Genomic DNA, 144,179 nt, shown 5'->3' with positions numbered 1-144,179 from the left:
TTGATATACACCCAAAGGAATGAAAGCAGGGATTAGAACAAGTATTTGTACACCAATGTTCATAGCAATATTGTTCACAATAGCTAAATGGTGGAAGCAACTCCAAGAGTCCATCAACTGATGAAAGGATATAGAATTTGTGATAAACATATACAATGGAATATTATTCAGCTATGAAAAGGAATGATATTCTGATACATGAGACAATATGGTTGGACTCAGAAGATATTGGTTGGATCCAGAAGATATCATATTGACTGAAATAAACCAGAAACAAAAGGAAAAAATGTATACAATTTCACTTATATGAAAATACATAGAATAAGCATATTCATAAGTCAGAAGGTAGATTACAGGTTATCACGGGCTGAAGACTTGGGGGCAATAGAAAGTTAGTGCTTAATGTGTGTGGAGCTTCTGAAAAAGTTGGGGTAATGGATGTTGTTGCTAGTAGCACAGTACTGCAAATGTAATTAATACTGCTGAATTGCATACTTGAAAGTGATTTCAATGGAAAATTTTGAGTTGTATTACTACAATAAAAAGTTAACAAAAAACAACAAGCTAATCTGTTTGGCATACAGTAAAATCCTAAGTCACAAAGAAATACTTTGATCACATTTAAAACTAGAAGACACTGAATAGTGCCAATTTGGGATCATAATACAGAAATAAAATCTAATGATTGTTGACCTCAGCAAGTTTCTGTGAATTTTGGTTTATTGCAACCTGATTGGTAAATCAAGTTGCCAATTGAGTGATTAGGTAAAGAGGACTCCAAATATTTTTCACCTCTGTTCAGCTATATAAATAGCTAGTAAATAATATTTATAGAGTTCTTGCAATGTGTCAGGCATTAAATAACTTAAACTTCGTGAAATGTTTAAGATGATCTTCACCTCAACACTTTGAGGTAGATATGATTTTCTCTATTTTACAGATGATAAAACTGAGGCACAGAGAGAGAGGAAGTCAGAATCTACAGTCACTAATCTTAACTTTCAATTAAATAAATGCATTTATGTTTTATTGGTTGTACTGATATCATAGGTTTTTTAAAAGCAGATAATAATAATAAAAGTTAAAAAAGTAAATTTTCTGATTATTTTGGAAAATGTTGTTTGTCATATATTATTAGTTTTCAAACAATTCTTAGAAAAGCTAGAAGGAATTCCAAGAAGGATCCTTACTGGAATGAAAAAGGCTACAGCAGAACCATTTGTACATGTGAAATGTTATTGGAGACAAGAATGAATAAGAAAACAAACTTCATAAAGGTAAAATTTCACATATCAATAGGACAATTTACACCCATGCATGAATTTCTGTGTTCCAGATTAGGCAGAAGTCTGAGCACTTAGTTTCAAGCTAGAAAGAATCAAAAGCAAGAGCCTACATTTCATCAGATGGTACAATCATTGTAAAAAATTAATAGATACTCTAGAAGATCATATTTTGAACATTTGAATCTGTTTACATCTATTTATCTGCTACTTTCATAGATAAAAATACACTTTCCTTCCTTGGGTGTGGGTGATAAAGAAAAATAGTGCCCAATTATGAGATCTGAGTTGTCACTGTAGTTCTAGATTGTGGGGATCAGTTGGAGATGTCAAAAACTGCTGAACAGTTAAGCAATTTCTCTGCAATTGTGTTATTAACTTAAGGGTGCCACTACTGCAAAAATCTTCTTTTCATTTTGATTGCAATATCTGTTGCCTTATCACCTTTTTCTCTTTGTTGGATTCCTATCTCATTTTATCAGTATGCTTTTTCACATGGACTCATGTGCCTTTCTAGGCTTCTGGGGAAACAATGTACAATTTCACAGTGTATAAGAATGCTGTATATATATATATATATATATTGTTTTGAAACCCATGGCCTTCCATTTCTGGAAACTAATTCTGAGGGCTTCTCTCAAGTTCATAGCTTAATCTGGATATTAATTAAACTGAGATTTTATCTAAACAGATCATATGGTTTTACTTAGAAATGTTTTCACTTTAAGACCTGAGTAATATTGCATACCTCTGTTCATGCCATACCTGGGCTTTCTTTCCAGCCCAATTCAAATACTGGATTCAAATTGCTTCCTCAAAATGTCTTTCCTAATTTTGAACTCCAGGTCACCCTGGTTCTCCTTTTATTTCCTATCTATCATTTGTACTGGCCAGTACATTTATGGCAATAATGCTGATGCCTTTTCATGAGTTTGAAAGGCTCTTCCATACATTACTTCTAGAAATTTTTAGTTAAAATTATGCTAGAATTACTATACAACGTAATTCCCTTGTATATGTGTTATACGCTACTCTGGAGGACATAGAGTAAATGATTTGCTTTTCTTTCATTTATTGAGTAGTTACTATTTGCCAGACCTTTTGATAGGCACAGACATACAATGGCAGATTTATATTCAAGTTGAATATTCAAGTTGAACAGAAAGATAATAAATAAGACAATATATGAATAAGCAAGCAGATTAAAAATTCTGGAGAGTGATACGATTCAAACAGGACATTGTGACATAGTTGTGCTTTTTGGGGGTGGCGGTAGGGGTGGGATTGGGTGGATGGCAGGAGTGTTTACCTGTCATAGGGTTGGCACTAGGGAACGCATACCATCATATGAACGATGGGAGTGAAGACCTTGGAGACAAAGGGAACAGCAAATTCAATAAAAAACTTTAAGGGATTCCCGAAGGATGTTTCTAGGGGACAGAAACACTAGGTGAAGTCAAAGACTTTGGAAGAAGCAAAATCATGAGGGACTATGCTGAGACTGGTCGCGGGATTGCTGTTGTTTTGAGTAGTGGTGAAAAGCCATGCAAATGCAAATGGAAGCCTTGCAAATCTCTTGGATTCCCATGTAACAGACCTACAGAAGTAAAATGCTTTACTTGGGCCAGAGTTTATGATTATTGAGGTGATCAAATTCACAACTCTGCTTATTGCTGTCCTATCATTCCCAACTGAATCAAATGGACCACACTATCTAAACCATTAAGGCATACATAGAAGAGACATGGTCTTTGCAAATATAATAAATCTGTTTTATAAATATACTTTACAGTACATTTGATAATAATAATTGATTTAGGGTCATTGTATCTGTTTTCTATCCTTTTCTTTTATGAGAAAGATAATTGCATTTGTTGAAGTATATGTAGTACACTAGAAATAAATGTACCTTTTACAAAGAGCAAATATGCCTCTTGTTAGACTCTAATTTAGGTCTTTTATTTATTTAAAGGATATTGCAAATATCATCCCTGTCCACAAGATGAAGAAAACACAACAGGGCTTTTAAAGTCAAGTTAAATAATATTTTGCCAAGTACCAAGTAATCATGAGTATATATCAAGACTTATGTGTACAGGTAACTCTTGTACAGGAAACAGCATCATACAAAGTTTGACTAAGGGTTGTGAAGAAATAAATACAGCTCTTTTTGAACTTGACAATAATTTATTGGAACATAGCTTACTTTAAATAACAAAGTGTCAGCCTAAGCCTCAAAATTGTCCATTGTATACATACATTTCACTGACTTGACTCATTCTGGGGATCAGCTGGTCCTAAGTGAAAGAGAGGGAAGTTTGTGTTGAAAGATAAATTGTTAATCTTTTAGCAAAGACTAGAGTAAGATGTTCTGCAGGATTCTTGATAAGAATTTTTCTTATCTCTGGGAGGATTTCAAAAGTTAGGGATTCAAGACTCTATGTACTTGTGTTTGTATTGTATGCATGCATGAATCCATCTATCCTAAACTTAAATTTGATTAGAATTTGGGTAAAACCTCACTATAATTCCAAAAGATAAAGACAAATAAGCCTCAAAATTATACCTCAAAATTAAAGCTGATGGCTTTATTAAAATCTAATCTGTCTTGGTTTGTTATTAGATGTTCTCAAGTTTTCTCTGCTTCTTGAATTAACTTTTCCCAACTCTTTCCCTTCAGAGTAGAAAAACATGCAGAAATAAAAGGCTTTCTGTGGAATTTTTTTATGTGTTTGTATAGAAAATATGTTCACAAATATAATGTAGCTAATATTACCGATCTATAGTCTTTAAGATTTGATTAGCTAATTCAACAATTTATATTGAGCAAATACTTCACGCAGATTCTTGCACTAGATATTGCTCATACAATTCATTTTATGGGTGTCTGAAGATTTTTCTAATGTGTTTCCTATGGATGAGCCATAGGCTAGTTCAGTTTCTTCATTAATTGAAATGCTCCATTGGACAACATTGGATATTAGGAAGAGCCTATAGTCTTAATGATTGGTATATGCTCCCCAGCAAAAATTTTAATAATTTTTGCAGAGCTCTCTGAGGAATAGATTTTCCAACATACATATGTTATATACAGCAGAAAATAAACAATGACTTGGTGCCAGGACAGAGGATTGGCATGAGGAACAAGAGGTGATGCTTGGAAGATTATTCTTAAGAGATTAAGTGCATAGCTGAGTTGCAGAGGATTCTGGTCCCGCATCAGTAGCGATGGAGTTTTTCCAGGCCACATCAATATTGATCTGTGTGCAATTCATAATTAACGGGAAAATGAGAAACATAACTAATCTTGAGCTTTGTGCTGGTGCTTCTGTTGCATCTCCTCTCTATTTAACCATTATCTTCCACAAAGACTTGCTTTCTAGTTGTTATGCTTTCCATGCAACAGCACTGTTGGTCTAGATTTTTAAAATATCCTAACCAAATCTTTCATATTCTACCTTGTGTAAAGAAAAGTCTTTATAAATGGACACACATGATTTTAGAATTTGGATATTTTTTCTCTACTACTACTTACAGCCTTACTCATTCATAGTATCAAAGATGACTGAGATGTCAATTTTTAAATAAGGTAAAATATCTTTATTGCAGAGGGTGTCAGAGCAAAAATAAAAAGAGATAGAAAATTATATTTGATTTTAAAGGTGTTTTGCTAAAAAATAAATCAGTTCAAAATGCATTGTTTTCTTTCCTTATAGTGTTCAAAAGGCTGGTGAAAAGAAAGTGAAGTAATTTAATGACTGCAAGGGGAAGTACTCCTTAATTTTTGTAGCTGTTACATAAAAATGGAGTCTTTGCTAATTTTTAAAAATTTAATCCAATTTCAAACAGATACAATTGTTTTAGATGTTTATCTTTAAGTTACAAGTATAAAAGGCCTATGTATAACAATAAATTTAACCCTTTAAGCATACAAAAATAATACCCAAATAAGGTAAAACTGAGGACAAATGACTTTTAAGCATACAGGTGTTTATTTAAAAAAATTCTTTGATTTTAAAAATGTATCAAATTGGCAGCTAAAATAAAAGAATTGCTTGTATCATAAGTAATTTGTCTTCTGAATTTTACGTGCAAAAACAATTTTTTTTTGCATGCCAAAATAATTCATGATTGATATGCTTGTTCAAGAGAAACCCTAGTTTTATATGTATGTAGTTTATAAAGTATTCATTTTGTGTATATAAAATAGTTATTTGTATTTTAAGTAGAATAATGCACTTGTTTACTAAATAAACGAGTATTCCTTCACTCTAAGGAATATATCTTATAAGTATATTCTGTCAACTACTTTTATAACTAATATTATCCAAAAATCTTTGCAACCAAGTCAGTTAGAAAATGACTGGACAAAGTTAATTGAAAATAGATAGTTTTATGATTATGCGATCAGAACCACAAGAGGGAATTCTATTTTCTGCAATCTAGATCCACACGGAGGTCTCTGGGTTAGCAAGGATTTGATAGGTAGAAAGAGAATGTTTCCTCACAACCGGCTTATCAGAATTGAACAGTAGGGGACGATATTTCCCTAGTTTGTGAAAATCCATCAACAGTTAAAGAGAAAAATATCTTTAATGGGGAGACAGAGCTAGCCGAAAGCAAAAACAAATCTGATAGAAAATGATTGTATTAAACTTACATTCATTAGAAAAAATGTGTTTTCTTTACCTGTTTATCAAAACCAGTTTTGTTACTTGTGAAAGACTCAGCTGTAAGCGCCTCACCATTTTTCATATTTAGATTTTTTTTTAAATGGAAACAGTTATCATTAGTGCTATTTCTCCATAGGTGGAGAAATTATTTTAAAAGAAATTAAACCTCTGGCTTCTCAGTGGATTGGACTCAATGGTTAAAGTCATACCAGACAGGCATTACCACCTGTGATACTTTTATAGAACTTATATCTGTTTTCAATTTTATTCTAAGTAATATTCCGAGGGAAAACCAAATAAAAATAAAATTTAAAAAAAACATTGTCAAAAAGTAACTTATTTATTTGTGTTTCTGTTAGGAGATAGAATTCTGGCAATGAATGAGGCTAGAGTTTTCATTGTCTAGTCCAAACCTGAGAAAAATTAATGGCAGAATGTCAATACATATTCACAGATAGAAAGAAAAGAGGAATTTCTCTTACAGATCCGAGCTTATTTGGAAAATAGACAAGATCTGAATGTGGTCCTAAGCTTCATAATAACACTTATGAATAGCTTTGATGAAGAGACTATATGCACCAGATCAGCAAGAATAAATGGTTATTAAACAAGGACTGAGAGATATCTAGAACAAGCAGGTAGAAGAACAGTCTTCAAACAGCATACTAACCACCTAACTTCTCTCTCTCCTAAAGGTTATTTAAGTCATTAAGAAAGAATCTAAAGGAATAGTATTAAGGATAAGAGCAATTTTAATTAGGCCCTGGCAGGACAATGGTTTTTATACAAAACACAATAGATTCTATTTTATCTTTGAGGGTCTTTTCAACACAGCAAATGCATAAAACTACCTTGAATGATGAAATCCATGTTCTCCTTGAATAACCCATCAGATTCAAAGTTCTTATCTAGTTGTAAGGAAACCCTCTGATCAACAGAGAACTATAAACATAACTCCCCTCACTACCATCTTATAAGCATGTGCCCTTTGTTTTCAGGGCTGTTTGAGGATGTATATGAGGAAGATTAAATGCATCAAACTAGAGTTTTTTAAATTGCTCTAACTAAGAAATAAGTTCTAGATTTTGAGCAGTTTTGTCTCCCAGGGTACATTTGACAATGTCTAGAGATAGTTTTGGTTGTCATAACTTTGGGATGTGGAGGGGCAGATACGACTAGATATCAGTAAGTACAGGGCATGTATGCTCCCAGGAGCTTACAATTCACAAGACAACCCTCCCCTCCCAAGTCCCCAATTACAAAGATTTATCAGACCCGAAATATCATTAGTTCTGAGCTGAGAAACTCTGATTTACAGGAAAGAATAAGAATATTTAGTAATAAGGGAATCCTCTCTCCTACTGTGAGAACTTGCCAGTAGGGAAATAAAGAATCTTTCACTGGAGGCAAGTTGGAGAGTCCTGAGAACAGTATTATGAGGATGAAAGCATAATGCCATGTGCTGTGAGATGTAACCCCTCCCTGTGACTCATGAATCTTCAATAAAACTACAAAGTGCTTGATAAGCTTAAATTCACTCTGCAATCCCATGAAAGGCTTGAGTTATGCAATAAAGGCTAGTCCTGGGCCAATATAGAGTCAGTCCATGAAGATGCAAGGGAACAAATGCCATCTTCTTTGATATGTAGCTGGTACAAACTGACTCACTGATAATTAAGTACCTTAATCTTTTCATACAAGCTGGCAAATAGTTGTCCTCTTGAATCCCCTTGAACATGATGCCCTGACTGTCCTCAGACCTCTCACAATGCAAAAAATAAAGGGATGGTGTCTGATACAACCAAGGGCCAGGACCCTGCCACAACCCTATGGCCAGAGTCCTTCCAAATGTTTTTGTGGCCCTCCTGTACTGTGGTCCAATATTTTGAATCATCCTCTTAATAAAATGAAACTCCAGTCCTCCAAAGTTAGCACCTGAAAGTCAATCTACACATGGAGTCATGCGGAGGGCAACAGAAACCAGCCACACTTCACAAGCTGAGATTTTTCTATTGACAGACTTGGAAGTTCAGTTTTAAAGTTATTAATGAAGCTAGCAGGTTTACCAATGACAGACTCCGTGTATGAGCAATCACTTATTTGTCAGTAGCTTAGTTTTCTAAATAAAGTTAAGAATATTTTAAATGACATAATATTTATTTGCTTGCTTTAGGATCCTTGGAGTGAAAATGCTTTGAGGAAACTGGCACAGTTTGAAAATAATAAACATGTCAAGGAATGAAAATCTCCTTAAAAGCAAAATGAAGATGGGAATGGAAATGTCAGGTTTGGGTTATACATGTTCTCAAATCAATTATCTCAAATGTATTTTCATTATCTGAATTTACTTGCTACATTTACTTGTAAGAAAATTTTATTGTTGCTGTAAAACTTGTGCTATAGCACCTTGGATTGGTTTGCATTTTTCTCTAAAGCTTAATCTCTGAAATTGTCAAAATGGATCAACTGAGCTAAGACAGGATGAATCCTGCTAAAAGGCTGAGGGATTCATCAATTGCATTTAAAAAGATAATGTAGCCTGGGTCAGGAAATTATAAGGTAGCAGATACCTTACAGCTGTTCTAGCATTTTAAATTATATTTCTTAACTACTATAAATTATTAATTTTTATAATCACTAGCATATGACATTCTTCAAGTTGTATTGCATTCTACAGCTTAGTGGCATTTCAGTAGAATACCATTCCTAGTCTTCTTAAAGCAGATACCATGAACTTGGATTAAGCAATAAATATTTATTGGCTTACAGTTTGAGGCCAAGAAAATGTCTAAATAAAAGCAATGCTTTCTTCCTGAAGATAAGATGTCAGTTATCCTTGGCTCCTCTGCCACATGGCAAGTCACATCTGCTGGGCTGTTCCTTTTTCTCCAGGTTTCATTTCTTTCAGCTTCTTGCTTCCAGACTTTCTCTCTCTATATTTAAGTCATTTATAAAGGGCTCAAGTAAGAGGATTAAGACCCATCCTGAATGAAGTGATACCTTTACTGAAATAGCCTCATCAAAAGGTCCTACTTACAACGGAATTATACCCACAGGGATGGATTAGATTAAAGCATATGTTTTTCTGAGTATTTACAGCTTCAAATCATCACACTTCCCCTTCTGGCCCCCCAAAAAGACAATTTCTTTCCACATACAAAATGCATTCATTCCACTACAATATCCCCAATGTGTTATTTCAGTAATTATGCTAAGTACAAAGTATCATCAAAATCAATTATAAGTGTGATCCGTCTTATGATATAATTTCCCTCCCACCTGTGTACTGGTGAAATCTTAGAGAACAAGTACTTTGCTTCCAATATACAAAAGGATCAATAGGCGTAGTATGAACATTTCCATTCAAGAAGGGAGAAATTGGAAGGAAAACAGAGATTATGGTTCCCAAACAATTCTGAAACCATGCAGGGCATACTCCATTAGCCTTCAAGGTCTGAGAGTCATCTATGGAATGATGTTTTGTCCTGTGGTCCTGCTCCCTCAAATACAGGCATTGTGGTGGCAGCAAAATCTCTATAATACCCCAGGCATCTGAGAAAATGGGGTGATAGCACCTTTCCTGAGCAACAGGGTAGAAGGCCACCACTAAGCACCAGGTCGGACTCACCCTTTTCAAACACATGGGTGGACACACTCTCTTGGCCCAAGAACATGTCTTTAGTCCAGATCTAACCTTCCATGGTTCTGCCTTGAAGTGATTTTTCCCTTCAAACTGTGCCTTTTATAACCCGTTTTCCCCAATTGTTCTGTTCACACGAAAAAACCTTGTCTGCTTCACATGTAATACACAGACATCCAAATTATAAGACAGTACTGTCCACAGATCCTTCTTGGATAACTGCACCTCCAATCCTGATTCGCACTGAAATGACTGACTGGGTCCATGTTAAGCCCTCAGAAGAGCATCATTCTCTGGGGATTCACTTTCTGGAAGCTTAAAATTTCCCAAACTAAGAATTTATAGTTTCTTTGTGCTTAGGAGTTCAGTTCTCAGCTTTACCCATTCCCTCTCACATTTCATTATAAGCTGAAGGAGAAACAGGTGACACTTTCCACGATTTGCTTAGAAATCTCCTCATCTAAATATCCAAGCTCATTGCTTTCATACTCTGCCTCCCATCCAATATCAGAATTCAATTTAGTCAGGTTCTCTGTCACTTTGAAACAAGGATCACTTTCCTTCCAGTTTCCAGTAGCACATTCAACATTTCTTTGTGAGAGCTCATCAGAAGTAGCTTTAGCCTCCACATTTCCACCAATAGTCTCTTCAGAGCAATCTAGTTTGAGCAAACATCACACAATTCTTCCAATCTCTGCTCATTACCCAATTTCAGAGCTCTTTACACACCTTTTTTTTTTGTATTTGCAATAATAGCACCCCACTCTCCTGGTACCAAAATCTTAGTTTCCTTAGGCTGCTTAAAGCAGATACCATGAAATGGGTTGACTTACTGGAGACAAAAGGAGATATCAACTTAATAATTCAGCATCCATATTCATTTTTTAAATCCTATCTTCCTGTATAACTCTACCATCACCTTTGATCTTTCCATCCCTCTCTTTAGAGATTTTTGAGCTATGGCGATTCTAAATTATTCATAAAGGAAGGGTCTGTCACTAATATAGGTAGGAAGATGGAACTATCTGATGTTCTGGAGAGACTGGGCTAAATTTCAGGACTTATTTGGACCAGGAACCCATCTGGGGGTTGTAGGATTCTGGAAGGCTACTCTACCGCCTGGACCCCTTGTAGAATCCTATATTTTGCCCTAGGTGGTCTTTGTATTGGCTGAAATGGTCCTGGCTGGGGGTGGCAGGTTATGATGGCTGGCAAGGTCTAAAGATGTTTGCATAAAAGCAATCTCCAGAGTAGCCTGTTGACTCTATTTGGATTCTCTCTGCCACTGAAACTTTATCAATTACACTTATTTTCCCCATTTGGTCAGGATAGAATTGCTGATCCCACAGGCCAGGTCTGGATTCATCCCTGAGAGTCACCTCCCACATCACCAGGGAGATGTTCACCCTTGGACGTCATGTCCCACATAGGGGAGAGGGCAAATATTTCACTTGCAGAGCTGGGCTTAGACAGACTGAGGCCACATCTGAGCAACAAAAGAGGTCCTCCAGAAGTAACTCTTAGGCATGCCTATATGTAGACTAAGTTTGCCTGCTACTTGTATAAGCTTCACAGGAATAAGCCTCATGATTGAGGGCATGGTCTATTGATTTCGGTACTCCTAAAGTTTGACACAAGGGTCCCCTGATGATAAGTTTTTTTAACTTTTTTTATTATATAGTATAACATTTATACAATGCAAAGAAAGAAAAAAGCAATAGTTTTCAAAGCACTGTTAAACAAGTGGTTACAGGACAGATCCCAGAGTTTGTCAGGGGCTACCATTCAATCCTCTTGCATTTTTCCTTCTAGCTACTCCATAATATAGGAGGCTAGAGGGTTTAATTAATTTTTATCATCATAATCAACTATTTTTCCTTCTTGCTTTGTGCAAAATAACACACATACAAAAGAGCTATAAATTTCAAAGCAAAGAACCACAGTTAGTTGTAGAACATATTTCAGCCTTTGACATGGGTTATGGATTTCACATTTTTAGGTTTATTTCTAACTGCTCTAAAATTATTGGAGACTAAAAGAGATATCATTTTAACGATTCAGCATTCATATTCATTTGTTAAGTCCTGTCTTCTATGCATAATTCCACCATTACCTTTGATCTTTCCATACTTCTCATCAGGGTTGTTTGCGCTGTGGCAGTTCTAATTTTATATATTGGAAGGGTCTGTCACTAATATGGGACAGGGAGATGAAACTATCTGATGTTCTGGAAAGACTGTGCTAGGTTTCCAAACTTATCTGGACTGGGACCTGTCTGGAAATTGTAGGTTTGTGGAAAGTTACTCTAGTGCCTGGAACCTTGTGGAATCTTATATATTGCCCTAGATGTTCTTTAGGGTTGGCTGGGATAGTCCTGGTTGGGGTTTGTCAGGTTATGATAGGTAGCAAGGTCTAACTGAAGCTTGCATAAGAGCAACTTCCAGAGTAGCCTCTCAACTCTATTTGAACTCTCTCTGCCACTGATATTTTGTTAGCTACACTTCTTTTCCACATCTGAGCAACAACAGTGGTCCTCCAGAAGTAACTCTTAGGCATGCCTACAGGTAGTCTAAGCTTCTCTGCTACCTACATAAACTTCACAAGAGTAAGCCTCATGATCAAGGGCATACCCTATTGATTTGGGTATCCCTAAAGTTTGAGATGGTATCGGGGGTTCCCTGATGGTAAAGTCTAATAGTCCCATATTCTTTCTCCACTCCCTCAAGGGACTTTGCCAATACTTTTTGATTATCTGCTTAATACACTCTAGGATGTGTCCAGGCACTCCAATAATCTATACAGGATTAAAGGACCTCTTTTTATTCTGTGCTCCCTAAGTTTCAGTTGTTCAAATGAACTATACAGATAGGTGGAATTAGATTAGGCACTACAGAAAATTTCAGTTCCAGACCAGATAAGCTTTTCTTCCATTAGTCTCAAAGAGTATGTGTGGTTCTAAAATATAGACACTGTCTTCCTTACCCCTATGCTCTGAATTATTTTAAACCCAATGTGTTCAGCTTCATTCTTATCTCAAAATATCAGTTATATATATATATATATGTATATATATAACAGCTTCTCAAAATCCAGAAATAATAATCACCACTCTGGACGTAATGTCTCTGCTCTAGAAGCTTACAGTCTAGGCCCTTGTTTTCTTATAAGTATTTTCTAAAGGTGACCACACCATTCTTGTTCTTTTGTTTCTGGCTTATCTTGTTTCACCAAATGTCCCACGTGTTCATTCACATCATTGCATGCCTCACAACTTTGTTCCTTTTTTGTAGCAGCGCAACATTCGTTCATAAGTATACATCAACATTCGCCAATCTACTTCTCCATCAGTGCATCCTTCAGACACCTGCATTCATTGGACATCATGTAGAGGACCCAAAGTCCACAGCCCATCAACATTCTCAATTTTATATAATTTCACTGTTCCCAAGAGAAAAACCAATAAACATACTGTCATCAAATAGGAAATCTAAACCTCCTCTTACCTCTTGCCCTCCCCGATTATTTACCTCTCTGTTGCCATGGTAGTGCTGATGGTTTCCTTTTGAACATAACTCATAGCATGCTATACCAGATTTTCCCCTGTGCCTTGGACTTAAACACTCTTTATACAAGAATCACATCTTTGAAGTAATTGTTGCAAGAACTAATTCATATTTCTAGATTAATCAGTGGGATGCATAGGTCTTTAAAACCCCTTTCAATCTTGTCCATCTTCAATATGTTAATATTACTTCTATACCCACTAGAGAACCACTTTCACTCCTATCTATACCCTTACATTGAAGTTCCACCTCATTATCTAACAGTTCACCCATCTCTAGCTTCTATGTATCTCTAAGTCCCCTATATTCTGTATAGAATTATACAGAATTATGAACTTCTGATTATACACTTATGCTGGTCATAAAAGTAGAATCATACAACATCTATCCTTTTGTGTCTGGCTAACTTCATTCAGCAGTATGTCCTCAAGGCTCATGCATCTTGTCATGTGCTTCAGGATGTCATTTTGTCTTATTGCCGCATAATATTCCATCATATGCATATACCACATTTTGTTGATCCACTCGTCTGTTGATGGACATTTGGTTTGTTTCCATCTTTGGCGATTGTGAATAATGCTGCCATGAATATTGTGTGCTAATGTCTGTTTGTGTTGTCCCTTTCAGTTCTTTTGGGTATATACCAAGTAATGCTACTGCTGGGTCATAGGACAACTCGATATTTAGTTTCCTAAGGAACTGCCAAACAGTCTTCCACAGTGGCTGCACAATTATAAATGCCAACCAGCAGTTCCTAAGTGTCCCAGTTTCTCCACATCCTCTCTAACATTTATAGTTTCCTGTTTGTTTAATAGCAGCCATTCTTATAGTGTAAGGTGGTTTCTCATTATTGTCTTGATCTGCATTTCCCTTATAGCCAATGGAAATGAGCATCTCTTCATGTGCTTTTGAGCCATCTGTATTTGTTCTTCAGAGAAATGCATATTCATATAATCAGCCCATTTTATAACTGGGTTGTTTGTTCTTTTGTTGTTAAATTGTGTGATTTCTTTGTATGTACAGGAAATCAAACCTTTGTATGATATGTGATTTCCAAATATTTTCTCCCATTGAGCTGGTTGCCTTTTCAACCTTTTGGCAAAAGTTTTTTGAAGTTCAGAAGCATTTGATGGTAAGGAGTTTCAATTTGTTTATTTTTTCTTTTGTGGCTTGTGTTTTGGGTGTAAGTTTAGGAATATACCTCCTATTACTAGGTCTTGAAGATGTTTCCATACATTTTGTTCTAGAAGATTCATGGCGCTAGTTGTTATATTTAGGTGTTTGATCCACTTTGAGTTAATTTTTTTGTTGGATGTACGATAGGGGCCCTCTTTCATTCTTTTGGCTGTTGATATCCAATTCTTCCATGCCCTGTTGTTGAAAAGACTATTTTGTCCCAGTTCAGAGGATTTGGGGGCCTTGTCAAAAATCAGTTGACCATAGATTTGATGGTCTATTTCTGCACTTTTGATTCAATTACATTGGTCAATGCTTCTATCTTTGTGCCAGTACCATGATGTTTTGACCACTGTGCCTTCATAATATGTTTTAAAGTCAGGGAGTGTTAACCCTCTCACTATGCTTTTCTTTTTTAGGATGCTTTTTAGCTATTTGGGTTCTCTTTCCCTTCCAGATGAATTTGATAGTTAGCTTTTCCAAATCTTCAATGTAGGTTGTTGGAATTTTGATTGCTACTCTGTTGAATCTGTAGCTCAATTTGGGGAGAATTGACATCTTAACTATATTTAGCCTTCCTATCTATGAGCAGGGAATATCTTTCCACATATTTAGATCTCCTTTGATTTCTTTTAGCAATGTTATGTAGTTTTCTGTGTACAAGTCCTTTATGTTCCTAGTTAAGTTCATCCAAAGTACTTGATTCTTTTAGTCACTATTTTGAATGGAATTTTTTCCTTAACTGATTGCTCAGCTAGGTCATTGCTTGTGTATAGAAATGTTACTGATTTTGCACATTAATTTTATATGCTGCCACCTTGCTGAATTTGTTTATTAGCTCAAGCAACTTTGCTGTAGATTTCTCAGGATTTTCCAAGTATAGTATCATATCATCTGCAAATAATGAGAGTTTTACTTCTTCCTTCCCAGTTTGGATGCCTTTTATTTCTTTGACCTGTCTTATTGCTCCAGATATTGTGCTCTAGCACAATACTGAATAACGGCGGTGACACTGAGCATCCTTGTCTAGTACCTGATCTTAAGGGGAAAGATTTCAGTCTCTCTCCATTGAGTACAATGCTGGCTTTCCATTTTCATTACATTCCTTTTATCATATTGAAGTAGTTGCCTTTGATTCCTATCTTTTGGAGTGTTTTCATCAGAAAAAGATGCTGAATTTTGTCGAATGTTTGTTTCAGAATCAGTCGAGATGATCTGTGATTTTTCCCTTTTGATTTGTTAATATACGGTATTACATTAATTGATTTTCTTGTGTTGAACCATCCTTGCATTCCTGGTATAAACCCCACTTGGTCATGGTGTATAATTATTTGATGTGTTGTTGGATTTGATTTGCTAATATTTTATTGATAATTTTTGCATCTATGTTCATTAAGGATATTGGCCTGTAGTTTTCCTTTCTTATAGCATCTTCACCTGGTTTTGGTATTAAAATGATAGCTTCATAAAATGAGTTAGGTAGAGTTCCTTTTTCCTCATTTTTTTGGAAATGTTTGAGCAGAATTGATGCTAGTTCTTTATGGAATATTTGATAAAATACCCCTGTGAAGCCATCTGACACTGGGATTTTCTTTATAAGAAGATTTTTGATGACTAATTGAATCTCTTTATTTGTGATTGGTTTGTTGAGATCTATTTCTTCCTGAGTCAGTGTAGCTTGTTTTTATGTCTCCAAGAAGTTATCCATTTCATCTAGGTTGTCTAGTTTGTTGGCATATAGTTGTTCATACTATCCTCTTATGATTTTTTAAAATTTCTTCAGGGTTTGTAGTAATGCACCCCTTCTCATTTCTGATTTTATTTATTTGCATCTTTTCTCTTTCTTTTTCTCTGTCAGTCTTGCTACTGGTCCATCAATTTATTGATTTTCTCAAAGAACCAACTTTTGGTTTTATTAATTCTTTCTATTGTTTTTTATTCTCCCATTCACTTATTTCTGTTGTAATCTTTGTTATTTCTTTTGTTTTCTTTGATTTGGGGTTAGTTTGCCATTCTTTCTCAAGTTCCTCCAGGTATGTTGTTAAGTTATCGACTTCTGCTCTTTCTTGTTTTTTTAATATAGGCTTTTAGGGCAATGCATTTCCCTCTTAAGCCAACCTTTGCCATATCCCATAAGTTCTGATAAATTGTATTATCATTTTCATTCATCTTCAGATAGCTACTGATTTCTCTAACAATTTCTTCTTTGACCCAATGTTTTTGTAAGAGTGTGCTATTTAATCTCCATGTATTTGTGAATGTTCTCATTCTTTGATGGTTACTGAGATCCAGCTTCATCCCATTGTGATCAGAAAAATTGCTTTAAATAATTTCAATGTTTTTAAATGTATAAAGACCTGTTTTGTGCCCCAGCATATGATCTATCCTAGAGAACATTCCATGAGCACTAGAGAAGAATCTATATCCTTGTACTTTGGGGTGCAATGACCTATATATGTCTGTTAGGTCTAATTCATTTATCAAGTTATTTAATTTCTCTACTTCCTTGTTGATCTCTGTCTGATTGCTCTATTTATAGAGGAGAGTGGTCTATTTAACTCTCCTACTATTATTGTTGAAACATCTATCACTCCCTTCAGTTTTGCCATTGTCTGTCTCATGTACTTTAGAGCTCCTTGATTGAGAGCATAAACATTTATGATTGCTATATATTCTTGGTGAATTGATCCTTTAATTAGTATATAGTGTCCTTCTTTTCTCTTATGATGTCTTTACATTTGAAGTCTATTTTGTCCAATATTAGTATAGCTACTCCTGATTTCTTTTGATTACAACTTGCATGGAAACTGTTTTTCCATCCTTTCACTTTCAATCTATTTGTATCCTTGTGTCTAAGATGAGTCTCTTGGAAGAATCATAGCTGGATTATGTTTCTTCATCCATTCTGCCAATCTGTATATTTCAATTGGTAAATTTAGTTTGTTAACATTCAAAGTTATTACTGAAAATGCATTTCTTGATTCCACCATCTTATCTTTTTTATTTTATTTCTCAGATCTATATATTCTTTTCCCTCTTTCTCTTTGTATTCATAAAATTACTCAGTGGTACTCTTCAATTCTGCGCCTTCCTCCAGACCTCCTTCTCCTGTCTTTATTTTTTTCAGCCAGAAGAACTCCTTTTAGTATTTCTTGTAGGGGTCTGTCTCTTGTTGACAAATTCTTTTAGGACTTCTTTGCCTGTGAAAACTTTAATTTCACCCTCAGTTTTGAATGGCAACTTGACAAGGTACAGAATTCTTGGCTGGAAATCTTTCTCTTTCAGCATCTTGAATTTATCATACCACAGCTCTCTCACCTCCATGGTGCTAGTTGAGTAGTCTGAACTCAGCCTTATTTGGTTTCCCTTGTATATAGTAGATTGTTTTTCTGTTGCTGCTTTCAGAATTTTCTGCTTCTCTTTAACATTTGACAGACTGATTAGTATGTGCCTTCAGAAAGACCTGCTTGGATTTATTCTGTTTGTAGTTCATTGGGCTTCTTTGACTTGTATATTTATGTCCTTTATGAGGTTTGGGAAGTTTTCCCCCATTATATCCTCAACTACTCTTCTTAGCCCTTTACGCTTTTCTTCTCCTTCTGGGGCACCAATGATTCTTATATTTGTGCATTTTGTTTTGTCTATCATTTCCCTGAGTTCTAATCCAATTTTTTCTTCAATTCAATTTTGTCTATCTTTTTTGCCATTTGCTGTTTTGAGTCTTCAAAGTCAGTTATTCTGCCCTTTATATCACTTATTCTTTCTTCTATTTCTTCAAATCTGGTGTTGTGTGCTTCTAGTATGTTTTTTATTTGGTCAACAGGTATTCCCTGTGATATCTGCTATTTTTCCATTTGTTCTTCCAAATTCCTTTTTATGCACTTCTACTGTCTTCTTGATCTCCTTCATATCATTTTCTATCCCACTTATTTTATTAAGTGTAGTTGTATGAACATCTTTGATTAGTTGTTCCAATATCAGTGTCTCCTCTGGTGTTTCAATTTTGTCATTAGGCAGGGCTATATCTGTCTGCATTGTGATATGCTTATTGATCTTCTGCTGTCTTCATGGCATGTAAATATCTTGATTGATTTACTTTGGGAGTTGATTTCTTTCAGTAGTCTAAGGCCTTGTGTTTGTGGGGTGGTTGTACAACAGGGAGCAGGGCACGGGGTGGGGCACTCAGTGCAGTGATTTGTTTCAGAGTAGGTATAGACACAGATTGGGGATGTTACACTGATGCTTGTGAATGTGGGTGCCCAATGGCCAGGGAGGATGTAGCTGTGTGAGTGCACAGGTCTGGGGGGTATAACCATGGTGTGCACTGGTTTAAGGCATGGGACCCTTTGTGCACATTTGTAGAGCTGTGGCAGCAGGTCAGTGTTATGCCTCTGTAGACTGAAGGCAGCTGTGATCCAGCTATGCATGTTGGCACTTTCTCAGAGCTGGTAAGTGTGACTGAGAGCCGTGCACATATACGGTTCTAGGGCTTCTATAAAATATGGTTCCCAGAGTTGAATGACGTGATTGGGGCACTATGCACCTGCGTGGGCCTGGGAGTGCCATAAATAGATGTACAGAGCTTGGGGAGGGGGCAGAGTGAGAGTGTGCAACACTATGGGCAGGGGCAGAGGTAGCCTAGTTATGGAAGTTACTTCCTGCAGCCTTTATGCACTGGCAACAGCCTACAGGGAACAGGGAGGAGAAGGTAGTGTTTGGGAGGGGTGCAAGAGAGGTAGGTTGGGCTGCACTTGGAGTGGGGGTGGGGCAGATATGTGAGCTGAGAACTGGTGGGGTGGGGGCACCTGGAGTGTGGGAAATGGGAGCAAGTGACAGGGTTTGGGTGCGTGAGGTGTGGGGTGAATTGTCGGTTATAGCTGCATTAATGAGGTTAGTGCACCCAAGGATCACGGCCCGACTTACTTCCCAGTCCCGGGCTTCCATCCATGCACTCCCAAAGGCTCCATAGCTCCTCCACTCCAGGCTCCAGCTTTCTGCCTCTCAGCATCTAGGTCTCTGCAACCAAGGCTGTCCCATGTGATGCAGAAGGCTCTCCCAGATCAGTTGCACTCCTGAATCACTACCTCAGTTGCCCTCCTGTCCCTTCTCTGGGTGGTAACTTTTGATTAGCATATATTTTTGAAGAGTGTCAAATTATTTTACAAATTTGAGTAAAGAAATGGACATGTGGCTTAAAGAATGAATATTTAGAATGATGAACTTGAATACATAGAAAATCGCAATGTGCTGCAGGAGAGATTATATGGTTTTGATGCTCAATATATGAATTAAAATAAATTTCCATTGCTTATACTGATATAATATACATACAATTTGCCTTCAGCCCACACTTAAACCAAATCCTACACCCACTCTTCTGTGGATTGCTCTCATGAACATATTCACACATACACAAGTGTAAACATAGCCCCACGCTTGTTTGTAGTGGTTCAGAAAACGCCAATGTCAGTGTAGAAGTAGATATTCAATAGATCATTTAATAGTCAAAATCAAGGCAGAGATCGGCAGTCATTTTTTATTTCTTCTTAACCATTGCTTGAGAAGTTGAAGGTTGAAGGAAGGTAGTAATGCATCAGATAATGACCTTTTTTTCCCTAATCACATTTGGTTTTCTTTGTTCTTTTTCTTGGCATAATCAAAACTCTTTTAAATAAGATCGTATTGAAATCATGGGTTGTAGCTACTATTTTGTATTTTCTTGGGGGGTTGTGAAAAAGTATGGAAAAAAAAGACAGGGTGAATTTTCTTGATATTTTATATATAAAGTTTCATTGTGCAAAATTATTAAAATTCTCCATGAACACAGAACACAAAATATATGTTATATGTGGGTGTCTTTTTTATAACGTGGTGTTGGAATATTAATATATATGTATATTACGAAAACATGATCCTATAATTAATTATCAATAAGAATCAGAGCAATTTAACCTTATACATTAGAATTGTATTAATTATCTATTGCTGTGTAACAAATTCTAAAGAGAAATTTAGGGGCAAAATCTATTAATATCTCTGTTTCCCTGGGTAGAAATTAGGGCATAGCTTAGCTGGTTTTTCTAACTGATAGTCTTTCACAAGACTTCATCAAGGGCTGCAATCACCTCAAGACTGGAGGATGATTAGCTTCTGTAGTAGTTAGGTTCAAGTATTAATAGGTGATGGTGCCCAGTTCTGCTGTGGACTTAAATCATCAGCATGTGAAATTCATCTACGGCTGATGTATGGTCAGCTAAGGGGAGTGTCTTCTGCAAGGAGTGATGTTTAATTTGATTAACAGGAACAGGACAAGCAAACTCACTCTCCTCCCTCTCTCTATGTGGGACATGACTCCCAGGGGTGTGGACCTTCCTGGCAACATGGGACAGAAATCCTAGAATGAGCTGGGATTCAGCATCAAGGGATTGAGAAAACCTTCTTGACCAAAACAGGGAAGAGAGAAATGAGACAAAATAAAGTGTCAGTGGCTGAGAGATTCCAAACAGAGTCAAGAGTTTACCCTGGAGGTTATTCTTATGCATTAAATAGATGTCACCTTTTTAGTTAAGGTGTAAAAGAGAGGCTGGAGGGAAGTGCCTGAAAATATAGAGCTGTGTTCCAGTAGCCATGCTTCTTCAAGATGACTGTATAATGACATAGCTTTTGCAGTGTGACTGGGTGATTGTGAAAACCTTGTGTCTGATGCTTCTTTTATCTACCTTATGGACAGATGAGTAAAGCATATGGATTAAAAATAAATAAATAATAAGGGAAACAAATGTTAAAATAAATTTAGTAGATTGAAATGCTAGTGATCAGTGAAAGAGAGGGGTAAGAGGTATGGTATGTATGAATTTTTATCTGTTTTCTTTTTATTTGTTTTTCTGAATTGATGCAAATGTTCTAAGAAATGATCATCATGATGAATATACAATTATGTGATAAAAAAAGAATGCTCATATTGTATGCTGATTGGTTTTATTAATAAAAATTTTTAAAAAAGGAAAAGAATATTCAGAAGAGAGATAAGCAGTCCAAAACAGCCCAGCACAAAACAGTTCAGAGCTCAGGGCCAACAGAGACCCAGACATTTGGAGATTCAAAACGGAATCACTCAGGAAAGCCATTTGAACCCAGAAACCAGGAGGGAAGGCTAAAAGACATCACCATGTGCTTTCCAATGTGACAGAGAAACCCAGTTGAAAGATAGCTTCCTTTCCTCGAAAGAACTATACATTTGTAACTAAATAAATCCCCTTTATAAAAGCCAATTCATTTCTGGTGTATTGCATTCCAGCAGCTTTAGCAAACTAAAACAGCTTCCAAACTCACTCATTTGGTTATTGGCAGAACTCAATTCCTTGCAAGCTGTTGGTTGAGGGCCTTAGTTTTTTCCTGGTTATTGGCCAGAGCTCCTCTCTCTGCCTCTCTCTCTTCCTGTTTCTGTATCTCATTTTCACTTTCTCTGAGAGAGAATCTTGGAGGGAAGTAGCAGGGAGAGGATGCAACCTAATATTGGAAGTGACATTCTTTCATTTTGGCCACATCCTATTTGTTAGAAGCTAGTCACTAGGTCCAGTCTACACGAGAAATGTATTACAAGGGGAAGGTATTACCCAAGGCATAAATACCACAAAGTGGAATCATTGGGAACATTTTCAGAAACTGCCTAGTGCAGTAGTATATGCATACAGTAAAATGCATAAATGCATGTCAACTCCTCCCAAACTCCAGGCATGGGACATTTGCATCACACCAGAATATCCCCCCTAGCCCCCTTCCAGTCTATTCCCACTGTCTCTGTACAACCACTGTTCTGATTTCTATCATCCTAGGTTATTTTAACCTCTTATGAACCTTTTGGAGGACATGCAATACAATTTCAGCTTTCCAATAACTAACGTGCAGCCTCTTCTCATGTGCTTATTTGACATTTAAATACTTTCTGTGACGTGTCTGACAATTCTTTTACCTATTTTTATTTTCAATTTGTAGGCGTTCTTATATAATTCTGAATAAAAGTTCTCTGTCATATGGGTGTACTGCAAGTACTTTCTCCAAATCCTATTTGCCTTTTAATTTCTGGTGTTATGGTGAGAAGTCTTTACTTTTGATGAAGTCCAAATTGTCATTTTTTAATATCATGGCTTTTGTATGACAGTCTAAAAAATCCTTGCTCTTCCTGTTGTTATGAAGTTATTCTGTTATGTTTTTTTTAAAAGGCTTTAGAGCTTTAACTTTTAAGTCTATTATTCATCTTAAATTACTTTTTGTATGTGGTGTCAGGTAGGGGGTCAAAGTTCATTTATATTTTCCCATACATACATCCAGCTGTTCTCGCATCACTTCTTGAAAAAGTTTTCTTTCCTCAATGAATTGTCTTTATCATCTATATTGAAACTTAACTAACAATATGTTGTTGGTTCTATTTTTGGATTGCCTTCTGTTCCTTTAAACTATTTGTACAGCTTTGTGCCAATACCACATTACCTTGATTATTGTAGTTTCATAAGATTTCTTGAAATCAGATAGTGTTGCCTTACCACTTTATTCTCCTTTTTTTTCGAAACTGTTTTGACTGTTCTAGCTCTCTTGTATTTAGGTAAAATTTTTAAAATGAGCTTTAATATTTACAAAAATAGCCTTTGGGATTTTGATGGAACTGTACTGAATGAATATATGGAAAATCTTGGGAAGAATTACTAATCCATGAAAATGGCATATCTTTCCATTTATTTAGTTCTTATTTAATATCTCTCAGCAGTTTGCATAGAATTAATATTCTATCCCTTGGCATAAAATGTAAGAAGCTTGAAAATGAAAGTTTCCAATCACCTCATCAGTTGTAACATTTTCATTTATTCTATATTTGTAAAAGATAAGCTACACATTTTTCTGTTTTTTTTTGCCTACCTAGTTCCCCAATATGCACTGGACATTGTAGATAATATTTGGTAGACATTTCGGATTCTGTTACACTGTTTTAGAAATTTTTAGGCTTTTAGGCTTTTATTTTTCTTAGTGAGAAGTTACATAACTGTGTCTCACATTTGTAGAGGTTTTGCTTGCTGTTTTGAAAAACTAATAAATTAATTAATATTTAATTTATTTTTTGTTTTTAGGGTATATTTCTGGAAATCCTAAGGGAAGAGGAAAGGAAAATATAGGCCCCAAATAAGTGAAATTGAAGTATTACATTCATGTTTTTATATATTGTATCTTGGATTAAAGTACTCAAAAAAAATCATACTCTCTTTTTCTTCAAAACCTAGACAGGATTATTTCTGAAATGTAAATAATTGGGTTTAATCCTCCTTCAACTAATGTATTAGCAATTAGAACTTGAATATATTGTTTTACCTTTTTTTAAGATTTTGTTTCCCCAACTATAAAATTGGATGACTCACTTTCTACTCCTGGATGTGAAAGCATTGGGATTATATAGGTAAAGTGCCTTTTACTTAATTGCACATTATTGACCAATAAGCACCTACTTAGTAGACTCAAATGTGAGCCCAGAAGTTAATAATGTATATTTCAGCTTTTTCATTTGGATGCATAATTTACTTAAATGGGCTAAAACATATTATTTCTGAAGGCATTTGCTATATTGGTCTCAATCTAGATACCAGTTGCATTTTAGAAAGCAGTTTTCTGAAACCCTTACCTAAGGGCCCTCTTGCATACTTAGTTAAATTCATCATTATTTTCCCTGATAGGACTATTTAATTGCTATCTGTTAGTCAGCTGCTCAATTGCTTACTCCCTCTCATAACTTTAAAGATTCTAGGCAAAATTTTAGGCAAAATTGCTTTTAGCAATTTACAGGTTGCTATCCTGACCTCCACCACATTCACAATTCTGATTTTACCAACATGTTTGTTTTCATATTAGTCTAGAGACCTCTAATACAGAAAGATAAGGGCAGGTTGTAGGAGCTGAAAATAATACATTCATGCTGATGCTTGCCCTGAGGCAATTGCAGAATTTTGAGCATAGACTATTAGAGAACTACTAGGTACAAAAGCAGATTCATTTCAGTTAAACGAAGCCATAGATAAAATAAGTTTTAGAAATGTTGACATTGACCTGAGCAAGCCATTCAACTAGCATGTAAGTAGACCATGATCAGAGACTAAGGCAAACTCACATGTCCTGTATGCTAGAAAATAAGTGTTCAAGATATTTCTTTGCTTATAACAAATAAACAGAAAATAATCTTTGCCTATGAAAAAACATACAAGACAAGGGAATGTATTATTATTATTTGATAGAATTAGAGTGCAACCTTTAGAATACTTTCATTACAGAAACTAGGAAGGTGCACTTTTAGAAAATTGAGACTGATACACAAAGTCTTCATCTAGCAAAGGAAATAACACATAAGCTGTGAATCGTCTCAGAATAACACTATACATTAAAGTAAAATCTGCATTAGTTTATTAAATACTGCCAGAATGGAATATACCAGAAAAGGAATGACTTTTAAAAAGGGAATTTATTAAGTTATAAGTTCAAACTAAGGCATCCAAAGAAAGATAACTTGACTCAAGAAAGGCCAATGTCTGTCACATGAGAAGGCCTGTGGCTAGCATCTGCTGGTCTTTGTTTCCAGTTCCATTGCTTCCCGCTTCTGATGCCAGTGGCTTCCTCTCTAGCCATCTGTGGGCCTTCACTAAGCAACTCTGGGACACAACTCTGGGTTCTGGCTTGCTTGGCATCTCATGGGAAGGCATATGGCAACATCTGCTGGGCTCTACATCACCAAACATCTATGTCTAGTCACCTGTTCTTTCTGTCAGCATTCCAGGCATCTCCAAATGTCTGCATCTCCGTCAGCTCTGAAGCGACTGTTCTCCAAGCGTTTACATCTCTCTGTCTGTGTCAGCTCTGAGCTCTCTCCAAAATGTGTTCCCTTTTAAAGGACTCCAGTAAACTAATCAAGACACGCCCTAAAAGGACAAAGTTACATCTCCAATCTAATCAAAAGGTCCCACCCAAAACTGGATATGTCACATCACCATAGAAACAATCCAATCACAAAATTCCCACCCTATAACATTAAATCAATATAAAAGAACATGGCTTTTCTTGGATACACATCAGTTTCAAACTGGCACAGTTGCAATGAGGAATAATTGCACAGAATCTAAAATATCAGAAATCAAATTCATGCTGGAAATTGTGAAGAATGTAATCGATACTTCAAAGTGTAAGGCAAATTTGAATATAATTTCCAACATGCCAAGAATAGCACAGATGAGAATATGAGAAGAAAAGATAATAAGTATGGAGGACATAAAACAGAATAAATGGACTTTCAAATGGGCGGACAAACTCCCAGAGTTTAGTACAGTGGCTGGTACGGGGTGGTATGTTTTCAATGATTATATTGACTGAAGGAGAATCAGGTTAATATCAGCACTGCAAATTAAGAAAAAAGAAGAAGAACCAGAACCTAAAAAATGTCAAAAATTATCCAGAACTGGGAAAATGACAAGCATGCAATATTATTGAGAAAAGTAATAAAAATTAAATACAACTTGACAAAGTATTTGAATTCATATGATAAATGCATAAGAAAATGGAGAAACACTTCAGGTTCTCATAAGATGGGGCACTAAAATATCTTGGAAAATATCTAATAAATAGGATACAGAAGATGGGGAAGATACAATAAAACCCTAAGTGTAATAAATGTAAATCACAAAATATAGTAATTACTAATGTAGATATGTTGAAAGGAGAGTAAAAAGAAATGAGAAACAGTTCATGTGCAGTTCATGAACTAATACTGAGAGTGCCCTTAAGGGGTGGGAGGTTATTATCCCTTACTTATCTCTAGCTTCAAGTTTAAAAGACTAAATGAGATAGGAACAAGGCCTCAGGCTCAGGTGAAATATGGAGCTTAAGCCGAGGTCCCTGCTTAAGTTTGAGGCCTGAGAACTGTGCACCCAGTAGGGCTGATAAAACAAAAGTCTGTTCATTGGTACAGTGAATTTGAGAGATTAAAACCCTAGGCCTGCATTTGCCATAGGGTTAGAATTCACATTTATATTACTTGCTTGATTCAACAATCCCAGGTGAAAAATTAACAACAAACAATATATATCTTGAGGTCATAATACCTCTGTGGTGCTTGGAAGAATTATAAGCAGACGTAATCATAAACGTAATACATTAAAAAAATGCTCTCTTAAATATAAGTTCATAAACATTCATAAAAAATACATAAATAATATGCCAGCTACAGACACCACAGGAGAGAGTTATGGGGACCTAACAACTTATGGTTCTGCAACAAGGTACAATGACTTCATTTATCATTTATTTAATGACAATACATAAATTTCTATCTCCCCCTTGACATCTACTTTGAACTTTTATATATATACTATATATACAAATACATATCTAATCATATATAAATATACATAAATATATTTGACTGGTAAACTTCTCCAATTGGATTTATAATAGTTGCCTCCAATTTTGTATGTCTAAAATTGAATTCTTTTTTTTTTTTTTTTTTTTTTTTTTTTTTTAAAGAGAGGGAGGAAGGGAAGGAAAGACAGAGAGAAGGAAGGAAGGATGGGAGGAAGAAAGGGAAACATCTTTAAACATTTTCTTGTTTTATTATATTTTGTTTGTTTGTTTGTTTTTTACATGGGCTGGGGCCGGGAATCGAACCGGGGTCCTCCGGCATGGCAGGCAAGCACTCTTGCCCGCTGAGCCACCGCGGCCCGCCCCTAAAATTGAATTCTTGATATTCGTACCCAGAACAGCTCTTTCCTGTCTTCATCATCCCCAAAGAGGTATCTTTGATTTCTATTTTTCTCTCACATGGCTTGGCTTGTCCATTCCATTAATAAATCCCATCAGTTTACCTTTAACATTTATCCCAAATTTGATATCTTCTCACCAATCATCCCTCCCTCCTTGTTCTCCCCATTTCTTCCTCCTCTAACCCTCCTTCCCTTTTACCCTTCTCCTCTTCATTTCTTCCTTCCTCCCACAAACACTCAAACACTCTTTTATTCTTGATATATATATATTAATAATGAGACAGATAGTCTTCTGTCCTTGTGGAAATAATCCAATATGCCCCATCTCCCTCACAATGAAGTCTCAACTTCCTGTGGACATGAGATCTCATACAGTCTGACCTTGTGGAACTTTTTGACCTCATCTTTTATTATTGCTCTTCTTATTCATTCCTCTTCCTACAACACTGGTTTCCTTTATGTTCTTCAAGGGCGTGAGGCATACTACTAACTCAAAACTTTTATCTTCAGTTTATTTCTTAGTGGAGGACTGTACCCCATGATTTTCATTCATGTTTCGATCAGATTTCACCATTGTGAAGATTATCATAAAAACCCTATCCTAGCACCAAAATCAAGACACTTGTAATAATAGTTAGGGTTCTTGAGAGAAAAAAGAACTGTTAGGGTGTGTGGGTGTGTGTAAGGGAGCAAGAGAGAGATTTACTTTTGGAATTGGCTAGCTTCATGTGCATACACAACTGTCAAAAGTCGCTGAATTGTTTTCTTTAAATAATACATTCATTGTACATCAATTATTTCTCAATAGTCAATGAAAAATTGCTGCAATATGTTTTGCATTAGAAAAAACAAAAACAAAAACAAAAACCTATCCTAATTGTACTCCTTTCTATCCCTTTATCCTGATCTATTTTTTCTCAGATCATGTATAATCTTCTAACATTTCACATATTTATTTGTCATATCTCCTAGGACTATGGCTCCCTAACACTGAACTAAAGTCCCCAAGAAACCAGAGTGAACTCCCAAGGTCACTGGGTGATATTTTAAAATTGTGAAAGAAAGCATAGTTTTAATTAATTTATTTCATATATCATGCAAACTGCTAATGTGTAGAAGTTTAGTTTCAACATTAGATCACATTACATTGGTTTAATCCCATCGTTATCTTTTCAAAGCTGGGTTTTCAGTGGTGACTGATTTTTTAAAATTAAATACCATGTAGAAAATAAATAAGGATGGTGGCATCCAATGTAATTCTCAATCTTGAGAAACTGAGCAGTGCCGACAGATAAACACATCCCATTAATAATTAATTTGGTTTCCAAAAAATGGATTAAAATATTAACTTTGATGTATGTGTATAATTGTTAAATAAGTTGTTAAGACATGAATAATTATTAAGTTATTTGTAACTAACAACTAAATAAATGGCATCATTAGGTATTTATTTTGGCATAGGGCCACTGTACAAAATCATTCATAAATTAAGGATGCTATGAACCAATTCACTTTGGGAAACTGTGCACTAGACTATTAGGTCCATGCAGACAGGAACTTTTCCTATTTTGTTTATTGCTTTTTACCAAGTCCCTAGAATAGAACATATAACAGCATTCAGCATTACTCAGAGATAGTACCACACCATGGTAAACAGCCATCTTCCCAGCTGAAAGAACTTTCTATATAGTGGTCCAATTTCTTTGAAAGAAGAGATGGTCTGATGCTCATATTAATAGTGACCTACAGTGGCTAATAGGTTGATCAAATAAAACTGGAAGAATAATGACTAAGAAAGCTGTTGAGTGATATGTGAACTGACCTTTAATAGTTGGCACCCAGTATAAAGATCTCACTTTCTCACTAAAATGCTCATGAGAGGCTATTTATTGAATGGAAGGTCTTGTTAAAAAGATGGATTAGATAATTTACTCTGTGAATGTCAGTTTCTTTCCCTAGCTACCCTTGCTCAAAAGGCCTACAGATAAAGAGCCCATAGGGACAGTAATTGAAGCAACATACTGGCTCAACAACAACTTGGATTTCTCACCAAGATTGATCTGACCTCTTTCCTCAGCTGAGTTTGTAACCAACTAACATCAGAGGGCAATGTTGAGCCCCTAACATGGCACAATTCACTAGTGGCAGCTTGATTATATTAGACCCCTTGCCCCATAAAGGAGAGCAGTTATAGGCACATTTTCCAACAACTGATTTTTTCCCTTCTGGCAGTGCTTCTGTCAGCACCACCATTCAATTACATAAGGAAATCATTATCTACTACCATGATATTTCACACAACATAGCCTCTGATCTGAGGGCTCATTTTACGACAAAGAAAATGCAACAACGAGCTCCCCTACAGAATTCACTATAATTTCTATAAGGTTCAGTAGAGACAGGGTTCTACCATATCATATCAGTGGATTTAAATAATGAGGAAATAAAGAAAATACCTTGAAAGGATGGGGCATTTTCCTATTGTACATGCTATATATCATAAACTTGGGGTTGATATGTAAACACTCCATCCATATCCAGAATTTCTTGGGACAAAGTTGAGTCAGGGGTGGTCTCTTCATTTTTATCAACTGAAAAGATTTTTGCTTCTCTACCCTACCACCTTGGACTTTGGGTTTAGAGGTCTTACTGCTTAAGAATGGAATCATCCTAGTGGAGAATACAGTAATGGATCAGATGAATTCCAAGCTAAAATCTTCCCATAGCCATTGAAGGCTGAGTGGGAGAATGATCCTGGTTTTCAATGGGGACACTGGGTTGAGCTATACGAGGCAAGGAGAAAGGGGAATCCATAGGATTCATGAGCTGACTTCTTTGTACTGTCTTGCCTAATATTCCTTATCAGTAGAAAGCTATAGCAACTCAGTAAAGACAAGACCAACAAGGATCAGAAATGAAGATCCTTGTTGAAGAAATGAAGGTTTGGTTCACCCTAGCATTAACCAAACTCCCTTCTGGCAGTGTTTCTGTCAGCACCACCATTCAATACCTTCAATCCAGTTAAGGTGTTGACTAAAGCTAATGGGAACATGGGAAATGGAGTGGGTAACAAACTGTGATTATCAACTTGGACCTCATGACTAATTGCAAAAGCAGGGACTATAGCAACTGAGTTTGTCTGTCTGTCTGTCTATCTATCTATCTATCTATCTATCTATCTATCTATCTATCTATCTATCTATCTATTGATGGTCCTCTTCCCCTCAGCCTCTATATTTTGGGGAGAATATGATAAATTGAACGTAAGATTATGACTGAACTAACACTACTATGCCATGAATTGATAGCAGTGAGACTCTATTCCCCTAAGGACATGGATTCTGCATCTGATAAAAGTAAAAGAATATATGCTAAGAGACAGAATATATGGCTTGTACTGGATATTTTTAACTTTTCTCTCCAGATCTTCACCCTTCACCAACCTACTCAGTTCTTTGGGAGGCTAAGCTGTCTGGTTGGGCTTGGTCAATGGGAGGTATCAGCAGAAGATTGGAGGGTGGGAGATGAGTGAGTTCCTGTCTCATTGCAGTAACTCCATTCTTTTATCGAATGCAGTCGTCAATTCTCCTATCTAAGAATGGGTCAGTAGTAGCTTCATTCTTCTATCTGATGCCACAACTGCTGTTAGCCCTGTCTGTATAACTGCTACTTTCTCTGGGTTCTGGTAGCCACCCCCATTCCTTGTGGTCTTCAAGTCCCATGCTAGGTCCCACACCTTCTCTTGTTAGTTTTCTTATCTTCACGCACACATTTATAAATGTTCTTTTTAAAAATTATCCTCAGTTAGGTCATCTTTTCCTTTCTAGGGTCTTTACTGATAAACAACAAAAAATTTTAAGGACTAGACTTGGTGGACATATGTTGAGATCCATTTAGAAAACTCGGGATACTGTGGGCAGGCAGTCTTAAAACAGAGTCTATGTTAAACATGCATATGCTCTTCAGAAAGTTTGAATATACTTTTTTGAAGTCATTACTTTGTTCCTTTTTGCTCAGATTAAAGGTTGGTAAATTCCCTCATCTTTTGCTTTTCATTTGCAAGTAAGTTTTCTGTATTTTGCTGTCTCACCCAGAATGGTACAAAGAAACTTCAGCACAACTTACAAGTGAATATTAGTGCATTTGTCTGTTTAAAGCATAACAGGAACATAAAATAATAAGGTTGATAACAAATAAATAATATATTATATAAGGTACCAATCAAAATAAAATACAGATGAGTTTGAAATTTTTATATTTATTAATGTATAGATATTTATATTTGGGTTTTGTACCAAACATATTATTTAAGAACACGTAGTTTATTGATTATTGCATTTCAGCTAAACCAATAACCAAAAATGATTAGCTTCTGGAGAATCATCAATTAGGTTGCTTCTCATTTGCTGATGAATCTACATACTTTCTGAATGCATTACTTATATTTAATTCTATGCAACAAAATAATGTTTTCTTTGAAACGTTCAATTTTCTCAATGTAAAAAAAAAACCTCCCTTTCATGGTCCATTTATTTGAAAATCAGAGTTTGGAACAAACTGTAAGCTCAAACAAATGTAAAAGAAAACACTGCAATGGCTTGCAGCAATGATAAAATACAAAATGCTCAAAAGCATTTCAAGCAGGTGGTGCCACCTGTACCCATCTAATTCCTGCCTGAAAGTCTGCCACCCACTTGGGAAAAGGATGGAGAACTTGATACTGGTTCAATCTTGGTGGGGAAAAGTAACGATGACTCTAGCTCAAGAACTAAGCCAGATATGGAGGAGGGGATTATTACTATTAGTGCCAGTGGATAATTTTCTTTCTGTGTAACAACTGTGGGGATCCCCTCAACAAATCTAGCTTTGATATTGGCAAGCTATCAAATGCAAAAGTGGACACCTGTGGCCCCAAAATTCCCAGCTGTACTTGTCACCCTGCTGTTCCAGCTGGCTGGCATTTCCTTACAAAGGTTATAGGAAAAGGTCTGGATGATGGAGAGATAATTCATTAGAGAAGCCAAGTCTGTTCTCAAATTAAGAAACACAATAGAAAATCATCTTAGGGAGTGGCATCTTGGGACAACCAGTAGCAGAAGAAGGAAGTTAAACACAGTCAGTGCTTTTTTTAAGAAACTCCTAGAATATTCCTTCTTTGCATGCCATTATGATAAGAATGCTATGTGATCAACTCTGGATGGAAATATGTGAAATATTGACTATATGAATGAATGGATAGATAAATTAATCAACCAATGAGAATCATTATTTTTTTCAAATCTAAATATCATAACCAGGCTATGGATGCACAGTTCTCTTTTGCATCATTTTAATGGAGATACTGTTCGTATGGTCCTGTCTGCCTGCCTTTTACCAAGAAAGCAAATTAATCACAATTATTTCTGGCTCCGTCTGTGTTTGATTGAAGCATTTTATAATGAATCTTTGATTTCCTGCTATCTGTACTTCTGTATATCATTCGAGAGTAATTGGGGTGATCTTAGAAGAAATTATAGTGAAAAGTTTCCTGAACATGATTTCTCTTCAAATTGTACTTTTTGGGTAAGATCACCCAGGTATGCCAAGTCATTGTATAGCTTTTCCCCTGTTGGTCATTTTTTCCCCTTCGGCTGATGATAGCAGAGGAAGACAGTGATAATAGCGGTAATAATGTTCAGTACTAACTTGGCCCTTAATTTATCTATTTCCTAAACATGAGGTCATTAATGAACATGGGTATTTGCATCATATCCTCCATCTACCTAGGTATTGCATTTGATATCCATTATGGTTTGTGTGGTCATAATTATTTTAAAATGGTAGCTAATCCATGGAAATACATCATCTACTATGCTAGAGAAAGGACAAAGATGTCTCTTGAAGAAGCTAAAGTAGCTAGCATTACAAGAGCAATTATTGAAAGCTAACATGAGTTATACAGGTTTGAAAGAGTTAAAATAGTCTTTTAGAAGGTAATGTGTTCTTCTGCTATTAAAGTCATTTTGTTATTATATGTAGTCCAATCTTAGAGAATGAAGAGCCTGGCAGCAATGGCGGTGTGAGGTCCAAAGTAGGATCCTGTTACTAAATTCCTTTTAGAAGCCAAAGATTTCTTCAAGAAAATGAATGTCTTATGCTGCTGTACCTTAATGGATCAAAGGGCCCTGTAATTTGTATAAAACAGCTATGTATGTGGCAGCATGTCAGAGAGTTCCATGCAAAAAAATCTCTCTAGTAGGGGAATATTGGGACCAAAATCCTGAGAAAAATAACAATGAAAACTTCATATTATTTTACTAGGTGACATATTCAAATTGTCTTGTGTGAAAGTGCATTCGGCACAGTTCTTAAATCTCATAAGAATGCAAGTAACCAGTCTCAGTACTGTGATGACAGCTGCCAACTTTTTGACTTTTTACTACAAGTTCATTGAAAAATGGCATGTAATAGTACTGCCCAGTTTCATTGATTCAGAGCATTTGCTTTCTTATATCCTCAAGTCACTGATTTTCTAACTCCCCAGCACAACGCTAATTTCTGAGTTATCATTCATCTCACTATCCAGTGAGAGGCTTTGTACACATGTATTTCACTTGTATTTACTGGTTTATTTTTGCCCATCCTGATTCAAAGGATTTTTTGGTCTGTTTCCCTGTTAAAGAAGTAAGAAAAAATGTTTTTAACTGTTAAAGAAACGAGACTAATTTCATTCATTTGAAATGAGAAATGAGTATAAGCAAACCACTCGAAATTAGAAAATACTTAATATTTCTCAAAAAACGTTCTACTAACCTAAGAAATTGTTTATTTACTATGATGGGTAGAAAAGATCAGGTGTACACTATGTCTTGTGAACTGAAACCAATTGAAATTCTTATTTCAAGGATTATTTCTGTTACATTTGCAAATGGCAAGAATGTTGTCATTTATTTCTCAACTTTGTCTGCTTTGGGCAATGCTTTATTTGGGTGAGATTATTCTTTTGGTCATGCACAAATTGAGAATCTTGTGCTGACTGTCTTAAGTCACATATTTTACATTCAATACTTTTGTAACTTGTAGAAAAGGGAATATCATTTATAAATTCCTCTTGATCCACAATCCAAACTGAATTCCTACCCCCAACACACAAACACACACACATGCACACACACACGGAACTACACAAAAATATAACAGAAACTCCCACATTGTTTCATAGTGGATGTATATTCTATATTTATTTGTAGAATTACAAGGGATCCAGCTGGAGGGTTAGGCAGGAAGAGGGTGTGTTTAACCCAGCACAGCCCCTGTCCTCTTGCCAGTCTGAATTAGTTTCCTACTGATCTCACCCTTATTTTTACCTCTCAGGAAAGATTCTTACTGTTTTACTCCTCTTCTGTCATTTATTTTAACAGCTCTACTAATTTGCCTGATTGTCAGTAACCTTACCACACACACCCAGCTGGGAGCCACACCATTTAAAGCGAGTCTTTTCATAAAATCTGTTTCTCTGACAACTCATGTACTTCTCTACCTAGGGAGCACTTTAGAATTATTTGGAGAGTTTTCAAAAAGTACTAATATTTGGGTTCTATAGCAGAAAAATCAAATCTGAATCTTTGGGGCCAGCTGGTGCCTTGACAGTGGTGTTTTTTAAAATCACCCCCAAGTTATTCTAAACTGAAAAAGTTTGAGGACCAATGCTTTAGAGGTAAGAAACAGAATGGCACATGAAAGAACGGTAAAGATTTCTCAATATTACTGCTGAGGTAATTCAGAAGGGGCCAGAGTAGTGAGGGATGGAATTATTTGGTTTAGGGGCATTAAATTATGTGAGACTTATTCTGTTTGGTAATTGCAAGACATTAAAAAATTTTAAGTCAGAAATTGATATCAAATTTATATTTAAGAATGGGTTGCTTTCATTGGTACCTATCATAACTTGCCAAACCCAAACCAAAATAATTCCTGCCAATCCTAAAGAACACCTGGGGTGTTATATAAGATTCAAAAAAGGTTCCATGCATTAGGGTAACTTCCCAGAAATCTACAAACTCCAGATAGGTGCTTATACCAGATATATCCTGAAACCTGGAGGGGTCAGCCTTTCCAGAGCATCAACTAGTTCCATCCCCCATTCTCTATTATTGACAGCCACTTACAACACAAAAAAGTTAGAATGGGGGTAGCCCAAATACCCCTAAAGAATGGGAGAAATATCAATGGAAATGGTAGAGTTAAACAGAGAAGTCAGGTTTAACAAATGAGCATGATTGCTGAATCATTATATTGATATTTCTTTTTAGTCTCCAGTACCTTAGAGCAGCTAGAAATAAAACCTAAAATTGTGGAAGTGTAACCCATACCAATTTCTGAAATCTGTTCCACAATTAATTTTTGTGAGATACTTTGAAATTTATTGCTTTTATGTCTATATGTTATTTAAAGAGAAGGGGGAGTATAACAGAGAAGATAGTATTTAACAAATGAGTATGACTGCTGAATTATCATACTGATATTTCTGTTGGTCTCCAATGTCTTGGAGCAGCTAGAATTAAAAATGAAACTGTAACCCATACAAAACTTTAAAAATCTGTTGTATAACTACTTGTCAAGACATACTTGAAAATTTATTACTTTTTTGTATATATATTATATTTCACAATAAAAAAATTTAAAAAAAAGGACAGTTTTCTTTCAGAGGTGAAGAGTTTCTTAATTTATGCTTCACGACCCAATGTTTCGGTTTATATTTAGGCTTCAAATTGAAAGTGAAATTTCAGAAAATTTTACACAAATGAAAATACACAGTTTTCTTGGAAAATGATTTAGCTTTTCACATTCTCAAAGGAACATATAACTCAGAGTAGTTCAAATCACCCATTTTACTGGATGGCTAGGGGACTGGACATGTTAAAATAAATTAAGAGACTATTGCAATTCTAGATTTATAGATTTTCTTCATCTCCATTTGTAGAAAATCTAACCAGAGAATTTGCATCCATGCAATTATTGCATTTAAAAGTAGACAGCCATTTCAACAAAGAAACTTTCTGTCCAAGCAGGAAAATATACCACAGCTATAGCTCAAAATTACGTTGGGAGATTTATAAATACATAGCTAGTATATAGCTAGTATAAAGGTCATATCAACTCATAAAGAAATAGTCACATGTATGCAACAATTTAAATATTATGGCCCCTAAATAACCTACACTATAAGTGATTGATGTTTTGACCAAAGCTCACCCCAAATCAGTAATTGGCTCCAATTAAGGAGTGGAGAACTTAGGCTTAAAGAAGTTGAGGGACTTGTTTTAGGACCAGGTCCAACTTTGTGTGTATGAGACCCAGAGTAGCTCAGAGCCTCACACTCTGAAGGGTCCTATACTTGGTTTAATTACCCACCATTGCAATCTTAATAGTTTTATACAAAAAGCTTTGTACTTTCATTGTGCATTGAGCCCCCCAAATTATGTAGACATTCCTTTCTGGGGCTACATGGCCTGTAAGGGTCAGTGAACTCAGACTGAACTCAACTGAACACAGACTATTAGATTTTAATAGCTATTGTTCATCGTCACCATATATCAGTTTGTATAGGATGCAAAGAACCTAACGTCCTAATAACCTGAAGTTCAAAGGTGGGGGTAGGAGTTAGAGCTGGTCAACCCTATACCTCAATGACTTCATCAAACTCTCAGATTGTTTCTCTCTATTTAGTCTGCTATCACTCCCTTAGTATACTCTGCTCTGCTTCTGCTTCCACTAAACAATCTGGATTTTAGGCATCCTTGTTCTTTTCCAGAGGAAGAGAATTCTTAAATGTTATCCTGAAAATGAAGAGGTGCTTAGTAGAAGCTGTCAACGAACTTTCCCTCATGTCTCATTGACCAGAAGCAGGCCAAATGCTAATTTAGACAATAGAAACATTGTATCAAGGCAAGTAGGACTACTGAGTAGCTGGATTGAATCAGAATTTTCCTTTCCTAGCTGCACAGTCTCCTCCCAAAGCACATAATGTGTAGGGATAGATTAAATGTATGAGGAACATTATAGTCTTCCAGTAAAGAAGGAAAGAAGGAAAGAAAAGACACTAGTAAACAGCATCTTTCTGAATTAAATATTGACTTCGACTCTAAGTTTTTACTTTGTAGGTTATTAGAACTTTTATTTGCTATAATTATTCCAATAAATTATTTTGGAATAGTGGTTTTCCAAGAGCAGGGTCTGGGAACGAATTTCATCAGTCTCCTATAGAATTAAATAAGGATAATTTGGTAAATTTTTCATTATATTAAATTTATTTAATTTCAAGTTCTACACTTTTCTCAAAGAGTATATCAGTCCAAATTTTAGTGTTATGAGATTTTCCCTCATAGAAATAATAACATAGAGCCAATAAAAATTTGCAGGGTAAAATGCAATTTTTCAATGATATGGCACTTGTCGTAATTATGATTATTATGATCATAGTTATTATTGTTTTTGCTTCTATTGACTATTGAAAACTTGGAAATCTGATCATAATATTTTTGAGGTGATAAACATTTTTGCCTTCAGTAAGACTATTTTTGGACTTCAAATGTTGTAATAAAAATGATAAAAGCTAAAACTTCTTGAATTCTTGAATGCTTCCTCTTTACCCGGCATCATTTTAAGTTATATATGGCACCCTGGATATTCAGAGGTATAATTTTGTACAAAGCTTCAGTAGGTGCTAATTTATTTAGAGGTAGTGAGGTCAACCCTACTCTAAAGGCAATAAGTACAGTGGTTAACAATGTAGACTACTTGAAATCCAATCCTAGTACCACCATTTACTAGTTTCTCTGAACTTGGTAAAATAATTTTAAATACTCTATGACTCAATTTATTCATATATAAATCAGGACATGAGTAACCTTCCTGAAATAGTATTGTGACAATTAAATGATTTAGTAAATGTGAAGCATTTTGAAAAGAGTCTGTCATATCATATTGCAAAAATTATAAATGTGTTGACTATTGTGCAAGTCAAGGTTCAACTAGGAAAACAGAAACCACCCTGCATATTTCAACCACAGAGAATTTAATACAAGAATTGATTACACTGGTGATATAAGAAGCCAACCAGGAGAGGATGAATCAACACAGAGATTAGGAAGAAGCAAGAAGCCACTCTCACCAAAACTAGAGAGATATGGACAGGAGGTGGGATTATTGGCGTTCAGAGATGCATCACTCACGAGAAACTGTAATTAGGCAGGAAACTGGCAGGTCCTGGCATCATAAAAGGGGGTGATCTTGCAGCTGTCCAAAGGACAGGGAAAACTATCCTAGTTTTTCCCTCTCTTCCAAACTTGGGGCTCCTACCCATGTCTCTCCTGAGCTAAATCCTAAACCTGTGTCTCTCCTAGCTAAATCTCCTGAGCTAAACCCAGTGTTCTCATTTGCTAGTTGCCAGAATGCAATATACCAGAAATGGAACGGCTTTAAAAAAGGGGAATTTAATAATTTGCTAGTTTACAGTTCTAAGGCCTAGAAAATGTCCCAGTTAAAGCCAGTCTATAGAAATGTCCAATCTAAGGCATCCAGGTAAAGATGCCTTGACTCAGGAAGGCTGATGAAGTTCAGGGTTTCTCTCTCAAGTGGAAGGGCACATGGCAAACACAGTCAGAGTTCCTCTCTCATCTGGAAGGGCACATGGTGAACATGCCATCATCTGCTAGCGTCTTCTCTTGACTTCCTGTTTCATGAAGCTCCCCAGGAAGCAGTTTCCTTCTTCATCTCCAAAGGTCGCTGGCTGGCGGACTCTGCTTCTCGTGGCTATGTCATTCTGCTCTGCTCTCTCTGAATCGCCCCTCCTCCAAAATGTTTCCTCTTTTATAGGACTTCAGAAACTAATCAAGACCCACCCAAATGAGTGGAGACATGCCTCTACCTAATCCAGTTTAACAACTACTTTTGATTAAATCACATCTCCAGGGAGATGATCTAATTACAGTTTCAAACACACAATACTGAATAGGGATTAGAAGAAGTGGCTGCCTTTACAAAATGGGATTAAGATTAAAACATGTCTTTTCTAGGGTCAAATCATTTCAAACCAGCCCCGTCAGCTATCTGAGGAAACTGGGAAATGTTGAGTTTAGCCGTTTCCTAATAAAGAGCAGAGAAGGAGGACAGGGCCAGGGCAAGCATCGATAGATAGCATTATTATCACCTCTTTATGTGATCAGTGCCTTGGGAAAAATATAACCCTACCTTTTGGTTATTTTTGTATGATAAAACATAAGTAAGCCATTCATGTTTATTGATTTAGGTTTCAGGTGAAAATTTATTTTCCTTTGCATTGCTTCAAAGTTTTATTTTCCAAAATGCATTCTCTTATATTATCTTTCATTAGACACGTGGTAAAATAAAAGGCAACTGCAACATTCATTTTACAACTGAAGAAGTTGGAGTGTTTGAATTTATGCAACCAATTATTTAAGGATCGCTAGGTAGAAATCTGATAGTTTCCTCTCATTTCCATAAATTGAAATCCATTTTCCCCAATAAAAGTACAATCATGGAGTGTTATTCACTTGGGAATAAATCTTATAGTATTGTTGCTATGCAACTGGGATTTGTACAGATCGAAGAGTTACAGCGTGGTCTAATCAATTTATACAGACATTGCCAATGTAGATGTTATTTTTTTCCTAAGAACTCTAAGAATTTAATTTTACAAAGTTAAGTTTTTTATTTTGCTTTGATATTTCCTTAGAGTTTCCATCTCTGCTTACATTCTCCATCTGTTCCTGGGTGTTATTCAGTTTTTCTATATGAAACTTTACTATATTAATCACAAATATTTTAAGTTCTTAGCCTGATGATTTCAAAATCTCTGCCATTTCTTCTGATGCTAGTTTTACTTCTTCAGATTGTGCTTTTGCCTGTTAGCATGCCTTGTAATTTCTTGTTGAAAGCCAGAAATGATGTATTAGGCAAAAATAATGGAGACTGATAGGATTTTAATATGAGGTTTTATGTTTATATGTCTGGATGTTAGTATGTGTTTACTGAATCTTTTACTATAGGTATCAGATGATAAAATTTCCTCTGGTGTACTTGTTTATGCTCACCTCTTGTCTTTACATTTCCCTAAAGATTCTTAAATAGAATCTGAGACCTTGTACTTCTTTCAGCTCTAATTCTCTGTAGTTATACTGAAGCCTTATTGGCATGGTAGTAAAATGTGGAGGAGTATCCAATTATCCCATGATGGGGGCCCAGTCTTTCAGTGACCTATGACCCTGGGCTGTGACCTTTTAGAAGGGCTTCTCAGATTTTTGCCTGGTTGGAGATGGAGTTGGGTATTTCTTTCCTCCCACATGGAAAGCTCAAGGGTTATAATGTCGGTTGAATAAGCTCTAGTAGAATATCTTCCCTTGAAGGCAGACATTTCTAAGACGACCAGAATTCTCTGGTTGTGTTTTTATATGGTTACTTTTATCTAGTTCAAAGCATAAGAGGGTTGTTCTCAGAACTTTAAGGTGAAAATTTGATGGAGCTCCTGGAGGTAAAACTCATAAAAGTGTGGGGAACCCACCAAGAATGGACTTTAGGAATTTCTCTCAGTCTAGTCCATATTTATTCTCCACCAATTAGCCAATTACCCTTTAAATATCCCTATCAGGGGCAAGATCCAGTGGCAGTTTTCTTCCCCTGATAAGCTGTTATTCTCTTCACCATCGTGTCTCTTCAGTTTTTGGAATACAATTTGCCCTGTGACTCAATTTGTTGATGACTCTAACAAGACTTGTTGATTTTCAGGTTTTTTTCTTCTTCTTGTGATGATGCAGGTGGTAACTTATAAGTTCTTTACCTTTCTGACTGAAATGTTATTTTGTTATTAACTTCAAATTTACATAAAGTAAAGATTTAATTACCTACTTACCTGATTATACTATTTATATATTTCAAATATAAGTGGCTTGTATCCCAATTTATAGTCTCTCAAATTCTACTGAAAAATTTTATTTGGTTTCTTAGGGTAATGTCACTTCATGTTGAGAAGTCTTTCACAGAGTGGAAAATTTCATAATCTTTAAAAATTTAATTTTTTAAAAACATAGATGCTGTAGGTTGACAGAAAAAATCATGGAAACATTACAGCATCCCCATATACCCTTCTCTATGGTTGACATTTTGTATTAGTGTGGTACCTTTGTTATTAATGAAACTATTAAAACTACCCATAGTTTACATTATGTGTATTTTCCCCATATACCACCCTATTATTAGCAGCTTGCACTAGGCTGATACACTTGTTATAATTTCTGAAAGAATATTTATATATTTTTACTATTAACTATAGTTCATTGTTTAAATAGGCTATGCTGTGTGACATAGCCCTACATTTTATCTCTTAATTTTTACTTTAGTAATATACATATGGCCACAAATTTATTCTTTTAAACACATTCAAATATATAATATAGTGCTATTAATTCTGCTAACAATAATGTACTACAATCACTGCCATATATTTCCAAAAATCTATAATCAGCCTAAATAGAAATTCTGTACAAATTAAGCATTATGGACCAAGAAATTGGTCTATAATTTTTTTTCTTGGAATATCTTTCGCAGTATTAGAATAATGTTGGTTTCATAGTGTAGTTGAAATAGTTTTCTTCCTTTACATTTTTTGGAAGAAATTGAGCAGGATTGGTATTAATTCTTCTTGGAGTGATTGATAGAATTCACCTGTGAAGCCATCTGGTCCTGGGCTATTCTTTTTTGGGAGGTTTTAATGAATGATTCAATTTCTTTATGTATAATTGGTCTATTGATACCTCCTATTTCTTCTAGAGTCAGTGTAGGTTATACATGGGTTTCTAGGAATTTGTCCATTTCATCTTGGCTGTCTATTTTGTTGACATACAGTTGTTTATAGAATCCTGTTATGATCATTTTATTTCTTCGGGGTCAGTAGTAACATCCCCCCTCTCATTTCTGATTGCATTTATTTGCTTCTCTTTTTTTTTCTTTGCCAGTCTAGTCAAGTGCATTTTCAATTTATTACTATTTTTACAGAACCAAATTTAGGTTTTCTCGATGCTCCCATTGTTTTTGTATTTGCAATTTCATCTAATCTGTGTAAATTTCTTTCCTTCTGCTTGTTTTGGATTTAGTTTGTTGTGCTTTTTCTAGTTCCTCCAGGTATGCAGTTAGGTTATTGATTTTTAGCTCTTTCTTCTTTTTAATGTAAGCATTTATGACTTTAGATTTCCCTTTCAGCACTGCCTTTGTGCATCCCAAAGATGTTTTGACAGGCTGTGTTCTTGTATTCATTTGTTTCAAGGTATTTACGCCATTACGATTTCTTCTTTCATCCACTAAGCCTTTAAGAGAGTATTATTTAACTTCCACATATTAGTGGATTTTCCAGATCTCTGCCTGTTCCATATGGTCATAGAAGATGCTTGGTAAAATTTCAATCTTTTCAAGTTTATTGAGACTTATTTTATGACCCAAAATGAGGCCTATGCACTGGAGAACAATCCCTATACACTTGAGAAGAATGTATGATGGGCTGATTTGGGTTGCAATGTTCTATATATGTTGATTAAGTCTAGTTCATTTACTATAGTATTGATGTTCTCTGTTTCCTTATTGGTATTCTGTCTCAAAGTTCTATCTATTGATGAATGTGGTGTTTTGAAATCTCCAGCTGTTATTATAGAGGTATCTATTTCTCCCTTCAGTTTTGCCAGTATTTTCCTCATGTATTTTGGGGCACTGTGGTTAAGAACATACATATTTATGATTCTCATTTCTTCTTTAGTGTATTTCTCCTCTTATTATTATCCAGTGTCCTTCTTTGTATCTTCTAATAGCTTTGACTTAAAGTATATTTTGTCTGATACTAATATAGCTACCCTACTCTTTTTGGTCTTTATTTGCATCTTTGGGCCAGAGGTGTGTCTCTTGTAAACAATATATAATTGGATCATGTTTATTAATCCCTTCTGCCAACCTGTGTCTTTTGATTTGGGAGCTTAATTTATTAATGTTCAATTTTATTGCAGTAAGGGCAATACTTAATATAGCCATTTTGTTCTTTGATTTTATATGTAATATCTTTTTTTTGTCTCTCTTTTCCTTTATTGAAACCTCCTTTTTTGTATAGTTGATCTTTTGTGATGTTTTTGATATATGTATGTAGGTTATTGAGGATCTCTTGTAGGTGATGAATCATTTTTCTCTTGCTGCTTTCAGAATTCTCTCCTATCTTTGGCCTTTGGCATTATTGTTCATGTGTTTCAGATTAGTTCTATGAGGATTTATTCCCCTCGGAGTACATTATGCTTCTTGAATATGTTTAATTGTGCTTTTCTTAACAGCTGGAAAGAAAGTTTCTTCTTGCTTTTGCAGATTATTATTCTTTTTTCTTCAATTCAGCATTTGTGGAGTCCTTCTTTAGTCTCTATTGTCCTCCGAATTTCTAAGCAAGTGGGACTTTCCCTTTAATTAGATGATTCTGAGGGAAGGCTTTTTCAGGAAATATCTTGTTTTGCCATGTTGATAATGTCACTCTTCTGGTAAATACTTTTTAAGAACTAGTATAGCATTTAAATGGTTTTATGAAGAATAGGTGGAAATGTTACCTGATCTGACATGATAACATTTTAGTTTCCTTCAACTTTTTTCATTAACATTCTTGACATAGGAATTGAATAATAAAGGCCTCAAGCCAAGATGTTAATATTAGGTACATCAGGAGGTTATGATTTAACTTTTCATGACCTCTTTGTTGTATCTGAAATTAAAGAAAATAACCCCTACAATTTTTTGGGGGGGGTATGCTGTATGGTGAGGGTCACATTTCATTCTTTTTCCACGAATATCCTGTTATTGCAGCACCATTTGCTGAATTGTATTTGTTTGTTTGCTTGCTTTGGAAAGTGCATGGGCTGGGAATCGAACCCAAGTCTCCCTCATGGCAGGTGAGAATTTTACCACTGAACTACCCTCGTAACTTCCAACCCTTACAAATTTGAAGGTTTCAGTCTTCAGAATACTGATTTTTCCAGTTGATCAGTCTCCATCTGAAAGAATTCAGAACATCAGATCTTATCTAATGATTACTTCAACTGTCATGGTATTGTGTCAATTTTGATTTGTTTCAAAGTAAGAAAGGAAAAGCTTCCCTTCCCTCAATGTTATACACCTGTAGAAGTGCCTTATAGCATGCTGCTTGAGCATGAATTGTAAGAGTTTAATGAGATGGTTTAATCAGTACCACACAAGAATCTTTTCACTTTCAGGAGGCATTCCTATATCAAAGGTTCCTGGGTCAAGAAGGCTTTAAATGACAGTCATCAAGCTGTACCCAAAGAAACTACAGTCCACTGACTTTTTTTCTGTTGTTGTTGTTGTAATTACTATTTTTTTTAACTTTTTTAGCTGTATAGTATAACATATATGCAAAGCAAAGAAATAAAAAAGCAATAGTTTTCAAAGCACTCTTCAAAAAGTGGTTGCAGGATAGTTCCCAGAGTTTGTCATGGACTACCATATGATTCTCTCATATTTTTCCTTGTAGCTACTCCAGAATACAGGAGGCTAGAGGGCTTAAATAGGTTTTTTTATCATTGCAATCAACTTTTTTCCTTAATTTTTTTTGTGAACAATAACATATATAGAAAAAAGCTGTAAATTTCAAAGCAACACAGTTAGTTGTCGAGCACATTTTAGACTTTGATATGGGTTACAATTTCACAATTTTAGGTTTTTATTTCTAGCTGCTCTAAAATACTGGAGACTAAAAGAGATATCAATTTAATGATTCAGCATTCATATTCATTTGTTAAGTCCTATCTTCTATGTATAATTCCATCATCACCTTTGATCTTTCCATACCTCTCTTTTGAAGTTATTTGGGCTATGGCAATTCTAAATTTTTGCCATTGGAAGGGTCTGTCACTAATATGGCTTAGAGAGGTGGAACTATCTGATGTTCTGGAGAGGCTGGACTAGGTTTCAGGACTTATCTGGACCAGGGACCCATCTTGGAGGTTGTGGTTTTCTGGAAAATTATTCTAGTACTTGAAACCCTTGTGGCATCTTATGTATTGCCCTAGGTGATCTTTAGAATTAGCTAGAAGGGTCCTGGTTGGGGTAGGTTGGCAGGTTATGACAGGTAGCAAGGTCTAACTGAAGCTTGCATAAGAACTACCTCCAGAGTAGCCTCTCAACTCTATTTGAATGCGCTCTGCTTCTGATACTTTATTAGGTACACTTCTTTTCCTCATTTTGGTCAAGAGTTAATTGTTAACCTCATGGTGCCAAGTCTGGATTCATCCCTGGGAGTCATCTCCCATGTCACCAGGGAGACATTCACCTCTGGATGTCATATCCCATGGAAGAGGAGAGCAGTGATTTCACTTGTAGAGTTGGGCTTAGAGAGACTGAGGCCACATCTGAGCAACAACAGAGGTCCTCCAGAAGTAACTCTGAGGCATGCCTATAGGTGGTCTAAGCTTCTCTGCTACCAACATAAGCTTCATAAGATGAAGCCTCATGATTGAGGGCATGGCAATTTGGGTATCCCTGAAGTTTGACACCGTGTCAGGGGGACTTTGCCAATACTTTTTGATTATCTGCTTAATATACTGTAGGATGTTTCCAGGCATTACAATAATCTATACAGTATTAAAGGACCTTTTTCTTATTCTGTGTTTCCTGTGTTTCAGTTGTTCAAATGAGCTATAAAATAGATTGAATTAGATTATGCGCTACAGAAAATTTCAGTTCCAGATCAAATAAACCTTTCTTCCATTGGTCTCAAAGAGTATGTGTGGTTCTACAATACAGACACTGTCTTCATTACCCCTATGCTCTGAATTACTTTAACCCCAACCTGTTCGGCTTCATTCTCATCTCTAAATATCGGGTTATATATATGAACAGCCTCTCAAAACCCAGAAATAATAATCACCACTCCGGACTTGATGTGTCTGTTCTAAAAGCTTACAATCTAGGCCCCATTCCACTGACTTCTATGCTTTATTACTAAATCCTTCTTGTCAGTCAGAGTTAGTCTTATTTTGATACTAATTTTTCCCCCCAGAGGCACTGAATCTCTTGTATTGGATTCTGTCATTGCTTTTCCTACATCTTTTTTTTTTTCCCAGTTAGCTCTAGGCCAGAGTCTCAACCAAGAGTCAGCTTTCTTTGTCTAGAATAATCTATACTACTACTTATATCAGGAGATTAAATTCATAAGGGAGGAGAAGAAAAGTATTTTTAAAGCAGTTAAACAACATCAAGCACAATGTTTGCACCATATCAGTGCTGGTTATTATGGATTATATAGCTAAATGAATGAATGAATTGAACTGAACTCCATTCCAGATTATTTGATTCTCTATTCCTGGACAGCAAGAATGCCACAACAATAAAATAAAGTTATCATTTATAAATTTTCTCTTAAAATAAATAACTTTCCTAAACAACTGGTCTAGTTCAAACATGATAAATCATTCTAAACTCCAGGCTTTCTCCCACTCGTAGACCAGGAGGGGGTTTTGACATCTGCAATTCTTCTGGGATGGAATTTAATGCCAGCTCACCTGGTTAGATCAGCGTTCCAGTTTCAACTGGGAGGTGGTTATTTCCAGACGTAGTTCACAGTCCCTAGCCCATTCCATGGTTCCTCTTATTTAAGAATATGTCTGATCAGTCAACTACATTATAAATTATTTAGAGGAAGGGACTGATTTTTATCAATTTATCAACCACAAATATGTGTCATACTGCTTTGGATTTAACAGTTGACAAAATGTTTTTCTAAGTGATCAGATTTTTACTAAAGATATGAAAGAAGTTCATCTGTAAAGGACTAACGTATATCAGAATACAGGGTAAAGGATGATATGGTCCATATTTAAAAACTTCAAATTCTGTGTGAAGCCAAATGGGGAGATGCTTATTTGATGCAAAATTTATATTTTGGGAAGCTCATTATCTAATTTAATTTATATGGTCAGTTTGTTGGAACACCATAACTACATGGAATCTTGAATAGGGTGTGAGATCTTGTTGGTTGGTATAGGCTAGTGTGATGCCCTGATACATTTCAGAGTAATTTGGGCAGAAAATAAAAATGTATTTGCAAAATCCCCTTGGAGAAGTAGGGAGAAAGAAAGAAAGATTAAACTTCCCTGTATGGAGAATTCCTGATATTCTCACAAGCACTGGAGACAACCAAGTCTATTGGTTAAGCCCTCGATCCTGGAGTTTACCCCTATGAAGCTTATACTTGCAAAGGACAGGCTAAGTCTACTTATAATTATTCCTAAGAGTCACCCCCAGAGAATATCTTTTGTTGCTCAGATGTGATTTTTCTCTCTAAGCCAACTCAACAGGTGAACTCATTGCCCTCCTGCCCTACATGGGACATATCTCCCAGGGGTGTAAATTTTCCCTGCAGCATGGGACAGGACTCCTGGGATGAGCCAGGACTCAGCATCAAAGGATTTAGAAAGACTTCTTGACCAAAAGGGGGAAGAGAGAAATGAGACAAAAGAAGATTTTAGCAGCTGAGGGATTTCAAACAGAGTTGACAGGTTATCCGGGAGGTTATTCTTATGCATTATATAGGTATCTCTTTTTAGTTTATAGTGTATTGGAGGGGCAAGAGAGAAGTACCTGAAACTAATGAACTGTGTTTCAGTAGTCTTGGTTCTTGAAGATGATTGTAAACTATATAACTTTTACAATGTGACCATGTGATTGTGAAAATCTTATGTTATCCAGGATATGAACAGATAAGTAAAAACAGTAAGGACAACAAATAAATAAATAATAGGGGGGAATAAGGAGTTAAAAAAAGAATACGTAGATTGAAATACTACTGGTCAGTGAGAGGGAAGGGTAAGGGGTATAGGATGTGACTATGTGATTGTGAAAAGCTTATGTTAATGCTCCTTTTATTCAGAATATGAACAGATAAGTAAAAATAATAAGGACAAAAAATAAATAAATAATGGGGGGAATAAGGAGTAAAAAAAGAATAGGTAGATTGAAATACTACTGGTCAGTGAGAGGGAAGGGTAAGGGGTATGGGATGTATGCGTTTTTTTTCTTATTTTTTTTTCCTGGAGTGATGGGCAAATATTCTAAAAATGATCATGGTAATAAATACACAACTATGTGATGATATTGTGAGCCATTGATTATACATTTTGGATGGACTGTGTGCATGTGAAGATATTTCAATAAAATATTTTTCTTTTTTTTTTTTGCATAGGCAGGCACCGGGAATCAAACCCGGGTCTCTGGCCTGGCAGGTGAAAACTCTGTCTGCTGAGCCACCATGGCCTGCCCTCAATAAGGTATTTTAAAAAAATAAAATAAAATGTTTCTAAATATACAGATAATATAAGGCTTGATGCTCATTTAATTTCAAATTTGTATCATTTATGAAAAATCTAACAAGAGTCCAATATTGAATATTTGTACTTAACATATTGACAATGAACTCGTCATTATATAGATAATGAAATTGTCTCCTGAAGTTTTATTTTCTACTTTGCATATTTAAACCCTCAATTATGAGACTTGATAAGGCAAAGAAATTGAAGTCCTTGAAGAGATTCATGTTAACAAGTTCCAGAAAATATAAATTACTGGCAAGAACTTTTGATAATAGTTTTAAAATCAGGATTTTTAAAAAAGTACAATATGGTGAGAATTTTAAATTAATTGAAAGAGAAGCCCAAGTATAGTCTAAAATTTGGTGCTAAACATGCTCTATTTAAAGGTGCTAATTTCTTTTCATGTATGTCAAAATAAATAGAAGGCATTTTCCAAATTTTTATGTAGGATTTTGCTTTAGTTTCTGTTTGGAAAAAAAAATGGAAATATCCTAAGCTTTCAAGAAGTAAAGTGTTCAAGCCCATAAAAAAAGTCTCAGTGGCCCTGCTTAGTGTTCATGTCATCAGTTAAATTACATGTGACAGGAGCAGTAAGTCTGGAGATTTTCACCACTAGTGTGATTGCCTTGAAGTATTTTGTCTCCTTAGAATCTCTTTGGCTCCATTTCCCAAGGAAGTTGACTCCATGTTAATCCTAGTGATTCTTTCTCAGTGATTTTAAATAATCTGTGCCCAGCCCGAGGGAAGGGAATGCGTCTCTAGAAACTGCTAGCCCCTTTAGCCACCCAGCCATCTTTCCCCTAGGAAAGAATGCTAATTGCAACAAGAGATTGCTTATATCTTAACACAGCCATGGGAGTTGAAAGAGTTGTACTTTACTTATTTAGGGATTTTGTATGGGGTTAAAGAGAATGCTCTTCTCAAAGGTCTTTAAACTGAGAGTTTCCACGTCCAATGAAGAAATAGTTAAGAACAGTGATGAAGAGAGGGAACATCATTTCATCACCCACAACTCGATCATTTTCATAAGCAAGCTGGTATGTGGTTGACTTACAGGGATTTGGAATCTTTACCATAAGACATAAGGTATTCAGAATTCAATTGGCTTACGTGGAAAACATTTTTTACTTAATATTTTAAAATCACTTTTTAACTATCATTTAAATGACTTGACATTTAATTGTATATAGGTCATGACTTTAATTAAGCTCTATCCTGCTTTTGCTTCAATGATGAAAACAACTGGTGTTTGCTTTTATGCTTTCTTCATAGTTCGCATAATTTCTAAAGTCGATGTTTTATCTAAATAGTAAAATCTATTTAAATTCTCCAAAGCATAGTCCTGAAAAAAAAATGAACATTTCAAATGGAAATTTAAAAATTACTATTAAGAAAACACGAGTTTTACAAATAACCTGCATCACTTTAGAAGGTTAATGACAATGACTGTTAATTAGTAGGAAAGAATTGCTTTTGAAAGATAAGAAAGGTTCAGTGAAAGATATTCACTTTATAGCAATACATGAATTCAGATTTTAATAAATTTAACTTCATAGATTACTATCTTCATCATGATTCACTTAGCTGCACAATCAGGAATAATATGAAATAATTACTAAGATAGAATTGTTACTATGTAAAAATCAACCCGTGATCACAGCCCTTTGATAATTTTACAAACCGATGATAAAGCTTATGGTTTCTAACAAATTTCTACTAGAGATTATTATGTTCCTTATCCTTAACTGTTATCATTTCTAGCCTAATAGAATAAAACTGTAAAAAAAATCTCCATGGAATATAGTCATAGATGGCTTGTTAGGAAACAGTAATAATAGCAACTTAGACTAAACTACTTGTAGAGAAAGTAAAAGCTGATATCCCTTCCCAGAAGCTAGTTTTAAACTAGGGAGCAATTTGAGATACTGTTGGTACGTTCCAGAACTCCCTTTGGTCTTAATTAGAACAATTGAAAGAAACTGTTAATTTTGGTCAGCTGGTGAAAAGCCCTGCTGTTGCAGTCAGTCATTTCTATGGAGTTCAACTTTCAAGTTCATAAGCAAAAAGGTTAGATTAAAGGATTTTTTTCCTCCTGGTAAATCATTAGCCCAAATGCATCATTTCAAAATTAATACTTTAAGATTGGGCTGTATTTTAAGGTTATAGAGTTGCTAGTTTAAAATATGACACACATTGTATGAGTAATTCATATCACAGTGGGTTGCATATTTTTAGTTTCGATATTTAGAGCTCAATAGAGTAGCTTAATTTGTAGAAAATCCATCTTCTGGGAACATATGCTGATGTTCATTCTATAGTCTATATGATCATCAAAAATACTATTGGAAAAAAAAGTAATATTTTGTAACATGGTATGTTATAAAGAACACTGCTCTGGGGATTGATTGGGGACTAATCCGTTGCTAGTACTGTAGCTGATTTGCCTTTCCTACCTGTCTGGATGTTGATTATTTTTTGCTACCCAAGTGCTCTCCAGTTGTATTTACCTCACGGTACACACAGATGATCTGCTGGGATTGAAGAGGATGACATGCAACTTCCATGTATATCTGTTTTACTCTCATTTTTTTCTGTACATTTTATTATATCTATATCATACACATACAATGACACATTTATATATGCACACATATTTAAACATGCATCTATGTGCATTGCATATCTACCCACATTTATGCGCATATATATACATTTATATAAATATGAATATATATATGAATATTCATTACATGCTTAATTTTTAAAAATGTATAGTGGTGCATAATTAAAAACATTTGGAGACCACTGACAACGTATGTTTCAATAACAGTCAAGGTCCTTTAAGCCTAACATGCGATCTAAGCATGTGCTTATATGACTGTATATCTGTGTATTCATATTACAAATTTATATAACTTCAGATTCTAATCACATGGAAGGGAGATTTCCTAGTAACTACTTAAGAACATGTATTTAATATAGGCATCTACCTATACACCTCCACTGTCTTACTGGTAATTTGGGTGCATATCACATCTAATCTTAATACCTCATGATTCTTGTTTACTTTTTAACAAGGGATGTTTTCTAAGGTGTTACAGGCATGACTTCATTTGCAAACATAAGTTAGATTAGTTGTTAATGGATTCCCTTTACATACATTTCTCTATGTGGTAATAGGGAATAACGAGTGTGAGAATCAGTAGGCACTGGATGAATCTACCAAATGTAGGGGCTGAGAGGAACCAGAAGTGAGAACCCAGAAGAATGTGTAAAACCTATTGAACTCTAGTCAATAGGAGAGTTTATCCCTGGAAGGTCTCTGGGACTGCACTGATGGAAGCTAGCCTCAAAATTTATCTTAATCACTGTTCATAGTTTTACCTTTTTAGGTAGATTAGCAGAGACAATGAATTAAGTGTAATACTGGTATAACATGAGAATGGACTATTTTCTTGCCACCCAGACAGAGATTTCGGAGTACATAAGCATCTATGTCATAAATTAATAAGAATTTTCTCATTAATGCATACTTAAGAGAGTATCTCACCAAGGTGTATATGACCCTTTTTGTTTTCTAGTGCACTGAAGAGGTTGATTCTCAGTCCATATGAACAGAGATCACTTGGGGAGATGCTTTAATATTGTTGCATCCAAGGCCATATCTCTAGAAATTTTGAGGTCTCTAGTGGGGCCCAGGACTCTGCCCATTGAAAAAAGCAGGTGTTTCTGATGTAGTTATTTGGAAAGGACAAAATATTTTCTGCAATCCCTTATTTCAAATCCTTAGCATGTGACGTAGTTTGGAACTCTGAAATATTCTGAACTTTAAAAAGATATTATGGTGCATATACCATATAACATAATATACCCAGCAAGTTTCTGGGGTAGCACCCAGCCAAAAAAAAAAAAAAGAGAGAGAGAGAGAGAAAACATGCTAGATTCCAATAGAATAAATTTAAAATAGCATATTAGTTACACAAATGTTGGAGAGTGGAAAAACAAACAGAGGGACCTAGTGAAAATAACAACAGGAATAACTCATCAGAATTTAGAAGCTAGGAGATGGGAAATGCCCAACTGGAGCTGTGGAGTTGATTCTGAAGGGGCCAAAAGAAGCCGCAGGTTGGAACCAATTGTTGAAGTAATTCTGTTGGGAACAGCAAGAAAACAGAAAAATTTTCTTCTTTCCTCCTCCTGCTTTCTGATATCTCTTTAGTGCCATTTATTGGTAAAATATAAGAATATAAGTACAAACCAATGGTAAAGAAGAAATGTATTTTAGAAAGTCTCAGCCCCAGCATCCAAGTGCCAAGTATGGAAAGTTGGATTGGAGTTATGAGATAATATCTTAATAACTCTCACAAGTGGGTAATAGGCCAATAACCGAAATAATTGCCATGCATTCCAAGTAGGAGTAATAAATAAATAGAATATCTATGGTTGGAGTTTTGCAGCCAAATGAGCTGTTTATAGATCTTTTTTAAAATTAGAGTGTTTGGATGTTGATATTATCAATATGAGAGTGTGCCTGTGACAGTAGTACAAGCCCACTCGACAGAGATCTCAAGCCACATCATCTTATTTGTCCCAATATAGTATCAAAGGGGACATTTTGGCTCCTTTATTTATTCAGTAAGGGAGCTATAGAGAAGAATGTTGCTAATATTTAGAATCTCTCAGCTAACTTACCATTCTATATAGTAATGTTATGTATAAAATTCATGAATGGAGAAGGTACCTTGCAATTAAAAATGTTTTCCTCTGAATAGTATTTGCTTGTACTATCTTTGAAAATTGGTGACCTTGGGAAATGTGTGCAATGATATCATTGCCCACAAGTAAAATAAAATATCAGCTGTGCTGAAATTAACACTGGGGAGAAAATCCAATCTGGTTGGTCCTTACTTATTCTGGATTTGCTTCAAGACTTGTAACAATAAAGGTTCTTCTCTTCTCTTCTTGAATTTAGGTTGGGGTGTTGCAGGCAGCATTTACTGTTCTGCTGACTTCTGAGATACCTCTCTATATCGAACATCTCATACTTTAGAAATGCACAAATTGGACAAGAGAGATGGATCCAAGAAGAGGTCCTGACTAGTAGCTAGGGTGAAATTTCATGCAAGAAAATGTTGAAGAAGTTTTGAAGAAGCAGTGCCAAACCTGAAACTAAGGAAAAGTGATTGGGAACTGGAGGTCCATGGGGAAGTAGCACCTTTGTGAAGAACAGCTTAACTTCTCATTCTCAGTTGGTATTCCTTGGACTCTGAAGGAAAATCTATTTATTTAACTTTGAGTCTTTCATCTGCTTTAATCACTCACTTTCTCTGCTAAAGTTTCACTCTTAAAAAACCCTAATTTTCAGCTTAACAACTGTGTACTCTATTTATTTGTCCAGCCATGGTGGTCGTTACCTGCAGAAATGGTGGAAAAAGGAGAAGCGTAGCTGGTGTCACTATATTCCTTTCTGATGCCCATAGAGAGTATGTGGCATCCTTTTGGGATCTTGACTTTAGGCTTTCAGCACCATGGGTAGTAATCTATAGTGGAACTGGGAACAGTGGGTGAGAGAAAAGTACAGACCAGTGTGGGAATGCAAGTGCAAAATTACATTTTGCTATGACTGGAAGATGCTGATATAAGAACCAGGTCGGGTGACTGCTTCTTTTACTCAACGAAATAAAACTGTAAACAGAAACTTGATTTTGCTAAAACTAAACAGAGTTTCTAGAGGTCACAAAAAGCCCTTAACCCGAAGGAAATGCTTTTAAGAAATATAGAAATGGGGCCCTGAGAGAACTTTTCTCTGGCTCTAGAGAGTTGAGGAACATTGAACTCTGTTCTACTTGCTAGAAAAGCATGCTCCAATTAAAATAACCTCAGGATGGAAATGCAGCAGAACAGGAGACAAATTGAAATGAAAGAAGAATTAGGGAAGAAGAATGTGTTGGGAAGAAAGGAGAGGTTTTATAGAAACCATCTCCAAGATGAGCCAGATTTCCTAAGCATATTCCTGCTTTTCTTAAGGTCATCATTTTCAAGTTTATTATGAAATATTATGAAATAATTTCTATGTGTATACATATAACTCTGCATTATCTTCTTTCTGCAAATAATTTTCTCAGTGGAAAATTCAGCCTAAGGACCACGGCTGAAGGGAGGCAGAAATATACTACTGATAATTGAAGAGTATCAAGACCAATGCTTATTTTCTTGTTTAAAATAAAAGTCACCAAATACATATATTTAGATTTAAGGCAATCCATCAGCCTCTTTATGAGCTCTTTAAGTCACTTAGAAGACAAACATTTATTATGTTATTGAATGAATAATAATTTCTCACTTGATCATAAACTTATATAAGTTCCTATTTTTATGTAGCTGTCATTGTCAGTGTTCCTGGTTCTTCAGAGAGAAAGAAAATATGGTAAATGAATATAGACCTTGACTCCAGAGATTCAAAATATAAACTATAGACTGGAGATAGTGAGTGGTATTGTGAGATACTTGATTTAAGATTCCATTCTTTCACTGCCAATTGATAAACCCAAGCATCACATTTGAGTTATAAGGATGGAAATACCATTGTATAAATTAAAATCTTTTGTATCTGTAGATAACATCATTACCTATTGTGACCACCTATGCAGGGGTTGGGGTAACTGCTCAACTGTGGGTAGAGTTGTTGTTCAATAGCCCTCCTGTCTCAATAGTAGCTACAGCAACAAGATGGAAAACTAATCTTTTGGCCACTCTTACTCGAGGTCCTGATATTTCCCTTATACATTCAAAAATCAGTTCACTATTTCTTACAAGAGTTCTATACTGAAGTAGAGGAAATGATATTTGTTTCATATTAAATATGCAACAAAGAAAGCAGGACATAAGAAAGTTTCATTTTCTTTTACAAATTAGAATGTTTAGCATCTCTCTAAATTATGAACTGGTTTTATGTGTTGAAAGCTATCTTTTAATTGCACACTTAGATTCTTAGATAATTAAATACTTAAGGAAAGAGATTTTTTCTTATACAGAAAATAATAGAAAAAATGTGCATGTCCTTGTATATTTCTCTTTGTAACCCTATTTATTATCACCACCTCTTTCACTCTACACTCCACACAAACTGAACTATGTGATGTGTCTCTATTGCTTTCTTGGCCCTACATGGCATTGCTGATGAGAATTTCTCCCTTCAGAAAGTAATTTTTTTTTATTGTTAAAGTGGCTGATTCATTCATTGTGATTTAGCACCAAAAGATTTCCTGTGTCCCATAGTTGGGTTTTACCACTCTTAGGTTTTGTCATAATAATTCTGGTGGGTTCCAGTTTCTGCTCTAACATGTAAACAACTTAGAAGCCATCACTCCTGTCCCTACATTAGAAAGCTGGACAAGAAAGATAGTTGGACTAACTGAAATTAAATAACTTTTATTAGACTTATCTTGGACCGAGGTTAAAAGAAAAACTGACATTATAAAATCTTGGAGGGATAGGCACCTCCGGAAAGACACAGGTGAGATGTAATTACCTAAAGCAAAAGTTGCTAGAACCATGAGAGTGAAAATCTCCAGGGCTTGAGGTCATATGGTAGCCACCACATCATCCTGGGTTTCAGGTCCAGGAACCTACCCAAGTTCTCATGGTGAAGATCTGAGAAATATTTCCTGAAAATTCCAGCAGGATTAACTTAGCTGAGGAAACAATGAATAAGCATGAACACAGGTCAAAAAAATTTCTCAAACTGACATGCAAAGAGAAAAAAGAATGAAAAAAAATAACAGAACATTGAAAAACTAACAGGAACTAACAGGCAATTTCAGAAGTTGTGATGCATGTGTAATTTGAATACGAGAAAGAGAACAAAAATAAAAAGGAACAGAAGAAATATTTGAAGTAATAATGACTGAGACTTTTTAAAAATTAATGACAGATTCCAAAATCATAGATTCAGGAAGCTCAGAGAACATCAAACAAGATAAATACACACACACAAAACCACAACCATCATCCCAGACAACAACAAAGATATACCTCTGCCTATAATATTCATACTGCAGAAAACCAAAGGCTAAGAAAAATCCTGAGAGAAACCAGAGAGTAAGAGACCTTACTAAGAGAAACAAGGATACAGAATTGCAGCAGTCCTGTCTCAAGGGACACAAGAAGAGATTGGATTGAATATTTCAAATTTTGTAATAAAATTTGCCAACACAGAATTCTATATCCAGTAAAATTATCATTCAGAAGTGAAGGAGAAATAATTTCTAAGAAGAGGGGAAAATGAAGGAATTAATTGTTCCACATACCTGTCCTGCAAGCAATGTTAAAAAAGTTCTTCAGGAGAAGGAAAATGATATAGGTTTCAAACTTGGACCTACACAAAAGAAAGAAAAGCAATGAAGAAGGATAGGTGAAAATAAAATAAAACCTTTTGTTTTCCTTATACTTATACTGAACTACAAATGTTTAGAGTAAGAATAATGATGATACTTTGGATAATTAGAGTAGGCAAATAGGTGAAATGGTGGTATAGCAATGTCAACAGGGATGGGAGAGAAGAATTGTGAATAAAGTTATCTTAACTAGATGTGAAGTAGTATAGTGTAAGTTGAAGTTGTGCTTACATTAGTTAAAATGAAGTATTGTAAATATGACAGCAAATAGTTAAAACTTAAAAAATAAGTATAATTGACATGCTAATGGGAGATAAAATAAAATTATTTAAAATGCTCAATTTCAACCAAATAATGAAGAAGAGGAGTGGGAAAGAAACATAGAACAGAGTCAATGAATAGGAAACAGTTACATACGTGGTAGATATTAATCTATATCCCTTTAAATGTGAATGTCCTAAATATCCCAATTAAAGGCAGATTATCAAAGTAGACAAAAATTCAAGACCCAACTGTATGTATGTTGTCTACAATAAACCCAGTTTAAACATAAAGACATAGATTAAAAGTAAAGGAATGGAGATAGATATACCATGTTATCAGTAATCAAAAGAAAACTGGAGCAGTGGATAAAGTCGTGTTCCAAACAACGAAAATTTTCAGGGGAAAAGAGAGGCACTACATAATCATAATGTTCTGAGTTCTTCAAGAAGACACAGCAATCCTAAACCTGTCTGTATATCAGAAGAGAGCATCAAAATTCATATGTTGAGAAAAGACTGATAGAATTTAGATGAATCCACTTTCGTGGAATATTAAATATCCCCTGCCATTAATTTATATATCAAGCAGACAGAAAATCATTAAAGATAGAGCTGACCTGAACAGCTATATCAATATATTTGATATAATTGACATTTATAGACTACTCAATCCGATAGAAATAAGTAAAATTAAAAACAAAAATAAAATAGAGAAAAATCAACAAAGCCAAAAGTTGATTCTTTGAAAAGATCAATTATATTTTAAATACAAGTTCTTCAGAAGGTCCTATTGAATATTCATCAGGATTAGCAACATTCTGGGTCATAAAACACACCTACCAAATTTAATGCAATAGAAATCATAATAGTATGATGTCAGACTACAATAGAATTGTCTTCATTTCCTAGGCTGCTTAGGCAAATGCCATGAAATGGTTCAGCTTAAACAATGAGAATTTATTAGTTTCTGGTTTTGAAGCTGGATAAATGTCCAAATTAAGGCATCATCAAGGTGATGCTTTTCCCCCAAATCGGTGATGTTCAAGGTCTGGCTGCTGATGACCCTTGGTCCGTAGCTTGCTACATGGAAGTGTGCATGGTCTTTACTTTTAGTATGAATTACATTTTCTTATCAAGGACTTCAGTAATAGATCAATATGATTAAGACACATATTGATTAGGGTGGATCACACCTTAACTGAAATAGCCTAATCAAAAGATCCTATATAGGGCGGGCCGCGGTGGCTCAGCGGGCAAAGTGCTTGCCTGCTATGCCGGAGGACCTCGGTTCGATTCCCGGCCCCAGCCCATGTAACAAAAACGGAGAAACAGAATACAATAAAAACAAGAAAATGTTTAAAGATGTTTCCCTTTCTTCCTTCCTTCCTTCCTTCTATCCTTCCTTCCTTCTCTCTGTCTTTCCTTTAAAAAAAAAAAAAAAAAAAAAAAAAGATCCTATATACAATGGGCTTACACCCACAGGAATGGATTAAATTTAAGAATGTGTTCTTATGGGATATGTATACAGATTCAAACTACCACAGGAATTAATATAAAAATCAGTAGAATGATATCTGGAAAATCCTAAATATCTGAGATTAAACAACACCTTTCTAAATAATGTGCGAGTCAAAGATGCTATTTCCAAACAAATTTTTAAAATATTTTAGACTAAATAAAACTAGAAACTCAGATTTTCAAAAATTGTAGGATGCAGCAAGTTCAGTGTTTACAGGGAAATTTATGCCCTAAATCCATATGTGAGAAAAAAAGAAAGATCTAAAACCAATAACCTAAATTTCCACCTTGGGGACTAAACAAAAAGAACAATTTAAGGCTAAAACAGTAGAAGAAAGGAAACAATGCAAATTAAATAATTATTAATAATAATGAGAAAATTACCTCAAAAATACTCTATACAGCAGAAATAAATTACATTTAAAACAAGAAAGTACGAGATAACAAATGAAACCAATAGCTGGCTTGAAAAGCTTAATTAAACTGATAAACCTCTAGCCAACTATGGAAAAAAGAGAGGTGACACCAACGACCAATATCAGAAATGAAGGATGGAATACCACTTCTTATCCCCTGGTTATTAAAATTATATTAAAAAATTACTATGAATAACTCTATGTTTACAAATTTGATAACAAATGAAATGGTCCCTTCCTTGGAAAGCAAAGTACCAAACACATTCAAGGAAAATAAATAACTTCATTAGTCTTATATCTACTAGAGAAATTGAATAACTTTTCAAAAAAGAAAGGACCAGGATCAGATGGTGATATCTACAAAACACTTAAAGAAGAAATCATACTGATTCTCCATAATCTCCCATAAAATAATAACATAGGGAATACTTACTAACTCATTCAATGAAGCCAACATTACCCTAATACCAAAGCCTTATTAAGACATGAGAAAGTAAGTTGCATGAGCAGTTCATTAGTAGAATTTTCACCTGCCATATGGGATAACAGGGTTCAATTTCTGGACCATGCATACACACACACACCCCCCAAAATAGTTGTGAACAAAATTCCCTATTATATACACACCACATATCTGCCTCTGTGTGTGTATGGATAAATATAGAAATATATATATATATAGAAAGAGACAATCACAAAAAAGACGTATGAGAACATAAAACTCCAGAAAAATAACTCTCATGATAATAAATGAAAAAATACTGAAAAATTTATTAGCAAATTGAAGTTAATAATGTATAAAGTGAATTAAAAATCATGACTAAGAATGCAAGACTGGTTAAACATTTGAAAATCATATCAACAACAGGCTAACAAATAGAAACATGATGAGCTTATCAATTGGTGCTGAGAAAAGCATGTAATCAAGTCTGACACCCATCTAGGATAAAAACTCCCAGAAAATTAAGAATAGAGGGTATTCCAATTTGATGTATCCCAGAAAAGCTATGGTCTTTTGATCCTAATCCAAATTTGTGGAGGCAGATTTTGGTACCAGAGAAGTAGGGTGCTGTGGTTTGTAAATACAATACATGTTGTAAAGGTTTTCTATATGGATAAGGGGCAGATTCTGGAAGAATTGTGAGGAGGTGAAAAGGAAATCTGAATTGCTTTGAACAGACTGGAGGTAAAAATGTGAACTCTAAAGATACCTCTAATGAAGTTTTAGATCAAAATGATGAATGTGGCATTTCCAACTGGAAGAAAGGCAATCTTCCTTTTAAAGTGGTAGAGAATTTGGCAAAATTCAGTTCTTGTGTTGGATGGAAGGTAGAATATGAAGATGATGAGCTTGAATATCTAGCTGAGGAAATTTCCAAACTAAATATGGAAAATGCAGCCTGGCTTCTTCTTACCTCTTGCAGTAAAATGTGATAGGAAAGAGATATACTGAGAATTGAACTCTTGGGTACAAAGAAAGTAGAAACTGATAGTTTGGAAACTTGTGAATTCTTGAAAAATGAGACCCCCGAGAATATTGCCCACATGAGGAATTAACCAAACATGGAATCTGTCAACAATTTCAGAAAAAAACAGTATTGGAGATGCAGTTATCTAGAAAGGATTTGTGGAAAGTCCTACTATCTGGAAGTTTTGACCCCTGTATGTTGTATGCCAAGTCAACCAATTTTTTGAGAGATCTGTATAAATGGAACCACTGTCAGTCTGAACTAAAAGGGTATAAAAGGGAAATTGAAGGAAAAATGACTTTGAAGGAAGAATCATAGAAGCTAAGATCTGGAGAGCCAGGAAATCTCAGGCCAGAAAAGCGGATCCACCCATGTATATGACAAGGTTGAGTTTGCCCCAGAATTAGAGCGGGGGGCTTCTACTTTGCTGTTCAGGAAGGATTCTGCCATCTCAGACGTCAGTAAGCAGTTTGGGGGAAGCCTGGTGTGACCATCTCACTTTTCTGAAGGGGTTGAGCATGTGCCCAGAGATGGCAGAGAATCTGGGTGCTGCCCCAGCACTTGGAGAGGGTGAAGCCAAGAATAACATGTCTCTTCCAATGTTTCCCAATGTTGCAACTTTCTTCCCTGTGTTTGGAGACAACAGGACTGCTGCATAAGCCTGTGGAAAGGGTGGACAGCCATTTTCTCAAGTCCCAAGGAGGAAACATCATTCTACAGATGACTTAGAGACTTTGAAATCCAATGGAGTGTGCCCTGTAGGTTTCCAGAATTGTTTGGGTCTGGTGACCCATTTTCTTTTCAATTTTCCCCTAAGGAAATAGAAATTTTTATCCTATGACTGTTCCTCCATTGTATATTGGCAGCAGATAACTTATTCTGAGAGTTTCACAGGTCCATAGCCAGAGGAGAATTTTACCTTGGAACAGACCACACTGGTAACTGACTTTGATGAGATTTTGTGCTGTTTTTGTGTTGCTGTCATATGTGTACTGTTACTGAGATGACCTAAGTCTTTTGTGACATTGTGATGGAATGAATTTGTTTGGTACATGGGAAGAACATGTCTTATGGGGGTTGAGAGAGCAAAATGTGCTGGTTTGAAGTACCCCAGAAAAGCCACGTTCTTTTAGTACTAATCCAATTTTATGTGGTCAGACCTCTTATAGGGTGGGATATTTTTTATTAGGTTGTTTCCATGAGATGTGACCCATCCAATTGTGGGTGTGACCTTTTGGTTATGTTACTGCCATGGATGTGTGACCCCACCCATTTGGGGTGCGGCTTAATTAGTTTATTGGAGTCTTTAAAGGAAATCATGGAAAGAGAAAAAGCTCAGAACTGACATGGAGAGCAGATAAATAAAACCAAGACATAGATGTTTGGCAATGTTAAACTAAGAGATGAAATCCAGATTTCATCTAAGAAGCTAAGTGAGGACCCACAGAAGCTCAGGAAGGAGGCCACTAGAAATAGGTGACAAAAGTAAAGAAACTTGAGAACAATGGGCCAGCAGACATCACCGTGTGACAGAGAAACCCTGGCAGTGACTGGTCTTTCTATAATTGATACCTTAATTTGGACATTTGCATGGCCTTAGAACTGCAAAATTGTCACTTAATTAATCCCCTTTGTAAAATCCAATCCATTTCTGGTGTATTGCATTCTGACAGTTTTAACAAACTGAAACAGAGGGGAGCTACTTCAACTTGATAAAGACAGTTATTTAAAAAAAATCCTGCAACCAACATTATCCTTATTGGCAAGAGGCTAGATGGTTTCCCCTAAGATGGGAGCAAGATAAGGCTGTCATTGCGTTGCACTTACATTCAACATTGTACTGGAAACCATAGCACAATAAAACAAGAAAAATAGAAGTTATACTAGTGGGAAATGAAGAAATAAAAGTTTCTTTATTCACAGATGACATATTACCTATGTAGAACATCCCAAAGAAACTACAAAAAAAAAAAAAATCCTGGCTCTAATAAGCAAGTACAGCAAAACCACAGGATTACAAAGTTAGTAGAAAAATGTCAGATGCTTTACTGTATACAAGCAATGAACAATTAGAATATAAAATTAATAATAATGAATGTAAAACCATGGTATTTACAAGAGCACCCCTTCAAAACTAAGTAGCTAAGTACAAATACAGCAATTATGTACAGGCCCTAGGTGGAAAGATAAAAACACTGATGAAAGGAATCAAAGAAGATTTAAAAAAATAGATATTCCATGTGCATGGATTGGGAGATTTGATATTTTTAAGATGTCAATTCTTCTCAGTTTCACTGATAATTAATAAGCCCAACATACCCATCAACATAATGGCAGCAAACTACATTGTAGCTATTTGAGAATTGATTATAGTGTTTATGTGGAAGGGGGAAAACATATAATAAACTTCTATTATAGCATTTATTCTCCCATTTTTTATTTTCATATATATATATATATCATTCTTTTGCTTGCTGGTCTGCATGCAAATTGAGAATAAAATCAAAGCTTTCTTTCTTTCTTTCTTTCTTTGCACAGTAAAACATAGTAATGACTCTGGGCTCTGGGATTACACTCTCTGAATTAAAGTATAGCTTTAACGCTTAGTGACTATGTGTAACTGGACTTATTTTACTTTTGTGTACTCCAGCATCCTTAATTGTTGTATAGGCTAATAATAACCTAGGATTTTTATGAAGATTGCATGAGAGTATGCATGTAAAAAATTCTTAAAATAGTACCTAGTTCATTGTAAGTTTTCAATGAATACCAGCAATTTTTGTTAATAAAATATAACTAGTTTCGGCATTTAAATCTGTTTCTATAGTAAGACTTCATCAATTCTTAGTTATTTAATTAATATAAAATTTAATGAAAACATAGCTTGAGTGAAATAAGAGGGCAAAGATATTGTAAGAGTTCCTTGCTTCTAGATTTTTTTTTCAATAGCTATGTATATTGATTAGACCATTTGAAATAATATAATACAGCTTCCATACATAGACTCTATCCAATGCCCTTTCATGTTTTCTTAGTTTCTGGACTATGACAAATGCCACACAGGATGTTGTCTTCACAACAGGAGCATTGGCTCATGGTTTGCTTCTTCCCAGGATTGGTAGTGTTTTGGCTGGTCAGCAATCCTTGGATTCCTTGGCTTTTCCTGTCGCATGGAAATGTCCTCTCCTTTCTCTTCCAGGTTCCATTGACTTTCAGCTTCTAGCTCCTACCTATTCTCCATTAACAGGCTGATTCAGTTGGCCATACCTTAACTAAGAATGACATCTTCAAGAAATTGCATTTAAAATGGGCTCACACCCACAGGAATGCAGACCAAGACCAAGAACATATGGGGGGGGGGGTGTGCATATAATTCAACCCATACCACATGATTTCATCATTATATTTTTTATGCTGGCTTTCTCTGCTTTTTTTAATAATCAATAAAAGAATTTTCTTTGAGCAGTGATTCACAATTGGATATATCCAATACAGAATATTTATAATATTTTTTATCAGGCTCATTTTTTATATATCCTTATATGCAATTTCCCAGTGAGATGTCCAGACATACATTTTCCAATACAGTTTCTCCTACAGATTCTGATGAATATCCTGTTCTAAGAATTTCTATGTAGAAAGATGAAAACAGATTGGGATTTGCTAGGAAAGTGTAGTATTAATCTTGCGCTAATCTGGTGAGCATAACAATCAGATTTCTCCAGAGAAACAGTTGTAATGGGATTTATATAAATATAAAGACATTTATGTTAAGGAATTGGCACACAATTTTGTGGGAACTGGCAAGTCTGAGATCCGTGGGGCAGATTAACAGACTGGAAATTTAGATGGGAATTGATACGTAGTCTTGAGGCACAATTTCTTCTCTCTGAAACCCTCAGTTTTTTATTCTTAAAGTCTACAAATGATTGTATGAGATCCACCCACATTATCAGGTAAATAATCTCCTTTGTTTAAAATCAATTGATTATAGATGCTAATCCTGTCTACAGCAACATCTAGGCCAGTGTTTGTCCAAACAACTGAATATCATAACCTAGCCAAGTAGACATAAAATTAACCATTACGGTGAGTTTACTTTAATGGTTATTTTACTATATATATATTTAGCTAATATATATATGTATATCACTGACATTAATATTGGCTTGAATGTAGATATGCAAACACAGAAAGGCTGCTGAGATTGAATTGCATCAAAATAAAAGAACACCTCTATGAAAATGTCATGGGTGATTCTTTTCATAAAGTAGTAGAAATGTGGGGCGATCAATCAATGGGAAATTGAACACGTTCTCTTAGTTCTTGTATTAACTTTGTTACTAATCTGCTGTGGTTATGCTTATTTATTTCAAGAATATCAGTAGTCATATGTAAAATCGTTGCTGTATTAAAAAGAAAAATACCAAATCTCTAGTTATTTTCTACTCATGAAGGTTTGATTATTAAATATTGTACTGTAAACCAGGGGGAATAATGAAAGACCTGAGCTTCCCTGCGAAAAATTAAAATAAAAAATCATTCATTTGGCTTTAAGATTCATAGTTGATTCTTTTCGGTGTCTCAAATTCATTACCTTGTGATTGACAGCTGCTAGAAACGGGCCAATCCTAATTAGTCAACTTTCCGTACATATTAATAAATAAGAAATGAAGACTCGCTATTTGGAATTTCTTCAGTTTAAAGTTCTATTGGCACTTAGACAGTAATAAGTAAGTTTGTTTAGCTGAATTACAGAGTGGCCCTGGGGAAAGCTACTTAATCTAGGTTAGATATATCTGATGGCATCTGTTATTTTCCACACAATTTTCTCTCCACTCTAAGATTTTCCTGTAGAATGATAGCTAACTTTTCACTATTCAGTTTTATATTAAACTCTCAATAGCTTTGTCACATAATCATATCATGACAATCGTATAAGTTTCAGAAAGCACCTTGGATATTTTGCTTATCTTTCCTCCACTAAAGCCAATACAGTTTCTCTAAGTTCTTTTTTTAGACAACTACTTCTCAACCCGGTTATTTACCATAATGCAATAAAATGCTTTAAAAATTTTTCTTGAGAGTAACTAAGGTGCACAGCACTTAGCAAAGAATGATGGAATAGTAGGAAAAGATGAGACTAATAAACAATTAATAGAGCATAAAGATATTTTGCAATCTCCAAACCCTGTTTGAAGTTCTTTTAAAATGCATGATATAGTAAATAATTTTTGTGACAAGTTTTAACTGTTTATTGAAAAGCAAACATTTCTTCCCTATTTTAATTTTATTAGACAATCTACTCCTTTGTCTTACAATTTCCTGTTGAAATATATTTATCTTTAATATATAATTCCTTTCTGTGAAGGGAAAGATTTTAGAAGTAGTTAGATTACTTTCCAGTGGTAACATCAACAGCATGACCATTTAGATTTTCTATCACCGAATTTTAATCAGCATAGCCTCAGAAAAGAGAGTGATATTGTATTATAACAATGTTAGCTGAATGAATTTCCATGGAAGTTTCAAGTACTCGTAAATTAGCTCATTTTTTTACTAGTGTTTGTAAAATTTATTTTCTTAGTTGCCATGATTCAAACATACGGGACAAATATTAATAATGACTCGAATCCTAATAAGATAACTAAACTCCTTTAATGTATTCTCTTAACCTCAAATAGAAACCCATCATCTTCTATGAATAGCCCTACTAATTCAAATTTCATTTATTTCCAAACCAGAACAAAACCAGAACTAAATTTTTCAGTTTAGACTGGTAGGTCACTGGAAATTGATGTTATGCTCCACAATTACGTAACAAAGAATAAGTTCCTAATCAGCATTAGAGTGCAGGCCCATAGAAAATAATAAAATGAAACTCCAATCTCTAACAGGTACCAATTTGAGGTACTCTCAAAGGCGAACTCATTTGGGAATGACTGGTAACTGAGAAAGCTATAAATACGGATTTATTTTGTATTAATTTTCATATTACAATAGCTATCCAGCAAAGGACAGTGAAAGAAAAGGGTATCACACAAGTAATGAAATTTAAGAGAGATGTTGATATATAACTATACTTACTTACCCTTACATCAGAGACTTTCACATTTCTATTATTTAAAAGAAGTATATGTATAATATGATAAAAACTGTGAAAATATTATACTAATTATTTCTCTTATTTAAAAAATTTATTTGCACAGGAAAAGTTTAGTGTTATTTTCTCCAGCAATTCTTTCTCAAAGTTAATTTATACTTCCAAAGTAAAGTAGAGAAATTCAAAGACTACCTGCATATATATGCAGCATATGCATTTGATAGGGTTTGTGTGAGAATGTGCTTGGAAAGTAAGTTAGAGAGGTAGAGGGCAGAGAGGGAAAGATTGGAATCTTATATGTGGTCTAAAAAGCACTTCCATTCCCCATTTCTCTCCCTAGTAAATGAAGACAGGATGAACAGCTAAAATTACTAATCGGTTTACTGATCAGTTGTACTTTGTTCGATTGATTTGCAATTAATTCTGGTTTGTGGTGCACTAAAGGAGAAGGTTGGCGCCAACCTCTAAGACAGCTGATATTTAATACCCTGCTGGAGACGGCAGGGCAAAGTATCAATATTCGTTTGGAGACAGCTCCTCGAGCCTGTCACACAGAATTGTCCTGCTGGCTGATTCTCCTAGGGAGGCTGAACTCACATTATTTGTGGTTCAATTAATAATAAAAAGTAATATTTTCAATAATTAAAAAAAATTTTTTTTAAGTAAGAACAATAAAACTACTTAATACTAAATTTGGAAGTGCAAGCGCTTTTGATTCTTATTCGGCTCATTTTCCTTTCCTTTGCCATCTGTATCTCCTAAATGCAAACTCCACACATAATCCTTGGTAAGGTGAATTATGTACGCCCAAAACACATATTCTTAATCTTGGTCCACATTTCTGTGGGTGGGAACCCATACTAAATAAGAGTTCTTGAAAATGTTATTTTTACCAACTGAATGAGGGTGGGTCTTAATACAGATTGCTGGAGGATTCATAAGGCCAAGGGAGAAATGAGAAGTCAACAGGACCCAGAAGAGCAAGGAGAAGACATTGCCATGTGATGGGGGGCAGAAGCTCCAAGGAATGCTGGCAGCCAGCACCAGAGCATGACAGATTTTGAGAAGAAAGCATGGTTCAGCCAGTGCCTTGATTCTGAACTTCTGGCCACTGAAACCATGAGCCAGCAAATTCCCACTGTTGAAGTCAATGCATGGTATGCTACTTTTCACAGCAGCTTGGCAACCTATATCCTAAATCATATAGTCGAACCAATCCCAATGGCCTAAATGTAAACCGATGAATTTATTCCCACTAAGGGAAAAAGGATGAATGAAAGTTTAAGTATTAACCTTCCAAGGTTTTTGAAACATAATTTCATTTTAAATGTCAGAGTTTGTGACTACAAAGTGAGGCTCTAGTTACTGAAAGTATCATTACTAAACAAATGGGCTAAAAGTGTGGCAGAAAAATGTCTTTTTTGGTCTCCCTGACATTGCATTTTCTGACTGTGTCTATGTCAGTACCCCACATTCTTGTGTCCACTGAAACTATTATTATTTTCATGCCTTCTGTTCTTAAGTGATATCTTCTGATTGTCCATGTCTGTTTTTTTATAAAACTATTTAATTATAGTGTTATTTATTAACCATTTTGCATAATCAGGAATGTAGTAACATTAATATTATAAAATTATTTCACCTTGTTTAATAGGAATTGAAATCATTAATACATATTATTTCTTGCTCTAAAATCCAGATACCTTCCATATAGATATAAAATGTAAAATTTTGTGGAAACAGTTTTAATTTTGTTCATATATTCTATATACATATGTGTAATTCATAATACTAAAATGTGTCTCACACTCACTGTTGGTTTTGGTAAGCATACAGATACATTTTTCTTCCACTGATAGCTGAATAGTCACTATATCAGTGTCTTAGTTTGCCAGAGCAAATACAACACACTGTAGTAAATACTGCAGACTATTTGGGCTGGGTTAAACAACAGAACTGTATTGTCTTATTATTCTGGAGGTAAGAAGTTCAAAATGTAGGTGTCAGCAGAACTATGCTTCATCTTAAAGGGGAGAATCCTTTCCATGCCCCACTAGTGGCCTCTCCTGGGTGGCTATATATTCATGGCATTCCCCAGCTTGTGGAGTCTTAACTCATAAGGCCATCTCTGTCTCTTGCCATCTCTCTCTTTTTATGAACAAATTTCCTCTCTTGTGGATACCAATCATACTGGATAAAGATCTACCCTAATCCAGTTTGACCTCATCTCAATTATTAACATCTTCAGAGATCCTATTTTACAGAAAAATTCACATTCAAAACAGGTTCTCATTCACACAGCCAGGAAATAGGGCTTGAACATGTATTTTGGGGGACACAATTCAATTCATAGCAATCAGTTAAGATTGTATTGGAATGCACTTAAGAGAACTGAAGTGGCTTAACAAAGTTTAAGTGTTTGTTTTTTCATACCTGGTATGCTGGTTTGAAACTGTTATTTACCCCCCCAAAAGCCATGCTCTTCTAATCCAATCCTGTGGACCTATTGTGTGTAGGACCTTTTGATTATGTTGTTTCCATGCAGATATGGTCTACCCATGGCGTCCTCTAGAAAGAGAATAAAAAGCAGAACATAGAGAAAGCTCAGAGCTGACACAGAGTGCAGAGAAATGAAACCAAATGGAGGATGCAGAGAGAACGAAACATCCCAGGAGAAATCAGAAGGACTCATAGCAGCTGAAAGAGCCATTCTGAAATCAGCCCAGGAGAGAAGGGTCAGGAGACATCGCTCTGTGCCTTCCCATGTGACGGAGAAACCCCAGATGTGATCGGCCTTTCTTGAGTAAAAATATCCTTTCGTTGATGCCTTAATTTGGACATTTTCATGGTCTTAGAACAGTAAATTTGTAACTAATAAATCCTCTCTGTAAAAGCCGGTTCAGTTCTGGTACACTGCCTTCAGACAGCATCAGCAATCTTCAACTACTGGCATGAAGTCTGAGATGAGAAAGCCATAGCTGATGCAGCTATTTAAACCCAGGCACCTAATTTCCAGCTTTGCCATCCTGAAGGCATGACTCATTTCCACTGTTGGTGATCTTCTACTCCACCTCTTGGCATCATTTGTTCCATTTCCAGGCAGCTGAAGAAAAGAAAGTAAAAAGCAAAATCAGCCAATGAAGGGACGTGAACACATCAGTCAGGACTGAATCACATGGGCATACTGAGTTACAAGGAATTCCAAGAGGTGAATATTTGAATGGGTACCTTGCCATCTCAAACAAAAATAAAGTTCCCTTGGAAAGGAATAAAAATGGAATTTGATGTAAATGGACATTTAGATCTCTTAGTTTGATTTTCTTAGCTAATTTCATTTGAATTTATTTATCTAATATTTGTTATCTGTCTCCTCGCAATAAAATATGGAATTCATCAAAGCAGGGGCTGTGTCTTCTTTTTTCTCATTTTATTTTTAAGGCCTAGAGCAGTTCTTAGAATATAGTGGTTTTGGGTGGGTTGAATTATGTACCACAACGAAACACATGTTTTTAATCTGCCTTCCTGTGGATGTGAACTCATATGTAAATGGGGCCTTTTGAAGATGTTATTTTTAGTTAATATATGGCCCAAACTGAATCAGGTGTCCTTAATTTGCCTTACTGGAGCCCCTTATAAGCAAGAGAAATTTGAACACAGTTAACAAAAGCCATGGAGAGAATCCAGAAGCAGGAAGTCAGGAGAAACTGGAAAGGTAGACACGAAGAGGGGTAGACAGCCATGTGACAGGAGGTAGAGGGGCAAGCCAACAAACTCCAAGGATTGAGGGAAACCATCAGTAGAATGCTACAGACTTTGGGGAGAAAGCATAACCTTGCTGACACTTGGACTTGGGACTGCTTGCCTCTGAAAGGATGAGATAATAAATTCCCAATTTTAAGCCAAACTATTGTTGTGGTATTGTCATACCATCCTGAAGAATAAAGGCAGAAGTCATTTAATATATACTTGTGAATGAATGAATTTACAAATTCATTAAAAATTTACTGAGCATCTATTTTGCATCCTGATGCCAATCAGAATGCTAAATATTGAAAATGTAAATTTGAACCATGTTAGTTTCCTATCTTTAAAATGCTCAAACTTTATCGGGACTTCAGTCACCCAAACAGGTAAATGAGATGGAATGCGATAAGGTGTGTCCAGTAAAGCCTTCCTGGAGACAGGTGTCAGTACATAGGCTCAAAATATAGGGTCTATGGGCCAGATAAAGTATGATGGGGTCTGAGAAGGCAAGAATCGAAGGGGGAGTTATACGAACAGAGAGAACAGAAGAGCAAGATTTGAAAAGCCAGGAGACCCTAGTGTCATCAGGAAACTCTAAGTAGGTTAGCATGACCAGACCAGGGTTTATGAGTGTTGGGCGTGTGTTGCTTGTAAGTGGAAGATTGCAGGTGGAAAACATGAAAATGGAGTTCAAAATTAGGATCACATAAGGAATGGCTTATTAGGCAAACTAAGGAGTTTGATCTTGAAAGCAAATAGAAAATCTGACATTTCTTACATAGTATGATTTAATTTTTAACAGTTTATTGAAGTTCAGAAGAAACAGAGCAAGGACATTGTTTGAAACTTGTTGCAATAAGTCAGAAGAGAAATTGAGAGGACGTGAACTAAGGCTAAGGGAATAAAGAGAGAAGCTGGATTCCAAAAGGAGAGATAAATTTTAGGACAGAAGGGTTTTAAGTGGTGGGTTGCTGTGCAGGAGGTCATGGGAGGCAACTGGCCAACTCCCAGCCTTCATTACTTTCCACCCCTTCTTTTCTACTGTGTGCAGATGTATCAATACGCTTCTATTTTGCAGCCTAGGGGAGTTGTTAAAGAAAAGGCTTGACCATACCTTAAACCTAAAAACTGAAAACCAGAATGTTCACTTTCAGCTGCTCATCAGCGTGGGAAATGTCAATGGCAGGGCCCCCATCCACTGTGTTATATAAATACATCACCTGTTTTTAACTCTGATTGGTCTCTCTTCTCTGACATGAAATGGGGCTTACAGAGCTGCCATTTAGTGACTTTAACCCAAGCAGTTGGCCTCCTGAGAGTTTGGTTATGATGGGATCGTTTCCCTTGCTCTTTTGGACCATATCTGCTGTGTAAGTGATAAAGCAGTCATTTGTGAAAGTTTCTGTTGTGCCTGAGCCTGTGTTCCCAGAAGGCTTTACACAACTCTATCCATGGACTCCATGACTTCTGCACTGGTTTGGCAGAGGCACAGAAGATTTATATCTTACAGTTCAGTTTTGGATAAGTTCATTTACCAGACATTGAGGGGGAAATTATCTAGAATGTCAGAGGTCTGGAAGGAGATTTTGCTAAGAAATTCATCTGGTAGGAATGAATAAACAACTGGTGAGTGAATCCATGAGAGTGAATATGTTCAAAGAGAGGGAGGGGAAAAGATGAGAAGAGGAAGCTGTTCTAGTTTGCTAGCTGCCAGAATGCAATATACCAGAAACAGAATGGCTTTTAAAAATGGGGAGTTTATTACTTTGCAACTTTACAGTTCTAAGGCCATGAAAGTATCCCAATTAAAGCAAGGATATAGAAATGTCCAATCAAAGGCCTCCAGGGAAAGATACCTTAATCAAAGAAGGCTATGACGTTTAGAGTGTCTCTCTCAACTGAAAAGGCGCATGGCAAACATGGTGACATCTGCTAACTATCTCTCCAGGCCTCTTGTTGTTTTTTTTGTTTGTTTGTTTTGTTTTTAACATGGGCAGGCACCGGGAATCGAACCCAGGTCCTCTGGCATGGCAGGCAAGCAGTCTTGCCTGCTGAGCCACCGTGGCCCACCCTCCAGGCCTCTTGTTTCATGAAGCATCTCTTAAGGCATTTTCCTTCTTCATCTCCAAAGGTCTCTGGCTGCATAGGCTCTCATGGTTCTCTTGGCTCTAAAGCTTCTTTTTTTAAAGGATTCCAGTAAAATAATCAAGACTCAACTGGAATAGGTGAAGTCACATCTCCCTCTAATCAAAGGTTAACATTCACAAGTGCATGTGTCACATCTCAGTGGAGATAATCTAATAATCAATTTTCCAACCTACAGTGCTGAATAGGGATTAAAGAAATGGCTGCCTCCACCAGATGGATTAAGATTAAAACATGGCTTTTCTAGGGCACATAAGCTTTTCAAACTGGCACAGGAGCCAAGGATGGAACTCTGAAGAACCCAAGCATGTAGAGACTAGTGAGTAAGGGAATCATTAGGAAAGACATTGATAAGGAATAACTACAAATTTAAAAAGAAACCAAAATGCCATGGAGCATTTCAAGAATTAATGGGATGTGTAAGTTATTACAGTCAGACCATTATAACTAACATATTTCCTGCCTTGTAGAGCATACTTCAGGCAGTGATAAGTCATTGAGATTTGTAATTAAGGTGACCATGAGTCATAAAAGAATTGCTTGCACTATCAAATCCCACATCTCCTAAAACATTTACAAAGTTCTGGGCACATGATTGGTTCTCAAGTTATTTTTTTACAACTCAATATTTTAATGATTCAAAAATTAGATCACGATTTAGAGGTGAGAATATCTTATAATGTAGTGAAAATTCAAACTTCACAATGTTTCAAACCATTTCTTACCTTAAATGACAGAACATCATCAATTAAAACACAACTGACTGATAAATTTTTCCAAGTTAAAAAACAGACACCCCTATAGTATTACTAAATAAATATATTAAATAACCAGCTATTTGAATAAAATATTTAAGTCTTTCTCTCTTTAGATCTTGGATATTAAAGGAAGGAAAGAAAAAAGAAGCTCTCTCTTTTAACAGTTTCTGGTATTGAATGAACTCCTTTTATATCTGTGCGTTTGAAACACATTATTCCATCAGAAGATATTTTTTATTTAGATTTTCAGTGACTGAATCCCAGACCTTATTCTTCCTTCATTAAGGAATTTCGTACTTCTGGGCATATTTAGAACTCCTTTTAGTTTAATTCTAAGTCCTGATTGTGGACAACCATTCTAATTTCAATGATCTTTTAGGCTTTCTAAAGGAGAAAACAGCATTTAGAATTTCACATTTATATCAGTATTTGAGTAATGCAGACTGCTGTTATTGATTTAAATAATCATGTCCATTATTTAGCTGTATTTACAAGTATTATTTAGACACTGAAATGCCTCTGCGGTCATAAAAAGAACAACCAATTACTGCTTATTAATAAATGTAGAATAATTCTAAGTAAAATTAATGGAATGAGAAAACACTTGGCCAATTTAATTAATTACATAATTGCTCTTTTCTGCATCTAGAATGGAAACAGGAACCATAACATTTTCATTCAAATACATTAATAATATATTAGACAATGTACTCTACTTGTCAAGATGAGAACAAATAGAAAGGAATTTTGGGCCAAAATTACCAGAATAATGCAAAAGATATTATGATGAATTAAGGTCTCTTGCTAAAGCTGAGTCAAGAATCTGAGAGCCTGGCAAATGTCTGTGTACACAATGCAGGGCGATGTTAATGCCTTGCTATCATATTATATGTAGCCTAGCTTTTTTGTGTGAGTTAATAATGACTGACACATAGCTAGAACCCAGGTTGATATTCAAACTTACATCTATTTTACTTACCAATTAATTTGTGAAGATAAGCTTTGTTATTGGTTTACACTTTTTAACAAAGTTTCTCAGTTCCTTTGTTTTCATCTATCTTTCATGATGTCTATAATCAGAAAGAATGCAAAGTCTCTAGAGATTTATAACATACGCAATACACTATTTGCAACACAGGAGTCTTTTCTTTCTTTTCTATTTAGACTTCACTGGGTTTTCTGTAACCTTTGTTCCGTTTAGAAAAACAAAAAAATAATTGAAGCCACTCAGTGCTACTTGTGGAATTGCTTTTAAGAGTGATATAACTTCCTTGTCTCCAATGTGATATTTCAGGAATTTATCTTACAGTTAATAAGCAACATATTATGATCAGTCAGATGTGAGTTCCCGTGCCCTGAGGATAGTCCCATCCCACCTGGAGTACTTTTTACATGAGAGACATGTACTTGAATGACTGAAGTTCTAATTTCAGCATAGATGAGTTTCAATTCCTAACAATCCTAATCTTGAATCTTACTCCTGTGGAATTTATTCACACACGGTAATGGAAACTCTTTTCTAAATGGCCATCTGTTCCTTTTCATTATGAACATGATGGCATACTGTGGATGCATAACCAAGAGAGAACAAAACAGGGCAAATAATAAGTTGTTAAGACGTAACAGAGCTAAAAAATTGGATACCTGATGTGAGGTATTGAAGAACAGTGATAAGAAAATGAATCTCAGGCTCTGTGCTACTCTAGCATTGTGCTTTTCACTACTATATGCTCTTGTTTCTTCTACTGAATGAGCTTCCAGCTCCATTTAAAATCAGATACATTAAGGATGTTATAATCATCACGGAGCATTCCCAGGAGAATGCTGAGAGGGTTTCTCGACTCCAGGGTAAGAAATCTATCTGTCATTTTATCTGATTGAGCTGTCTTAACTTATCCAAGCTTGCTTATAAAAAGAGACTTTTTGCAGCCCTACTTTGTCAGCAGAAGCTACTGTGGTTAGCAATAATGTGAGACAAGGAGGGAAGGAGGAAAATGCCTTTGTTGAATGAACAAGATGGCCCATGTGGCCTTTTACCCCACCTATTCATAATAATGTTTGGTTGTACAAATTCTCAATTTAGAGAACACGAATCCTTATGGGACAATTTCCTAGTTTACATCATAATTTAGTCAGCATGTCACATTATTTACGTTGTGAATCAAGAACTCTGATAGTAGGTCTAAAATCTATAGATCATTTACTTGATAGAAAGAAAGCTGCATGTTTTAGTATTTGAACTACAAAATCAATTGCCTTCTCTTAAGGGAGCAGCAATCCAAGGACAGTCAATAGAAAGGATGTGAATGAAACCAAGGATGCTGTTCCTAAGTTAAAGGGAAAATAATAATTATGCCACACGACATTGGTGGTGGATATAAATAAGACAGAGAAACTACTATGTGCAAAGTGTCAGAAACAGAAAAATACCAGAAATAAAGGAGTTGAATTAAATTTTGAGACAGTGGAAAAATAAATCATTGTACTTTTTTAAAAAAAACACCTGATCCTTTTTAAAGATAGGTTCTTAAAAAAATAGATGTGGTTCTTTAAGACAGTATTAGCTGCACAAGCCATCCAACAGATGTGTAGCTCCCTACAGACTTTAAAACAATGCAATATTGGGTTCATTGCAAATAAAGGAAGAAGAGAGAGAGAGAAAGCTTAAGTGAGTGTAACAGCAAATGGGTTCTCAACAAAGCAAGCTATGAGAAATCTAGCTGTTTATGTCTTAAGGTATAGTCTAGAGAGATGTCACCACTTATGTACTTCAACCAAATAAATTGTAGGACAAGATGCAGGTTGAAAGGATATGAGACAAGTTATGATGTTTCCACCTTCATGGTCATGGAGAAAGAGTAAATTGCATGTTGACTTTGGAAAGAAGGGGTGAAGAATATCCCAAACAAATGGATGACAGGACATGATGATGCTGTCGATAAATTGAACATTAAAGCTGGACCAATAGTCAAATGGGACACAATGGCCTGGGCATTACTGTGATTGAAACAATGTTGGGATACTACCACATCGACTGGAAAATACTTGATGATTCAAATCCTTCAAGGGCTTGAGCTGTTCTGGTCCTTCCATGGGGCTCAAAGGAGTGCTCCCAAATCGGTCAATTAAATGGTTATATCTGGAGCAGCATGATGTTTAGGATCCTGTCCCAGATCTGAAGTCAAATTCCATCCTAATTGCAGTGCTTGTGTTAACATTATTCCAGTATTAAGACATCAACAATACATATATATATATATATTTATATGTACTGTTGAAAAATACTTCATATTTTATCTACCAAAATCTGACCAGTGACTTATAGGACTTAGAGAAACAGCACACATTTATAGCCCTGAACAATTATACTGGTGCTGATTTGTTTTTCTTAATATAAATTAATTTTAAAAGGGATTCTGTGGCAGAAGCACCACAAGCATACCTAGAAAATGGGGAAATTTCCATCAGTATTTTTAGGTACTTGATGCTATCTATGACCAGAGAGAAAAATGTGCAAAGGGGCTTAGTAGAGGAAACCTTCCTAGAGTGGGGCATACTTGCTCTATCAGACAGATGCAAAGCTAGAACTTCTGTTTCTGTAGCTGTCTGATAGTTTACTGAGCAATCACGGATTTGTATCTGCACATCTCAGCAGAGGACATCTTGATTAAATATGGGTGTTGCCAATGAGGGACTGATTTACAGCTCACTATTTGGTATACTCCAGGTTTATTAGAAAACTCACATATGCCTTATGAATATTTGGTGGCTGTTGGATATTTAGTGCTTGTATGGTCTTTCTATCCCTTAAGGGATAAATATCCAAGAACCATCAAATATTCATGAGGCACATGTGAGTTTTCCATATGTATTTATGCATCTTACTTGTTGCACCTATGCCAAAAATGTCCCACAAGCTACTTGCTTTTTTTCTTAATTTCACCTATCCTCCATGTCTGTTTGTTTCTCTTATTTTCAATAGCAGGATCGTGTTTTCTCAAATAATACAACAAATGCATGTTGCACCCTCTCTCTTTTCCTTTAGAAAGATAATAAGAGAAATTCATGTAGGATTATTCCACATTAGTTGTATGTTTCCCCATCAATTATTCACTCCAAATCCAACTTAAATTTGATTTTTTCCATGACTATTACTCCCTTCAAGATCACTTGACTCATTGCTAGATCTAATAGCCATATTTAACTATTCTACTTGACCAGTCTATGGATTTTTTATATTATTTGCTACTTTCTATTTCTTAAAAGTTTTTTCAGATTTTGCTTCTATAAACTGCCAGCATTCTTTCTGCATCCATGAGCCCTCTTTCTCAGCTGTTTTTAAAGACTTCTTTTGGTTTTCCTGACCCTTAGACCTTACGGCTTTTCCAGTTTTCCCTCCTTAACAATTTTCCATTCTTTACTCTCCCCCTGGAGGAGCTCATCCATTCTCATGAACTAGGACATCATTATATTTTCATGTTGACCAAATCTGTAGTCCCAATATCTCTTCTGATAATCAAAACAACATATTTCCCTCCTTGATTGCCCTAACTATGAACATTGTCTCATCCAAAGCAAACCACCTGGATGTATTTTGCCTCTATTCCCAACAACCACTCTGTAGCTTAAAAGGTAGAACTTCTGAATTGTTGTTCTCACTCTAGTTTCAGTCCAAAAACCTGCAGAAAGACTTTACTTTTATCTTTGTTTTCTTAAGTTCAAAAATCTTTACCCTCTGTAATTCAGGCCACTACCACATATTGTATAAATTTCTGCTGTGGCCTCCAAAACACCTATCTCTATCAAACTTTAACCTCTATTCAGAATTTTCCCCATTTATATTTGTAAGATACGAAACACTGCCCTTTTACTAACTTTTACCCCTAGCGTACAGTATGCTCTCTGGTATAAGGAAGAGGCACAACACACATTATTTGGGTGAATAAATAAATGAAATATGTTGAATTAGTATGCCAGAAGCTACCAAAATAATGAAAGATCCCTAACATGCACAGCTAGTAGACCATCTTAGCCGTTGTATTCAATGAGGTCAGATGAATGTGTGTTTATCATGCTGCATACGGTGCTGGACTCTATTGTTAAGCAAAACCTGTGAACAAGAACTCAATTCTATCCTTCAGTTGCTTAAAAACTGCATACTATTAGAAACCTTACAAAGCAGGAAAGAAATTGCAATACATATGACAGGCCAAGATATTATTAATCTTTATACAATAAATTATATGAATTTGTATCAGTTTATTTTAAGTAGATTAATACAAACAACAAAAAAGCATAAAAAATTAATAGATAGCTAAATGACTGAAAGAAGCAATCTACAAAAAATGAGCACAGTTAAACTTGTGGAAACATGGTTAACTGATACATGGAAAATTGTTTAATACCACTGGTGATCAAAGAAATTCAAATTAAACCATACAATACTGTATAAGAATAATACACCCTCTTTCTCGAAAATATCTGTTTAAATAACAATCAAAATTCAAGGGCTAGAGAAAGAATGAAAACAGGTACTCTGATATATTTATAGGGAGTCAAATTTGCACAACTTCTTTGAAAACTGGTTCTTAATGTGTATCAAAATTTAAAGCTTTCTTAAGCTTTGACTCAGCAATATTACTTCTTGGAATCTGTGAGGACGGTTTGTACAAATTAAGATAATTATCATAATATATAATAGCAAAATATGACACACCCTAAAATGCCAAAAATAGTTGAGCAAGTCATTTAATTAAAATAAATCATTCCATAATATCAAACGCCTATTCAAAACCTTCTGTAGATGACCTCTATCTATTGAGGTTATAAGTTCTTTGTAGGTTAGTGCCAATCTCCTTTTCTAGGATCATTTACCAAACTACAATTTTCTATTTATGCACCACTCCTCAAGCTGCTTCTGCTTGAAATGTCTGTCTTGCTTTCATCTCTAAGAGAGCCTACCCACATTTTAATTTCATGGTCAAATTGTATGTCCATAAGAATCCTTCTTGATGTATGTTTTTGAAATTCTAGGCGGCATTTAAGCAGAAGTACTTACTCTATATTATTAAACTGAGAAATATTTTAATGTAGAAAATTTTCTTATCTTCCATTTAAATTCTTTCTTGCACATTGCTTATACACTTGTGAAAAGTATCCAGATAATTGGTACTGCTATGTCTATGGGAACCACATAGCAAATGCTGCTTTTCTGCAAAGATACATATTTATCCGGAAAATTATTTCCAAATATGAATATTTGGATTTTAGAGTTTTATTTTCAGTGGTATAACTCTAGGTTGCAATGCCCATTTATTCAGTTTTGTGTTCAAATTTTTTCATTTATAAATGCATGTGTATATATTATAAATAGTTTGCTTAATTACCACAAATATGAAGTTATCTGTTATGCTCTTTGCTATATAGAGCTAAAATAGTTATTTTAACTCTAACTAAAGCTAGAATTAATTACATCTTGAAAAGACAATCACAATAAATAGGAAAAAAATTAAGGACTTTTCCATAATTTAACAGTGAATGAAGGTTTTTCAAGTGAAAGATTATTATAACATATCTTCTCTTTAAAAAAAAAATCCATGATTTCTGTTTTCTTTTTATGAGCTGGTACTAAGTTACTTCATGGAAGGCTGTGAGTTATCAGAAATTGTATTCAGTGATTTAAAACCATTGAGAGTTAATTGCATGATTAAATAAATGTCCCCTAAGCACTCTGAAAAGGTATGGTTCTAACACTCATATAATATGTCCTTATTTTTCCACTACTTACTTATCTGCTTTTTATCAACAGCAATTTTACAAAGCCTTATTTTTTGCAAGCACTTTAAAAATGAGTTCTTGTAAAGAAATTCCTACAAGGCACTTTGATTTCCCAACATTCTAGGTTACATTCTCCTTGTTTCTTACTCAGGTTAGTTTTCTTTTCTTTCAATGCTTTTAAAAGATTTCTTGATTTCCTTAAAAATAATCACCTGAGTTTCCACTGATAGCTTCCATTTAACTACTTCTGTTACTTAAAGAAAAATAGACAAATTTTAGGAAGAAAACATTTTATATTTTCAGTTCTGAGTCTTGTTTGCACTTAATTTTTCTTATTCAACTTTATGCTTAGATTTCTTCATGAGCGTGCCTTATATATTGTATGCTAATGCTAATTGTAATGAGCATGAAATTATGTTCATTCTTTTTTTCACTTTACAACCAAATAAGTTATTTAAAATGCAATTTTATTAAAGTTGGATTATTTTCTTATGATATTTAATAAAGCCGAGATGAAAGACTCAAAAGTCTGTTTGGCTTCCATATTTAAAGTTTCAATAAATATTTCTTAAAGTGAAAGATCATTAAAAGAAAATATCTTTTTTTTTCTATTCAATTTCCCATAAAGATAGGGGGCTGGAAGTAAGATTAGCAGTCTGGGATTTTTTGAATTTAATTGCCTCATGAACTTGACATGCTACTTGGCAATTTCTTTTATCTAAATTAAATACCTTCCTTTTTCCTCTGTACATGGAGACATACAGTTAAACTCACCAACTGTCTCTTGTTTCTCGTACTCATTCTCCAACATTCTGAAAGGGTTGAGAACATAGAAATGATTCATGAATCTCTACTTTGAAAAGTTGTTTTATATCCGAATAGAAACATCATTCATTTTAATATACTAGACGATAGGAGAGGGGAAAATTTTGTGGGAGGATGATTTTTAAATAGAAGAGATTTTTATGAAGTGTTCGTATTTCCCTAATTAATCATAGGAAACATTTATGAGTTTTTTTTTAGTAAAATTGAAGTTAGGAGGAAGATACATATTAGAGAAATATTTGTAATTAAAAACAAATAAAACTATACAAAATTGTTTTATTTGCTGCTTACTAATGAAAAGCAAAATCTCCCTTATTATGTACATTATGGTAGGTAGACTGTATTTTTCCAACTGTTCATGGAAAATCAGTTGATTAACAAATATGCCAAAACACTGACCATGTGCTAATAAGCTTGAAAAAAAAGATGATGAAATGAGAGGAGAATTTTGCAGTGAAACACACTGAGCTTTCATTTCTACTTCTGTTATTTACTAGTTATTAACGTTCTGTCTTTGATTTTCCCATAAGGTTCTTTCCCTCCACATCTTTTCATTTATTGTTATATAATCTCCTATTCTGAGATGTAATCAACTAAAATGGCTTTGTGTTGATTATTCGAATGACCTCCCAAACTTCTATCTTATATACTAAACCTGTTCCAAACTGTTTTCTTGCCTCTCAGTTTATTTTATTTCATTTTTCTATCTGAGTAAAAGTTCTTCATTTTTATTTTCTAGAAAGTTCTTAAGAAACAAGCTTTACTTTCATCTCTATTTTGTAGATAGCTTCTCTTTGTCTTTACATATTTTATTATCACAAAGCGGCTATAGTTCTACTTCTTTAAAGAGAAAACTGGGTGGGCCCGTGCATTTCAATTTGAAAATTTTACAAACCCTTGCATCAAAAAAGTGGCATGATTCTTGCTTTAGAAGAGTGATTAATAATTTTCCATTCACATCTGTAATCTGATTGACTCATTTTCCACGCCTGCAATGTTAGATATTTCTGATTCCCTTCTGCAATTAGTTTAAGATTATGAATTAAAAGAAAGAGGACTTTTCAGTGAGAAAAGATATGTTCTTAATCTTGCTCTGCATTCCTGTGGCTGTGAACTCATTTGTAAATAGTACCCTTTGAATATATTCAACATTAAGGTGCAGACTCCTTCATGAGTAGGATCTTCTAAGATTAATTTAGGTGTGGCTAAAGTAAGCAAGATGTCCTTATTCACATTAACTGGAGACTTGATAAAGAGAAGCTAGAAGGCAAAGAAAACCACAGGAGGAGACCAAGGACATCATCATGTAAAGGAGACAGAGATGCCAATCAATGAACTCCAAGGATTCTGGCAAACCAGTATTAGAACGCTACAGACTGCTAGAGAAAGCATGGTCTTGCCAAGTGCCATGATTTGGGACTTCTACCATTAAAACTGTGCACCAAAAATTGTTTTTGTTTGAACCACCTCATTTTGTGCTGTTTGTTACAGCAGCTCTGGCAAACTAAGACAAGATGTAAGGTTTAAATCTAGGTGTACTCTTTTTGTTTAAACAAATTGATAAACTAGTTTCAGCACTATTAGTGGAAAAAAAAAAACCAAACAAATCCTCCTTTCTCCATTGAATGGTACTTGAATCTTCATCAAAGCCAGTTGACTTCATTTTTTAATGTATATTTCGAATGTTGTATTCTGTTAAATTGATCTATGTGTCAAGTTTTTCACCAACACCTCTTGAGAGTTTTATAGAAAGTCTGTAAATTAGTTAGTATGAATCATCCAACTTTATTCTTCTTTCCAAATATTTTTGACTGTATTATTTTCATTGTTTCCTGGTAAATTTTAGAGTCAGCCTATTCACAGCTACACAATTTCTGTTGGGATTTTGATAAGGATTGCTTTAAATCTATAGAACAATTAGTACAGAGTTGTCATCTTAAGAATATTGTCTACCAATTTATAAACATGATATTACACTCCATTTATTTAGTCTGTTTTTTATTTTTTTCATCAATGATTTTCTTTTCAGCCTAAAGTTCCAGTTCATATTTTGTCAGATTTTATTTTTGTAGCTATTATAAATTATATGTGCATATAACAATTGTAAATTCTGATTATTCATTGTTAATATAGAGAAATGAAATTGATTCAGTATATTGACCTTTCTCACATATTAGTTCAAGGAGAATTTCTTTTTTTCATTAAGAAGTTTACAGGACTATCATACAGCAAGTACAGAGCTCCTTATAGCCCTCAACACACAAGCAGTTTTCCCTATTATAAACATTCTGCATTAGTATATCTTTGTTATAATTGATGAAACAATATTATTATAACTTTACTATTAACTATAGTCCACAGTTTACATTTGGATTCACTGCATAGGTTGTAAGTCCTCTTGTTGTTGGTTTTTTTAATGTTTATTCTATTTACAAGCATGAAACCTAAAAGTCCCCCTTTTAACTACATTCCAGTATATAATCCAGTGGTGTTAGGTTCATTCAAAATGTTGCACCACCATTACCATTATCCATTACCAAACTTTTCCATCATCCCAAACAGAAATTATGTACCAAATAGACATTAACCACCCATTTCTTTTAATAAATATCCCCATTCAATTAAGCATTAACTTCCCCTTCCCAGTCCTCATAACCTTAATCTAGTTCCTGATTCTACGGATTTGATTATTCTAATTATTTCATATAGTGAGGCCATACAATATTGCCATTTTGTTTCTGGTTTAATTTACTCAACATGATGTCTTCAAGGTTCATCCATGTCGTGATGTCATATGATAATTCTATACCTAATTCTTTATCTAATTTTCTCTGGAACTGCCAACTGTTTTGAACAGCAGCTGCACCATTTTATGTTCCCACCAACAATGAATGAATGTTCCTATTTCTCTTTTTTCTTGTGGTGTCTTCATCAGACTCTGATATTACAGACTCTGATGAAGTAGAGTGAGTGAGCTAAGTAATGTTCTAGGTCATTCAATTTATGGAAGAGTTTGAAAAGGATTGATGCTAATTCTTCTCATGATATTTTGTAAAATTCACCATTGAGGCCATCTTGTCTCATACTTTTTAAATGCAATTTTATTGCTATAAATTCACACACCTTAGAAACCATCTGAAGAATATGATCACTGATTCACAGTATCATCACATACTTGTACATACGTCCTAATGGTTAAATTTAGAACATTCTCATTACTCCAGAAAAGAAGTAAAAATATTTTCTTATCTGCCCCCCCCCCCACATACTATTGACCCATAGTATTGGTGTGGGACATTTGTTAATGTTGATGGAAGAGTATTAAAATATGTTAACCATAGTCCATAATTTGCAAAAGGTGTCTTTTTTCCCACCTACCCCTCTATTATTAACTCCTTGTAATAATGTTGTACAGTTGCTCTAGTTCATGAAAGAATTATTTTATATTTGTACAATTAATCATAGGCATTGTCCCCTGTGAGATTCACTGTTTTATACATTCCCATAGTTTAACTTCCAACTTTCCCTGTGTTTAAATACAGGACTTCTCCATTCCATCACACTGATACACTAGTTAGCACTGTTAATTCTTCTCACAATAATGTGCTACCATCACCTCTGTCAATTTCTAAATGTTTAAATTCAACCTAGTTAAATATATTGTACATATTAAACAGCTGCTCCCCATTCTTTAACATCACTCTATATCCTGATAATCTATATTCTATATTTAACCATTAATCTGTTGATGGGCATTTGGATTGTTTCCATCTTTTGGCGATTGTGAATAATACTGCTATGAACATTGGTGTGAAAAGGCCTGTTTGTGTCCTTGCTTGCAGATATTCTGGATACATCCTGAGTAATGGAATTGTTAAGTCTCAAGGCAACTCTCTACTTGCCAAACCATCTCCAGAGCAGCTGTACCATTTTACATTCCCACAAGCTGTGAATAAGTGTTCAAAATTTTCCACATCCTCTCCGAAACTTGTAATTTCCTGTTTAACAGCAGCCATTCTAGTAGGTGTGAGATAATAGCTCATTGTAATTTTGACTTGGATTGTGTGTTAGTTAGATTCAGTTGTCAACTTGGCCAGGTGAGCATACCTAGTCTTGTTGCTGTGGACATGAGCCAATGGTAGGTGAATCTCATCTGTTGCTAATCACATCCGCAGTCGGCTAGGAGGCGTGTCTGCTGCAATGAGTGACGTTTAACTTAATTGGCTTGTGCTAAAATGAGAGAATGCAATGTAGCACAGTCTAAGCAGCTCGGCATTCCTCATCTCAGCACTAGCAGCTCAGCCCAGGCCTTTGGAGATGCAGAAAGAAGTCACCCCGGGGAAAGTTGTTGGAACCCAGGGGCCTGGAGAGAAGACCAGCAGAGACCATCCTGTGCCTTCCACGTAAGAAAGAACCTCAGTGGAAAGTTAGCTGCCTTTCCTCTGAAGAACCAACAAAATAAATCCCCTTTTATTAAAAGCCAATCCGTCTCTGGTATGTTGCATTCTGGCAGCTAGCAAACCAGAACAGCTTGCATTTCCCTATTAGCTAGTGAAACTGAGCATCTTTTCATGTGCCTTTTAGCCATTTGTATTCCTTCTTTGGAAAATGTCTATCCATGTTTTTGCCCATTTTTTAACTGGGTTTGTCATTTATCATTGAGTTTTAGGATTTCTTTTTATAACTGGATACTAAATCCTTATTAATTATGTGGTTCTCAAATATTTTCTCCCCTTGAGTTGGTTACCATTTACCCTTTGACAAAGTCCTTTGAAGCACTGAGTTACTCAATTTTAAGACATTCCCATTTACCTATTTTTAATTTCATTGCTTGTGCTTTGGTTATAAAGTCTGAGAAACTATCACCTATCACTAGATCTTGAAGATGTTTTCCTATATTTTCTTCTAAGAGTTTTATGGCATTGGTTCTTAAATTTAGGTCCTTTATCATTTTCAGTTAATTTTTGAATAGGGTATAAGATAAGAATTGTCTTTCCTTCTTTTGGTTATAGATGTCTAGTTCTCAAAACATCTGGCATTTTGAAGGGTTTTCTGCCCTAGTTGAGTGGACTTGGGAGCCTTATAAAAAATCAATTAACTGTAAATCTGAGGGTCTATTTCAGAGCTCTCAATTCAATTGCAATGATCAATATATCTATCTTTATGCCACTGCCATGTTGTTTTAGTCACTGTGGCTTTATAATTTGTCTTAAAGTCAGAAACATAATACTTCTTGTGATGGTTGGATTCAGGTGTCAACTTGGCCGGGTGACATTGCCCAGTTGTCTGGTCAAGCAAGCACTGGCCTGGCTGTTGCTGCAAGGATATTTTATGGCTAGTTGACAAACCAGAAGGCTAATTTATTAAATCATCAGGCAGTTGATTGCATCTGTGAATGATTATATCTATGATCCACTAAGGGTGTGTTTCCACAAATGAGAGAATCCAAAGAGTTGGATTTTATCCAATCAGCTGAAGACTTTTAAGGAAAAAGAGAATTTTCATTGTTTCTTTAGCCAGCAAAGCCCATCCTGTGGAGTTTGTTGAGATCCTTCATCAGAGTTGCCAGACTTGTGGTCTGTTGTATGGATTTTGGACTCTTGCATCCCCATGGTTGCATGAGACACTTTCATAAACTCATAATTACAGATATCTCCTGTCGTTTTATTTCTCTAGAGAACCCTAATACACTTACCTCTTCCTTCTTTCTTTTTTCAAGATATTTTTGGTTAGTTGAGTCCCCTTATCCTTCCAAATAAAACTGATGATTAGTTTTCCCATTTATGCAAAGTAGCCTTTTGGAATTTTGATTGGTATTGTATTGAATCTGTAGGTCAATTGGGGTTGAATTGACATTATAACAATATTTAGCCTTCCAATCCATGAACACAGAATATCTTTTCATTTGTTCATATCTTCTTTGATTTCTTTAAGCAATGTTTTGTAATTTTCAATGTACAAGTCTTTATATCCTTGGTTAGGTTTATTCCTAGATATTTTATTCTTTTAGGTGCTAGTGCAAATGGAAATTTTTCTTGATTACCTTTTTGGATATCTCATTACTAGTGTATAGAACAACCATTTATTTGTTTGTTTGTTTGTTTGTTTGTTTTTGCATGGGCAGGCACTGGGAAATGAACCCAGGTCTCTAATGTGGCAGACAAGAAATCTTCATTGAGCCACCGTTGCACTGCCCCACCACTGAGTTTTACATGTTGATTCTGTAGCCTGCCTGCCACTTTTCTGAACTCACTTATTAGCTTAAGTAGCTTTGCTGTAGTTTTTTTCTGGATTTTCTAAAGATAGGATAATGTCGTCTACAAATAGCTAAAGTTTTACTTCTACTTTCCAATTTTGATGACTTTTATTTATTTTCCTTGCCTAATTCTCTAGCTGGAACTTCTAACACAATGTTGAATAGCAGTAGTGACAGTGGGCATCCTTATCTTGTTCTCAATCTTAGAGGGAAAGCTTTCAGTCACTCATCATTGAGATTGCCATTAGCTGTGTTTATCATTTATGCCCTTTATCATGTGGACAAAGTTTCCTTTGATTCCTTTTGAAATGTTGTTAACATAAAAGGATTCTGAATTTTTTCAAATGCCTTTTCTGAGTCAGTCAAGATGATCATGTATTTTTTTTCCATTTAATTTCTTAATGTGATATATTACATAAATTGATTTTCTGTCTTGAATCACCCTTGCCCACTTGGAATAAATCCCATTTAGTCATGATGTATAATTCTTTTCATATACTGTTGGATTCTATTTGAAAGTATTTTATTGAGCATTTTCACATCTATGTTCATTAGAGAGATTTGTCTAAAATTTTCCTTTTTTTTAGAAATCATTCCATTCTACATATATAATCAGTAATTCTTAATATCATCACATAGTTGCATATTCATCATTTCTTAGTACATTTGCATCAATTTAGAAAAAGAAATAAAAAGACAACGGAAAAAGAAATAAAATGATAATAGAGAAAAAAAAAACTATACGTACCATACCCCTTACCCCTCGCTTTCATTTACCACTATTTCAAACTGAATTTATTTTAACATTCGTTTCCTCTATTATTTATTTTTATTCCATATGTTCTACTCTTCTGTTGATATAGTAGCTAAAAGGAGCATCAGACATAAGGTTTTCACATTCACAGAGTCTCATTGTGAAAGCTCTATCATTGTTCAATCATCATCAAGAAACATGGCTACTGGAACACAGCACTACATTTTCAAGCAATTCCCTCTAGCCTCTCCACTACATCTTGAACAACTAGGTGATATCTACTTAATGCATAAGAATAACCTCCAGGATAACCTCTCGACTCTGTTTGGAATCTCTCAGCCATTGACACTTTGCCTCATTTTACTCTTCTCCCTTTTGGTTGAGAAGGTTCTCTCAGTCTCTTGATGTTAATTCTCAGCTCATTCTAGGGTTTTTCTCAGTCCTTTGATGCTGAGTCTCAGCTCATTCCAGGATCTTTGCCCCACGTTGCCAAGAAGGTCCACACCCCTGGGAGTCATGTCCCACACAGAGAGGGGGAGGGTGGTGAGACTGCTCATCATATTGGCTGGAGACAGAGGCCACATCTGAGCAACAAAAGAGGCTCTCTTGGGGGTGACTTTTAGGCCTAAATTTTAAGTAGACTTGACTTATCTTTTGTGGGGTTAAGTTTCATGTGAACAAACCCCAAGACTGGGGGCTCAGCCTATAGCTTTAGTTGCCCACACTGCTTGTGAGAATATCAAGAATTCAACTTGGGGAAGTTGAATTTCTCCCCACTCTCACCATTCCCCAAAGGGGGCTTGCAAATACTTTTCCAGTCACTGATCAAATCATTCTGGGATTCATTGGGGGATCACTCTGGACAAACCAACAAAATCTCATTTGCTACCTGAGATTCCAAGTATTTATGACATTCAATCAAACTATCTACATGAGTTATATTAGGAAATGCTCTAGTAAAACTCTAAATTTTGTAATAAATAAACATTTTTTGCTTTAGTCTTACACATAATGTGGCATTTTGGAGTATTAGTATCATCTATTTTCAGCACCCTGCAATAATGACAATCCTTTGTTCTTCCTCATGCAAAAACATTTTTAAAATTTGTACATTGTACATTTCACTATTATTATACACTCTAGGCATTCCTAGATAATACCATCTCGATCTTTAGCATCTATCTTTCTTTCTGATTTCACTTATGTCCCCAGCCCTCCTCCCTCTATCATTCTCACATGTAGCTTCATTCAGTGTTTTAACATAATTACATTACAGTTAGGTAGTATTGTGCTGTCCATTTCTGAGTTTTTGTATCTAGTCCTGTTGCACAGTCTGTATCCCTTCAGCTACAGTTACCCATTATCTTACCCTATTTCTATCTCCTGATGGTCTCTGTTACCAATGACATATTCCAAGTTTATTGACTAAAGTCGGTTCATATCAATGAGACCATACAGTATATGTCCTTTAGTTTTTGGCTAGTCTCACTCAGCATAATGTTCTCTAGGTCCATCCATGTTGTTACATACTTCATAAGTTTATTCTGTCTTAGAGCTGCATGATATTCCATCATATGTATACACCACAGTTTGTTTAGCCACTCGTCTGTTGATGGACAGTTTGGCTGTTTCCATTTCCTTGCAATTGTAAATAATGCTGCTATAAACATTGGTGTGCAAATGTCCGTTTGTGTCTTTGCCCTTAAGTCCTCTGAGTAGATACCTAGCAATGGTATTGCTGGGTCATATGGCAATTCTATATTCAGCTTTTTGAGGAACTGCCAGACTGCCTTCCACAGTGGTTGCACCATTTGACATTCCCACCAAGAGTGGATAAGTGTGCCTCTTTCTCCGCATCCTCTCCAGCACTTGTCATTTTCTGTTTTGTTGATAATGGCCATTCTGGTGGGTGTGAGATGATATCTCATTGTGGTTTTGATTTGCATTTCTCTAATGGCCAGGGACATTGAGCATCTCTTCATGTGCCTTTTGGCCATTTGTATTTCCTCTTCTGAGAAGTGTCTGTTCAAGTCTTTTTCCCATTTTGTAATTGGATTGGCTGTTTTTTGCTGTTGAGTTGAACAATCTCTTTATAAATTCTGGATACTAGACCTTTATCTGATATGTCATTTCCAAATATTGTCTCCCATTGTGTAGGCTGTCTTTCTACTTTCTTGATGAAGTTCTTTGATGCACAAAAGTGTTTAATTTTGAGGAGCTACCATTTATTTCTTTCTTTCTTCAGTGCTCTTGCTTTAGGTGTAAGGTCCATAAAACCGCCTCCAATTATAAGATTCATAAGATATCTCCCTACATTTTCCTCTAACTGTTTTATGGTCTTAGACCTAATGTTTAGATCTTTGATCCATTTTGAGTTAACTTTTGTATAGGGTGTGAGATATGGGTCCTCTTTCATTCTTTTGCATATGGATATCCAGTTCTCTAGGCACCATTTATTGAAGAGACTGTTCTGTCCCAGGTGAGTTGGCTTGACTGCCTTATCAAAGATCAAATGTCCATAGATGAGAGGGTCTATATCTAAGCACTCTATTCGATTCCATTGGTCAATATATCAATCTTTATGCCAGTACCATGTTGCTTTGACCACTGTGGCTTCATAATATGCCTTAAAGTCAGGCAGCGAGAGACCTCCAGCTTCGTTTCTTTTCCTCAAGATACTTTTAGCAATTCGGGGCACCCTGCCCTTCCAGATAAATTTGCTTATTGATTTTTCTATTTCTGAAAAGTAAATTGTTGGGATTTTGATTGGTATTGCGTTGAATCTGTAAATCAATTTAGGTAGAATTGACATCTTAACTATATTTAATCTTCCAATCCATGAACATGGTATGCCCTTCCATCTATTTAGGTCTTCTGTGATTTCTTTTAACAGTTTCTTGTAGTTTTCTTTGTATAGGTCTCTTGTCTCTTTAGTTAAATTTATTCCTAAGTATTTTATTCTTTTAGTTGCAATTGTAAATGGAATTCGTTTCTTGATTTCCCCCTCAGCTTGTTCATTGCTAGTATATAGAAACACTACAGATTTTGAATTATGATTTTGTAACCTGCTACTTTGCTGTACTCATTTATTAGCTCTAGTAGTTTTGCTGTGGATTTTTCAGGGTTTTCGATATATAGTATCATATCATCTGCAAACAGTGATAGTTTTACTTCTTCCTTTCCAATTTCGATGCCTTGTATTTCTTTTTCTTGTCTAATTGCTCTGGCTAGAATTTCCAACATGATGTTGAACAACAGTGGTGATTGTGAACATCCTTGTCTTATTCCTGATCTCAAGGGGAAAGTTTTCAATTTTTCCCCATTGAGGATGATATTAGCTGTGGGTTTTCATATATTCCCTTTATCATTTTAGGGAAGTTCCCTTGTATTCCTATCCTTTGAAGTGTTTTCAAAAGGAAACGATGTTGAATCTTGTCAAATGCTTTCTCTGCATCAATTGAGATGATCATGTGATTTTTCTGCCTTGATTTGTTGATATGGTGTATTACATAAATTGATTTTCTTATGTTGAATCATCCTTGCATACCTGGGATGAATCCTACTTGGTCATGATGTATAAATCTTTTAATGTGCTGCTGGATTCGATTTGCTAGAATTTTGTTGAGGATTTCTGCATCTATATTCATTAGAGAGATTGGTCTGTAGTTTTCTATTTTGTAATATCTTTGCCTGGTTGTGGTATGAGGGTGATGTTGGCTACATAGAATGAATTAGGTAGCTTTCCCTCCACTTCGATTTTTTTGAAGAGTTTGAGCAGAGTTGGTACTAATTCTTTCTGGAATGTTTGGTAGAATTCACATGTGAAGCTGTCTGGTCCTGGAATTTTCTTTTTGGGAAGCTTTTGAATGACTGATTCAATTTCTTTACTTGTGATTGGTTTGTTGAGGTCATCTATTGCTTCTTGAGTCAAAGTTGTTTGTTCATGCCTTTCTAGGAACTTGTCCATTTCATCTACATTGTTGTATTTGTTAGCATAAAGCTGTTCATAGTATGCTGTTATTACCTCCCTTATTTCTGTGAGGTCAGTGATTATGTCTCCTCTTCCATTTGATTTTATTTATTTGCATCCTCTCTATTCTTCTTTTTGTCATTCTTGCTAAGGGCCCATCAATCTTATTGATTTTATCATAGAACCAACTTCTGGTCTTGTTGATTTTCTCTATTGTTTTCATGTTCTCAATTTCATTTATTTCTGCTCTAATCTTTGTTATTTCTTTCCTTTTGCTTGCTTTGGGATTAGTTTGCTGTTCTTTCTCCAGTTCTTCCAAGTGGACAGTTAATTCCCGAATTTTTGCCCTTTCTTTTTTGATACAGGCATTTAAGGATAAATTTCTCTCAGCACTGCCTTTGCTGCATCCCATAGGTTTTGATATGTTATGTTTTCATTTTCATTCGCCTCGAGATATTTACTAATTTCTCTTGTAATTTCTTTCTTGACCCACTGGTAGTTTAAGAATGTGTTGTTGAGCCTCCACGTATTTGTGAATTTTCTGGCAGTCTGCCTATTATTGATTTCCAACTTCATTCCTTTATGATCCGAGAAAGTTTTGTGTATGATTTCAATCTTTTTAAATTTGTTGAGACTTGCTTTGTGACCCAGCATATGGTCTATCTTTGAGAACGATCCATGAACTCTTGAGAAAAAGGTGTATCCTGCTGTTGTGGGGTGTAATGTCCTATAAATGTCTGCTAAGTCTAGCTCATTTATTGTAATATTCAAATTCTCTGTTTCTTTATTGATCCCCTGTCTAGATGTTCTGTCCATTGATGAGAGTGGGGAATTGAGGTCTCCAACTATTATGGTAGATGTGTCTATTTCCCTTTTCAGTATTTGCAGTGTATGTCTCATGTATTTTGGGGCATTCTGGTTCAGTGCATAAATATTTATGATTGTTATGTCTTCTTGTTGAATTGTTCCTTTTATTAGTTGATAGTATCCTTCTTTATCTCTTTTAACTGTTTTACATTTGAAGTCTAATTTGTTGGATATTAGTATAGCTACTCCTGCTCTTTTCTGGTTGTTATTTGCATGAAATATCTTTTCCCAACCTCTCACTTTCAACCTATGTTTATCTTTGGGTCTAAGATGTGTTTCCTGTAGACAGCATATAGAAGGATCCTGTTTTTTAATCCATTCTGCCAGTCTATGTCTTTTGATTGGGCAGTTCAGTCACAACTCCCCAAATAACAGTTTAGTGTTATTACTGTTTGGGTAGTACTTTCCTCTACCATTTTGCCTTTTGTGTTTTATATATCATATCTAATTTTCCTTCTTTCTACACTCTTCTCCACACCTCTCTCTTCTGTCTTTTTGTATCTGACTCTAGTGCTCCCTTTAGTATTTCTTGCAGAGCTGGTCTCTTGGTCACAAATTCTCTCAGTGACTTTTTGTCTGAGAATGTTTTAATTTCTCCCTCATTTTTGAAGGACAATTTTGCTGGATATAGAATTCTTGGTTGGCAGTTTTTCTCTTTTGGTAATTTAAATATATCATCTCAGTGTCTTCTCGCCTCCATGGTTTCTGCTGAGAAATCTACACATAGTTTTATTGGGTATCCCTTGTATGTGATGGATTGCTTTTTTCTTGCTGCTTTCAAGATCCTCTCTTTCTCTTGACCTCTGACATTCTAACTAGTAAGTGTCTTGGAGAACGTCTATTTGGATCTATTCTCTTTGGGGTGTGCTGCACTTCTTGGATCTGTAATTTTAGGTCTTTCATAAGCGTTGGGAAATTTTCAGCGATAATTTCTTCCATTAGTTTTTCTCCTCCTTTTCCCTTCTCTTCTCCTTCCGGGACACCCACAACACGTATATTTGCGCACTTCATATTATCATTCAATTCCCTGAGCCCCTGCTCATAGTTTTCCATTCTTTTCCCTATAGTTTCTGTTTCTTTTTGGATTTCAGATGTTCCATCCCCAGTTCACTAATTCTAACCTCTGTCTCTTGAAATCTACCATTGTAGGTTTCCATTGTTTTTTTCATCTCTTCTACTGTATCTTTCATTCCCATAAGTTCTGTGATTTGTTTTTTCAGACTTTCCATTCCTTCTTTTTGTTCATTCCTTGCCTTCTTCATGTCCTCCCTCAATTGATTGATTTGGTTTTTGAAGAGGTTTTCCATTTCTGTTCATATATTCAGAATTAGTTGTCTCGGCTCCTGTATCTCATTTGAACTATTGGTTTGTTCCTTTTACTGGGCCATATCTTCAATTTTCCTGGTGTGATTTGTTATTTTTTGCTGGCATCTGGACATTTAATTACCTTAATTAGTTTATTCTGGAGATTGCTTTCACTTATCTTACCTAGGGTTTTCTTGCTAGATGAGTTTGTTGTCTATCTGTTCATTGACGTTCAGTTCAGCTTTTTCTGGGCCTCTAGCTTAAGTTTTGTTTAACAGAGGATAATTTTTCAGTTCCTGTTTTCTTGTTTCTTGTCCTGCTTGTAATGTTCCTTTTCCCTCCCCACCCTTAGGAGGGTCTACATAGGTATTACAGACTCCAGCCGGGTTTTCCCGGACTAAGCTGGCCTCCTTTCTGGGGGAGAGAATCACCTGCATCAGTTTTCCCTGAGGGTGAGACCCAGCAGGTTGAAAGACATTCCTGTGAAGTCTCTGGGCTCTGTTTTTCTTATCTTGCCCAGTACGTGGTGTTTGTCTGTCTGTGGGTCCCACCAGCAAGAGATGTTGTGGCTCCTTTAACTTTGGAAGGCTCTCCCTGCTGGGGGCATGGTGGAGACAGAGGAAAGTTTGTAGGCTGGTTTTAATGGCTTCAAATTGCAAAGCCCTGGGGTCTGAATTCCTTGAGAGAGGGATTCCAGCTGAGTTGTGTTTCACCCCTCCTGTGGGGAAGGCTCAGGTGGGAGACAGCCCTGAAAGCAGCCTGTTTCTGTGTTTGGGGCAGTTGCAGCATGTGTAATCCTGCCACTGCATCCAGAGACAGCCAAGCCTCCATAGAAACAGCCTCAGAAGGCTCCATTTTGTCCCCTTCCTGTTTTTTGGTTAGCCCAATAGGCGACCTCCACCTTGACCAGTTTCGCTTGAGCTGGGGGTGTATCTTTAGTAATCAGAATTTGTTTATTAATGCCACTATTGGTATTTGGTTGGACTCAGTCTCTGCTACTATTAGAGTTTCTTTCCTTTCCCTCCGGGAAGCCACCTGTGGAGGAGGGGTGCCGGGTGCTGGCCACCGCGGCTTGGGGAACTGCACACAGCTTGGGGAACTGTGCACAGCTTGGGGAACTCACTGCTCTGGAGACTTGCAGCTGGTCCAGCTGGTCCAGACTGGGGTATGCTGTGTGTCCGGTCACTGTCGTGGCTCCGGGAGCTGTTCTGTACTGTTTCTGGTTATTTAGTAGTTGCTCTGGAGGACGAACTAAAAACACGCGCACATTACTAAGCCGCCATCTTGGCCCCCTCTAAAATTTTCTTTTCTTGAGGTATCTATCTGGCTTTGGTATTGGGGTGATGTTGGCTTCATAGAATGAGTTAGGTAGTGTTCCCTCTTCCTCACAATATTTTTGGAAGCGTTTGAACAAGAATGGTATTATTTCTTCTTGGAATGCTTGGTAAATCTGGCCTGTGAAGCTATCCAGTCCTGGGTTTTTCTTTGTTGGAGGTTTCTGGTGACTGATTTAATCTCTTTACTTGTGATCGGTTTGTTGAGGTCTTCTATTTCTTCTCAAGTCAGTGTAGGTTGTTTGTGTGTTTCTAGGAAATTGTACATTTGATCTATGTTGCTTAGTTTGCTTAGTGTACAGTTGTTCATAATAACTATTTATGATCTTTTTTTATTTCTTTGGTGTCCATGGTAATGCCCCTATCCCCCTGGCTTTAGTTTCTGACTTTATTTGTAGCGTTTTTCTTTTTCTCTTTGTCAGTCTAGTTAAGGGTTTGTCCACTTTATTGATCACAAAGAACCAACTTCTGGTTTTATTGATTCTCTCTTTTTTTTTCATCTCATTAATTTCTTCTCTAATCTTTGTTTATTCCCTTTCTCCTGCTAGCTTTGAGATTAGTTTGCTGTTCTTTCTTGAGTTGTTCAGTTAAGTTATTACTTAACTCTTTCTTCCTTTTCAATGTAGGCATGTAGGGCTGTAAGTTTCCCTCTCTGGACTACCTTAACTGCATCCTGTAAGTTTTGATATGTTGCGTTATCATTTTCATTTGTCTCAAGATATTTGCTGGTTATTCTTGCAATTTCTTCTTTCATCCACTGATTGTTTAAGAGCATCATGTTATTTATCTTCCATATGTTTATGTATTTTCCAAACTCCATTTATTATTGATTTCCAGCTTCATTCCACTATGATCAGAGAAAGTGCTTTGTTTGATTTAAATCTTTTTAAACTTATTAAGTCCTCTTTTGTGCCCCAGCATATGGTTTGTCCAGGGGAATGTTTCATGAACACTTGATAAGACTGTATATCCTGGTGTTTTTGGGTGCAAGTTCTGTATATGTCTGCTAGGTCAAAGTTGTATTTTACATTATTTAAATTCTCTGTTTCTTTATTGATCCTCTGTTTAGATGTCCTATTATTGGAGATAGTGGTGTGTTGAAGTTTCCCACTATTATGGTAGAGTTCCTTATCACTCCCTTCAGTTTTGCCAGTGTTTGCCTCATGTACTTTGTGGCACCTTGACTAGGAGTATTGATATTTATGATTGTTATTTCTTCTTGTTGAATTATCTCTTTTATTAATATACAATGTCCTTCTTTATCTCTCATACCAAATTTTCCATTTAAAATCTATTTTACCTAGAATACCTTTTCCATCCTTTCACTTTCCATCTATTTGTATTTTTGGGTCTAAAGTGAATTTTTTGTGAACAGCATATTAGGTGTATCATATTTTTAAATCCATTCCACCAATCTGCATCTTTTATTGGGGAATTTAATCCATTAACATAAAAATTATTACTATTAAGGCAGTTCTTGATTCAACCATCTTATTCTTTGGTTTTTATTTGTTAGATTTTTTTCTCTTGCTTTTTAACCTTTTCATTGCCTTTACTAGTATTCTTTAATTCTGTACACTCCTCCAGAGCTCTTTCTCTTGGCTTTTCTTTTCATCTGGTATACTCCCTTTAGTAGCTCTCCTAGGGCTGATGTCTTATTAATGAACTTTCTCAACTTTCATTTATCTGTGAATATTTTAAACCCCCTGATTTTTTAATAGGGTTTTTCTGTTTTGTTTTGCTTTACTTTTACATGAGCAGGCACCAGGAATTGAACCCGGTCTCCGGCATGGCAGGTGAGAATTCTGCCTGTTGAGTCACCATGGCCTGCCCAAATCCCCTTGTCTTTGAAGATCAACTTTACTGGGTAGAGAACTCTTGGAGGCCAATTTTTCTCTTGCATTATCTTAAATATATTGTAGCACTGTCATCTCTCCTCCATGGTGTCTGTTGAGAAATCAGTGCTTATTGTTATTTGGCTTCCTTTGTATGTGGTTAATCACTTTTCTCTTGCTATTTTCAGAATTTTCTCCTTCTCTTCAGCATTTGAAAGTCTGCTTATTATGTGTCTTGGAGTAGGTTTTTTCATATGTATTCTGTTTTGAGTATGTTGGGCTTCTTGGATTTGCATACTTATGTCTTTTGTAAGCATTGAGAAATTTTCAGCCATTATTTCTTCAAATATTATTCCTGTCTCTTTTTCCTTCTCTTCTCCTTCTGGGACACCCATCATGCATACATTTGTGTGCTTTGTGTTGTCTCATTTCTCTGAGACCCTGCTCAAATTTTTATGTTTTTGTTTTATTTTTTTCAAATTTGGTTGATTTGTCTTTTAGCTCACTGATTCGTTCTTCAAATCTACTGTTGTGTTTCTTTGGTATATTTTTAATTTCATCTACAGTATCTTTCATTTCCATACTTTCTGTTATTTTTCTATGTGCTCCTTCAAATTCTTCTTTATGTTCTCCTAGTGTCTTCTTAATATCTTTTATCTCTTTATACACATTTTCCTTAATATCTTTGAACTGAGTCAGGAGATTTGTTTGCACATCTTTGATTTTTCCAGGTTCTGTATCTCCTCTGACTTTTTTATCTGTTCCTTTGGCTGGGCCACTTCTTCTTGAGTTTTAGTATACTTTGTGGTGTTTGCAGATTGTCATCTGATTATTTCAATGAGTGTATTCTGAAGGTTGGCTTCTCTCTCTTGTCTAGGATTTATTTGTTGCCTGGGTTTATATTAGGACATTATTTTGACATTTGGGTTGTCTGCATTTTTCAGCCAAAACAAGGCTAGGTACCCATGCAGGGGTTGTAGACCAACCTACAAGACCAAGGGGACTTGGATAGGGTCTAGAGAGATTCTGAAGGGCTATGTAATTTTACTCGGTGCTCTTCAGTGTTTAATCATCCTCAGTAGCTGTTTACCAATTGGAGCCCAGCATCATCTGACCCAGTGAGGCCCAAACTGCAGGGTTCCTGTGGCTTTACTTCTCCAGCCAAAATCTGGCTACATGTAGGGCTGTGTCTCCCAGTTAACTTATAGCAGAGGATTCCTTCTGCTCCCCTAGTATGTTACCAACCCTAGGCAAAGACTGGGTCACCTGCTTCTGTTTTCCTCCGGGATAGAGGATGGGTACCTGGACCTAAACTGGAATTATAGTCTCTGTCCATGTTTCTCAGACTTTTCATCCCTTACTTTCCTGGGCCTTGAGATGTGCCCCCCTGTCCCTTGGGTTCCAAAACAATTGATTTTGGCAGTTTCTGCCTTGCTACTTGCTGCTTTGGAAGAGATTTTGCCTTATGGAAAAGATTCTCCCTAATACTCCATTTTGGAAACTGTTCCCTATTGTGCTTTCATATTCTGCCTTCCCCAGTAGCTTAAGTCCTTCCATGGTTCCCTATGGGCTGAGTTCTCTGCGTCTGGATATAGGTGGGCATCTGTCTCACTGCTGTGAGAGACTTAATAGTCTGTTTCTCTTGTGGAAGATGGGAGAAATCATAGCTGCTGCCTCTGGCCACTTCCCAAGTTGCATGGGACCAAGTGAGTGGTAGAGAAGAGGCCTGGCCAATCTGGGATTGACATGATATTTTTGTCTTTTTCCAAATAAGCAATTATGGGATTCTTCACCAGTCTTTATCTTCCTCCAGAGTTCTGAACAAGTGAGAATTGTCCTTATTTTTGCTGACTGTCTGGGGAGAGGTTTCCAGTAGCTGTCTTACATCATCGTATTAATGACATCCTGTTCTATACTTTTTTTTTGGCTGGTTTTTCATTACTAATGCAATCTTTTGTTATTGGACTGTTGAAACCTTCCCTTTCTTCTTGGGTTAGTATAGGTATTTTGTGTGTTTCTTGAAATTTGTCTATTTTGTCTAGGTTTTCTAATTGTTAGTGGACAATTATTTAAAGCATTTTTAATAGTTCTTTTTATTTCTGTAGGTTCAGTATTAAGGTTCCCCTTTCATTTTTTGTTTTTGGTTATTTTTCCTCTCATTTTCTTTGTTGGTCTAACTAATGGTTTGCCAAGCTTACTGATCTTTTTAAAGCACCAACTTTTGGCTTCATTGATTTTTATCTCTATTTTATTTACCCCTGCTTTAAACTTTGCTCTTTATTTCTCTTTGCTTACTTTAGTTTGTTCTTCTTTTCACAGATCCTCAAGTTGCAAGACCATGTCACTGAATTGAGCATTGTTCTTTTTTAATGTAAGCATTTGAAGCTATTAATTTCCCTTTTAACTTTGCCTTTTCTGCATCCCATAAATTTTGGTATGCCTTGTGATTTCTTCTTTGAGCCATTAGTTATTTAATTTCCATATATTTGTAAATTTTCCAGTTTTCCCTCTGTTATTGAGGGACATTCCATCATGGTCAGGAAAGATACTTTGAATAATTTCAATATTTCTAAATTTATTGAGGCTTGTTATGTGGCTTAACATGTTATCTAACCTGGAGAATGACCCATGTGCATTGCAGAAAAGTGTATTCTGCTGTCGTTGGGTGAAGTGTCATATATCTGTGGTTTAGAATGCCATTCAGTTTTTATGTTTCTTTATTGATCTTCTGTATTGACATTCTATCCATTATTAAAAGGGTATATTGATGTTTTCTACTATTACTGTATTACGTATTTCAGGATTCTGTTATTAGGAACATATATATTTAAAATTTTCTTGTCTTCTTGATGGATTGAATCCTTTATCATTATATAGCCACTTTCTTATGTTCTTTGTCACACTTTTTTACTTAAAGTCTATTTTTCTGATATTAATATAGGCTATAAATGCAGTTCTCTTTGGTTGCATGGTATATTATTTTCCATCATTTCACTTTCTACCTCCTCATGTCTTTGAATTTAAGATGACTCTTTTGTGAACAGCATATAGTTGGGCCATGGCTTTTTATAAATTCTGCCAATCTCTGTCTTTTGACCTGAGAGTTAAAGTTCAATCCATTTACATTTAAAGTAACTACCAAGAATACAAGATTTTATCCTGACACTGTGTCTTTTTTTTTTTTTTTTTTTTTTTTTTTTTAAGAGAGAGGGAGGAAGGGAAGGAAAGACAGAGAGAAGGAAGGAAGGATGGAAGAAAGGGAAACATCTTTAAACATTTTCTTGTTTTATTGTATTTTGTTTGTTTGTTTGTTTTTTACATGGGCTGGGGCCGGGAATCGAACCGAGGTCCTCCGGCATGGCAGGCAAGCACTTTGCCCGCTAAGCCACCGCGGCCCGCCCAGTGTCTTTTGATATTTGTAAAGCTTATACCATTTTTGTCCCTCGATTCTTCTGTTAATGCCTACTTTCTTATTTATTTGATTTTTTTGTAGTATATTATTTTGAGTTCCTTCTCATAATGATAATAAGTTAGGCTGTTGAGATTATCTATTTCTTCTTGAGTGAACTTTGATCCATTTCATCTAAGTGGTTAAATTTATTGGTATAAAGTAGTACATTTTAGACCCTTATTATTCTTTCAATATGTGTAGAATATGTAGTGATATCTCATATATCATTCCTGATTTTTGTAATTTGTGTCTTTTTCCCCCAACCAGTTTGCCTAGAGGTTTATCTATTTATTGACATTCTCAAAAAAAAACAGCTTTGAGTACATTGATTTTCTCTACTATATTCCTGTTCTTTTTTTTTTTTTAAACTTTAACTGATTTCTACTATGATATGTATTCTCTCTTTTCTTTTACAGAATTTGGGTTTCATTTGCTCTTCTTTTTCTAGTTTCTTAAGGAAGAAGCTAAGATCATTGATTTGAATTCTTTTATCTTTTCTAACATTGGCATTTGATGCTAAAACATTTTCTACTAACTACTGCGTCACATACAATTTGATATATTGCTTTATTTTATTCAGTTCAAATTACTTGCTAATTTACTAATTTACCTTTTGCATTCTTTTTGATACATGGCTTATTCAAAGTATTATTGAGTTTCAAAACATTGGGGAGGTTTTCTAAAGATCTTTCCATTATTGATTAATACTTTAATTCTGTTATGATCAAAGAACATATGAGTTTAATCATTTTTAACTTTTGAGGCTTGTTTTACAAAGCAACAATGGCTTATCTTGGTAACTGTCTCATTTGAACTTGAGAATAATTTGCATTTTCCTCTTGTTTTGTAACATGTTCTATAAATGTCAATTAGTTCAAGCTGATTGATAGTGATGTTTATGTCTTTCAGATACATATTGACTTCTCATATATTCTTTCTATTAATTATTCAGGAAAGGATATTGGAAACTCCAGTGTTAATAAATTTTTCATTTATACCTCCATGCATATATGTGAGTTTTTCTATCTTGCACTTTGAAGCTTCTTTATTAGATGTGTACATATTTAGAATTTTAATGTTTATAAGTTGAGTCCTTTATCATTAAGAAATGAATTTCTTCATCCTTGGTCATATTCCTTGATCTAAAATTTACCTCGTTTAATATTAATGTAGGTACCTAAGATTTCATTTAATTGTTTAAAGGAAGGTATATAATTTTAGTCTTTTACTTTTAGCCTACTTATGTCTTTATGTCCATTTCTTATAGTCAGCATATAGTTAAGTCTTACTTTTATATCCAATCTAACAATCTCAGCATTTTATTTTTGTTATTTAGACCACTTACATTTAATGTGATCATTCATATTGTTAGGTTTAAAATATATCATCTAGGTGTTTGTTTTATATTTAATCCATGTGTTCATATTTCCCATTTTCCTTCTTTTTTTCTGACTTTCTTTAGATTTTGAATTTGTGTGATTTCATTTACCTCTTTGATGGCTTATTTGCTATATCTATTTTTCTTGATTATGATGATTTCTTTAGGGTTTACTTTACTTGCATTTAACTTAGCACTATCTAAATTCAAGTAATATTATATCACCTCACAATATAGTATGTATTAGTTTGCTAATATAGCTGGAATGCAATATCCCAGAAATGGAATGACTTTTATAAAGGGAATTATTAAGTTATAAGTTTATAGTTCTAAGACCATAAAAATGTCCAAACTAAAGCATCTGGCAGAACAATGCCTTGACTCAAGGAAAGCTGATGTCTGTCACATGGGAAGGCACATGGCTAGTATCTACTGGTTTTTGTTCCCAAATCTGTTGCTTCCAGCTTTTAATGTCAGTGGTTTCCTCTTTAAGCATCTGTGGGCCTTCACTTACTTCCTCTGGGACACAATTTTGAATTTTGGCTTGCTTAGTATTTCATGGGGAGGCACATGTCAGCATTTTCTGGGTTCTGCATCTCCAAACATCGATGTCTAGATGTCTGTTCTCTCTCTCTGTCACCACTGCCATAATCTCCCAATATATGTGTCTCTGGCAGCTCTCAAGCAAGTGTTCTCCAAGTATCTGAACTTCCTCCAAATGTTTCTCCTCTTAAAAGACTCTAGTAAATTAATCAAGACTTGCCTTGAATGGGCAGAGTCATATGTCCATCTAGTCAAAAGGTCACACCCACAGTTGGGCACTTCACGTCTGTATGGAAGTAGTTTAATCAAAAGCTCTCACCCACAACTGGGTGTGTCACATCTCCGTGGAAACAATATAATCAAAGTTTCTAGCCTAAAGAATAGGACTGCCCCCACAAGATTGGATTAGGAAAGAAAACATGGCTTTTATGAGGTACATAAGAATTTCAAGCCAACATGTAGTAAAAGTACCTTACAGTAGTGTATTTGTACTTCCTTCCCCCTGATCTTTGTATTATGTCATAACTTTTTTCTTGTACAAATATTATAATTCTCATTGTGCAATTTATTATTTTAAACAATATTCAATTACAGTTTAAAGAGTATTTAAATAAGGAAAATATAGTTATATATAAGCAGCATATTTACAATTTCTGGTGCCCTTCATTCATTTGTGCAGATCCAATTTCCATTTGGGTTCTTCCCTCTACCTGAAAGACTTCTGTTAACATTTTTTACAATATCGATTTCTGGGTGATGAGTTCTTTCACCTTTGTATGTGTGGGAAAAAAAATCTCTATTTTATCTTTGCTCTTTAAACATCTTTTTGTTAGATATAGTTTTTTTTTTCTTTAAATATGTTAAAGAAGATGTTCCATGGTCTTCTTGCTTCCATTTCTTCCAATAAGAACTCTGCTTTCATATCTATTTTAACTTCTTCTTGTTGTTTTTTTTAATATATATATGCTTCATGAAGAGGTCACATTGCATTATTTTTCCATTATGAGTATCCCATTATTGCAGCACAATTTGTTGAATTTTTTATTTGTTTGTTTTGGCTTCTTTGTTTGTTTGTTTGAGAAGTACATGGGCTGGAAATTGAATTTGGGTCTCCCACATGGCAAGAGAGAATTCTACCACTCAACTACCCTCACACCCCCCCATATCTATTTTTGTTCTTTTATAAGTAGCATGATTTTTGGCCTTCTGGCTTTCTTTAAGATTTTTCTCTTTATCATTGGTTTTGAGCAATTTGATTGTGATATGCCTTTATGCCATTTTCTTCAACTTTCTTGTGTTTCAAATTTATTGAGCTAATCAGATATGTAGATTATTACTTTTAATAGAATTTGGAAAAAATTTGTCCATTAATTCTTCAAATACTTTTCCTATCTCCTTCCTTTTCTGAAATCTATTTACCTATATACTAAGTTGCTTGAAGTTATCCCAAGTTCATTTATGCTTGTTTTTTTTTTTCTATTCTCTTTTCTCTCTATGCTTCATTTTTGATAGTTTCTATTAGCATGTCTTTTTGCTCACTAATCTCATGCAGTGTATTTTTATCTCACATTTTCATTTTTATAATTGAAAGTCCAACTTGGATTTTTTTACATCTTCAATTTCTCAACTTAACTTTAAACATGTGGGTGACAGTTTTACAAACCATTTTAATGTCCTTGAATGCTAATTTTAATCTTGATATTGCTTTTTTTTTTGTTTGTTCATTTTTGGCATGGTCAGTCTCCAGAAATTGAACCTGGGTCTCTGGCATGGCAGCCAATAATTCAATAATTCTGCCACTGAGCCACCATTGTACTGAACTCTATATGGGCTTTGATTGTATGATTCTACTTCTCATCATGAGAGATATTAATATGCTTCTTTGCTTGTTTGCTTACTTTTTATTTAGACACCAGAAATTGCAAATTTTACCTTGTTGACTTCTTAAAAAAATTGTAAGTTTTGATGTGGTACTCAGTTCAGTAATTAAAAAAACAAAAAAGTTTGATCCTTTCAGTTCTTGCTTTCAAGATTTGTTACTTAGGATTACAGCAGTATTCCTTCCAGGTCTAATTATTCCCCACTATTGAGGTATGGTCTTCTATGTTCACTACCCAACGCCCAATGAATCAGGCATTATTTCACTTCTAATCTATGGTTTCTAAATCTTAAGACTATTAACCATTTAAACTGGATATTTCTTTGTTATACAGAGCTGCCCTTTGCATTGTAAGATGACTATCAGCAGCCCTGGTCCCTATAACTAGATGTCAGTAGACTCCAATTGCAGCAAAAAATTTTTCTATAGGTATTGCCAAGTGTTCCCTGATGGGAAATTAACCCTCTAATTGAGAACTTCTGCTCTAATCTTTTTGATTGGTTCTTTCCTTAGCCTAGGTAGTTTTCTCACAAATATACACTAATTAGTAGGAAGCTGAATGCTCGAGAAAAGATCTGTGCAGATCTTCCTCTTTCTATGTAGCTCTTTCCTTCTTGGAGCACTGTCAGGTAAACTCTAGCTACTCTGATTTCCCTGGACTCTAAGCTCCATGTCTTCGCATCAGGGAATTTATCAGGCTTAGTCTGGTCTTGTCTGACCTGTAACAAAACCTCGAAATTCTCCCAAGATAGTAAGCTTGGACAATTATAGAGCTCACTTTATGTCTCTGAAAGACCACTATCATTTACTGACTAAAGTTCACTGCCTTAGAAAACATATTTTTCATATATTTTATTTATTGGCTCTTCAAGGCAGGGAGCAAATTTAATTTCTTTCACATAATCCTAAAAGGTATCAAAAATGCCCAATATAAGTTTAATATGGGACAATGCCAAGATATTCACATGAAAATAATTTGGTAGTTAGTTGAAGAGGTGAATATAGAACTTAAGAAATACTTCTAATATGCAACCATTGTATCTACAAATGAATTCATTTTTTGATGAGAGACTATATAGATAACAAAGAAAATGAAGAATTTACAGATAATGCTTTGAGAATGTCTTCATTTATTAAGTAGAAGATGAAGAGGAGCCACCAACTACTATGGATTTCAATAGTTTCCTGTTGAATCTGGTGAATTTAAAAACAGAATATCCTTATTGAATTTAAGGGATAAAGAAGCACAATTAACAAGGATAAAGGTGTGAAAAGTTATCCAGATGACCTTTGGTATAATTTATAATTTTTTTTCTTTAAGGTATTAAATAGCTTGATCCAAAAGACAAAAGAATTCAAATGGAAATGTCCTTAGGGGTATTTAAATCAATCTTCAAGAAAAACAGGGACATCACTCCTCTCACTTCAGTTACTAAGGAAGTATGGCCAAATCTCTTTGGGCTGAGGATTTAGTTTTAAAAAAATAAAGTAAGATCTATATAACTTGCTTTCTTTATGGATGAAAGAATACTAAAGTTAAAATAAAATTATGTCTTAGCCCAAACATTACCCGGCAACAGAACCGTGTTGTAGCATAAATTATCATATTGAAGCACCAAGCATTTCCTTGATGCTAAAAGCCCCTTTTGGGAAATCAACTGAACCAAGTCAAACTAAAAGTTCTTTATTCTTCTCAGTACTTCACCCTTAGGAATGTAATTTTGTACCTACTAACATCATGACGCCGCATTTATTATTCAACTTTTTTGAATTTGGACTGGCTGTGTGACTTGTGGTGGGCAACAGAAAGTGTCACAAGTGGTGGTTTGCTGATCATAGGTTCAAAATGCATTTCATACTTCCACTCATTATTTTCTTTTTGTCTGTATCCTGTTTCAAGAATGAGAGTAAATTTAGGCTACCCTACCAGAAAATGAGAGAACAAACGGAACTGAAACAAAATGGGTCAAATGAGGTCATCTCAGACAAGTTGAACCAAATCTACCCTGCCAGGTAACTCTGAATTCAGGAGCAAGCTCAATCAAAATCTATTGAGCCTAGTAGATATCAGTAGGAGTGTCCAGCAAACATATAAATTACCAATATAAATAAGCATTCAGTGGTTAAGCTATGCAGTTCGGAACTTGTTTGTTGCATAGTAATTACTAACTAATACATCTCTCTGCTCATTTCTTTTGACTAACATCTAGTCAAATTACTTTTTACCTCTTCAGAGTCAAGCTTTTTCCATTGTTTAAGACTGAAGATTTCTGTGAATTATTCATTCACATTATCAGTTTAGCATATAATCATGCAGGCATGTTTTTTGTCCTGATCCACACTTATCATCTTGTACTTCCTACATCAAGTGTACACTTAAAGCAGATAGAAGAAACCAATATGAGCTCACTTCTCCCACTTAATTGAAATATGAATCTTCAAGAGTAATGCAACTTTCTTAAAAGGCAGTTAGACATTTTTTGGCAAAAAATGTTATCTTCTAAATCATAGCCTATTGTGATTGAATCTGTCACACTAATGTGCCCTAGAATTTGAAAATGCTAGTGCTATTTATATTTATATTTGGTAATCTCTACTATATTTAAATGTGTTACATGTAGACTTCTTCTGTGTACGTAATAATTATTTCATTTCAGTTCATATCATAAAATTATTTCCTTGAAGAAATTTGAAGCAGTTACAATTACAAAACTACTATTAAATTCTCTCATTTGTGAAGCTACTGATAAAAGAATCTCCACTGAGATGACGAGCAAATGAACAGGTACCTCCTAAGCAGTGCAAAATTCACACATGAACTCGTCTTCTATGGCCCCCAATGAATAAATTGAAGCAATATTTCCAAGTACAAACTATGCTATTTCAAATTTTCCCCCAAAATACTCTGTTAGTTCACATCTTCTGATAAGTACATGGCAAGATGAGATTAGATGTGCAAGAGATTTTTTGGGGGAAATTATTATGAAAGATAAAAGGAAGGGAGCCCAGAAAGGTGGAGAGAACCTTCAGAGTATGGTTGCAGATTTGACACCTTTTAAAGAAAGGTGGGAGAGATAGTGTGTTGGTTTGTAGTGTATTAGTTTTCTATTGCTGCTGTAAAAAAAATCCTGCAAACTTAGTGACTTAATGAAAATTTATTTATTACATCACAGTTCTGTAGGAGAAAGTCCAACGTAGGATTCAGGGCAATAAAATCAAAGTGTTAGCAAAGCAATTTTACTTTCTGGAAGCTCTACCAGAGAATCCATTTAATTGCTTGTTAAAGTTGTTTACAGATATCTAATTATTGCAGCAGGAGAAATGGTTTCCTTATTGTTTATAAACTAAAGGGCATTCCCAGTTTATAAAGGCCATCATATTTCTTGGCTTGTAGGCCCCTTCCTAAGTCTTCAAAGCCAGTGATTATGACTGAAGACTTTCAGACTTTGAATCTCTTCTGTTTCTTCTATCATATCTCTCTCACTTCAGCTGGGAAATGTCTGCTTTTAAGGGATCAAGTGATAAGACTTGGCCAATATGCACAGTCCAGGATCATTGCTCCACCTTAATCACCTCTTCAAAGTTCCTTTTGCCATGTAAAATAACATATTCACCGATTCTGGGAATAAGGGAGGAGACGTCTCTGGGGCAAAGGTAATTACTTGGTTTACCACAGGTAAGAAGACTTTCAGATTATAACACTGTTCTAAAGAAATTTTGGCCCTACCTTTGGGAAGTTCCCAAACCAACGTTGACACTTAAAGGACTTTTGTGTCTTGCAGGTGCAACTGCATTAGTGCCCACACTTTCTTAGCCATTGGCTGGGAGCAGTTTGTGGAAAGTTTGGGTTCAGTACCAAGATGGTAGTGGAGGCAAAAGGGAGAAGGTAGTGCCATCAGTCAATTATGGCCCTGGAAAGAGAAAAATTGATAGGTATGTTTTTATGACTGCCTTGGGGACCCATTGACTATTTTGCTTATTTCTTACATATTCATTTGTTGTTTTCAGCTGACTGCTCTCATCCACCAGAACTTGTAATTGTAATTTAAGTGGGAATAAATGGATAGGTTGGTGCAGAAATATGCCACCTAGGTTCCCTTTGAGGGAGGGCATGTTGCCTAACCGTATGGAGTGTGGTCAGAGAGAGTACAGCTGTCATCACTGTCATGGTCTGTCTCAGCTTCAAAGAATTGCTTCACTGAAGTCATGTATATCCAATAATTTCTCAGATAGACTATAAAAAGCCAACTATTTAATCTGATGCAGAACACAGACAAAAATACTAACTTCAGAACTCCAGATGGAATGGTCAAACTTTATCAGCTTTGCATCAGATTTCAAATTCTCATTCTGAATTTTATATGCTTCCTCTCCCTTCCTATCACAACAGGTGCTGACCTCTTATAACTATCTTGCACTAAACACCATTTCACCTGGTTCTAGAGAACCCAATCTGTAAAAGTCAATATACCAGTTTGAAACTGTCATGTACTCTAGAAAAGCCACGTTCTTTAATCTTCATTCAAGATTACTGGGTTGGATCTTTTTTATAATTCCCATGGAGATGTGACTCATCCAGTTGTGGGTGGTAACTTTTGATTAGATGATTTGATTAAATTTCCATGGAGATGCGTCTCTACCTATTAAAAGGTGGGCTTGCTTATTGGAGTCCTTTCAGAGCGAATCATTTTGGAAAAAGCTTCAGTGCTGACAGAGCACACACAGCCAGAGATCTTTGGAGATACAAGGAAAATGCCCCCTGGGAAGCCCTATGAAATCAGGAAAGAAAGCCAGAAGACATAATCATGTGCCTTTCCAACTGACAGAGGTGTCCAGAAGCCAGAGAACCTAGCAGATACCAGCCACATGCCTTCTCAGCTGACAAAGGTGTTCCGGATGGTATCAGCCTTTCTTGAGTGAAGGTAGCCTTGTTGGTGCCTTAATTTAGACATTTTATGGCCTTAGAACTGTAAACTTGCAACTTAATAAATTACCTTCATAAAAACCTTTCAAGCAGCTTTAACAAACTAAAATAGGCAAGAACCACCAGTCCTTCATTCTAAAAATCTTGAAGGTGGAAAAAATTATTGCCATCATCATTCCATCCCAGAAGCAGTATTTTTTTAATTTAGTATACTATCTGGGGAGGTAGGAAGCTTTCTCTACCACAATAATGCTTACCTTGCTGGTGAAGGATCTAATAAGAAAGTTCTGCCAACTGTTAAGTATTTCCACTCCAATTATATATTTGTGATCTGGAATAATAACCACCAGATACAATGGTGAAGCAGGCTTACATTGGTTCACAAGAGTCAATCTTCTCAATTCCAGATTCCATAACTTCATGTTGTTAGCTTAAAAATTGATGATCATGGGGGCATTTACATTCTGGAAGTAAACAACCTCTGAAAACTTGGGCTTTTTCAGTCCAAGGAGCCAGTTGATAGACATTTATCAGCATACCACCTACCAGAGGAACTTGTGGACCCACTGCAAGACGGACCTGACCAAAGATTCCATTTAAGCCTTACCCTTATATATCTCTATTAAAGGGGGTTAGATGGCACATTGTTTCCTTAAATATCACAAAAACACTTTGACCTTGCATCCAACAGCCCTTAAAGGATCTGAATACTCCCCTTCCCAATGTGTGGTTACTCTTTTCAGAGGTACTAAGGGAATCGCTGTAGTAGATACATACTTACTGTGGTATTATAGAACCCTTTCTCATGGGGAATCCAGTTTCTACTTGATAGATTCAGGGTCTAAGAACTGTCTTATGTTTGGTAACTGGGTAAAGGCATGTGACTTTCATTTGACATTGCTAGCCTAATTCTCCTGACCACCCTTTCTTGATCTCTTGTGATTATATATATTAAGAAGTGCTTAATTCTTAATATAAAATATATATGAAAAGTTTATATAAATATATAAACTAAGCACTAAGAAGTGCTTAGTTGTACATCTGTCCTCTTTAGGAACACCACACTATGTGAGCCATCTTCATATTTCTCTGAGTTTCTCCTCTCCTGGACACCATTTCAAATTTTTTGCTCATTATTTTAATTATACACACAGTGGCAAGACAATTAAATATTGTAACCTGGCCTCTGCTGTTCTAATATTGCATCACCTCTATTACTACCAAGGAATTCAGTTCTGTAATAGCATCTGCTAATTTAAATTCCAGTATACAGAAAACAGTCACCAATGAGCTTTTCAATAATGCTTGTGCCATCCTCATTCCTTATTGCCTTGGTAAGCAAAGTGTTCTACAGTCCCTTTCAAAGAACAATCTCAGTCGATGAGTTCTACTTTTGTAACATGGGCCCATTGTAACCTGTTCTGTTTTTTGAGTCTTTTATTCTCTTCTTTCACAGTCTGCCATGGCAAGTCCAGGATCTCTACTTCTTGCAATGGGGGCTCTGCCAATTTGAAAGGATTATGTATCCTAGAAAAGCTACATCTTAATCCTGATCCATCTGGTGGAGGCAGTCATTTCTTTTCATCCTTATCCAGGACTGTAAATTGGAAACTTGATTAGATTATCTCCACAGAGATGTGACACACCCAAATGTGGGAATTACCCTTTGATTAGAGGGAGATGTGACTCCACCCATTCTGGTGGGTCTTGATTAATTTACTGGAAGCCTTGAAAAAATGAAACATTTTGGAAAAAGCTTCAGACCCATGAGAACCATGAGAGCCCACATAGCCAGAGACCTTTGGAGATGAAGGAAAACACCCTTGGGAGAATTGCATGAAGCAAGAAGCCTGGAGGGCAAGCTAGCAAATGTTGCCATGTGCCTTTCCAGTTGAGAGAGAAACCCTGGCCTCCTTGAACCAAGTAATTGGCCTTCTTGAACCAAGTTATGTTTACCTGGATACCTTAGGTTGGACGTTTCTATAGCCTTGCTTTAATTTGGACATTTTCACAGCCTTAGAACATATAAACTAGAAACTTAATAAATTCCCCTTTTTAAAATCTATTCCATTTCTGGAATATCACTTTCTGTCAGCTTACAAACTAGAATAGGTGCCATCACATTTTTCAAGTTCCCAACCCTGGCGAATTATTCAAACTGTTACTGAGGGCCCTTAGAAATGTCTAAAATCTTATGCCATTGAAGAGTGCTTATATGTCACTAACCTCACCCTTATCCAGCTTTATCAGTTGCCCTTTGATCTAGTGCCCTCAGGATCCACTGTCAGACATGCTCATCTGTTCTGCTATATAATTCCTTTCTTTTCTTAGAATTCTCAGAACTTCTTTGGTTGGATTATTTTAATAATGGATTTGAAGGACAGAATGGAAGGTGGAGGCAGATGATGAAGAGGCAAGGATCATATTATAAGCACCTGTCTCATTTGAAGATTCTATATAGTTATTAACAAGAATGGAGGGGTGAGTTCTGTCTACTCATAAGAACATTATGCAGATTCAAAAGAGCCAGATGAATCTGGGGAGTCAAATTCTTATGTAGTACTACCCATATAATTGCATCCCAACTTTCAGCGTCCTTTTCTCTGATAATGCTTTGACTTTTTATAGGAGAATTTCCTAAGCTGAAGTTCTTCCACTGTTTCAATTACGTCCAGTACAGATCATTAGCTGTGTCTAATCTGAAGTTGCAAAAGAAAAGATTCTCTTTAAATGATGACTATATAGACTTTTTGACTCTCACATTTTTCTTTAAATTTTATAGATTAATAGGTTTGAGCCTCTCACATTCTCTCTTTGTGAGTACAAACCACTTTATTCCTCCACCATTATAATTGCTATTTTCCCTCACACTTTTTACACTTGAGATATTGCGCCAACTAGTATACGCATTTTAGCTTGCATCTTATTTTCCTTTAACCCTGGTGAACATTTTAGCAATCACCAGGGACTGTCAATACTCAATCTACCATCAGTGACAGGGTTTTCATTAGCAGCAGTTAGTTAGTGATCCAGTTGTATATTCCATACTTAGAATCAGCTTAGTGTTACTAGATTTGGTTTCAAATATCTTAAGTTGGTGTTTTCGTTTGCTAATGCTGTTGGAATGCAATATACCAGAAATGGATCAGCTTTTATAAGGGGGATTTACTAAGTTACAAGTTTATAGTTCTAAGGCCTTATAAATGTTCAAACTAAGGCATCCTTATATATAAAGATAGATGGTATCTTTTTACCTTGACTTTGAAGAAGGGCTCAATGGCATGCAGGATTTCTCTGTCAGCTGAGAAGGCATGTGGCTGGCATCTGCTGGTCCTTGTTCCCAGTTCATTGCTTTGTGCTTCTGATTCCAGTGGCTTCCTCTCTAAGCATCTGTGGGTACCCATTTAGCTTCTCCAGGCCAAAACTCTAGGTTCTGGCTTGTTTAGCATCTTATGGGGAGTTATGTGGCAATGTTTGTTGGGGTCCTCTCCCAGTTTCTGGTTTAAAACAGCTCTCACTGAATTTGGGGGTTCTTCTAGTATTTTATTTTGCATCTCCAAACGTCTGTGCCTGAGCTCTGTGTTGGCTATTTTCAGGACTCTAGTAAACTAATTGAGACCCATCTTGAATGGGTGGAGTCACATCTCCATCTAATCAAAAGGTCACACCCACTATTGGGTATGTCTCATCCCCATGGAAACAGTCGAATTAAGAAGTCCCACCCTACAATATTGGATCAAGATTAAAAGAACATAGCTACCCCCACCAGACTGTACTTAGGGAGAACATGACTTTTCTGGGAGTACATAACGGCTTCAAAATAGCACAGTTGGGCTGCCTGGAAGCAAGTTCTGAGGATTCTTGTTTATACAATTAAATGCAGGAGTACTCTTAGGAGAAATACAGTGAGGGATGTAAGAATACAAGGGAAGGAATGTGATCTCAGTTAAAAACTGGCTTCAATCTGATTCCTGTTGTGTTATGCAGCAAAAATTATACCAAAGAATTTGTCCTCTATTGAAGCACAAGGGATGCCTTTTGCACTTGTGTGCAGCCCAGTAAAGTGGTTCCTCTTTAGACAAGAAGGAGATAACTATAACTGCAGTTGGATGAATTGTCTGATTAATTGGTGAGAAGCATCCATTATAGTAGCTAAGATATGATACAAATTGCAATCAAACCAAAGTACAGTTAATCTTCATTATTTGTGGAGTCCATATTTGCAAATTTGCTTACTTGCTAGAAATCATTCATAACCCCCAAATCAATAGTTGTGGTGTTTTCATGGGAATTTTAAGGTATGTGCAGAGAGGTGAAAAATTTGAGTCTCCCAATGCATGTTCCCAGCTGAGGTGACACTGTACCTTATTGTTTGCACTCTCATCCTATAAACAACTGTTATTTTCTTAGTATATTTAGTGCCATTTTTTTCACATTTTTGGGCTTTTTGTTGTTGATTTTGCATTTAAAATGGCCCACAGGCATAGTGCATGTGTCCAGTGTTTCTAAGTGCAAGAAAGCTGTAGCATGACTTACAGAGAATATGCATAAGCTAGATAAGGTTTGTTTGGTCATGACTTATAGTGCTGTTGGCCATGAGTTTGATGTTAGTGAATCAACAGAAAAACGTATAAAAGAAGATTATGCATTGATAAATTGATGAAAATATGGTGACCAAAGGCTCATAGGAACCTAACTCACATTTCCTCTAGGAACAATGGGTCAACAGACACTAATTCAGTGATTTGCAGAACATAACTATCATGATTTATGATCATTGGTATAATTACAAAGGTGTATAAAAGGATATCCATGGAATATTGTATAAGATAATCTCCTCTTGGATACAAAGGACTAATAAGACTGGAACAATAGAAAAGTGGAGGAGAAAATACATAATTACCATTTTCTTTTGAATTAAATAATATTTCCATTTTAAAAATGACAATCATTCTTTATTAGTTTTCATGTTATAGTCAACCTATAGATAATTACAGGAAACTAATGCAGGGCAATAAGATTTAAAAAGCCAGTCATTTCAGTGGACTATGTGAACTTATTTGTTGGATAATGACCAAGAAACAATATTGAAGCAAGTTATTTAGATAGGAAATATACAGTCAAAAGGGCTAGAAGTAGAAATTATTCAAATTGCTTCTGAATGCCAGATTTGAACATGCTGGAGGAAACTGTGGAAGAGAAAAAGGACTTTGCTTTTCATTATAGCCTTTCTATTTTCTTTATCATTGAACTCTCTTGGTCTCTCGCTTTGGGTGTGTGTGTGTGTGTGTGTGTGTCTGCACACATGAAATGAGAGTCATATAAATTCTGGACTATCTTTTTGAGAAAATTTGTATATTGAAAGGCTTTAGAATATAGAGACAGCAAATCCCTCTGCAGCAAAACCAGAGCATGCTTTCTACCCATTATAAAATATCTGGACTTCATAAATTTAGGGTTCCTCTTCTTGGAATGAAACATTTGATTCTCTTTGGCATCACCTTGCGGGGATGGGTGTCACTTTGTAGAGACTAGGTTCATAAACAGTTCTGAGATTGCTGTAAATAATACATGCCCTACATCTTTAACCCAGAAATCCCATGACTTCTACCAGAATCAAGGTCAGGGTAAGTTGTTAGTTTGCAAGAAGTGTGAAATATCAGGTTCTTCACAATTCTTGGAGACATTAGATATAGATTTTTCATAGATTAATTTTACAAAATTGAGGAAACTCCCTTCTATCCATAGATTACTGGGAAGTGTTTTTGTTTTTCAGGAAGGGCTGTTTAATTTTTTTCAATTGCTTTTTCTGTATCTTTTGAAAGGATTATATTCTCTCTCTCTCTCTCTCTCTTATTAATATAGTGAATTTCTTTGGTTTATTTAGGTTAAACCAATCTCATCTTCCTGGGATGAACCCCACTTGTTTATGATATATTATCTTTTTATATATTGATATATTTAATTTACTTATATGTTTTCAGACATCTTGTATCTATGTGCAGGAGAGATTTTATCTGTAAATTTTGGTGGAGAGGGACCAATATTTGTCTGGTTTTGTTATGGTTATCCTGGCCTTATAAGGCATATTAGGCAGTGTTTCAGTTTCCCCTATTTTCTGAAATGGTTTCTGTTACATTGGTGTTTATGTTTTCATTGAGTACTTGATAAAATTCACTAGTGAAACCACCTTGGCCTGGAGATTTCTTTGTGGAGAAGTCATTAATAACAAATTAAATTTTTGTAATACACCTAGATTATTCTAATTTTCTGTTTTATCTTCTTATCGTGAAGATTTACAAAACTCTCTCTAGTTCTACTGATGCAGCCAAATGTGCACTGGCCGCTGACCAAGTCTTGAGAAGCACTGCTCCATTCCAGTGATCCACCATGAGCTTAACTAGCTTCTTTCTGTTTCTGACACTAACACTACATCATATCTTTACCGTTTGGTCTTTCAGGGGAAGATCAGATCGCTTCTACCAAATACAATCCTTAATTAGCAAGATGCCTCTCTCTATATTTATATTTATAGATTATATAATTGTATATATTTAAATATATATAGGTTACATAGGTTTAGGTGTGTATATATATCTGCATATATATGGCAATATGTATGTGTGTTTGGGTGTGTGTGTGTGTGTGTATATATATATATCTCACTCACTCAGGTATGTATGAGCAAATATATTTTCCCAGATTATTCATTTGGGCCTAGTTTCTGAATCTTTCTTTCAGTGCTGTTGTTCCTAGGTCCATCCATGTTATTACATGCTTCATAAGTTTATCTTGTCTTAAAGCTGCATAATATTCCATCGTATGTATATACCACAGTTTGTTTAGCCATTCTTCTGTTGATGGACATTTTGGCTGTTTCCATCTCTTTGCAATTGTAAATAACGCTGCTATAAACATTGGTGTGCAAATGTCCATTTGTGTCTTTGCCCTTAAGTCCTTTGAGTAGATACCTAGCAATGGTATTGCTGGGTCATATGGCAATTCTATATTCAGCTTTTTGAGGAACCACCAAACTGCCTTCCACAGTGGTTGCACCATTTGACATTCCCACCAACAGTGGATAAGTGTGCCTCTTTCTCCGCATCCTCTCCAGCACTTGTCATTTTCTGTTTTGTTGATAATGGCCATTCTGGTGGGTGTGAGATGATATCTCATTGTGGTTTTGATTTGCATTTCTCTAATGGCCAGGGACATTGAGCATCTCTTCATGTGCCTCTTGGCCATCCGTATTTCCTCTTCTGGTAGGTGTCTGTTCAAGTCTTTTTCCCATTATGTAATTGGGTTGGCTGTCTTTTTGTTGTTGAGTTGAACAATCTCTTTATAAATTCTGGATACTAGACCTTTATCTGATATGTCATTTCCAAATATTGTCTCCCATTGTGTAGGCTGTCTTTTTACTTTCTTGATGAAGTTCTTTGATGCACAAAAGTGTTTAATTTTGAGGAGCTCCCATTTATTTATTTCTTTCTTCAGTGCTGTTGCTTTAGGTTTAAGGTCCATAAAACCGCCTCCAATTGTAAGATTCATAAGATATTTTCCTACATTTTCCGCTAACTGTTTTATGGTCTTCGACCTAATGTTTAGATCTTTGATCCATTTTGAGTTAACTTTTGTATAGGGTGTAAGATACGGGTCCTCTTTCATTCTTTTGCATATGGATATCCAGTTCTCTAGGTACCATTTATTGAAGAGACTGTTCTGTCCCAGGTGAGTTGGCTTGACTGCCTTATCAAAGATCAAATGTCCATAGATGAGAGCGTCTATATCTAAGCACTCTATTCGATTCCATTGGTCCCAGACATCTGTGCCTTTACCAGCGTTGCAAGTCATTCTGATCTATGCTAAAACTTGAGAAACACTGCTCCATGGTAAAGTGTGGTGGTTTTAATTTCTTTGTGAATAAAATTGAGGAGGAATCTGTTGAGTTTTTATGAAATATTTTCTCATTCTTAAGAAGAGACAATAAAAAAGAGATGTCACATTTTTTATTCCTTTTGTGTGCCCTCTGGTATATATGTGAGATATGGAATTTCAGCAACCAATTCTCATTAGGATGAAGACCCAGTGATATTGTTGTCATTGAATTGGCAAAACATGGAGCCACTCTACCTCTTAGCTCCTTATTATAATAGGATAATAGATCTCATTGTTTCAGCTATTATTGAAATGGTTGCTTTGTTACTTGCAGCCAAATGCTTCATAACTTATTTGCATAATGAATACATTTGTTCCTTTCAAGAAATCTGTGGCATAAGCTAAGCAAATATTAACAACTCCATTGAACAATATGAGTAACCTGCAGTTCATAAATATTACGTGAGCTACCTAATAAATAGTAATTTTAGTGGCAGAGCTATAGTTAGAATTCTTTTAATTTATCTAGGAGTTTGAGGAGTATTTTTCTACAATGTCAATTGCCTTTCAAAAACAACACATGCAAAACTGATCAAGCTCATCAAATGCTCATGATCAGACTTTTATTACATGCAGTGCTTGTCTACAGCAGACATTTCAAAGACAGAGTCCCAATCTATACTAACTAGATAATTAAATGTAAAGGGTGATGTGTGAATAATTGTCCAGGACACTCTTCTCTGTGCCATACAATGAGCTGGTACTGCAAAGATGAAGAATAAACATCCCTACCTGAAATAATTTTATAGTAATGTAAGAAGGAAAAACAAAAAATAAGTAGAATGAATGTTGCCCAGCCCTAACCATATGGTTTTGAATGGCATTCCGTGTGACACAAGGATACAGAGGTAATTAGTGATGGGAGGAAGAAGCTAAGGGCTCTGGATATCTCTGAGGGGCAGTGTTGTCAATGGATAAGACCTATGTGTCAGGGAAAAGCTCCACCCTGCTAAACGATGGTCAGGAGAATCAAGAATTCAGAGATGACTAAATAAGCAATCAAGCAGGCTGGCTTGCTACAACCTCATGAATGCTAAAAGTGGACAATGTGTAGCAATGGATGAGGAATGACTGTTTACCGTGCACAGCACAACAGAGAGCACCATCAGAATGGTTGCACTGGTTACCCTACCACCAGCCTCGAGTGCCATAGATGATATGATGCCCTCACACTGAATGGGTTGTGCTGCATCTGAGAAACCCAGAGTTAAGGGGTCAGCACCTCTTGTAGAAGACAGTGAGCCAATCCTCCTTTCTTTGGGAGCAAGCATTCATATGGCAGACACATTGTTATTGCTTTGACTTGTCTATTTGGTTATGTAAGTAGCTTTGGAAATGGTTCGGGTCAGATGATGGTGAGATCTTGCAGTGTGGCAACTTGGCAAGGACATGTTGGAAAGTGGAATCAATGGGGGATTGGCTCACCTGGTAACTTGCTTAGAGTCAGACTTCCTGGAAGCAAATCTTTCTTCTGCCATCTATGTACCTGGCAAGTTTTTCTACTTCTTTGTTTCCCCACTTGGAATGTGGGGTTTTAAGGGTGTCTTGCTGTATGAAATTGCTTAGAATAGGGCCTAGCTTATAGTAAGTATTAAATAAATCTTTACTTTCACTATCATTCAGTACAGTGATATTATCAGATTTCTGGAAGAAAGAATGACCATGATAAAAACAAGTTAGTAAATGTGCTTTTCCTTAATGTAAGCTAAAGCTATGAGGAGTTGATTCTGGCAAAAAAAAAATGAAGGACTTCATGATAAATGAAGAGAGAGATGACAAATATGCCCCAAGAGACCTAAAAACAGAAAAGTCCATTTAGATGAATCATTCGTAATTTCAACAAACTTGCTTCTTGCAGGAAAGAATTATTGCCTATGTACATCCAATTGTTTGTGCATAAAGTTGTTTTTCTTTAGAAAATTTCATATTTTTTTTACACGATCTTGCTAAAAAATTGACATGTTAAAGAAATTTCAGTAAATGATACAATCCACTACAGTCTTGAAAAAAGTAAACATTTATTTCCTCTTCATTGTTTGAAATATTGCTTATAATACTGCTATTCTCATTATTAATAATAATTATAAAAATATGAATAATAAATTACAGTTGTGTGTTTACTCTGTGCTTGTCATTGTTTTCACTTGAAAATTCTGTATACAGACTAATTCATTTACTTGTTTATAGTGCCATTTGAGCAAATGTTAGTATTACTTCATTTTCTAGATGAGAAAACCGAGGCATATAGAGGTTAAATAAAATTTTCAAGGTCTTACTACTAGTAAGAGTATAGAATATGACATGGATAGCTGGACTTAAGGAAAATACAATGAACAAAGGAGGACAAAACTAGATAACATGTGCAAAGATCAGGTTATTTCCCCCCAAAATCTTAATCCATTCTTTGATGTATGTACTTTATATATTTATGCATGATTTTATCATGATCCATAAACAAATCTTTAACGAACCAGTCATTTTGAACAAACAGCCTTTCACGAACTTATTATTAAAGCTCCAGTGACCCACATGTTGACCTGGAACTTTGGTGTCAAAAGTTCTTGCTGATCTTTAACCATGCATATCTTACAGATTCCCAGACTATTAAAAGGACATTATTTTCTGCCCTGATAGACTTATGGATTTATTTATTATAGATAGCTCACTAGAGAGAGACATTTCATTGTAAAACATCACTGTTACTGATTCAGTAAAATGAGGGTGTCATCATTAAACAAATCTTCCTGGATACCCATGATTTTAAAACTAATTGACCATGTCTCTTCTTCCAGCAGGTTAGCTGAGCATTTCATGTGCTTCCTAACAAAGGTTTTATCAGCCTTCTTTTCCCCATTCAAACAATATCTCAGGATGACATCTCTTACTCAATGCCTCATGGAGGATTTTCTCATCTTTGAGTAAAAGGAAAACCATTTAGAAATGATGAGAACAACTTATTTTTTAAATTATTTTTCACTTTAATATACCATTATCTATTTTAAAAATTTAATTATCTTAGCTACTAGGATTCTGATCTTTAAAAAAGAAACAGCATCATTTTATTTATAAAGTGGTTTCTGTGTAACATTTTAGAATTTTCTTACATTGGTGTAACTTTTCACAATTACCCTATATTTTGGTTTGTTAATGCAGCTGGAAATGCAATATACCAGAAATGGGTTGGCTTTAATAAAGGGAATTTATTAAGTTACAAATTTACAGTGCTGTGGTAGTTAGATTCAGGTGTCAATTTGGCCAGGTGAAGGTGCCTAGTTTTGTTCCTGTGGATATGAGCCAATGGCATGTGAACCTCATCTGTTGCTGATTACATCTGCAGTCGGCTAGGAGGCCTGCTGCAATGAATGATGTTTGACTTAATTATCTGGTGCTTAAATGAGAGAGTGCAACGTAGCACAGCCCAAGCAGCTCAGCATACCTCATCTCAGCACTTGCAGCTCAGCTCAGGCCTTTGGAGAGGCAGAGAGAAATCACCCTGGGGAAAATTGTTGGAACCCAGAGGCCTGGAGAGGAGGCCAGCAGAGGTCACCCTGTGCCTACTCACATAAGAAAGAACCTCAGTTGAGAGTTAGCTGCCTTTCCTCTAGAGAACTATACGTTAACTAAATAAATCCCCTTTTACTGAAAGCCAATCCTTCTCTGGTGTGTTGCATTCTAGCAGCTAGCAAACTAGAACAAGTGCTAAGTCCATAAAAATGTTCAAAACAAGGCATCCAGAGAAAGATGCCTTGACTCAAGAAAGGGCCGACAATGTTTGAAGTTTCTCTGTCACCTGAAAAGGCAAAGGGCAACATCTGCTAATGTTTTCTCCCAGTTTCTCATTTTAAATGGCTTCCCTGGGGAGTGTTTTCTTTCTTCATCTCCAAAAGTCTCTGTCTGTGTCAGATCTGAAGTTTTTTCCCAAATGGTTCCCTCTGAAAGACTCTACCAAGCAACCCATCTTGAATGGGTGGAGACACAGCTCCATGGAAAAAAAAAATTAAGCAAAATGTCCCACCCACAATTGATTGGGTCATCTCCATGGAAACAAATTAATCAAAAAGATCCCACCCAGCAAATGGGGATTAAAGTGCATGGCTTTTCTGGTGTACAGAACAGTTTCAAACAGGACATCCCATATTAATTCTTTTTTTTGACCAATGTCCTAGAGGTAGGGTGAATGTCCTCGTTCTTGATTGCTTCTTCAGACTATTATTCCTAATCTCTTATTCAAAATAAAGGAAAAATGTCTATTCCTTGAAACTAACAGCTTTTAGCCAAATCATTGTGAATCACTTCCAATTCAGGCCCTTCTCCCTCTTGATAAAGTAAACTACAAAACACAATTCATATTTTTTCTTTGCCACTCCAGGACACCACAACAAACACATGTTGACACACCTAAGTCCATAAATTCTGTATTTCTGGACTTTCCAGGTCTACTCCATCCTCACTACTATCAAATGCTTAACAGTGTTGTTCCCAGAAACAATTCTATTACCCCATATCAATAACCAAAACATGGGATTCTCTGACTAAATTCTATTGTTTTAGCATGAGAGTTTAACTGTTCCTACTAGAATTTTTTCATGACTTTTTGGAAGGTCTTTTTGTTCTAGCAATTTCATGCTCTCTTTTTATTTCTATTCATATCCTGCTTAGCTTTTTTGGTCTATCATTTCAATAACATTCTTGCTTCTTTATCTTACAGTATCAATCTAACAAAACCTCAAACATGAAAGAATAAAAATGTTCACTTACTCTGCAGCTATTATTGTGATGTTGATTATTGCTGGAGAAAATTATACATTATTAAAGATTGGTACCTCCGTAAGAATGTGGTTACCAAACTCAATACCCCTTAATCAACCCATAAATTCTGTTATGTTTTTCAGTCAACTTACTCACCTGCAACATTTTTTTCTAACCTTCTTTACACCCTCTAAAATTCTTTGCTCATCTACCACACTTACTCTTATTAAATGGATATGGTTTATAGAAAATAGAGAGCATAAGACAAGAATTCACTCAAGTGCTCTTTTTTAAACTGCTTTCATTTTCTCCTTGTTCCCTTCTTTAAGAGAATTGTTTAATTGTTTCTCTTCCTCTTTGGATGTTCTTTCCAACATCACTCTGGAACTGGCGCACTCTAAGTATCTCAAAGATTAAGTGTATCAGTGTGGAGTAAGTGGCTATATGGTACATTGTGGGAACACACACTCAGGCACAAAAGAAACTTTCAGCAAATGACCACTTTATTACTTACACAACACAAAAAATCCAACAGAACAGGGGAAGATATTCTATCATGGCCAGTTTTCAGGAAGCCAACTGCCATCCTGCTTCATATCTGAGAGGAGAGAACAATCTGTACTGCCTGAGAGTTGAGGGATGTTTATATAGCCCAAGAGAAGGGTTTCCTGCCACTAAGATTTCCTGCCCTGATTAGTACTGAGAATGCTTGTTTCCAGTTTCCCAGTTAAGGTATGGTCAGGCCTTTTTATTAGACCTAAGGGCTGCAGAATAGAAGCATACTGCAACATCTGCACACAATAGAAAAGGGGAAGGACCACAGGCAAGTGGCGGGAGATGGCTGCTAAGTGTGTCCCTGACTTATCAGAATATAGTGGTCTGGACACCTCTCTCCCCAACCCCTCATCCAGTGTAAGGAGTGGTGGCCCCAAGAGAAAGAGCTGTCTACACTAGCACATTGGGTTCTACAATAGATACCCAACAAAAGCTAAATATTACTTTGCAAGTAATGTCAATGCATTTATTCCACAAAAGGCAATATTAAGATCAAAATCTTGCTCTACGAAGGAAATATTTTATTTAAATAAGGTCAGCCTGCATTCCACTAAAATAGCATTCATATTTGCTTGAGCAAGAAGAGCTTGACTTTTAGGTAAACAAGTGAAAAATACTAAGTTATGTCTCCCTGATAGGGAGGTAAGCTAGAATGGAAGTACCCACTTTTTACCCTCACTTTTGGGTCTAGGAGCCACAACACTCCCTGTTAAAAGAAAATACTTAACAAGAAGAAAGTAAAACAAAAGCAAAAAAACCTTTGTGAACACTGGGCCTATGTAAAAATACTTGATTTTGCAAGGAACCAAAAAAGACCAAGGAAATGCAAGAGAATGAGGGGGAAGTAAAAGGGAGAGAAATGCAACTTCTTTTAGGGAAAAAAAGAGTTTCCTGTGGGTAGGTAGGTTCAGATTTGGAAACTTGAAAATGAGAAGTGAGAGGGAAAAGGGATGAGATAGTGAAGGTCCAAGTATGTTAATCAGGAAGGAAGAGAAAATGTCAAAGGTGCCTTCTCTTTGATACTTGAGACTTTATAAAGAAGTTGGTTTCCACCTGATAACATGGGGAATGTTAGGTCTGGAGAAAATTATTATAACAAGATATATTTAAAAACTGAGGCTGTAACTACTTCTTAGCCATCCTGAGGGGGCTCTCATGGAGAAAGTCAAAGCTTGCTTGCTTACTAGATAATTTCTATTGGTTCTCACCACTAGAGAATGACACACATGCCATCATCAGCAGAGAAATCTTTCAAAGATGGAAAAAAGTATTAGCACATTTCTGTCTCATCATTCCCTCTTTATCCCCAAATACCACTACCAAAGGTTAATAAGAAATTCTCTTTAGGTCAAAAAAGACATGTCTCAAATTACTTACTTCACTCTTACATCTTTGTTCAAAGGACCCCTCTTCTCAATTTCTTTACCTTCAAAGACAACAAAACAGCAAAATCAAATCCTCCAATAAACACTGAAATTTTCTTTTATTATAAAATTCATGGAAAGAATGGGGCAGCTCTTCCTGCTCACTTTCTGTAGCTTTTCGACTATTTATTCCTTAAATCTCTCAAATTTGACTTCCGTCTTCATCATTTCCCTGAAATAGTTTTGCTAGTATCCATGTCAGTCAATGCAAGGAGTGTTTTTTTAGCTCTTATCATATTGACCTTTTTGATGGCATTCGAATGGTTTCTCCCTTTGCAAAAATGCCTTTCTCTTGGCATTGGCAATGCCATGTTCTCCATTCTTTCTCCTTCCCTGTTGCCATTTCTTGTCACTCTTTCCATTTCGACCTTTTGCACCTGTATCTTGAGATATTGAAATAGCTCAGGACTTGCTCCTGATTTTCATTCTTCTCTCATGCTCTATCTACTTTCTTATCTATAATTCTGCCTTCAATTACTGACTTTGGGACAATGATTCTGAAACTCCCTTCTCCAGCATTTTTGTTCTTTGAGTTCCAAATGTCTATCCAACTAGGTACATTGGTCTTCACTTGCACAGTGCCAAGACACTCAAACTCTACATACTAGAACTGAATCCATTACGTTCTTTCCAAACTCCCATCTTCCAACATTTCCTTGTAAAGTAAACTGAATAATGATACTGAAAATTCATATTCAGATTTTTTGATAATAGTGATTTGAGTTACTTCCGGGAAAGAATTATTTAGAAAAGAAATGTGTAAATGGAAACAGTGTCTAGTCTGAGTGGATAATTTCAAGAATATTCCTTTTCAATTGTTGTCACGGGTTACTCTGGATAGATGCATTAAAATGACTTTTACTTTGTTCATGATATGTTGCTGTAGTGTTATTACTTTTATCAGAAAAATTAATAAACTTTCTAAAGTCATACAATACTGTAAAAATAGGACATTTTCATTCTTGATGAGATTCTTACAGGCATAGCTATGATTAAAAAATATGACTGGATGTTTTAAAAACAAAAATTATGTTTTATCATGTCATTTTGTTTTAAAATAATTTTTAGTAAAATTGAGGAAAATGAAAAGCTCTCTTCAGTTTGGGTATTGCATTTGGTACCTCTTGAGAAAAGTCATATTAATTTGAAAATGTCTACTCCTGAGATGAGGGGAGATGCTTCATTAGTTTTAATTATGCAAACCTGCCTATTGAATAAAAAAGAAGTACTTAAGAATTTTATATCTCCCTTCAAATTACTGACACAAGACAGAGGTGTGAGGTCATTTCTTAGACTTTTTTTTATCTTACCAAAGTGAAAGGGAAATGGAAGCATGGTACGGATCAGCCTCATTTACCCATTTTGAGATTATTAAAGCACTTTTACACAGATGCTGAGGGTTCTCTTGTAGCCGCACCAGTCCTAATTAATGCTTGCCACCTAACATCTCTGGGCTGAAAAAGAAAATGAAGAATATCCCTTCATGGGGAGGAAAACAAATTTTTTAAAAGTCTGAAAGATTTAAAATATTTCACTTTTTGAAATAAAGTGAAAAGAGCCTGTTTGATATTCATCAGTGTGCTCACAGCCATGCTATGTGTTCAATAATTAACAGAAATAAATATGCATTCCTTTCTGTGTATGATACAAATATGGGCAAGTCACATTTTAATTTCATATAGGATGCTTCAGCTTGTGCCATGTTTTTAGTTAGCACTGGCCTATTAAGCTGCTAATTTATCTACTGTTGTGAAGACCTCTGGAAATGCTGCTCCATACATAATAGAGCAGTGATCCATAACCACCTCCCATGAAACAGCATCGAGTCCACTGCAGCTAATAGGAAGGAACTGCTGGTTGCTAGGTGCCAAAATGCTGCTTGCCTATTTAGGAAGTGATATAGTTTTGTCTCCCTGCTAAGATGACAAAACTGTAATTAGAGATTAATCAAGAGCTACATTAGTGCCACAGTTTCCTGCAGTCTGACTTTTGTTGCCCACCAGCAGTTAAGTGCATCTGCCTGTATTTACCAGTTCTCTGGAGATTTAGAAATTTATTGTCATATTTACAGGAACAGCTGCCGAGCAAGTTGTCAAATCATAAATAACTAACTCAAGAGAATGCATATAATTAACTACTCTGTCTTTAGTCTATTTATTTTTAAAATGAGACTTCATTTAAAAGGATTAAATAACATGTTACATAACCAGCTATTTTTTTTTTTTTGTTCTTGGATTTTGTTATTTTTCATGAAAACATTTTCATCAACTCTATTGTGATTTATACTGTGTAAATAAAGATCAATTCAAATATTAAAAGGGAGAAGTATACGTGTTGGTGGCAATGGAAACTTGGATCTTACAATTATTCTGGGAATTGGGATGGTGTTTACACGTTAACATCACTTAAAGTTCTATGCTGCTATGTTTTTCTTAAGAAAAAATAATATTATCTTTTTATATAATTCATTCTATTTTACTTGCCATTCTTTTAGAATTTTTGTTGTTATTTGTATTAGGGCAAAGTACTGTCCAATTATTCCTGCTTTTCTGTTATATATGTATGCAATATTTTTAATTTTTTTCAAGTGAGAGCATAGTGGTGCATTTATTAGAAGTATTTGTATTTGAAGAAAGTTTAATACTCTTAGACAATATCTTCTTTGGCCTATTTGATTACTAAATCAAATATTGTGTCAAAATAGAGACTTTTGAAAAATGTTTTAATCTTAAATTGTAAGGTAAATAATAACTAATTATTTACTGAAAGTCATAACATTTTCCTCTTTATATTTAATGTGCAATTACCTTAAAACTTGAAGTAAAATTAAATAAAACATTCATTTTTTAATTGTTTTAGTTATTGTATAATACATAAGCATAATCATAAATGAGCATATTGGAAAATAATATTCTTAGTACATGTCCACTTAACTCCCCAAACACACTTACATATTTTTATGAACTTCATGGTACATATATTATTTTGTAGTTAAAGAAAACCTATCTTGATTCCAATTTGATTTCTCTAGTTTACAGCAGAATTTTGAAGTGATTGGAATTCATTCTAATACTGATCTGTTAATACAAAACTATTCCCATGAGAACTTGTGAAGTTTTAAATCACATTGTAATACTGAAGCCTACATGCCCAGATTTTTAATTACAGTGCTGTTTTTCAAAAGTAAAATGCTCTTCGACATTCAATTCACTAATTTTGGAGTTCAACTCCACAAGAAAAGGATAATTTTCCAGGAGTATGTGCTACTTAACTTATTCAGCCACAATAAAGCAAGGAAGGAAAAATGGGCTATTGTTATTGTTGTTATTCTCATTGTTTCTTTAAAAAGATAGATGAAGAAAGATAAATACAGGATAGATAGATAGATAGATAGATAGATAGACAGATAGATTAAAAAATCTTTGGAATGTGTTTAGAATTATAATAGAAAGGAATGGTAGGATTGGTTAAAGAACAATTGGTGCTAAAGCATTTCAAAATTATGTAGTTTGCATTTTGTTTTGTCTTCAGTATAATGTGTTCAACTGCCCTATATTTGAGGAATATTGCTAGTTTAGAAAGAAAAGATGAAACAGAAGTAAATGAAATAAAGAAAGAAATTTTACATCTGTTACCAGGGGAGCCCTGCAGAGGTTGAATTGAGAGTCTCAGATGAATGCCCAGCCTGTACTATTCTCCTGGGTGTAGTGAGGTAGAAGTCTCAACGCTCTTTTGCCACAGGGTACACTGGCAGTGGATAAAAACTTTGCCTAAAAAATCTGAAATCAGATTTTTGCTAATAATCAAAGCATATTGGTATAGCCTACCATATTATTTGCAAAGAATTTGGCGGTTTTGTTTGCAGTCAGAGGAGATTATTTGTGAAAATCAAGACTTCGTTGACACTTTTATAATAATACATTTAGCTAGCATAAAAAGCTCTCCTTTTGAATAAAAAGATAACATCCTTCTATGTGTATAATTTCTTATATATATTTTATACACTAATAACACATCCTCTCAAATAAGTTCTTAAAATTTAATCACACTACTACAGTCTATTAATAGAGAAATCTTTTAGAATTTGGAACATTATAAAATGAAAATACTCTTAGCCACTCATACCACTCTAGTGGTATGGCAGGAAAGCATAACAAAGCTAAGTTAGAAGTAATTAATAGCAATTTTTCTTCCTCCATAATATGTACCACTGAGAATATGGTTAAAACTTAAAGCTTTCCAACAATATTAAAAAAAAAAACTCTAGACCATCCCTGTTAATTTTGCGCTTGTCCGTTGTAGCTGGGACCCAAAAAAATTCTATATGACATATCATTATCGATTCACAAAAGCATTTCTGAGCGATGGAAGAGACGATGCTTTGACAGCTAGCCACTACATTCATTTCATTATTAAGTTATTTGTTCTCCAGGATATTTAAGAAACATCAACACTAACAACAATAAATCTTGTTATTTTTCTCTAAGAAAGAAGTATAACACAAATATGAAAGAAGGGATATTCCTATTATCTCGGAAATAGTAAATTCCAATGTTTTACAGTAGACTGAGGCTGAATATCTTAGCTCAACACTTTATTTACTTATTCATTTATTAAGGTTATAAAAACTGGATGCAAGAAATGACTCTTATAATTTAGTGGATTAAAATAAGGTCCATGGAGTCAAACAAGCCAGGGAATTAAGTATGCTGTTCAGCCCTAACAATGCTTCTTGCACTCAGGAAAGTTAATTAAATACATCTCAGTTTCTGCCTCTGAAAATGGAGAAAATGAAAGTCACCTGACAGTGGTTTGTAGGTTTACATTATTTGAGATGTGTAAAATGCTAAAGTATTATCCCCATATTATGTGGTTTTCAAATTTTCATTTTAGGAAATCAAGTAAACAAAAATATATAGCGAAGTTTAGGTATTTTCACAAAAGTTGATAATTCTATCGCTGTGAATATTTCTATTTGATTCACGTCTAAATCACACATGAACACATACACACAACAAATGTACAGTATACGTATTTACTTACACAAAATTCAAAAATTGTGCTCTTAGACTATTTGTATTCCATTTGATTCCTTTGTTCCATTGATAAACCTTGAGTTTTTCTCAATCTCATTGAAAGTTTCTCAACATAATTTAGACAAGTGATAATCCAGTTTATGAATACATTATAATTTATTTAACTATTTCATCATTGTTGATTATGAGTGCTTACTATTATTATCATAAAACATTGCAATGAATATTCTTTTACATATATCTTTGTTTCCTATCTCCTTAGAATAGATTTCTAGCAACAAATATTATTGGATAATGAAAACGAAAAAAAAAAATGAAAGTACCTTCTACTTTTCCAAATTCCTTCCCAAACAGTATTGCCAATTTGTATTTCTGTCAGCATGTTATCAGAATCATTGTTCTACATATCAATGTCTGTATTTAAAAGATTTTCATATTTAAGTCTTTTATTGAAGGTTGATGTTATCCTTCTTATTTTGCATTTCTTGATTACTGGTAGCATAAACCTTTATGTATTTAGTTGCCATTGTGTTTCTTTTCTAAATTATCTGATGATTGGGGACACTTTTTTTCTTTTAGAGAATTAGTGACCTATTATTTTACTTGAAAGTCATCTTTATATAATACTGTTTGTTGCAAATGTTGGATCTCATTTTGTCATTTGCTTTACACATTTGCTTATGAAATTACTGTTAAACAATATTTTAAGTATTTATTTATAATTATAACCTTTCCCTGTGGGAATTCCTTCATGACCTCATATACCTAACAAGTCACATCCCAAATCTAAATTTATTGATATTCATCTATTACTTCTAGATCTTTTTAATGGTTTTAAATTTTACATCTAATGCTTCAACATTATCTCTATATATGATAGGTAAAGTCTGGCTTTTTTCCTGAGTACTTAACCAATACTTCTAAAATCATTTAGAGAGCAACCATCAATTTCTTTGCTGATTTGTTGTAGCATGTTTATTGCGGCAAGCTGCAATACATACAGGAATCTAGATATGAGTTCCATTTACCCTCCCCGTAATTCTTACAACAAAACAATACTGTTAGATTTTAGTTAGAAACTCTTAAAAACCTTTAGAATCCTTACTATCCCTTCTAAAATTATTTTTAGCTACTGCATAACATTTATTCTTCCAAATGGCCATAGTTTCCAAAGAAATCTCATTAGTGATTTGTTTGAAATATATTAAGATAAAAATATAATTTGGGAAGAAATAGTCTTGCTTACAAAATAGGATCTTCCTATGAAACGACATGATATGTATTATTTCTCTACATATTTGTTTTTAATATCCCTCAGGATTTTTTTTTTTAATATATCAGTAGATTTTTCTCTAAATCTCAAAAGCTTGAGACAGCTGTATTTACTGAGCGTTTTCTGTGTGTTTGGCACTTTTGTAAGTACTTTAGTTGAACTCTTTAAACTTTTACTAGACTTATCTTGTGGATATTATTGTCATCTTTATGTGGATGAGGAAGCTGGAGCTTAAAGAAGTTTAGTACATTTATTCAACATTCCACAGTAGTGAGTTTTAGAGGACACTTCTGCCTAACAATAAGACCCTCAGGTTCAGTGACCATCCCCATTGTCTCCCAGTAATTGGAGGTAATAGCTTGTGAAAGAATTATGAACATCAAAATATTATTCAGTGCAAATCAATGCTAGTTATATTAATAAACATAACGGTTTCACAGTTTGTCCCCACCTCTTTTCTATAAAAAGCAAACTGCTTTCTGAAAAATAAGTCTCACCTATTAATCAATTATTATTTCACTGGGTCATCACTCTGATCAGATTTTTTTAAGACCATGGCTATTCAACTTGAATAACCACAATAGGCTACACAAGGAAGAAAGGGGAACAGACCTGCTTTTATAATCCCTCCAAACTGCTGTGACATTGGAGTGTAGGTCTTTAGATTGCCTATACCTTGCTAGACCCAGAAGACACAAGAGACTGGAAAGTTAAATAACTTTCCCACTACAGACAGTAAAACCCTGCCATTTCTGGGTTACAAGTGTAATGTATGAGGGCGGCTCTTTTCCTGAACATTGTTGTTTACTACTGTACAGGTGATTTCTAACCATGTAATTATTCCCATCAGAGTTTTAATTCTAAGTTGGGTAATTTGCCCCTTAAACTTCCCTGGTTTTTATCTATTAATTTATTCATTTTGCCTTGCATTCACAGATAATCTCATGTTACCTTTCTGCAGGATAAAATTAGGCACAGTTCAGGATAAAACAATCACGATAACACCTCATATAATTTTTGCAGTCTCTTTTCTAATTTAGTGTGTAAACTACACCAAGAAAATAGATATGTCTGGTTTAAGCTTGCTACTTGAATGAGGCCCCAAATATTTTCTCATTATGAATGGGTGAAAATAAATGAATCTAGAAGCAGTGAATCGATTCAAGCATGAATCTTGCTTTATGGAGCAATTCACTTTTACATTATTAGGATGCTGTTTTTCAACTCTTCTATTAGCCAAGCAACTATTGATGCCCTGGAATTCCACTTTGTGTAGCTGAGTTTCCAATGATAAGTCTCTGACTCCTGAGTCTTTGTACACATTTCTGAAGTAGTTGCAATTCATTATATTTGAATCATGACATTGAGCTGAGTTTTTCACTTTTGGTCACAGAGGAAAATTGGTATCTATGGCAACAGAAAAGTTCAAAGTATGGTTCCTAGCAGTGTTTTCATGAGGTGGGAATGACAGCCATCTTTGTTAAGTAATACCCTGTTAAGATGCTCTCTTTTTGTGTCAGATTTACTGTGATATACAAAATTGGGGAATTACAACTTTAGAGAAAAGGACAGCTCATCAATTAAAGTGTATATTATCGAATCTTTAGACAGTTCTTGTGGCCTGCCTTTTATTGAGTGCTTGATTTATAAAGCAGTTTAGACAAGTGTTCCAAAATCATGATTAGTTAATTAAAAGATGTCAGCAATGAGCCTGGGCATGTATATGTTTTTCATAATAGTGAATAAAATTGCAACATGTGGGCAATTTTGGCTTTTTTTTTAGTCAATGCATTGTGAGAAGGGAAAGTTCAGGTTTTAAAAAAAATTGAGTGAGGTTGATTCATATTATTTTTAATCTTCCTTTTCTACCTTAAAAATGGAACATCTGCTATGTTCCTCAGCTTCTCCAACACACACACACACACACACACGTGCACACACACACATATAAACACTCAAGGCAACACTGCATTTTATACAGTACCTCAGTATTTGAGTATTTGAGGCAAACGTGATGGTTGAGTATGTACGTGGCTTATGCTATCACGGTGACTAGGCACAAAACCGTTATTGAGCATTTAAATGCCCTTGAGCTTCAGTTTAATTACCTATAAATAAAGGGCAGTAACAGTACATGCCATCTGAATATATTTTCGGGGAAGACAAATAAAATAATGCATGTAAAATACGTAATACAGTGCTAGTCAATAGTTAGCCTTCAATACAGATTAGCTATAATTGTTGTTAATTCCCAACAATTCAGCTAACTAATATTATAAATATTCGAAATATGAATTTCAGAGTAGCCAAATGGCATGGAGCTAATAAATCATAGGAAAAGGATTTGAAATCTGTAACCAAAGACTTTATCTTTAGTCCAATATGTTATACTGCCTCAATTCTATAAGTGAAGGTAAATGAGGAGTGATGTATGAAGAGGCAAGCATCACAAAACAGAAAGAATAATTTCCTTCATTTCAATTTACTCACCCAAATCCTTTTTCAAAGCTCCAGCTCTTCCATTACCATTGCCCTGAGACTCAAGTCATCTTCCCACTTACGAATTTCTTCCCATTTTCAATATCATTACTTGCATTTAAAGAATTTCATAAAATATTTATTATTAATATTTTTGCGTGCATGTTGTCTTTTTAACTACTTTATTAGAATCTTAATGTGAGGAATCATTTGATATATTTATTTTTTTCTCTGCCTCCTTACTTTGGTAGGTAATATTGTCATTGATCAATACGAAATTTTTTGCTAATAATAATATTGGGCTGTTCCTAATAAACTTGCAGTTTTGGTAAAATATCCACAGAGATTTAAAATAATAGCTTAACAAAGTTAATAATTATACTCAGAAAGATTACTGATTATCTTATGTCTTTGTTAACTTGAGGTAAGACAATGGCAATTTATCCCGCTTAGAATCCTCATACTCACAGAAGCCAATTGAGTTGGTCAAGTTAATTCCATCATTTGAATGAGTGAGAAGCAAGTTTGCTTTTGTTCAATGTTCTATTTATATTGAGTGGGTTGTACTGAGAAACTGCCTATTTTGTAATTGTGGAATTTTCCATCTTATTTGGATGTATCCTTTGCTGAAACACTGTTTCCCAAGGCTTACCTTGTTGTATATTGATATGTATAAACTCTCTATTATATTTCAGTGGTATAACACTGAATAGATTCTGAAGTTAGATGAACTAGGATTGGATTGGAATACCAGATCTGAACATTTCTAGCTATGTTATCTTAGAAAAGTTTACTAAATCTTGCTACTCTACATTTTAATTATGTAAAAAAAAGGAAATAATCATGTCCATTGACTTGTGAAGATTCAAAGGGACTATATTCAGGACAATGCTTAACATACAACAAGCTCAAATAAATTTTAGTTATTAATTTTTATAAAATTTCCTTTATTAAATTTATTATGATTGCTTAGTAATTAAATATTTCTTTAAATCTAGATTTCTGTCTCTGTAGTTTTTAATTAGCATCTTTTGTCTTTTTTGTATTAGCATCTTTTAATTTCTGATGTTTTAAATGCACCATAACAGTTGTATTGGGAAAATGAATTTCTGTTTTTGCGGTTACTTGGCTTTTACTGTTGTGGCAAATAGGTTTGTTAAGGATGATTATCTGTTCATATTGAAGCAGAGGCAGGTATTTGGGAAAGAAACAATGAAAACATAGCATGGAGACATTGGAGAAAGGGAGAAAAGCTTATGGCAGTGGCAAATCTAGCCACACCGCTCCACTGTGAAGCAATACAAATGCTGAGTGCTGGCAGCGAACTGTGCAAAAAAAGTGGAGTTCCATCAAACGCAAAGTTTAAGAGGCTGAAGGGTTTTCCCTAATGAATTGAACAATGACTTTGAGGTTTCTGAAAAAATAAATGCATGCTTTCCCTTACCTGTGACCTTTGAGATTCATAAATGTTATAAAGGAAGTGTTAAATATATATTTTTTATCATTGCAGACTCCATATGCATAGGTAGTATGCATAAGGCATGCTTATCCATTGCGGAGGGAGGGGCGTTACAGGGGTGAAGGTTGGGGAGACAGGGCAGCTATCAGTATAAAGCAGAAATGTTTGTAAACTGCCACCTTCTCATAGCTATAGATTAAGTTGTCCTTCAAATAAATGCTATTCTAAAGAAGAAAGATTGGAAATCTCCACTAGTAGCAAATTTTTGCAACAAGAAACATACGAAATAATGGATTAAGACACAGAATTTAAGTAACGGCACCCATCAATACACAATAGGTACTCTGATAGATTGTCCAGAATATCAAATAGGCAGACTCAACATTAAAAAAAAAAAAAAAAAACTGGATTTGAATTTTTAAATATTTAGCCATACTCAGAAATATAAAACTAGAAGATTCACATTTTATAGCTAATGAAAATATTTCTGTTACTCTAATGAAGTGTTAAATTCTATGCAAAAATTCATACTATTCTTTAATCACATGTAAAATATTTTCCTAGTAGGCAGACATTCTTAACTAAGTGTTAAGGAGACAGACCATTTGAAAATGAGCTGAGGAGAGAAATATATTAAATATTAATTGATAATCAGCCAAAATTATTTTTAGTATCAACATATCTTGCTATATTTTTGGAGGGGCTGCCACAAGTTTCGCAAGCTTTCTTCTGAATTCTCTATTACTTATGGATTTTTCTGTTATGCAGAATGAGTAAGTTGAAATGAGTTTTTAAATAAAAACTTCCGCTGAATGAGAGAACAACACTTGTATGGTTGTAACTCAGTAGTCACTTGGGATCAAACACTAAATCCAAAAGGCAGCTGCACAGCCCAGATGAACAATTTTGTTATCCACAATTACCTTGATTGTAGATAATCTCATTTGGATGGCTGTATGTGTGTGTGCTTGTGTGTGTGTGTGTGTATGTGTCTAATCTTATATGAGTCGATGCCTTTGGTGACTGAATTAGGTCACCACACAAAAGGCAAAAATAGCTAATAAGTAAGAAACATTATCAAGATTTTAAATCCACAATTGTACTCTATTTCCCCAAACCCAGAGCTTTGATGAAAATTGTTTATTGCATGGCTAAGTTCTTATCTAGAAGATATCTTCTGGGCTTTGAAGATTTTACCATAGTCTTAGAAATAAGAAATTGAGCAAATTGCAGTGCTTTTCTGTAATTTTGTGAAACAGGGTGTTTCGAGATAAATTATACCAGTGGACTGTATCTGTCTTGTACCACAAAACACATGTAAAATACCTGTAATTTAGTCATTTCAAGGCATGCATGAAAAAGGTAATAAACACAAACACAGACATCCTAGTTTACAGACATGCAGACTTCCCAAGTTAGAAAGATCTTAGACTTACTAAATATCAAAGATGAAATCTGTACTGCACTCCAAACTACTGAAAATTGCTTTAAAATTTAAGGTGCAATTTATCCAAATGGGATAAAGTTGTAGCTGGAAGCATTGAAAAAGACAGAGAAACACCTAGATTTATTATTTTATATTTGCAACACAAACTCACGTACATATACATACAAAAAAAATATGTCAAAATGATATTCTTTGCCATTTTGTTTTTAATGGCATGACAGTTTTAATATTTAATTTGTGCCAAGGCCCTTATGTTAAAACCTATTTTAGCCTTCAAAATTTTCTGAATTCTAGACTTTCTCAAGAGGATTTGGGGTGCTTGGAAATTTTTACTTAGAATAAAATCTGTTCATGTTGTTAAATTGTAAGACTACCTTGCCCGTTGGAGGAAAAGTAAGCTAAATTCGATAATGAAGTGTTACTTTTTGTAAATTGAATAAATATTTCTGTTCTTCAACAGACTTGTAGTGACTTTGCCTTCATTTTCTTAAGAAATATATGTAACCCCAGAAAGGATTTGCAAAAAAATGGATAAACCCACCAAAACTCTAAATGCCCCACTATTTAGGTTTCACTTAACTTTCCCTATTACAAGATGCTAATTTATGTAAGGAGAGAGAACATGGAGATCTTTTTTTTTTATTTTTATAAATAACAAATAGAATCAGCTTCCCCACGTTCACCTGCATCTGAACGTGAACCACAAGTCTAGTAGTGTGAACTCTATTACTCTCATCACTATTTCAGCAACAGAAACGTGTAAATAAAAGCAGAAAATGTCACAGTTGCAATATGGACAATCTAGTGTGAACAGAACATGTAACTTGATCTCAGAAAAGCCATCATTTTGTCTCTCACCTATTCAAACACTGAATTAACTTGGCCAAATCAGCTGGCCTTTGCAAGTAAGGAAATTCTACATATCAGTGTAATAATAGTACTTGTCTTACCTAATGTCAATATAGGGAAAGATATAACATAAACATTAAATATTGCTGGGACAATGGAATATGTGTGTGAGTAGAGGAGAAATGAGCATCATGTGAGTCTCTGGCATTTCTTGCTATACCATTTGCATACAGCAATCGAGCTAGATGTGCATGAATACAGAATTCTGGAGGCCCCATGAGATCCGTTCAGTGGGGCAAGCATGCTATTTCTACCATTCGGTGGGAGTGCTGGCAAGAGATTTTTTTTCTTTCCAGTTTGAACCAGAACTTGCTCTGAATGCAAAAAGAAAGCAGTGGCACTCTAGAAACATGCATGACCAAGGACTAACAAACTCTGTCACTTATATCTAACTGTGTTACTTCCCAATATTAGCCAACCACTTAATCTCAAAATAACACACGAAAAAAGGAAAGATAGTGCAACCCTTAGTTTCTTTTCCTTTTAGTCTTTCTTTACTCATTGGTAGAATGTGCGTATCAAGAAGTGAAATAAAAATGGTTCAGTTAGTTTTGTGCAACGTTTTCACTATTCTGGTAAGAAGAAAACATACATGCCTGTTTGAGTTAGGGAAGGCCAATTGTGTAATTATAGCGATTGTATATACGAGTTAAATGCTTTCATATCTGCATTTAAAGCTGTCATTGCAGAATATAAAGACAAACGGTAAAATTCATACTAACAATTTTAAACTTACATTTTACTTTACAATATTAGCAAAAATCACAAGGTAAGTAAAGAATCTGAAAAGGAATCAAAGTTTACATTTGAATACCTTTAAGAACACTTTTTCCTCTTTTTCGAAGAAGAGATATTTCATTTTCATTTTTCACTAGGCCCTACAAATTACATAGCTGGGTTTATATTTCTGAATAATTTCAAATACATTTTGTGTACATATTATGCAACCACTATGGTGCTAGGCTTTTAAGGAAGCAAAGAATTTTACAAACATAAACTTGAGATTTAGATGACCATTTGAAGAAAATGAAATCCAAAGTCACAAAACAGAAAAAAGACAAAGTCAGGACTTCATCTTAAATCTGTCTGGTCCAATTCCCATCTTCTTTTCACTCCAGGTGAAAAGGTGACCATATAATATACCTTCCAGACTTGGACATTCTCAAAATAAAATGGGGCATATACTCCAGGTTTTTTGGCATAAGCTGGCATTTGGAACAAACCAAGCATTATTTGGAAAGATTACCACGGGTTTTTTGTTCTTTTTTTTTCCCTTCAAGGGATTCAACATTCATTTGATGCTTTGCCAATATAGTACAAAGCCAAGGAGTGATTTGGCCACTGGTTGGTGAATTTGATCTACCACGATCTGCGCTGGGCTGAGACAGAAGGGTTTTAGAGTATTTATCATGCTTGAACTGTTGAAGAGAAAATCACATGCATCCTTATCCCACTGCAAATGTTCTTTAATGTGATGCTTTATTACTTTCACATAGAAAAGATGTTATTTTATACATCAGTTGTATACTACACAGTACTTAGGGCAATGCTCAGGACAAAATCAGTGCTTAATAAGTTTACTTATTTCAAAAATAAATATATTTATCAATGAAATTTGATATCAGACTTCAAGAGCATTTGTGAATGCCACAAATCAAAAGGACTAAAAGATACACTTTCAAAAATAAACGTTATGAATTCTCTTATAAAAATGTAGTAGACTTCGGGAAAAATTAAGATACTTCCTTAATAACAAAAGATGTGTGTCTTATATATCGGGGGAGATAGAGTTATATATTCTTCTAGATGGAGTGATAATATATTTTAAAAATTGACACAATTTAGAGAAACATGGGTGCTCATAGAATTTTCTTGAGCCTTAGAAATAAAGTATGGTTCTCCCTTCTCATTCTATTTCTTGACCCCAAATTATTGAAAGAGAAAACTTCACGTCCTTCACCCTGCTGATTGCCATTTCTGGGAACACTGCTTCTGAATGCAGGACATACAGAAATTTCATCTCACTGCTGGACGTGCTGATTCACTGGCACTAATATGTCATTTTTCCACAGCGTTCCCTCTCACAGATATTTCAGCATGGCAGATTCGTGGGTCGGAGGGTAAAAGCAGGTTACCTATTGGTAGAAGCAGATAATGGACATTTTATTACCCAGACAGCTTTCGTTTTAAATCTGCTATTCTCAAGGATTGGACAGATGACCTCCAGTCATGATTTTGATTCCATAAATTGAAATTGGTTGCAATACTGTTCATTGCTAGCATGTGATTATGAATGAAGTTAATTTCATGTGATTTTCCAACTGAGGTGATTCCTTAACCTCTTCAATCCCTCACACCTCTTAAGCCCACTGAAATCCAGCTCCTACAGGAATCTGCTAAAGTTCTAAAATTTCGGAATAGTAATCAATGAACACATAAAAGGAAGTCACTTATACTTCTTTGTCACTTACAGGGTTCAAGATGCTCAATCCATAATAATATAATTTCTATAGTTAGGCACTTGGCGAGGCACTGTGTAATGCACATATTTCCCACTCATAAAGGATAAAAAACTCACAACAATGAAAATGGTTATTATTATAATAGCAAACCTTTCTGTAGTGATTACTGTATGCCCTTTCTTATTCTAAGTGCTCAAATATGTTAATTCATTTCAGACATTAGCAGTGCTTAGGGGAAAACAAAATGAGTTCACAAATGATTAAAATACAAGTGATTTTGCATTAAGTATATAAAAATGTAGAAAATGCCATAAAACCTGAAAGGAGAAATCATCTCTAGTTGCTATAATCAATAAAAGAATGAGGAGGTTCTTAGATACCTCCCAAGAACTACCATGGTGGAAACTACCAGACTCCTAGACTCCCAGCAATGTGAGACTTCTCTGTCCTTAAAAGAACACATAAATAGAGAGCCAAATAAGACAATCAATAATTTAAGATTCCTTATAGTTGTATGCTTTGCAATATTAAAACTTTTTCATATATCTTATTCTATTTATTCCTAATCCAAACTCTATAGAATAGTCTAATGTGGCATATTTCTCAGGGACTGGAGCCTAGCCATGCTTAAAATTTTTTAATCCTTCTCTCCCTCTCTACAGTCACTCTCTGCCCTCCGTACCTGTAACCCCCTCTCTGTTCCCCCCTTCCCCCTCTTGTTGTAGACTGCCCATTTCCGTAGCTCACCACTAAACCGCAAGCCTTCCTGTTATTCTCTTCACTCCTCTATACCTAACCTAAGCCCTCAGCCTAGCAACTGCCTCCTGCCTTGTGTGATTGGCTGTCCCTTCCTGACGTGTGCGCCCAAGACTCCACCCCTCCCCGAGAGTACTTAAGCCCCACGCTTACCCCGCTCTGGGTCGTCCGAGCCCCGGGGTCTTCGGACCCCAGATGTCTCACTCCTCGGGTTCCCGGGTGGCCCATCCCGGAATGTAACAATAAAAGCTTAAAACCCGCATCTGGCCTGAGTGACGACTTCTCGCGACCGTCGGCTGGGGAAAGCGCTGGCTCCAGCTTACCCAGGTTAATTCCTGCGAGCTCGCCCCAAACCCACCCAGTGTACCGGTCGCGCGGCCCGGCTGAAGCTATCAGCGGCAGTCTAATATGATTATTTTCCTTATAGCAGAAATCAAAACTTAAGAATTTATCATCATAGTTTAAACAAAAGAGGAATTAAAGTAACCGGTAAATGTAGCCAACGTGTATTGACTGATTATGATGAGTCATGCATTTAAATCTAAAACAGCCTTATAATATAGGGATATTACCAGGAACTAAGATTTAAAGAGTTTAAGCAAGTTGTCCAAAGTAGTGTAGTATTTTAAGATCAGAACCAACATATGGGTAACTCTAAAGACCCTTTCATAACCACTTTGCAATGCTCTATGATGGCATGGTCTAAATGTAAAATAGAGGCATAAAACAATCAGCAGGAATAGAACAAACCCAAAAGACAAGTGAGTCTTACATTCACCCAGTAAAATTTTTAGCTCTTTATTGTTGGGAACAACATTTTCAAAATGGAGGAAAGTCTAGTAATTCCAAACAACAAAATAACTCCTGAAACATTGTCTTGCTCTCACTGCCTGTCATGGTCAGGTTCATGTGTCAACTTGGCCAAGTTGTAGTACCTGTTTGTCTGGTTGGGCAAGCGCTGGCTTGTCTGTTGCCATGAGGACATTTCTTAGAATTAGATCATGATCGCATCAGCTGCATCCACAGCTGATTCCATTTGTAATCAGCCAAAGGGGAATGTCTTCTGCAATGAGTGATGCTTAATCTAATCACTGGAAGCCTTTTAAGAAGGATTCAGAAGAGACAGGCTCCATTCCTGACTCGGCTGGTGAGCCTCTCCTGTGGAGTTGTCCAGACCCTCCATCGGAATCCTCGGCTTCACAGCCTGCCCTGCAGATTTTGACTATGCGTTCCGCGGTCACGTGAGATACTTTTATAAATTTTATATTTGCGAGAGTTCCCTGTTGATTCTGTTTCTCTAGAGAACCCTAACTAATACACCACTTGATATCTAGCAAGTCTTTTCAGCTTAAATATCACTCTTTTTCTGAAGTCTTCCTTTACATGCCTGCATCAGTTGTCACCATTTTGCACAAAGCACTTTGAACTTTTCTGTCCTACTATTTGACTTTCTATATTCTATTTTCCAAATGTAACTTATTCTAAGTGTTAATAAGCTCAATGTGAGTTGTAACAATTCACTCTAACTCCAAGGCTTCACGGAGTGCCTAGGATCTAATACGTGTTTGTTGAAGGAGTTAAAAAATGTTCCGGTAGCTAAAAAATGAAAGAAAATCATAATGATAAGGAGCACACAAAATGTCTCCAGAGATAATGACTGAGTAAGAATAAAAGCATTTTTTTTTTCTTTAAGAGTGGGGTTTTTCTCAAGACACAAATGAGAAGACTGGTCTAAAGATTTTCAGTCAATGAGGTGTATAGCAATATTTGCTGATGATTCAGGTAAGTGAAATTTGGTAGCAGATTTTACTTGCCTATGGATAGATGGAAATCATGTTGAAGGGCCACTAACAATGTGATTAACTCAAGTTCCCACTTGGACAGCTCTTTAACAATGTTGTTTAAGTCACTATTCTCTGCAGGAAATTGGAGCAGACCATAGTAGTGATGGGAATGTTATATTATTGAGTAATATCAGGAAAATGAACTTCTTAAATATAATTTCTATAAAATGGGTATAAAAAGCCACATTTACCCTCCTATACTCATTGACTTGCGTGTTTATGAAAATAGTCAGAGTATTTTGATATAGTTATTAACTCATAGTATACATATAACGTATGGTGTTTTAGTTTGCAAAAGCTAACAGAATGCAACATATCAGAAACACAATGGCTTTTAACAAGGGAAGTTTATTAAGTTGCAAGTTTACAGTTGTAAGGCTATGAAAATGTCCAAAATAAGGTATCCAGGGAAAGATACCTTGATTCAAGCAAGGCCAGTGGGTCCTGAACACCTCTCTCAGCTGGAAAGGCGCACGGCCACTTAAAGCTTTCTTTTCTCATTTCATAAAGCTTCCCTGGGGGCATTTTTCTTCTGGATCTCCAAAGGTCTCTGGCTGTGTGGGCTCTGTTGGCTCTTTCCAAAACAGCTCCCTCTTAAAGAACTCCAGTAAGCAACTTCATCTTGAATTAGTGGAGACACATCTCCATGGAAACCAACTAATCAAAAGTTATGACCCGCAATTGGCTTGGTCACATCATCATGGAAACAATAAAAAAGATCCCACCCAGCAATACTGAAGGAGAATGAAAGAACATGGCTTTTCTGGGGTACATAATAGCTTCAAACCAGCATATATGGTATTCTTCTTATATGAATATTATAAAGAAGTTTTATCCTTCTCTATATATGTGTGGTTGGTTACTTGGAAAACCTAGTAAATAATCATTTTCACAAGGAACAGAAGAGGAAATGATATTAGGATGAATAGGAGGTTATTAGTCCATCACATGTAAGAATATGGCATTCCAATCAGCAATTTCTTATTCCCAAAGATGATAAGACTGTAACAATGTTATATCAAATACAAATATCATGGAAGTGGACATTAATTGAAAATGAAAACATAACTGTCATGCAGACTAGATTATTCCTTTTGGAATGGTCTGCAAATTATAATCAAAAGCACATTTGTTAATTTACGATTAAAGTCAAGTTCTTTGGGGGCAGAAATGAATATCACTTTATCCCCAGCAAGTAGCCTAGTGATTAGCGTTAGTGCATATTTTTAAAATAATGCATTGCATGGGTCTAATGTAACCCAGATAAAGATTAGCTGCTTGTCTTAGCTAAGTATTGAATTCAAAGGAAATATCAGTTCTATATCCAGAAAAAAATTATAAAACAATTTAAGTTGCTTAACATATAGCGTATCATCAAAATATCGTTTACATTCCTTCATATCCTTGAGATTTACTGCAGATTCCTAAATGAAACCCTCTCCTCCTTCTTTTTCCATTATAAATCTTTGTTCATACTCCTACTTTACTGCTTTTTCCAAGATTCTCCTACCTTACCAATCTCATACTCTTTGCCTCACTTAAGTTGTTTTCCTGAAGAGCTGCTCTTTTATCCTCTTAATAAGAAAAGTCTTACATTGTGTATTTTCTCTCTCTTAACTGTTATATTCTGCAAAATAGAGTATCATTTGTAATTTTTTTGCTGCCCAAAGACTCCATTCACAGCCAAGCTTCTCTTCCTTTTTCTCTTTCTCTTTCAAGATAAAGTGGGTTCCTCTCAGATGTTACTGAGTTAAAAGTGGCCCATTCACCTTGGAAATTTCTGTCCCAGTGTAGCCGAAGGAAATATTGAGGAATTTGGACTGTCAGAGAAATAAATATATCTGAAGCTGATTTTAATATTACCCAAAACTCACAGAGCAGATTCTTTTGCAAGGAAAGGACAGAATTTAATTGGATACTCTCTATCATGGTTGAAGATGTCTACAAATTATCTCTCTTCCTACAAGTGAACAAGGTAGGGATCTCTATATTCTAAACCTCTCAAATTCCTAGGAAATCTTGGTTTGTGACTCAATCATTCTTATACTGTCCAGAGTTCTCTGAAACACCTCCATCCCATTAGCTATTGTAATTCCTTTGTGACCAATGTTATTCCTCAATAAGCATAAACAAATAAATTCAGGGAATGCAATTTCTGACCCAGACTGCTTCTGAGGTTATCTTCTGTTTGACTTTAAGCAACAGCATAAATTCTTACCCACACAAACCTTGACTGTTGATGTCTATATAAGGAGACTTAGTTTATCAGGGCTGCTATAACAAAATATAGCAGACTGAATAGCTTAATAAACAGGAATTTACTGTCTCAATGTTTTGGAGAATAGAAGTCCAACACCAAAGTTTGGGCTGTATGTACTTTCTCTGAAGTCTGGAGCATTCTGGTGTTGATTCATTCTCTGTCTC

Source organism: Tamandua tetradactyla, chromosome 9 (assembly GCF_023851605.1).
Source record: "Tamandua tetradactyla isolate mTamTet1 chromosome 9, mTamTet1.pri, whole genome shotgun sequence".
NCBI lineage: Eukaryota > Metazoa > Chordata > Mammalia > Pilosa > Myrmecophagidae > Tamandua > Tamandua tetradactyla.
The sequence above is the reverse complement of the archived record's forward strand: the minus strand, read 5'-3'. Positions refer to the sequence as shown.